The sequence below is a fragment of the Betta splendens genome, chromosome 6 (genome assembly GCF_900634795.4).
Source record: "Betta splendens chromosome 6, fBetSpl5.4, whole genome shotgun sequence".
Lineage (NCBI taxonomy): Eukaryota > Metazoa > Chordata > Actinopteri > Anabantiformes > Osphronemidae > Betta > Betta splendens.
The window spans coordinates 191,142-315,760 of NC_040886.2; the positions used below are offsets into that span (position 1 = coordinate 191,142).

A 124,619-nucleotide genomic window follows, 5' to 3' on the forward strand; every position below is an offset into this window, starting at 1 on the left:
GATACACAGAGAACAGTCACCTTAATCCTTATGAACAGGTTGACTGTCTTGTAGAAGATGCTGCAGCTTCTCTACGTACAATGTTAGACAAAGTGGCTCCTCTGAAGAAGAAGACAGTGAATCAGAGGAGGTTAGCTTCGTGGTACAACTCAGAGATCCGCAGCCTAAAGCAAAGGACTAGACAACTAGAAAGACAGTGGCGTTCCAACAATTGCATTGCATGGAAGGACAGTCTAATGAAATATAAAAAAGCACTTTGTGCTGCTAGAAAAACATATTATTCCTCCCTAATTGAGGAAAACAAAAACAACCCCAGGTTTCTTTTCAGCATTGTAGCCAGGCTGACAAAGAGTCAAAGCTGTATTGAGTTTACTATCCCCTTAAATCTCAGCAGCGATGACTTTATGAACTACTTTACTAATAAAATTATCATCATTAGAAGAAACATTCAGCAGCGACTTCTTCCAAATGACAGAAAGCACTGTCTAGATCCATCAACTTTAAATTTATTAAATCCTCTGTCTTACCTAGACAGCTTCTTCCCCATAACTCATGTGGAGTTAACCTCAATAATTAACTCTTCCAAGTCGTCCACTTGTCTTTTAGATCCAATCCCAATCAGATTACTCAAAGAAGTTCTACCTTTAATCAGCTCGTCCATATTAAATCAAATCAACCAAACTTTACAACTAGGCTATGTACCACAGGCTTTTAAGGTGGCTGTGGTCAAACCTCTATTGAAAAAACCAACCCTTGACCCTGGACAACTAGCCAACTATAGGCCCATTTCAAATTTACCCTTTATTTCCAAGATTCTGGAAAAAATCGTGGCTAAACAATTATCTGACCACCTGAGTGGGAATAACCTGTACAAAGATTTTCAGTCAGGATTTAGAAAACATCATCAGCACAGAAACAGCTCTGGTTAGAGTCACTAATGATCTTCTATTAGCTTCGGACAATGGTCTAGTTTCTGTCCTTGTCCTGTTAGATCTTAGTGCTGCATTTGATACAATTGATCATAACATTCTATTACAGACACTAGAACATAGAATTGGGATTAATGGAACAGCATTGGGATGGTTTAAATCCTATTTGTTGAACATATTCCAGTTTGTTCATGTTAATGATGAATTCTCCACACGCACAAGGATTAGCTACGGAGTACCACAGGGTTCTGTGCTGGGTCCAATTCTGTTTAGCCTATACATGTCTCCTGTGGGTGAGATTATTAGAAAGCAACAAATCTCCAGAACCGCCTACTTCCACCTTAGAAATATAGTTAAAATCAGAAGCATCCTCTCTCAGAGCGACGCAGAGAAACTGATCCATGCATTTGTTACCTCTAGGCTGGACTACTGTGTTGGGGGACCTCATCTGTATAATCTGTTATTAACAGAATTATTATTAAGGTCCCACATGCTCAGACAAAGGAAATACTGTGGCCTGCATGTAAAGTCCTCATCCTGATAGTAGTGAGTGAGAACAAAGAGATTTCAAATCTCAGCGCCAAAACCAGGCGTCAGGCTGGGGACCCATACCTGGCTCCCCCGCTGACATCCAACTCCCGCTGACACAAGCGACAAACGGCGGAGAAACTTGGACGTCAGCCGTCCTGATTGGACCAAACAATAGGACGGGCGTGACCAAAAACACGGTTATAAAAGTCGCCGTGACCGAAGACTCGTCCCTTGTTCTCTCCCTTCTTCTCTTCGACCCTCTCGCTGCCCCACCTGGAGCCCCCTCTGCACCGGCATGCCTGAAGCCTCCACCGCAGCCAGCAGCTGAACTAACGGGGACGTTGTCACAGAGAACGGGCCTGATCACCCATCTACTTCCAGCCACACGGCAGGAAACCGCCAGCGTAACCGCCTCCCTCGCCGCCGCATCAGCTGATCACGACGTGATCACCGCGACGAACACCTGGACCGGACCGCGACAGCGCACGCACGCACGCAACGCCGGATCTTCTCACCAGGATTAAGCAGTAAGGCAGAGGCATTCTTAAGTCTGAGAAGAACTCTTAGGAGATCAGTAATTGTTTTCTTGCTGTGTTGTTTCTTTTCCTGCACACACGATCTGACCGCTGTGTATTTCCGCGATCACGTGACTGTAACGCTGTTACCGATCTACGTGAATCTAAGAGGTGCACATTGAAGTGTTGTAACCTGTGATTTCGCTAGCTTAAGTGCTTTATTGTGGTACTGTGCGGTGCTCTGTCTCTTCTGCGACCACGCCAAGCGCACGTTTCAACCACTTCACGCTTCCGCGATCACGTGACTATATCGCAGAATATAGCCCCACGTGTTGTGTGACCACAAGCCTTATCCACGCTAGTCCCACTTCACACTCCTTTACATGCTTCTTTCCCTGTGAGCGCCAGACACGCGCGCTCCACTCAAAGGGCTCACCGGCACACGTGCGCAGCTGTGCCACCTCACCACACCCCTAAAGGGGGGCGCTCTCCCTCCTTCCTCCTCCTCCCTCTCTCTCCCTCTCTCACACACGCACCCACACACACACACACACACACACACACCTCCTATCCCAGGTAACGCGCAAACACATACAGTACTTCCAGACGAACACACCATAAGATTAAGTTGTGATTTGCTGAGTTATTCAAGATAGTGTTGACACTAGAGTTAATGTTAATTGTTTAATAAAGCGTTCATAATTTAATTGGTCGTTGTCTGTGATTATTTGTATATGGTTTTGCAGCACTGGTGAAATGAGTCGGCTATGGTACGGAGTTCATCCTTCAACCAACTTAAATACAAATGAGACTGTATTGGCTATTCCAAATTGGTTATTGGTCCCTGGAAACAGGGTGGTGCCCGTAAACTAAGTAATTATTAATTCAATTAATAATTATTAAATCAATAATAGTAAGTGTTTCACTTGCCAAACTATAGACATTTGTCGTATAGTTATATATATTTAAGCTAACCAAGATTTGTGAATCTAAATTATAAACATAATTGGTATCTCCAATCAGGAGCTATAAATCCAATTATTATAATTTGTGCTCCTCGCATATCCCCAACAACTGTAAATCCTTACTCATAGGATGTCCAAACAGCTCCTTAAAAAGCCTACAGCTTATTCAAAATGCTGCAGCCAGAGTTCTGACAGGACTTAGAAAGAGAGATCACATTTCTCCTACATTAGCTTCTCTGCACTGGCTGCTTGTAAAATGTAGGATAGAATTTAACATTCTCCTACTCACCTACAAAGTACTCAATGATAAAGCTCCTTCTTATCTTAAAGACCTCATAGTTCCTCATGCTCACAGCAGAACACTTCGTTCTCAGAGCCTGGTCTACTTGTGGCTCCTAGAGTGTTTAAATGCAGAACAGGGGGCAGAGCCTTTAGCTACCAAGCTCCTCTCCTCTGGAACCAGCTCCCTCTTCAGGTTCGAGAAGCTGACACACTCTCCACCTTTAAGATTAGGCTTAAAACTTTCCTTTTTGATAAAGCTTATAGTTAGAGATGGTTCAGGTCACTGGCAATTATTGTTAGTCACAGGAACCATCTCTTAGTTAAGCTGCATTAGACATAGACTGCTGGGGGACTTAATTTATACACTGAGCCCCTCTGTTTCTCTCTCTCTCTCTCTCTCTCTCTCTCTCTCTCACCTACAGGTATCATTGGACTCAGCAGCTGCGGATCCAACCATCCTGCCTGCATCCAGTCCCTGGTCCTACCATCCTGCCTGTGCTCTGTTGTTGCTTGTTGTGGCTTGTTGCTGTAGCTGTGCTTTTCTCTCTCTCTATCCTCTCACCCCAACCGGTCGAGGCAGATGGCCGCCCACATCCAGTCTGGTTCTGCTGGAGGTTTCTTCCTCGTTATAGAGGGATTTTTTCCTCTCCGCTGTTGCTGTCAAATTAAATGTTTGCTGTATGTGGTATTTGTTGGGTTTAGTTGTGTGAGGTTTTAAACCTTATTTGTAAAGTACCTTGAAATAACTTTGTTGTGATTTGGCGCTATATAAACAAAATTGAATTGAAATTGAATTGGATCATTCAAGGTGATGGCTTGTTGTTCAACAAAGTCTACAAAGTAGTCAAAAGGAGAAGAGGGCACCTGATTTTGCCGTTTGTACCACGTGGGTCCGTGTATGAAGTGCAATTCATTATTCATGTGTAAAATGAAAATTGAATAAAAATTGAATAATTTTTATGCTGTGTTACGTTTCCGTAAGTTGGGAAACCCCTTTGCGATATACTGATTTACTCATTCTCCTTTTCTTCACTTTCAAAACGAAATAAGAAAAAGGCAAACAAGGGGCGGGGCCAGTCGCCGGAATTTCACAATAAAACGCCCAAGAGCATTTGAAGCGCAACATGTGCAAATATTTGTAACTCTTGAAGGATTGCGGTCGTGTTTTGACACACAATGAGACCCACATTGTTAACATTAATCAACGCAACAATTATTTATTTAGCCCATCTCATTGCTGACAACTGCTGATTACGTTACGACACATGGCGTTAGGTAAAGGAATGACAAGTCAGTCAGCTCGCTACCGTCAGGTCACTTACAGAATCACCTGCCAGCAAACTTACTGAAAACTTAGCTTTGTAGGCAGGTGATTCTGTAAGTGACGTACCTCCTCCTCCATGCCAGGCCAATAGAATCTGCGCCTAATCCTTCTCTCCACACCTGCATGAGCGGCTGCTTCATGGCACTGCCTCCACACATCTCTACAACTTGAGCTGGGGCACACAACCTGGAAACAGTTCTTGTGTGTGTTGGTTATTCACTTTACGCACCAGTACTCCATCCTTAACCTACAACTTCTTCCACTGTTGCAGCAGTTTGCGCTCCCTGTAGGATAAAGCCTTACGTTCTGGTCCAGGGGGCATCACTCCACATTACACACTCATCTTTACCAGCTGTACATCCGGGTCCTTAAATTGTCTTTCCGCCCACTCTTGGTTTTCCAGTTCCTGCCCTGTTCCTTCTGACATAGACATTACGGCTGCAGGGCTCACCTGGGGGCTGGCACCTCTTCCTTTGTCCGGCTGAGTAGTCAGCCTAGATGCAACAGGGAACCTGGACAGAGCGTCAGCATTTGCGTTGCTTTTGCCTGGTCATCACTTTACCTCGTAGTCGACAGATGCAAGCTGTGCAACCCAACGTTGTTCTACTGCACCCAGACGGGCTGTCTGCAAATGTGCCACAGTGTCACAGTCTGTCACATTTCCTGTTTTATTTTGAAAGACTTCCTGTTCCAGTCACACCACAGCTGCTCTCACGCCATCACCGGTTCTCATAATGCACACCTGACAGTAGTCAGTAATCAGCTCCAGTACTTAAGCACCAGATCTCACACTAGCCAGTTGCCAGATTTCCGCGTGTACTCACCACTTTCTGGCATTGCCATGTAGCTTACCTTGATCTTGTTTTTTGAACCTAGTTACTCCTGATTCCTGCCTGCCCCCTGCCTCTACCTTTGCTTTGCTTTGAGAAAACCTGGTAACATACCTGACTGTTTCGACCTGAGACCACCTGATCCTTATCTGTACCTCTGCACGAGTTTCCTCGTGTTTGACCGTGCCTGACTTGACCGTGATTATCAATAAAGCCTGCCTCCATTTATCCACCATGTGGGTCCATCACCTTCGAACACTGCTGACACCACAGGGTTGTTATCTGTATACACAAAAACCTTGGCACCAGTCAGGTAGTCCTTGAATTTCTCAGTAATGGCCCACTTAAGTGCCAGCAACTCCAACTTAAAAGAGCTGTAGTTTGAATCATTCTTTTCTGTTGGGTGTAAGCTACGACTAGCATATGCTATAACCCGCTGTTTCAAACCTTGTCTCCGGGCCAGGACTGTGCAGTCCTTGGTTACTGGCATCAGTATACACAACAAATGGTAATGAATAATCAGCATAGGCCAAAATGGGTGCTTCTGTCAACTTAGTTTTCAGGAACTCAAAAGAAGTCTGGCACTCCGTGGACCACTGGATCTTCCACAGGTCTGATCGTTTCCTGGCCGAGGCACCAACCAACAGGGCACTTAAAGGACGGGCAACTGCAGCAAATCTCAGTATAAAGCGACGTTAATAGCCAGCCAACCCTAGGAAGACCCTCACCTGCCAGACTGTGTTTGGGGCGGCCATTCTAGGACTGCTGCAACCGAACGAATTCCATCTTGGTCTACTATATGTCCTAAAAACGTGACTTCCTTCCGGAACAGCTTGCATTTATCTGGACGCAGCTTCAGTCCATGTCGAGCCAGTCGCTGAAACACTGCTTCCAGACGTTGCAAATGAGAAGAAAAGTCATTACAGAGGCATTACAGAGCTTGAATGGCATGCGCTCAACCTCATATAAGCCCAATAGTGTAGTGAAGGCGGTTCTCTGTCATGAGGATCATGAGTCATCCGGACAGCACCATCATCCTCCAACACAATAGTCTGGGCCCTTAGGGCCCTTAGGGCCCACCGGTGCGTGACACCACACCAACACTTCACTCTTTGGAGGGACCCACACTCCTTGTCACTACGCTGGACGAACATAACTGCAAACCCCATCTCCAGCCCTGATCACTCCTCCACTCGTCGACAGGTGGCAAACGCCTCCCTCCATTCTCGCTGGCTGCATAGCTGAGTAGATTCAGGGCAAGGTGCTGGCTGTTTGAAAGGAGCATCCCAGCAAGCAGTCACCACATTCATTCCTAGAATAAGCGGGTGTGTACAATGTTGATCTTTAACCACCACTACGCCTCGTCTAGGGACCTTCACGTTTCTACCTCAAAATCCAGGACTGCGTAGCTCGTATAGGGTATTTTGACTGAACTGAAAGGTTACAGTCATTTTGTCACGTTGACCCTGGGCAAAATGCTTCTTAAACAAGCTTTCCTGGATCAGTGTAATCTGTGATCCAGTGTCTACTAAGCCAGGCAACTCAACTCCTTCGATCTTTACTATTACTGTAGTGCATAACCCTATAAACGTTTTTTTGCCCAGCTCGCTTGCAATTACAACAAATAAGCCTACCTCTGGGGTCCCAGCTGTAGCTGGAGGGTGCAGACAGTCGCGGCTCCCTGTCTGGCATGTGTGGTGGCGTCTCATGACTCCTCGCTGTTTGGAGTAGTGGTAAAATCTGTTATGAGCCAGTCCTTTCATCTGTAGCTTCACATCTTCCAGGATTTCTTGTTTTAAAGACTCCTTCCAAGCTGCTGCCTCAGTGGACCTACAAGCAGGTATGTCGTTAATAGCGTGACACATTAACTCTGTCTGCTGGGGGCTCCTATGCTCCGATTCCAACAGCAAGGCTTCCTGGCAAACAGCTGTGAAGTCTTCATTCCCCGGTGAGCGTACCCAGCACAATATCAACCTTCCTCAACTCACTTAATTCCTGTGTGCCTAGGAGCCCCACGATTTGTTCCTTTCAGTCAGAATACTTCAAGTCATCCCTAGGCCCTTGGCATCCGCGGGGTGACGGAATATACAGGCATCATCATCATTTCTGCTTTTCCACCCAACTGCTCCAAAACCAGATCCTGCCGTCTACACCAAAAATGTAGTGGCGGAAAGAAGGCCATTTACAAGACTGATTCCAGTCTTGTTGCTGCACGCTCCTCCTCAACGCGCAGCTGCTGGTCTCCCAGGACGATCCGCTGCTGGTCCTGACTCTTGTGCCTCACCTCGCTCGAGTGCCGTGTCTCTCCGGCCTTTTCTTTCCAATGCAGTCCATCCTTAATTCGCGCACCTGTGTCTACTCAAGGGGGGTGTGTATGACAAGAACAGTCCAACCTCCATACTTAAAAACACATGCAAGAAGAAAACATGCACTGTTAAAAGTATCACTTCATACAACACCACATGCAGTTAAAACACTAAAAACCCACACAAAGCGAATAATAAAATAGAATTAAAAGTCTGTCCCGTGACATTTACCTCTGGTAATGTACTCTGAACACAGCATGACATGGTTGGGGTTCGGCGTTACATTTGTTGCTGTGGTGTTGTCATCCCTTCTTGACTGTAGCTGGGTTTCTTTATTACTATTCTGATTGTCAACAAACTCTTGTCCGTTGCAAGGCTGTGGAGAACTCAGACGCAGATGTTGATCTGTCTGTAGCTTTAAGTTCGTTTCTTCCTCTACGTAAAGAAGGGATGCCTTCACTGCTGCCGCTTTAGCTCTATCTTTAGCCACGGCAGAAGTGTTTGCTTCACGTTCCAGAAACCTTAGAACGTGAAGCGTGCAAGCGCGTCTTTATTGACAGTGTACCCGAGTCCATGATTACGCCGAGTGCGTGAGACGCCGACAGACCGTAGGCCCCGCCCACTGGTAGTGTATGACGAGGCAAGAGTAGGTTGTCAGTGAAGCGTCCAATGTAGTTTTACTGTGCTGCCACGTGACTCCTCACGCCAAGACAGCCAGCTTTAACTCCTTCACCAATTAATCAGATCGTAAACTTACTCTCACTCGTCCAGAGTTTATTAGCAGAAGGTGTAAAACTACAATGCACAAACAAAGATAATTAGCTCTAAACAATAACTGTCTTACCCACGATGCCACTATAAGGCATGGAAAACATATAGGAGTGTATGGTGGTAACACACGACTATTCAGCCGGGAAAATGACAATTACCGTTTCCTGCTTGTGCGTCACTTCCTGGCTACTGGTGCTGCAGAAGGATATTAAGATTCTCAAACCCTAAAAACTCTAATTAAAGAATCTAAGTACCAATTGGCCAGAACACTGGGTGTTCACCTGAAACATTAACTGGGCTCAACTAATAACACTGATGCCCTGTACAAGAAGGGCCAAAGTCACCTCCACCTGCTGGGGAGACTGAGGTCCTTTGGAGTGTGCAGACACGTATATTACATTAGACACATTAGTCACCTGTTATCATTGGGAAAACACTCTGTTAAAAAAGCAATGCCCATCTGGAAACTGTAGTCACTCACACACACACCTGAAAACACCTGCACAAAAAAAAACAACACAAAACAGTCTGAGCCTCAGCGCTGCAAATAGGCCCCAGGTCAGACGTGTGGAGAACTATGCAAACATGGAGGCAATGAGAGTCAGATTAAGAGGAGGACAGAGAGAGAGAGGAGTTGGACGTGGACATGGAAGAGGACGAGGACATAGGCAAGTACCAGTGCGGAGATGAAATCCTAACCTCAGTCGATACACAGTAGCATCAACGACTGGAGAGCAGGTATATCTTCAAGTTTATACTCTATGTACTGTGTCAAGTGATTTGGTAGCATACAATATTACAGTAACTGTATCATACAAAGATGGATAGTGCTGTGCAGTACATTGTGATGTTACAGTGCTTGTTTTTTACCAGCATGGATGGAGGAGGTTCAAGCAGAGACTGAGTATCAACAGTGGCTGTGTCTTATCTTCTAAAAGCTTTGACTGTATTTTGGTTTACATGTATTGTCTGGGATATTTATAATATTTGCTTTTCAAAACTAGACACAGAGTTGGATTTTAAGCCATTTTCTCATTTGTTCGTTTTAACGGTTAAATGTTTTCCCAGCTTTTAATTCCTGACTGTAAGTTGCATCATTCCTTAAATTTATGGTATGTTTCATTTGGACGTTAACTCTAATATCATCTCAATTGGTCACTAGAGTGGGTCTCTCCGCTCGTCTCAGTGATGGCAACACTGTTACTTTAAATATCGCACCAATTGCGCACCTCAATTATAGCGCCGGCTCATTTGAGCTTCATCTCCAGTCATATGTTTATCCACCTTGACATTTTATTAGAACTTTATTAGAACTAAACATCTATCATTTCACGTTTTAGGATGTTCCATATGACATTGTACTACATATCATTCATTAAGTAGTATGGAAACTAATTTTCTTTACTATAATTTCTCTGAGCAAGTCTGTAAAAAATGACTCATTTTTCGTTGCCTCTACCTCAGCTTTTTATATATATAATGGCCCATTATTTATTTATTGAATTTAGTTATTATTTATTTAGTTATATACTTGCTTGTGTAACAGCAACAGCACCTCTTCTTTGCTGAAATACTGGGCAGGATGTTTATCCAATGTGGTGAAAATTTCTCATAAAGAGGCTGATGAGAGAGTTGTCTTTTCTGGGATTTATTAAAAAAATAAAGGAAAAGGAAAATAATGGGGAAAGCGATTCATAAACATAGATTTTGATCATGAATCAACAAACCAAAAACCAGCTGGGGAGATCAGAGCATACAGGTGTGATGGTGTGATGCAAAGAGCCCGCAAGCCGCAAAGTCGTCTCTGCCTTTTAAGCCCTTTCTTTTGGCTCCTCCTCTCTGGCACACATCACGGAGCTATGGCCACCAGAACAACCACACACAGAGTCAGCTGTGTCTGCGATGTATGTGTGTGCCTATGTATATGTGTGTGTCCCTCAAGTAAGAAGCGTGTTGGTGGATCTCAAAGTAAAAGGGTTCAGAAAGCAAAGAGAAAGACGATAGAGCACAGGTCCAAACGGCTCCCCACCCCAGGGTTTAAACTAAGGCTTCACCGTGAGGTGGCACTGCAGGATGTGATGCTTGAGCACCTGAGCCTAAAGTGGTTTAGTTTAAAGAAATGGTGGGAGAATTTTACAAGACAGTGAATTGCACACAAAAGCACCACACTAGAAGAAACTATAAACGGACATAATGAACATCACAGCATCAACAGAACGATGCAAGAATTCCAGCAGACTGATGCAGTCCATTAGTTGCTCGAACCATCTAGTGGTCTGTTGCAGAGTGTCTTTCACTTAACTTGTTGTTGTCCCTTCTTTTCCTGTGTTGATCAGCTGTTTGGTGCAGCATCTGATGATGTAGGCCAGGGGTCGGTCTCTGAACAGAGTCGCAGTTTTAGAAACAGACTGGGTCGAGCAGTCTGTGAACATTCTTTTCCGCCCTTTGTGGCCTGTAGCGAGTTAAGGTAAGAGACTTCTTAAGAGGATTAGCTATGAGGCATTTGGCTTGTGAGACTGAGGCCATGACCAGAAGGAATGAGGTAGTGACTGCTGGCACATGGCAGAAGCCCATTTCCAGCAACTGTCACTGCAGTGTAGTAATGGTATATTGTGTCTGCTTATTGCGTCAAAAGGCCCAGATTACCAGATTACTCAACAAATTAACATCCAGAATGCCAAAGGCCTGCAATTCTGTAATTGCTGCAAATGGAGAATTATTTGACGAGAGCAAAGTTTGAAGATTAAAAAAAAAAGTATTTCAAATACAAATCATTAATTTTAACCTTTTCAATGTGACTATATTTTCTATTCATTTTACAACTCATGCTGGTAAATAAAAGTGTGATTTTTAATGGAAAACACAAAATTGTCTGGGTGACCCCAAACTTTTTTGCCATGGCAACACTGCCTAATTACTGTCTCAGCAGCCGTCATGTTTAAAGGCTTCTATACAGTATGTATATGATAATTATTATCACAGGATATTAACAGATATTCAGTTGAGCACAGTAAACAACCAGAAATACAGTGTGCAAACTTAGTTGAGTTTTTCAGGTTGGACTTAGATACTAACATGATTATATTTGTGGAGTTGTTTTTAGTTTGACTCTGAACTATGTTAGACAGACTAGAAATTAGTAATTAACTTGCTGCACTTCAGTGACAGCTAAGCTACTTATGGACCAGCTGGAGAATAAGAAGTCTTCACTTCAGCAGGGTCCACACACACACACACACACACACACACACACACACACACACACACACACACACACACACACACACACACACACACACACACACACACACACACATTTCATCAAACTAAACCATGGTTAGAATCGTTTGTTTCATTGAGGTGTACAGTAAACCACTGCACAACGTAGCTGTGGCTCTGCTTGACTCAACACCTGATATCACTGACCTTTCTGTGTTTTCCTGAAGCCTTAAAAGCCAGAGACACAAAGCTTTGGTTGTAGTGAAGTAAAAACGTTTTTATTTAGTTGTTCATTGCTGATTCATATCCATATTATGTGTTCAGATCAGGTCCGTGGGGGTTTACATTAAATGACAGCCTCAGTTTTGTGTGCAGACTTTGGTAAACATCAACAGTAGGCAATAAAATTGTCTTTCTTGAATACTGATAGATGATTCTCCCTGGTCTGAATGGTGAAAATGGGTGGTGAGTGTGTTGGAGAGTAATCTGGTGGAGGAGCAGCTGGTTGGGTGATCTTAGCGGATATGAGGCTAGTGAAGGGATGGAGGGGTCAGCTGAGCAGCAGCAGCGAGTCCAGTGAGGCAACAGGACACAAGAGCTGGACTCATCATCATTCATCTGTGGAATATGAGAGAGATAGGTGAGATCAAGGATGGGATCAGCAGGATGAAGTTGTGCAGGAAGGAGTGTGGTGTAACCCCATCTACAAAATGTGTGTGAGGATCCAAGCCTTCGTTAGGGTAAGTGGATGCATGGGTGGCGCTGTTTTTCTGTGCGTAACACCTTTGACTGGTCTGTTTAGTTTACGAGCCAGGCCAGGTGGCAGGGATTTACAAAGCCTGTAATAGAGCGGCAACAATGATCAACAAGCAGGTAATAAGAATATATACAGTATGTGGCCAAATGACTTGATTATAATATGATAGCATCAATCATTAAACTTTCTTTGCCACAGAAAAGGAGAGACAAGCTTGAAGATTCAAGTTAATTTTAATTACCATTATGCCTGCAGGTTGTTTCCTCACACCTACAGGATAAAAGAGAGACCAAGTTAATGACATGCAGTACAATGGTGGCCATTAATAGCCAGGAGTATAATAGTGGGCAAAACAGAGAAACTCACTGTATTGAGGTCTCCAAATTTATAGCAACTTGTTTAAGGAATGGTTCAGTGATCTAATCTGGCTCTGACCGTAAGCTTTATAAAAAAAGGATCAAAACATGTGCATGTCTGAAGCCTAATAAAGTAGAACCTGAATAGAACCTGGCCCAATTACAACAATTGCAGCCCAGTACCTGTACTTACGTACTTAGGAGGGGAAACAGGGGTGAGAGCCCAGCATTGACCCTCGTCCCCTGAGGTTCAGCACACTGTGGAGAACAGCTGCAGCGCCTGGCTCCATACAGCTGCAGCCTCAGAGGTTATCTCATCAGGACGTTACTGTGGGACCTCAAAGCAAGTGGGATCAGGTCCAACAGAGAAGTACCCACCATGTACTGGGCACCGTTTACCAGTGATGGAATCTGTGCAAACCCCCATTTAGGTACAAAGTGACTTGGGGACAACAAAGTCAAAGCCCTGTTAGAAATGTAAACTTACATGTTACTTTGATGAAAGTAAAAAAGTTGTCCAGACGTTTTCCTCCCTCGTTATTCTGGCATTTAGCAAAGAGAAATCATTTTTGTACTGTTCTAAAACTGGACATTTATATATTATGACTTTTTTGGCCATTTTAGCACTGTTGCTTGTCGACGGGTGTGTTTGGATATGCCTTCATGCATTAGTTACATTTGCCAGTTTGATGAGAAGCAGGAAAACATGAGAAGCATGAGGTCGATTAAACAACATCAAATCTGCGCGCACTTAAACTTTGTTTCTCGCCAAAGTTCACTCACGTGCTGACTCACAACAAACTAAGACCCCAGTGTTATTAAGTGTTTCAACTGTGAATAGTCAACTGCTGTAATCAAAATTGCTTGATAGCGTGTGAAAAAATTTGTGCAGTAGGCAATTCTAGAAGGATTTTACCAAAAGGAGCATGTTTGAACTTTTTTCAAAACATTGGTGGGATTCGCAGTCATGTTGAATGTGCTGGGGGAGTCAGAATCACTATGGGAACCACTATCACAAAAAAGAAGAGGAGTATAACAAACCAAAAGGGAAGACAGTCTTAAAACACCACAGCTCCTCCTCCACATTCTTATGAGAGTGGAAGGAAGCAAGGAGGAGAGAAAGGGACTGAGGGAGGAGATCAGCAGGAGCGTGTACAAAGGATTACCAACAGTGACAGCTGACATGGGGGATAGGGAAAAAGGAAGCTGACCAGTACCCAGATAGAGTGGAACAGGCCAACAAGAAGTAAAAGACAGGACAACAGGACAAAACCACAAGGTGGGAAACGCCAATGCCAAACAGAGGACGACGTTAAAAGATCAGGGTGTGGACCAACCTCAATGTCCACTTGGAGCCAGGACACACGCTTTGGATTTGGGCTGACCTGTTGACAGAAAGACAATATCAGCCACCACAGCTATCATGTACAGTGGATATGGAGGTAGGAGCCATGTCCAGTCACATTTAATGGGTAACAAGTGTCAATCTGCCTACATGTCTGTTTACGTTTATTATGTAGACGTTACATTTTAGATCTGCAATATGCAGATTTTTTGCATTTTCCTTTAAAACTGGAGCAGAGTTTTTGTTTGATAAGGTTGAGTTAGAATATATGAAGATGTGATTCATGTAAAACATGCAGCAATAAACTAGCTAATAATGAATAAAATACAGAAAATGTATTTGCTACACACACACTATAACCGTGTTCTCTGTGTGTCATCTATGTGGTGAATGCTAAAGGTTTTCATGTTTTAGCTGCTGATCATCATGAAATAATTTTGACATGTACTGTAAATATAGTCTGACTTTGTTTCTGTGCACATTAATTCAGTTAATATTTAAACCAATTGTTTTCTATTGCTGGAAGTGAGCTGGAATAGCCGTAGGGTATTTCATATGACTCATTGTAACCATAAAGTTCAATAATGTTTTGCTGACCCTGCCCTCTCTGCAGGATGTCACTCCCTCCTGAAAATTCTTTTCCTGAGGATATGAGGAAGGGGAAAAGCTTAGAGCTGTTATGAAATTAACAGAACATGAGGTTTAGTGCCCAGCTGTTGAACTGAAAACCTTCAATAGGTTTCAGTTGGAAAATAATGGAACTAGAGCCTAAATATAACATCTTCCTGAGTGATAATTACAACAGGGCCTGCATCTCATTGGTGCAGCTACAACCACTAAATAACCACTAAATAACTATACCAGCAACAACAAGTGAGATTACATTTCCAACTTAATTTAAATCTGTATACGATTACTATTAAACTTTGTTTCCAGTCCTGCAACTAGTCAGACGGCGAAACCACACAAACATGGAGGTGGCTGGCACTATGATCAAGATTATCGACCATCATCTGCAGGATCAAAACGTGGTCAAAGTCTTGAAACATTAAACATGCTTCTTTATTGCACCAACACCAGCTACAGTATACAAGCACAACCTCTTCAAAGGGTCTAATACGTGCTCGTATTTTAATGGCTTATGTATTAGTACATGTTAAATGTGGTACTTGTGAAATAACAGTATGTAAAAGTTTGTGTTTTTATCCCCTGCATCATGTGTTAGCATACGTACAAACATTAGGTTGAATGGATCTGACTCTGGCCAGTATTTGCTGCCATGTCTTGCCCTGACCTAACATAAACACACCTTCCTGCCTGTGTGTGTGTGACTATTTGCCTCTCTGGGTCCTAGGCAGCGTTTTTCCAGAACGCTCTGGGAGGGAGAGGCTGCAGAGCATGAAACAATAGGTGTGATGTCCCACGTGATTGTGACAAAGGGAGTGTGGAAGCCTGCGTGTGACCCAGAGCCATTCCAAGTGGTGGTTGGGCTGAGCACAGAGCAAGGCACATTTTCATTCTGGTGACGGCTCATCTGGTTAGTGGAGTCGTGTTGACTTTGGGCAGTGGGGTGTAACAGGAAGAAATGTGCCGCCTATCGCTGATGCGAGTGAACTCGTACTGTGACAGAAACATGGAGCCCCATCCAGGTCTGTGTCCAGTCTTTTTAGGATTGGTGTGGAAACGTGACTCGTCAGGCCAGTCTCTTATTTTCTGTTATCTCGTGCTGCCCGTTCACTTTTCTCTCTGTCTGAGCCATTGGTTAAGTCACAGAGGTTTCTCAGCACACTCACACACGCATACACGCATACATGCAAACGTGTGTAGGGATTTTCAACTGTGGAATTTTCCCTTCAGGGTGAAAAGATGTTTTCTGTCTTTATCCTAACATAGCTAACCTTTTTTTTCAGTCCTCAGCATTATCTACCATTGTATATCCTGTCAGTGTTATATCCTGTCAGGAGAGGCTTTGACTTCCTGAGGGACTGGGATGTTTCCTGTGTTGTGAGGGGGAGGCGCTTGGCACAGAAACAGGATGCAGGACACAGGACACTGGACAGACCCCAGAATGAAAGTTCTCAAGCCTGAAACCATATTAAAAACAAGGACAGTGTTGTTGCTTGACTGTTAAGGAAGGTTATTACTAGGCAAAGAAATTCAGAACAAATCACAAAGAAACACTGCATGTGTCTAAATCATCAAACTGGTACAGTAGAGTGTTGGGAAGGAACAAAGGGCTGCTGGAGATCAGAGCTTTCTGCTTAGGGCTGGAATGAATCACATGGTTTTACTGATTTCTGCTGCCCTCCCTCAGTTAACGCATGTGAATGCGCGTAGCAGTGGGCCATACAAACAGTATACATTTAAGGTGAATTAATTACTCAGCTTAGTCTTCGCAGGGGTCGTGGGCAGAGGGAGGCCGATTAACCCCCAGGTACCCGGTCTATCACATATAAACACAGTCAATCTTTCAACCAACATAAATACAAACACACAGACACAATAGACAGACCCTGACCATCTCGCTGTGCGTCTCAATGTACTCAATGTAACGTAAATAAACTCAACACATGGCCCAACCAAACCAGTGTCTGTGTGGGAAACACTGAAATTACATGATTTTCACCAGTTTGGAAAACAAGTGTTTTAGAGACGTTTTCTTCAATATAAAAGACAAATGTCTGGCTGGAGAAATCACCATACTGTACATTGTTTAGTACCTTTGTGTACTGTAAAAGATGTTTGCTCGGTAACCACATTTTTTATAGCAATGAATATTCAATTTGCTGTAAATTTATAAAGGAATTTATTTCACTAAATGCAAAAGTGTAAGAAAATTTGTAAGAGGTAGCAGCATTGTGTATTTAGGATCACTAACATAGTAACTACTTACTGCAGTGAAGCTTACAGCACCATCGATCCGCTTAGTTAAAACTGAACTGAACTGAGATGAGAGGGTTAGGGTTAACCATCATTCCATTCAGGCCTGGAAGGATGCACCACAGCTGTGTGGTGGTGACTATTTTCCTCTGTTGTGTGCAGGGAGCCCGTCCCGAAGTGTCTCCACTATGTCACTGTCCATCTGCTCCGTCAGACGCCTTGGTGCCATATCTGTAACCAGAAGCCAGAGTTTCAATGGAATCACCACCTATGACAAGCCCTATAGGTACAGAATTATGGAACTCCAATGTGTTCAATATTAAATTAATTAATAGGACATTATATAATAAATACTTATATAAATAAATGAGAGACAAATATATAAACTGACCATGAAATTATGAAATAATTACAAACATTTTCCAAAGTAAGCTCATTATTATGAAAATGTATTTCATAATGATTATTTTCATAATAATAATACAAATTATTACATCTGCTTTTTTATTTAAATCCAGAGGTTTTTATTTCAAAATGTCGTTTTTCCAAAGTCGGCTTTTATTGCATAATGCCTTTTTCCCCAGTGCTGTATTTATTTCATAATGCCGTTTTACAGCAGAATGATTTGTCTGTCAATCAGTGCTAGTGGGTGGGACCTGCACAGCCATTGGCTGATCTGTTCGCATCAATTCGTTTTCCTAGACACCTGTGAGGGGTTGTGTGATTAGAGAGGGCGGACATGCTTACTTTAGCAGATTAAGTAGAGAGAGATCATTTAGCAGCAGGTTTGAGCTGTTTAGGTGATATTCTTAAATGCTCGGTATATTTTTGCTCTTTAATGAGTTCACATTGAAAACGCCATTTTCAACCATTTGTGATAAATTGAGCGTTGTGTCCATATGTAATATGAGGAACCATTCTGTTGTCCGTCCACGTCTTGAAATTCTAAATGCAGCAGTAAGGACTTTTGTGCTGTCTAACATGTCTATCAGGAACATTGCCATCATATCTGCTGCGTCACCCAGTACGGTTTGGAGAAGAATGGGGTGTAGCGAACCACTTCCTAACTGCAGTGGTTGCTCTTAGTGTGTGTCAAACTGTGACGCATCTGAATTCAGTTTTATGTTGTGCAGATTTGAAAACTGCTGGGTTGTAAATACTGACTGTAACGTCTGAGAATGTTGTGTAGTTCCCATGCATATTGTATTTGTGTCTGTGTGAAGTGTTAAATAGTCCTATTATGGTCTTATTACATTCCGTCAAGCAGAGTGGTGTTTTCCACAAAGGCACCACGGAGGAAGATATGCACCAAAGCAAGTGGTTGGATCAGTAAAAGCAGTATACGGGAAGAGAAAGTAATAAGGAAACTAGTGACACTGTTTTGGTTAAAGCTCCAGTTGAATGCAGTAACAAAGTCAGTTATTATGTAGGTTATAGACATCGCAGAGCTACAGTATTTTGTGCTTAATTACATAAACTGCGTTAATCGATTATGCTAACTAGATACAGCACATATTTTTTATTAGGTTGTGCAGTCTGTTAGTTTATCCATCTAGCTTTAACGTTGATTTGAGGACAATGAAGGAATAAAGAAATGTCAGACCTTCAGTAAAGCTGTGATTTTCTTGACTGGACAGTATACTGGCTGACATTGTTTCATTGGCCAAATACATTCAATTAAAACTACATCTCATATATCATGTGTTATGTTTAATGGAGGGACGTTAAAGAAGACCTGCAGCGTTTTTATGCAAATAATTTACCGTATAGTTTGTTATCGTATGGACAAAAATGTCTGTTATAAACGGTACTTTCACATGCTTTGGCTCTCGTGCTGTACTATACAGTAATATGAAGTAGACGATCCGGTCACAGATAAATTGTTCACGATGCGTCTTTTCTGTGTAGCCTGTGTCCTCGTTGCCGGCTTTGACATTTTAATTCTCATCCTTTTTTTTGCCACTAAATAGTTTGATGTCATAAAGAAATGCTCACAGACACAAAAACCAGGTTGTATATATACTTATAGAATGAATGGAACAGAGTTGAAAGTGTTTGAGAATGCTTTTAAAATGATACTTGTTCAACTTAATCCAGGCTCCAAAGATAAAGCTTTGACATTGGCACTTTGTTGAAAGCAGATCGCAGCAATTCAGGAGCAACCTGGTGTTTAGGGCGACACGGTGGTGCGGTGGGTGGCACTGTCGCCTCACAGCAAGAAGGTTCTGGGTTCGATTCAGTGCCTTTCTTTGTGGAGTTCGCACGTTCTCCCCGTGTTTGCGTGGGTTCTCTCCGGGTTCTCCGGCTTCCTCCCACAGTCCAAAGACGTGCATTAGGTTGATTGGACTCTCTCCATTGCCCGTAGGTGTGAGTGTGTGTGTGCGTGGTTGTCTGTCTCTATGTTGCCCTGCGATGGACTGGCGTCCTGTTCTGTGACCCCGCATTAGGGAATTAGAAAATGGATGGATGGAGTGGAGTGGAGCGGCGGCATTTCTTGTAAGATTCGATTTGTGTAGATCATGCACAGACAAGATTGACAAGGACAGCTAACATGTTCTTCTGGCATTCTGAAGCTGGTCACCAGTTAACATGGTTGTTACAGAACACCCGTATTAGCATTAGTATTACTATCTGGTCTCCTTAACGATGGACTGTTGTGGTGTGAACTTGGACCAGAGACAGTTTAAGAAAGAATACGCTTCTGCACCACTCTTTCAGGCTGAGGCGTAACATCACCCTCTCTCTAATTAACAACTTCTCTGAGCATGTCTTCCCTCCTGCAGCCATAATGTCCACAAACTACGCATCTGATATGATATTCACGGCCAGTGTTTTGCCTTAGTTGCCAGAGCTAAACTTTAAGGCGTATACTACCATCTAGTGGGTAGCAGAGGTTATTGCACCACCAGACTTAAATCGATACCTAAAGTGCTGTTGCTTATGTCTGAGTTCACATCACATACCTGCATCCGCCCTGTTTGACTTGATTGACAGACAAAGTCATTCTGCTGTAAAACACATAATGAAATAAATATGGCACTGGGGAAAAGGGCATTATGCGATAAAAGCCGACTTTGGAAAAAGGACATTTTGACATAAAAACTTCTGTATTTAAATAAAAAGGCAGGCGTAATCATTTGTATTACTATGAAAATAATCATTATGAAATAGATTTTCATAATAATGAGCAGATTTTACAGAATAATGAAACAACCTTACTTTGGAAAATGTTTGTGATTATTTCATAATTTCATGGTCAGTTTACATAATTGTCTCTCATTTATTTATATAGGTATTTATTTCATAATGTCCTATTAATTAATTTAATATTGAAGACTTTGGAGTTCCATACAGAATTCATATCAAATCCATATCTATACAAATCTTTTAGGATGATAAGAAGCTTAACTTAGTTTGAGGTCTACATACAGCAGCAATGTCATTGTTTTGTGTGTTGATTTTTCAGCATTAATCTAAGAGTAGATTACTATTAAACTGTCCAAAAGGTTTTAGTTTTAACTGGTAAAATATGGAATTCCCAATGAAACTCAACATTTGATACAATATGATTTGGATGATGTGGTGACCTCATGTGGTGATGTTCCTTGCAGGAATCTGTCAGTGTTGAACACTCCATGTCTCAGCAGAAAGCCCAGCAGATCCAGCAAAATGTTCACTATGTCCACCAAGTCCAATCTGCCACCTAAGATTCCTCAACCTGAGCGAGTGGATCAGGTCTACGAGGCGCTGAAAAGAGGCCTTCAGTGAGTACAGTCTGTTCATACGTCATACATACAGACTCTCGTGTTCTATGCATCCATGCTGTTGCCCAAAGCAGTGGCCGAATAGACACTGGTTCCTCTGGTCCAGCTACCTGCTGCTTCTCATGTGTATATTGTTCCCCAGGTGCTGCCTGCACGTTTACCAGATGGATTTGGACAACCTGAGCAAACAGATGAAAGAATCAAAGAGGAACTCCAGACTTGTACGTTCAGAAATGTTGTAACATGTGCACTTGTGACATTTAGCTTGGTCAGTTCATGAAAGTGTGAGGGTATACTGGTGACATGGTGCTCTCTGTCTCTACAGGGTTTCCTGTATGAACTGGACAAGGTGAGCATTTTAGTTTACTGCTGCATGACCTGTTTGTTGACCTGTAACCATCATTAGTCACTTCTTTTCCTATAGCACCAAGCAGTCCCTGTCCCTTCGTTCCATTTCTGAAGCAGAGGTTTTACATTGAAATATTTGAAATACTAGCAAAGATGTATTGAGGAAAGAGGCTGTTTCTGTACTATAATGACCAATTCTCACCGCCTATTACTTCTTCAATGGTTCAACTATTGTGATGGACCATCTGACCTCACTGTCAGTGTGTTATTGGGCAGTAGGTGGGCTGGTGAGCCTTAAGCCAGGAGAAATAAATGCCAGTGTGTGCTTTCCCCTAACAGCAAGTCAAGGTGATTGAGAGGTACATAAGACGGCTGGAGTTTCACCTGAGCAAGGTAAAACTACTGTAATCCCACCAAAGCTATGGGCCTCACTTCAATGCTATTCAGTTTATTTGTATAGAATCAATTCACAGTAAGTCATCTCAGGGCATATACAGCTGTATATAACTTTATAGAACACTCAATAAATCCCACTGGAGCTAACTCATAACTATTATTATTTTTAGCATCACTCCTAATTTTAGCAAAGATGGAAGTAGACAGATTACTTAGACAAGCATGTATGAGTATGTACTCTTTTAATCAAACAAGGTTTTCTTTTTTTAACGGGTACCTACTGTACAGGCCACCAAAGTAGTGTGAAGTTCAGTTCAAGTTCAATCAGTACTGTTTGCTACAATGTGTGTGTGACTTGACTTCATCTCTGCTTGTGAGTTTTTTACCTGTGTACTCTATTATTTGACTATATTATCATATAATATTATTCCTACAGTTCTAGGTGATAAATGGACAAATGTGACAACAAGTCACAACATTTAGGTTGAAATCATGGTAAACAAAGGATTAATTTAGCAATTTTACTACAAATTATAGTCTTTGTCATATAGTAATCCCCCATTGTCAAGAAAGGCTGCTATATGGTAAATGGATAGGACATTTACTTTATCTTTTGTTCCAAAATTGTGTGACACATATTTTTGAGTTTTGTGCATATGAGTGAAAATTGGATGTAGGAAGAAAACATGGCCAAGAAAATGGTGAAAGGATCTTCATTTCTACACTATCCACTGCCACAGAAGCTGCCATGTAACGCTTTCTCGTCTTCCCCCAGATTGAGGAGATTTATGAAGCCTATTGTCTGCAAAGGAGACTCAGGGATGGGGCCAACAAGATGGTCAAAGCGTATAATGCCTCTCCAGGTAGCAAGGAGGCCAGAGAAAGCTTAGCTGAAGCCAGTAAAGGATACAAGGAGTACACAGAAGTGAGACGCTCCACCAGTAATCAGGAAAATACAATTATAAATATATAATAATAATAATAATAATAATAATAATAATAATAATAATAATAATAATAATAATAATAGAGGTGTAAGGTGTGTCATAACTGAATCTTTTCCTTTGTAGAACATGTGTGTGTTGGAGTGTGAGCTGGAGAACCACCTGGGGGAGTTCCACATCAGAATGAAAAGGTACAAAGGTGTTTTTCTTTTAAGCTCCTCATTTATTTTTATTGCTGAACCAAAATCAACTATGTTGATGCCCTCAGGTCTTGCTGGTTTCGCTAGGTTGTGCGCTGGGGACCAGTATGAGGTCAGTCCATTTGAGTTTGTGATTCATGATACCTAATGTATATGAGTGAATGATGTTTCTTAGTTCCTGAACCTAAACCAGAATGTAAAATTTTATGTTTCTGAACACCACCCCTCCATCTGGAGCATAATCCCAAACAAACTGTTAATTTTTTTACGTGTCATGTGATAAACCTTAGGTGAAGTTCAAGAAGGTTCTATAAATTAGGACTTTGGACAATTGAAAATATTTGTATCAGACTCTTCACTAGGTGCGTGATGTGTGTGTGTAGATCTTTATGAAGTATGGTCGCCAGAGGTGGAAGCTCAAAGGCAGAATCGAGATCAACGCTAAACAGGTGTGGGACAATGAAGAGATGCTGTTCTTTCCCCTTATCAACGAGTTCCTCCTTGTCAAGGTCAGTTTTCTTCCATTTTACCAAAGGCCAATCTTGATGTTTTGAGAATACATATAGTTCTGAGTGACTTACAGGAACTGCTCTGTTTGAGGAGGATTCCTAAATATTTCTGTCATCTCCTAGGTAACGGAACTCAAGAGCTTAGCCAATCACGTGGTTGTAGGAAGTGTTTCCTGCGAAACTAAAGATCTGTTTACGGCACTAACCCAGACAGTTGCTGTGGATATTAATGACCTTGGGACTATTAAGCTAAGCCTTGAAGTTACATGGAGGTAGGTTGGCCAATCATTTCACCAATTATTTGAAATGATTTACTAAAACTAAAGGTGTTATTCAGTAACTAAAGATCCATTTAATATTGATGTGATATTTGGTCTCACCCACTCTCCCTCCATCCCCTATTAGTCCATTTGATAAAGATGACCAAGGGTCAGTGGCCAGCACCGTTTACAAAGCTCCAACCATCAGTAAGAGATCTTCAACAATCTTTAACCAAAGCCTCCCGGACACACCATCACTACGTGAACAAGCCTTTTATGTGAGCGCTTTTGTAACGTAGACTTCCTTTTCCCTTCTGTTCTTATGTTTGACTAATGCAAAGGTATTCAAAATACTTCTGGGTCACTTGTTGACTTGTTGTAATGACCCCAGTGGAGTTGCACAGCAGTGGAAGGTCAGTTTGAACAGCTAATGCCAAGACCACTATATTTTAATTACCCCACAAAGTTTCACTGGATGGTTTTTCGGGAGGGAGGGTGTTTATCAGTTTATCAGATAATCTCTAAAGTGTTTATAACTTCATAAAATAAAATTTGAAAACCACTTGTTTTTTATATTTTGGCTACATTAGATGGGTGGCGATGCACAAGTTTTCCTCCCACTTAGAGAGAGGGAGATGTGCTGTCTGTGACGGACTGGCAACCATTGTGTCTCAGATCAAATCTGGGTGTGGGAAAGTATCAGTGTGGTATTCCATTTTGTTTTTTTTTTTTTTTTTGCCTCTCTAAACGAGAGGCAGACCTGGGGATGATCACAGTCATTTCAGTGACTATTAACCCAAAGAGTTCTGCACAGAAGAATACAGGACAGGGGGCGGCAATGGCGCAGTCGTTAGAGAGTTCATCCTCTAATCACAAGGTTGGCGGTTTGAGCCCCCTTAGTTGCCCCTGGTGTTTCAAGCAAGCACTGGTGCATGGCAGCTGCTGGCCTCAATGGGTGAGGTGGGCCTTCTTGGTGCATCTGCTCCTACTCGTTGCTTAGTATTTTTCAGTTTTGCTTTATAAAGAATCCTGATGTCACCACATTGAGTGCTGGTCTGGTTGTGTTGTTTAATGAATCTGAATCTGGAGCTCTTTAATGGATCTGCAATAGTAAATTATAATAGTAACACTGATCTCTGATCAGATTAACGATTTTTAATGGACAATATATTTAGAATATTTTCATTCAACAAGAAAAAATTGTTTAACATCTGCATAGCACTGCGTTGTATAACTCCTTTATCCTTAAACCTTTGTAACCTTGTCCTGCTCAGAAAATGCTCTGTCGTCATGAGGAGTTTGAGAATGGAGCAGCCTGGTCAAATTCATCTGAATCCTCAGACGACTCTTCTAGTCCTCAGATGCCTGTAGGAGGATTACGCAGCTCTACACAACATAAGGTTAAACACAGCAACATACACTACACTTTTTCGATAGTCTGGTATCATCATCATAAGGGAAATATTTTGTACTAGTTAAATGCTCACATGGGTTTTCATGTATCTGCTTCTTGTCTATTTTCAACTGTATAATGATGTCCACAGTTCACTGGCCTTTGAAGTGCTTCTGTCCGGCCACAGCTGCTTGTGCTATGTTTTCTTTTAGTTCCATGGACTATACAGTTAAAACTTTTCCACTTATGGGTTCTGTATGCAATGCAAGAAACTAATAAAGTATAGACTGTTGGGTTTAATTTGTTGTAGGCACAGTCCATTCATGTAATATTAATATTAAATCTTCATTTCCTCATAACAGCTAAGTTTTAAATCCAAATTTGAATGTGGTTTCTATTCTGGGTTGGGTTTAATTTGTTGTAGGCACAGTCCATTCATGTAATATTAATATTAAATCTTCATTTCTTCATAACAGCTAAGTTTTAAATCTAAATTTGAATGTGGTTTCTATTCTCAACTTCTCCCTTTTGATGCTTTGGCTTGGTGATGTATGTGCAGTTTGTATTGGTGGTCTATTAGTTCAAGGTCAGAACTGAGAGAACTGCATGTAACATTCTATTTCTCTAACTTGTTAGTAGGGGACATACACAGTGACAACAAGGGAACATTTTGTTTTAACCAAGTTGAGTGGTTATGGCTGTTTACCGTAACACCTCTATACTGTTTGTACCATGAAATCTAAAGCCCACTATACAGCCCATGTATTTTTTTCTAGGCAGCTGAGGTTATAAAAGGAGGTTCCTCTGCACATCCTCACATCTCATTTTGCTCTGGAGACTCCTCGTCCTCAACGCTCAGCTCCACGTACAAAGTCAACAGTGTCCTGGAGGATGACAAACCTAAAGAGCAAGCACAAAGCAACAGGTAGTGTTAGACTTCATCCAGTGTTTGAAGCTTTAGTGGTGTTGCCCAGTAGTAGCTGGACTTGAGACTGTCTGCAGTATCAGGCTTAGTATCACTATCAGTACCCTGTGGACATTCGACTCCACTGCTCTGTGTGTTTATTGTCTGACTGATAGACATTAGACATTTCTCAACCCTTTGATCTGTTTATCTTTCTTACTCTATTAGTTGTGGGACTGCTCCTATTAGATCTTTTACCTGGATTTTCTTGGATTATTTCTATCCTTTTCTTGCTGTCTCAGTGGTTCCCAATGATGCAGGTTATGATGACTCGCTTTTTTGTTTGTTAGAGGCCAATGAGAGTCTATGTGTGGGTTCACTGTAAACTTGAAGCTGTGACTCTCTTTTTCTCAGGAATTTATAAAGTGACGTTGTTTTTGTGAAAACCCTTGTGGTTTTGCTGTAACAAGCCTGTTAAGCAGGGGTAGAAATCAGCTTCACTAGATTCACTGATCTTCTGAGTTTCCTGCCTTTGGAGCGCTGTCTCCAGGACAACCGCGTAGCTGCAGTAGATAAGTGATTGAGCTGCAGGTGTACACATTCAGCTTTTTTTTATACTACCTGCTTTTTCTTATATAGGTATATTTAGCTATACTTGTATTGTATCAACCACTTTCAGCTATTTCAAATATTGTTTTGCTTTTTTTAAGTAATGAATTTAGCAATATATGCAACTTTATAGCGCATTGCCTTGTGCACCATAACAGAAACTGGTGTAAATAGGAGTGACCCCTGAAATGGTTGGTGAATGACCTTTGCATTAGACTTTTTCAATCTTTAATATTTAAATCAGAATTGCACCTTAAAATCTGTTATAAACATCAGGCTTATGTTAAAAAATATTAAGGATCTTAAGCTTTGTTCTTTTACTTAAAGATACAATAATTGACATATGATTTTGTATTAAGAAATTCGCATTTGCCTTAGGTTTACACCTTTGAGACTGTTCCTAATGAAATAAATATATTAATTACTAAACATTAGTCCCCATCCAGAGAAAGCCCTTTTGGCTTTGTCCTCTCTTAGCTTTGATATGCTTTGGCGCAATGGCTGAAGTCCTTGACTCTGGAGTGGGGGATCTGGGTTTGAATCCTATCATGTTCATGCAATGACATTATAATATAAATGTATGTATTTCCCAGATAAATTAAGTTATATGCTCAATGTTCAGCTTTTTCTTGTTTTCAGTCTTTCTGATTCAATTCTTTATGTATAGTGCTGCTCTGAGCATTGCTATCAGCATCTAGTGTGGCTGAGTGGTTAAGCAGCTTGACTCTGACTCTGAAGATTGTGGACCAGAGTGGAACAAGTCTTTCAACAGAAGTTGAAAAAATGATTTTAAGGGTTGTTATAATATCCAAAACTAGTTATTCTTTTTATTTAAATCAAACTGCTATTACTTTTTTATTTACATTCAGCTCTGCACCTTTTGCTTTGCAGATCCAATCAGCTATGGATTCAACTCATCAGCTAGTTACAGTAATGTTTCAACTGATTCATTACAAACAGTTAATTAGATTTTTTTATAGTATGATAAATACCCCGAGTCCCTCCATCATATATAACTCAAGATAAATTTATTTATATTATATGTTATATTTTTATTGCATCAGCAACTTTTAGCTATATTATAAACGTTTCATTCATTCTGCTTTCAGATGGTTTATTATGACTAGTTCATGACACTGTTTTACAGTTGAGTAATTAGGCACACACTTCCTCCATATCCTTTGTTTGAAAACAGAGCTCAACATACACAGTATATACAGTATATAGTTATAGGTTGAGTTACTGTGGCTCAGCCGTTAAGGGCTTGACTCCACCCTGACCCTGAAAACTCTGGTTTGAGTCTCGATTAAGGTAAAAATAAGAATTTATATGTTTTGCATCAAAGTATTACAAATATATGCAAAACAGATCTTTAGATATTTTAGCTATGTATTCAATTCAGCTGTTTTTAATTTTTAAACTGCGTTCAGCAATTCTTCAGCATTACATTCAGCGTAGAAGCATTAACTGAGCATTTTCTTCTGGAAATGCTGTCTGTAGTTATTATTATTATTTTTCTGAATCTAACTAGTCCTGTATACTTTGAGCTACAGAAAGCATTCAAATATCAACATATTCAGCATATATTCAAGGAGAAGTGTGCTTACATACAATATTTTTATATCTTTCATATTTTTCAAGTTATTAAGCTTTCTTCATAAAAATTTCTACATTTAAATGAATGGGAAACCATTTTCAAATACTCTTCAGCTTTGTCTTCTTTTAGCTTTAACTACTTGAGCATACTTTAAGCTACAGACACCATTCAAACTTTAAAACAGTCTTTAGCTATTCAACTATTAACCTTCCGTTCAGCTTTTTAATATCTTTAATAGTTCTTGATCTATAGCAGTTTAAACATTGGGTGGTTTTTGTTAAATTTTAAACTTTTCCATTAGTGTGTATTGCGTCAGCTAGAGTACGCACTCTAAACTCTAGAGTGCGAAGGAACGTTTTTTTAAGACAGAACTTTTCTCTTTAACTCGTCACTACAGCCACAGTTTTTAATCTATGGATATAATGGATATAGTTTTTCACTTATTCAAAGTCATACTTATCTTCTTTCTAATGATGTGTCTGGTTAAACCCTCAGACCTATACTTTAGTCTGTATATATAAGAGCAGGGAGTTCCACAATTTCTCCCATAGACTGTTTTTTGGAGAAACAATCAAGAGTGGCATTTTTAAATCACGACTGTGGCCACAATTTTAAGTCTTCAAACATAAAACTTACATCAGTTGCTCATTAAAGCCTTGGCATTCAAAAAGTTGAGTTATTTTTGTGATGGGTATTATGGTTTTGCTGTAAGAAGCCTGTTTAGCAGCGGTGCAATTCTGCTTTCACAGAGCAAAATGAGCCTGATTTTCCCTTTCCCTATGACAACGGCGCAGCTGTACCTTTGACTGACAGGTCAATCTCCTGATGCTCAGTGTAGCAACTCTATGCATGTTACTAATTAGTTCATTACACTGTTTGATTGTTTAGTAATTAATCACACACTTCCTCTGAATCCTTTCAAAATAAAAGCACCAATCCAAAATTTTTTTAGCTTTAATAGCATAATTTCTGCTTTTGAATAGTTAATTGTGAAACGGTAATGAGTCTGTTTTACAATAAAGTAATTACTCATTTATTATGAATAGTTAATGAGACAATTTTACAATTTAACAATTACACACACAAGCTTCCTGTAAATCATAAAAAAAGGGCACTAAACGTTTAGTGCTACTAACTAAGCTCTAAACCTTTTTGATTTCTGCTTTTGACTGCTTTTTTGTTATTTAGGACTACTTAAAGAGCGCTTTTTCCAGTTTAGCAATTTAGGACACACACTTCCTTAAATTCCTTTAAAAATAGAAGCACCAATCTAACTTTTTAGCCTAAATGTCACATTTCTGCATTTGACTAGTTAATTATGGCTAGTTAACGAAACTATTTTACTGTTCAACAATTACCTGCACACACTTCCTTCAAAGCTTCAATTTAAGTTCAACTACTTGTTCTGCAGCAAATTTCACCTGTAATAAATATTTCCAAAACGTTGAGCTACTCATTCAGCTCTTGAAATCAAAACTATTTAATTACAATATTTAGCCATTTTGATAAATTTGGCTATATCTCAACAAATTAAGCAAACCTTTACAGACTTCCTTGATTTTCAGCAGTTCTTTAATTTCAGCAAATCTTTTTCAATTTTCCTATATTTGAAATTCAAGTACTTCAACTTCTTCTGCAAATATTAAGCACTGTTTAAACAATTCCTAATTCTCTTCAGATACATTTATCTATGCTTTACATGCTTGAATTTATTTAATCTGTTTTAGCTACTTCCAGCAATTTAGCATGGCAGCATTCACTGTGCATTTTCCTATGGAAAGATGCCCAGTTTACATTCTTTCTTGTAGACTGAAAACATTTGGATTTGACTTCAAAAGATGAATATCAATTTAGACGCTGTTTTGTTGTGGAAGTGTGTCTTAAACAATAAATATAGACTGAATTAAGTTAATCAATTTTATTATTTGATTTTTGTATATTTCTAAATGTACTTCCCCACTCATTATCTTGGCTGATTACTTGTGAGGGTACTGTACACCACCAAGTGCTCTCCCAATCACACCTATAGTGACCTTAGTGTCTAAGGCTTATTAGACTCTTCAGTCAACACAAATGCGTTTAGTCTACAGCAAAAATATGTCTTGGTTAATACATTTGCTATCATTTTCAGTTTTTATTTACAATATATATATATATACATATGTACTTGGTAAATTAACATGACTTTGTACAGTCTGTATATGTGTTTTTTAAATAGTTGATATGTGAACTGATTTGCAGGATACATGAGAACACTGGGGCGACAAAAGCTGACGATGATGAAGAGGATGTAGTCAAGGAGTCTTCCAGTGTGACAGTGGATGAGGATGTTACCAACAGTCACACCTCACACAGCTACTTGCGCTCTCTAAGCCACATAAGTGAAAGCAGCGCTGACAGCGTTGTGTTGAAGGACAGGTCAGGCTGTGAATCAGAGGAGGTAACATCTTTGGCTTCTGGGATTTCAATCAATGACATTGAAATGGCGATACCCAACAGAAGTCCTGAGCCAGCACAAGTAGGTGGCTCGGTGACTGATGTGTTAAAAAGAACCGGTGTCATGGAAACAAACGTGCATAATAAGGGATCAGCGCAGTTCACAGATGAGCAGGATACATCTGCGTATGGTCTCACATCTTCCTCTCAGAGTTATGATGGAATATGCCCTAATTCTCCATCACCAATCAACACACACGCAGATGTAGGACGCTCCACACTGCCAGAGGTCTGGGATGAGACATTTGTGGCCCGACGGGTGCCAGTGGTGGAGGAGGTGTCGGGCACAGAGAGTGATGGTCCAGGGGACAGCGGGCTTAAGGACGCCCTGGGAGTGGTGCTGTCTTCTCTGGATGATTACAGAGGCCAGTTTCCTGAGATACAACTACTGGAGCAAGAACTAAAGTTGTTGCAGGTCACACTACAGGTGAATTGACGTTCATTTTTGTATATTTGTATTTTTTTATACTTGGTCAGTTGGTCTGTTGGCTCAGTGGGTAGAGCATTGGTCTGGGAAGCAGGAGTTAAAACCCAGTTGATCCCACCAGGCAGGGCCGGCCTGTGGCTTAGGAAGTATAGGCAAATGCTAAGGGCGCCATACATCCAGGGGGTGCCAAAAATGGAGGAAGAAAAGCAACGCAAAAAGACTTCCACCAGTGTTGCAAGATATACGATAATTATCGTATTTATATGATAATTATCGTTTTGATTGACGCGCACGTGATCAAAAACTGTTTTCACTCATACCTGGTTAGTTCCTCCTCTTTGTCAATCACACCAGCAGCTGCTGATTGGTTCAATTAGCTGTTCGTGTTCGTTTGCAAAGTGTCACGGTTCATCCAGCAACGCGACAAAAGCGAAAATAAGCAAACACGAGTTCAGAACCGAAGCAAACTAGGAACATAAAAGACCCCGGTAAGCAAACCATGCGGCTTTATTGGCCTGTCTGGTTGTTAGACGCCACGTTTCAGGGGCGGATTCTACCTGTTGAGAGGGATGCTAAAGCATTTTGCTGCTGCGACATTTCTGCTGTGTCGGACATTATCGTGTTAAAAAAAACGTCAAAGAAAACATGCAGCACGTGAAGACTCTAGCTCCAAAAATTAATAATGTAATTGTTTAATTTAAATAACTAACTATAAGTGTCATTTCCTATGGGCACATAGAATAGTTTTGTTTTTAAATGCACTGTAATTTGTAATTCACTGTAATGTTTTTTAGTTCGTACGACAGTTTGGGTGAAAATACGATGATTTGAAAGTGACAGCACCATGTTCAGTTAACTTTTTTTGTATTTGAATGTGCAATTGCGTTCATTAAAAGAATGTCCAATACAAAGCTATTACGTTTCTTATGAGTATACGCTAGCAGTAAAATTAACTGCTATGTAACGGGGCGCCACCTGAAATCTTGCCTAGGGCGCCAAATTGGTTAGGGCCGGGCCTGCCACCAGGTGTGTCCTTGAGCAAAACACTTCACACTAGCTCCCTGGTGGCCCCATGTGTGAGTGCTACTGCTGCTACTTTTGTGTGTATGGGTCAAATGCAGGGAAATTGTTTTCCCTGTATGACTTATCTTAATTCTAGAGAGACTTCCACTCATATAAGTTCTTGTACTTGTTAAAACACATTTGACCTCACAAACTGTACGTGATGTTTGTGTCTGCCTGTTTTCCTTTTAATCTGTGTGTGTGTGTGTGTGTGTGTGTGTGTGTGTGTCTGTGTGTCTGTGTGTGGTTTTGTAGGGTGGCAGACATAGCCGCTCACCTAGTGTGGTTAGTCTCAATGTGAAAACAGCTCTGGGCAGCTTTGATTTCCTCAACATGTGTGACGGGGAGGAAGAAGAGGAAGAAAAGGGTGATGAGCGGAGTAGAAATGGAAGGTCAGTGCCAAATGACTGATAATTAAGTAATTCCATTCAGCAAAAGTAATAAGGTGAACTTAACATAACAGACCCAACAGAGATACTGTATGCAAATAAATAAAGACATACCAGTACCCAGCAAAAAGCCTTCTTGTTATTGCAGGACTGTATTGGTAGTAAGCAGATATTCACAAATGCTGTTCTTGTGTTATGCCATTTTGGGGAGCTCAATGAGCCCAAGGTGTATTACAATTAATGCAGGAGTGTGAGTATGAAGAGGGCACAGACTCTACTTCATATAAATAAGTGTCATGTTACATTAACATAAAATGTAAATTGTAATAGACCCTGAAAATTTAATATAACTGGCATAATTAGAAGAGTCTTTATTACTCAGCACAGCACCTGTTACTCCTGATATTTTTACCTATTTAATTTTACATATGTCTTCATAGTTCTAATGGTTTCTTGTTTTTGTTTTGGTAACTAAACCTGAACCTAAACTCATTGTCCACCACCAGCAGCCTCAGCAAGGCTTTAAAGCAGCAGGTTCATATGAGTGTCAGGGGGCGGCAATGAAAGGACCCACATGCGCAGCACGGAGGCAGGGTTCTTACACAAAGAGGCTCAGCAAAAGTACAGGCAGGGATGAGACAAACTCACGGTCAGTAGCAGTCCAGGGTCAGGCGATGAAACATACATACACTCATGGAACTCGAATACGCTGATGAAACTGGGACACTGAAGAAACACAACAATCTGGCAGGGAACTAAGGACACAGGTGGTGGTTAAATACAACGGGACTCGATTACTGATGACGTGCAGGTGTGAATAATGACCGGGTGAAACAAGAACAGCTGTGACGTGACATAACCCGGAAGTGAAGCTAGAACACAAAACAGAGACCGGGAGACTACCAAAATAAAACAGGAAACTGGGATCGAAAACAGAAGAGTCCTTTCAAAATAAAACCAAGAACGAAAACCTGACAGTACCCCTCCCTCTAGGGCGTCTTCCACGGCGCCCACGGAAGCCCCCCCCCGAACCAGGGCGGGCGGAGGGTGGACACAGGAGGAGGGACTGAATCCCTCCCCTTCCAGGCAGACAAGCAGGGTGGGTGGAGGGAGGACCGGAGGAGGGTCAAAACAAGAGTCCACAGAACCAAAACCGAAAGTCCATGACAGGGAGAACAGAGTCCAGGAGTTCCTCACGAGGGTGGTGGCAGGAGAGTCCACCACGACGGCTGGCGAGGTCCGGGAGAGCAGGGCTGAGCCCAGCCCCCTCCCTGACGGAGATGCTCCGGGGGTCCCAGGGTCGCGGCGGACGACGACGGCAGAGGCTTCGCCATCGTCGTGGCAGGCGGGGACTCACCCCAGCCGCCAGGAACCGATGCAGGTGCGGCCGGAGCCGAGCCGCCAGGAACAGATGCAGGTGCGGCCGGAGCCGAGCCGCCAGGAACCGATGCAGGTGCGGCCGGAGCCGAGCCGCCAGGAACAGATGCAGGTGCGGCCGGGGCCGAGCCGCCAGGGACCGATGCCGGTGCAGCGGGAGCTGCGACGGGAACGACCCCCTCCTGGAGGTCCGCCGGGACTGCGACGGGCGCGACCCCCTCCTGGAGGTCCGCCGGGACTGCGACGGGCGCGACCCCCTCCTGGAGGTCCGCCGGGACTGCGACGGGCGCGACCCCCTCCTGGAGATCCGCCGGGACTGCGACGGGCGCGACCCCCCCCTGGAGGTCCGCCGGGACTGCGACGGGCGGGCGCGACCCCCTCCTGGAGGTCCGCCGGGACTGCGACGGGCGCGACCCCCCCCTGGAGGTCCGCCGGGGCTGCGACGGGCGCGACCCCCCCCTGGGGTCCGCCGGGACTGCGACGGGCGCGACCCCCTCCTGGGGGTCCGCCGGGACTGCGACGGAGCGCGACCCCCTCCTGGGGGTCCGCCGGGACTGCGGCTGGCGCGACCCCCTCCTGGAGGTCCGCCGGGACTGCGGCTGGCGCGACCCCCTCCTGGAGGTCCGCCGGGACTGCGGCTGGCGCGACCCCCTCCTGGAGGTCCGCCGGGACTGCCGCTGGCGCGACCTCCTCCTGGAGGTGCGCGGGAACTGCAGCTGACGCGACCTCCTCCTGGAGGTGCGCGGGAACTGCAGCTGGCGCGACCTCCTCCTGGAGGTGCGCGGGAACTGCAGCTGGCGCGACCTCCTCCTGGAGGTGCGCGGGAACTGCAGCTGGCGCGACCTCCTCCTGGAGGTGCGCGGGAACTGCAGCTGGCGCGACCTCCTCCTGGAGGTGCGCGGGAACTGCAGCTGGCGCGACCTCCTCCTGGAGGTGCGCGGGAACTGCAGCTGGCGCGACCTCCTCCTGGAGGTGCGCGGGAACTGCAGCTGGCGCTGCCTCCTCCTGGAGGCCGGCGGGCGCTGCGGCTCCGAGGGTGAGAGGGACTGGAACGACCTCTCTCGGGCCGACAGGAACGGGGCCTGGGGCGACCTCTACTTGGCCTACGGGAACGCCCTCAGCTTGGCCTACGGGAACGCCCTCAACTTGGCCTACGGGAACGCCCTCAACTTGGCCTACGGGAACGCCCTCAACTTGGCCTACGGGAACGCCCTCAACTTGGCCTACAGGGACAGGAACGGCATCTACTTGGCCGACAGGGACAGGAACGACCTCTACTTGGCCGACAGGAACGACCTCTACTTGGCCGACAGGAACGACCTCTACTTGGCCGACAGGAACGACCTCTACTTGGCCGACAGGAACGACCTCTACTTGGCCGACAGGAACGACCTCTACTTGGCCGACAGGAACGACCTCTACTTGGCCGACAGGAACAGGAACAGGGACTAGAACGGCCGCAACATGGCCGACAGGAACGGCCGCAACATGGCCGACAGGAACGGCCGCAACATGGCCGACAGGAACGGCCGCAACATGGCCGACAGGAACGGCCGCAACATGGCCGACAGGAACGGCCGCAACATGGCCGACAGGGACTGGACCGGCCGCAACATGGCCGACAGGGACTGGAACGGCGTCCCCTCCGGAGCTGGCATGACAGCTTACAGCTGCCGAGCTCGACGGGGGAGACGTCGGGCCTGATTGGGCGTGCATAGCACCTGTGCGACAGGTGGTGCCCTCTGGCTGGGACAAGACCTGCGCGTGACTGGACTGAACCGGGACCGGAACGTGACTGGACTGAACCGGGACCGGAACGTGACTCGACTGAACCGGGGCCGGAACAGGACTCGACTGAACCGGGGCCGGAACAGGACTCGACTGAACCGGGGCCGGAACAGGACTCGACTGAACCGGGGCCGGAACAGGACTCGACTGAACCGGGGCCGGAACAGGACTCGACTGAACCGGGGCCGGAACAGGACTCGACTGAACCGGGGCCGGAACAGGACTCGACTGAACCGGGGCCGGAACAGGACTCGACTGAACCGGGGCCGGAACAGGACTCGACTGAACCGGGGCCGGAACAGGACTCGACTGAACCGGGGCCGGAACAGGACTCGACTGAACCGGGGCCGGAACAGGACTCGACTGAACCGGGGCCGGAACAGGACTCGACTGAACCGGGGCCGGAACAGGACTCGACTGAACCGGGGCCGGAACAGGACTCGACTGAACCGGGGCCGGAACAGGACTCGACTGAACTGGGGCCGGAACAGGACTCGACTGAAACCTGGACTGGGCTCGACTGGACTGAAACCTGGACTGGGCTCGACTGGAGCGGGGCTCGACTGAGCTGGGCTCGACTGGACTGAGACCTGGACTGGGCTCGACTGGACTGAGACCTGGGCTGGGCTCGACTGGACTGAGACCTGGGCTGGGCTCGACTGGACTGAGACCTGGGCTGGGCTCGACTGGACTGAGACCTGGGCTGGGCTCAGCTGGGCTGAGACCTGGGCTGGGCTCGACTGGGCTGAAGACTGAACGGGGCTCGGCTGGACTGGAGACTGAACAGGGCTCGGCTGGACTGGGGACTGGGCAGCACGCGGCTGAACTGGGGACTGGGCAGCACGCGGCTGAACTGGGGACTGGGCAGCACGCGGCTGAACTGGGGACTGGGCAGCACGCGGCTGAACTGGGGACTGGGCAGCACGCGGCTGAACTGGGGACTGGGCAGCACACGACTGAGCTGGAGACTGGGCTAAACACGACTGAGCTGGAGACTGGGCTAAACACGACTGAGCTGGAGACTGGGCTAAACACGACTGAGCTGGAGACTGGGCAAAACACGGCTGGACTGGAGACTGAGCGGCGCGCGGCTGGACTGGAGACTGAGCGGCGCGCGGCTGGACTGGAGACTGAGCGGCGCGCGGCTGGACTGAAGACTGAGCGGCGCGCGGCTGAACTGGAGACTGAGCAGCGCGCGGCTGAACTGGAGACTGAGGACCGCGTGAGAGCAGGAAATCCTCCCAGGGAAACAACCAGGGAGCTGGGCAGGTTGGTGCAGGCACGACGATCCGACGGGGCGGGGAAGAGGAAACCGAAACCATCGGCGGTGCGACCGGCGCTGGCGTGGTGCAGAGCGCGTCGCTTAGCTCGTCAGACTTCGCGCACAATCGCTCATAGAGGCGACGAACACTGGGGTGATCTAACGCGGTGTCATCGTCCTCCAGCGTCAATATCGCCACCTCCACGGCGCAGCGCTGGTCCTTCGGGTTACTAGCCCGTCGGTAATCCTCCGCGAGGATCTCGAAATAAACATGTAGGTCGCTGGGTAGCTCGGCGCAGGTAAACTCCATACTTCCGCGGGAGAGTTATACTCGCCGTAAAAAAAAACAAGGAAAAACAGTCACTGACCTGACTGGAGGCTAAGTGCTGGCTGGGTCCAAGTTTGGCCAGATTGTTCTGTCAGGGGGCGGCAATGAAAGGACCCACATGCGCAGCACGGAGGCAGGGTTATGATCAAAAGGAAGTTTATTTTCCAAAGCACGGTCAAACGGTCCAGGTCATACACGGGAGGGTTTAAAGCAGTAACAAGGGGAGCAGGCAATCTCGAGTCCAATGTCCAGGCAGGGTTCGTACACAAAGAGGCTCAGCAAAAGTACAGGCAGGGATGAGACAAACTCACGGTCAGTAGCAGTCCAGGGTCAGGCGGTGAAACATACATACACTCATGGAACTCGAATACGCTGATGAAACTGGGACACTGAAGAAACACAACAATCTGGCAGGGAACTAAGCACACAGGTGGTGGTTAAATACAACGGGACTCGATTACTGATGACGTGCAGGTGTGAATAATGACCGGGTGAAACAAGAACAGCTGTGACGTGACATAACCCGGAAGTGAAGCTAGAACACAAAACAGAGACCGGGAGACTACCAAAATAAAACAGGAAACTGGGATCGAAAACAGAAGAGTCCTTTCAAAATAAAACCAAGAACGAAAACCTGACAATGAGGAGGCTGGAGGCATGCGAGCCAAAGGCTTTATTTTCCTCTCCTTTGTCATTATCCTACAGTCTTGTTTGTCATTTTGCTCACCCTGATACAGAAGCTGCTTTGCAGATTTACTAGCAGCTCTACATGCACTGCTGGTTCTGATTGTGCCTTATAGTGGCACAACGGGGCTAAGTCCTTCCACCATTTATGAACCTTTTCTCACTGATCTCAGTATAGACATTAACCAGATACCAGTCTGACATGTTTAAAGGTATGAGGTAAATAAAAATATTTATTGTCTTTAATACAGTACAGTGTATTTACATTGTTAATAGAAGCTCCCCTAAAACCATGGATATTACTCAAAATTCTTGTTTCACCTGTCTGTGCATAGGTCTCTAGAAAGCATGGGCTATGGGAACATGCCTTACTCCAACACCTCTCCCCTCACCACCGGCTGCACCACCCTAGACTGTGCTCTGATGGTCCACTTGAGGAACTGCAATGCTCAACTGCTGGTAGGACCATGGGTGGAGGTTAGCCTCCATTACACACATGCTTGAGGCAGTAAAAAACAGAGGGAGACATTCTAGATCCATATTAGACACGTGTCAGTCTAAGCTAAAGTTCAAGCACAAACAAGAAAAATATTCACAAAAAAAGAAAAATCTAAATCTAATGTGTAAATATACTGTGTGTGTGTGTGTGTGTGTGTGTGTGCGTGCGTGCGTGCGTGCGTGTGTGCGTGCGTGTGTGTGCGCGCGCATGTGTGCGCAAAGTGTCTGGGTATGTTTGGACCTCTGCGGTGTGGAGAGATGTATGCTTTAGACCGACTGCTGAGAGAAGGCAGAGTGCTCAAATTAATCAGACACGTTATCGAGGACAACCCGAGACGCATGAGACAACCCAGTGAAGGTACGTTCTTTAAGTAACTTTATCTTTTTGTTTGAACATGTAGATCACATTCATATACGGAGGAGCCTAACAGTTTATCAATGGAGAGGCATTACAGAACAATAGATATCAACCCACAAGTAGAGAGAGAGACTTGGCCGCGTATCAGACACAGCTGGACCAAGGACACTGATTCCATTGCATGTGCTCTTTGGCTAACAGGCCATTCCACATTATAATGTTGTTCCCGTGTAGGAGTATGCAGACACAAGCTCAAGCAAAACGATCAAGTTTTAAAAACTGGAAGCCTTTCATTTGCCTCAAAGCAGAGCCCAGAACAACAAACACAAGCTGTAACAGTCACCTTACCTTACCTAGCCGAAATAAAACATAGAAACTAAGTTAGGATGTGTAACCTCCGCTCCTGACTCTGGATTTCCACTGCTACCTAGTGCTCAAACATAGAAACATATATTTACGAAGTCAGAGACAGCAGTTATATTACAGTATATATTACAAAACTACACACTATAATTAACAGTCTGCTTCAAACATGCACCTTCACCTTCAGTCACTCCCGGTAAATACTGATAATAGGGAACAATGAATTCCAGACACATTCCCTTGCTATTTAAATGGATCATGATGCCTTTGCACCAGTTCTTGTTAAATTATTGCTAATTTTGTGAACTTTCTTATTGGATTGCATATAAAGCGATTATTATACCATCATTAAAACAATCACTTCTCCTAATTAGTTGGATGTGAGCACCATCATGTCAAATTCCACAACACTAGTAGCGATTTGTTCCATTTTTAAAATAACTCTGCTTGGTGAGCATGTACAGCAGATTACAGTGGGAGTATTTGGAGACGCATGCTGCCACTCTGAAGTATCTGCTGGCTTGGCAAATGTCATGTTGCTAATCCAAAGCATTAGGAACGAACATCTGCCCTACGGTGGTTTTTGTTTGTAGGGAATTGGCCTCAATGTGCTAAAAACTGTCCAGCTCTTTCCAGTATAATTTTTATGAAACTTTTCTTTATACATAAAAAGCCAGTTACTGGACAGTGATATGAATTAAATAAGCAGCAAATGCTCAGGAATGAAAAACCAATACAAAATAAACAAAGGCATGAAAATGAATCCTTATATTTTGTCCAACTTCCTCACAGTTGTACCACAGCTGGACCAGTGTCTGGGTGCTGTGTCGCTATGGAAGCACTGTGTGGGCCAAGCTAGTGTGTACAGTGTCTCTGCTGAGAGCTTCCTGGTGACACTGTGTACGACCTACGGCAGCACACTGCCTGAGAGGGCAGGCAGCTTAGCTGACACAGGTACCACAGCGTCTGTGTGTGTGTGCAAAGTGGGTCTTAGTGCACGTGTTGAGTTAAGCATGTTTCAGTCTTCTTAAGTCTGGTGGAACGAGTGCTGGATCAAAGGCTTCCACGGCGAAGAAGCAGCCGAGACGACGTGATGGTGACACTGTTCCAGCTGTGGAGTTATTTAGAGGCCAATGGCATCAGTGACATCAAAGCACACATCATGGAGGTGGCAGAAGAAGGTAATGCATACACACGCATACACGCACATAGAGTAAGTAAACCAGTGACAATAATCAGTATAAACCTTTCTCACCTTCCAGTGTGGCTGGTGCACAGGCTGGCTTCAGGAAACCAGGATGTGATTGTCCAAACTCTGCGGCAACCTGCAGAGAGCAGCCTTGGGAGAGAAGGACTTCACGCTGTGGTCAAATTACTGGGAGACCCAAGAGGCAAAGTGTCAGCTGCCACCAGTTCTTTACTGAGAAGTCTGGCTGCACAACCCAAACAAAGAGAGCTGGTGTGTTCAACAACTATGTAGTATGCATGTGTGGGTGGTTATGAATTAAGTTAATACAGGACTCAAAACCACAGCTCAATAGAATTTATTAGAATAGTAAATTAGACTCCATGAGCTCTACATATGTAATAGCGTGCTCTGAAGTGGGCACAGAGGTAAGAAGGTAAAATAACAGTTAATCACATCACAACTTTTTATTTACTACATTTAAACCCAAGCAGAATGGAAGGATAGCCGGGAACACGTTGAGAAAGGAAGATGATGAAGAAGAGCTAGGAAACATTGAGAGAACCTCACGGGTACACCTAGCAACACAGCATCCTGGGAAAAAAAACACAAAACAAACATACTCTAAATCTTTCCTAACAGTTCCTAAACGGATGAGTAAATGCAGTTTCCTGAACATAAACTTATACCATATTAGGATCCATATAAATTGCACTTCTCTTGGACAAAACATGAGCAGAGACATGTCATGGTCAAGATTACAAAGCACTCTATTATATGGCATGAACAAGGCTCCATATGTAAGATGGGCTTCTTGGACTTGGATGTCAGGGTAGTGAAGACAACCTGGCCATCGGCCAGGGCCTGAGCAGGCGGTTCAATTCAGAGAGCCGGTTATTAACAACAGGTGTACATGATTAGTGGCGGGAGTCAAGGTACTGTAGTGAGTGACCTTCAAAATAAAACAGCAGTACCAAATGTCAAGCTGCCAATATAATGCAGTGGTCCTAAAGTGATGGACTCACCACCAACATACACATCATTTTCTGCATTCCCTGCATGGGTCCTACTGTTTGCATTACCATTATTATTGCCGTTTTAGTACAGAGCACAGATTTGCTCAGTCTTTGCTGTTAAGTCACTAATTCACCAACATCTCAGTAATCAGTAAGAAATTAAACTGTGAAGACTTTTGTTTAATTGTAATTTTATTCTGTTAAACTATAACATGCAGCAGACTTTGCTGTTTCTAAAAAGCATCTGTTCATCAGGCTTTGGTCAGCTGTTTGGAGCTGCTGGAAGATGAGAATGTGGAAATGAGGGTGTGTGGATGCAAGGCCTTATCTTGTCTCAAGGTAAGACACGCACTCTGTGTTGATATCTAGAGATGCTCTGCTCTTATAAACTACTGTCAAAATACAGCGTTGCCCACTGTATTCCATGCTTTTCTTTGCCATTGTCATTGCAGGCCAAAGAAAGCATTGACCAGCTAGTGTATCTGTGTAGGACAGACAAGGATGAAGTCAGGGAGGCTGCCAAACAAGCACTACTACTGCTTGGTAATGCAAACATTCTTGTTTTCTGTCTTTTTACTATGATTATTGAAATCCTTGATAGGTTTGTTGTTCTTGATTCTGTTGTTTTGTGTTGTGTGTGGAGCAGGTGAGGAAGGAAAGATGGCACACAGACATGTTGAAATGTCTCAGGACAGCATCCCAAGTATTTTCGCCCCAGGCAGCATGGCCAGCACTGCTTTCTAACACACTGTCAAAGGCACAAATATAGACAAACTTACTTTAAGTCTATTTTTCTTTTGTGTAAGTGCCAAAGATTGTAAAAAAAATTATATATCATTATATCATTTTTTATATCAAAGTCTATTTTACCCTAATATGAGTGGCTGAATGGTGATATGCTTGCAAATACTGAATATTGTATTGCATTATTGTCAAAACATAGTGTAGTATGTTTCAAATAAAACAGATGTAAAAGATAGAAATATATTCTAATACAATGCACAAATATAAGAACGGTTGAGATTATCTAATTTACATAATACTGTAGATAGAAATTACAGCAAATCTGCATTACAAAGACTGCTGAAACATATGTTTTATTTGATTTACAACACTATGCATAGACTTCAAAGTTGACGAGTCTTCAACCTATCATTAGACTGTACAGTAACACAGAACCCTCATTTACTTGTTTTGAGTAACATTATGAACTTATTGCACTTTTTCATATAAATTCCTTTTTACTGAAAGAATAATACTGCTGCCATGAACTCAATGAAATTAACGGGGATTGTTTTAGTCAGTGATTCTGCTTAATGGTCAAACAAACGTTTTACATTTTGTGTACATTTTACTGTATGTGATGATATGTAAGACAAAAAACTAAATCACACGTTGGGTTTGTGCAGAAAAATCTATATTCCTGACCCGTTTCCACTGAGCTATATGGTGCTTAGCAGAGTTGCAGCATGGCCATGGGTTCACGTGGTCTTTCCAAGATGTACGGTGCATTTAATCTCGACTGCTGGGATCAGCTCTAGGCCTGCTGAAAACATTATGAAAAGTGAAGATAGTGACCTATAGCCATGTTGTTTTGCAGAGGCACAGTTTAGTGTGGACATCAGTTTGCAGGCTGGTGAGCAGGTTGCCTTCACTGTGTTGCAGGAAGCAAACCATAGACAATATAGCTGTACAGAAGAAGACTTTATTTAAGGCTGAAAACACTGATGCTGTGAAATGTCTTTTCATTCAAGTGATAAACTAAAGGCCTTCCATATTTTTCCTCAAAGAGCTTTATGGTTACTGTTGGCTGGTAAAAACTCTAGGTGTGGATTAAGGTATGAGTGTATTACTCTGCACTAAATATTGCTGAATGAATAACATTTTTTCTTTATAGGTGTAGTTTTTTAATGACTTGTATTTCTACATTATGTTGTTAGATGGACTTTGTATTGTCATTCATTTGTCTTACATGACACGATAAATGTCCAAATCACATGAATGAACGAAATGTGACATGTCTAGTGTGAAGAACCTTAACAATTAAAATATATATTATTGGCACATTACCACATACTGATGTGTTTAAATTGTGCATCAGTTATGATTAAACATCAAAATGTAAATAACAGGATTTGTGACCTCTACAAATAAGGCAGTGGCATTTGTTTGTGTATAATTTTGTGAATCAAATCATAAAGGAATAACAAAATTCTGTTATTATACTAAAAACCTTTATTACTGATAACTATTCCAAAGTAAACAAATGTCATTATCATATATTGTTGCTATTCATTATGGTCTGATAATTATGAATGACATCAATATACAATATACCTTCATTTTTCCTTAAGATACTAAAACTACTAATGTCTTCATTTAAGGGCAAGTTACCATTTGTACAAACATCATGTCTACAACAATGGATGTTCATGTTCTAAAACACGGCTCTCATCACATCCTTTGGGTCTAGATTAATATAAACAAACAACTAACAGATGCTGGAAATGGAGTTTGGAAATCATTGTCCCCATCACAATGTACGTCTTTTTCATTGTGGTAACATAGTAGTTGTAGAAAACACAAGTTTGAAATGGAGGATGCAAATGTGATTTAGCACAGCCAATATTCTTCTTCACTGAGGCTCTTTATCGAGCAGGACATAGGCTATTACAATAGAAAATCCCATATTTAATTTCATTTAGATATATTTATCACATGTACCAAATATCAGTTGCACATATTTATTCTGCATTTGGAGCTTTTTAAGGTTAGATGTCAAAACAATTTATATGATAAGACCTTAATTGAAGTCAGGTCATTCACGAAAAGACGTCATTGGCCACAAATGATTGTGACATATTAAATGACAAAGGTGTCTGCCTACATGACCGACTATTAATTTATTCAATATAAACACACAAACACTTTAAGAAAAAAATATATTACTGCAGTGCTAAGCAAATGTTCACAACTCCCCATGACATTACACATAATTTAAAACAGGTTTGATTTTAAATGATAGTACATCTGTGTTCATTTTCTATATTTAATATCAACATTGGACTTGTAGAATAAACGGTTTTCTGAATAGTGAGGTTCGTGCTGCTGACGGTTCAAGTCTTCTTATTCCTAATAAGTGGAATTCAATGTATTCCAACGAGGCGCCCCTCCTGGCCAATCAGGGTGTATGCACCAGCTTCGACACCACCCCCCAGCGGCCGCACAGGCGCACTGAGTTCCCAACTGCCATTTTGTGGCAGAGGCTACTCTACCAAAGCGGGAGAGGGGTTAAAAACAAACTGCGAAGAGTTCTGCGTGTCTTATAAGCTTTGTAAACTTTCTAGTGGACATTAGATACTTTCGACAGAGTTAACCGGGAGGATAAATAGACTAAAACAGGTAAAGTATCACTACTTTTCTGAGGGAGTTTGCAGGATCTTTAATCGGCCTCTAGGTGTCACGATGGGGCTCCGGGTCCGTGCAGTTCGTCGGAGAGTGTTTGTCTCCCTCTATCGTTATTGAAAAAACGTCAAAAATGTTTAAATAACTGAAGTTGTAATAGATTCTTTCGCACACGTTGTATTCCAGATCTATATAGGAAAATATCGTCGAAGATTACTTACGATTACTTTGTCGATTTGGTTTGAGAGTTTAGGCCAAGGCGTCCATTTTCTCGCTTCTTTGTCTTCCGTCTTTACAGCGTGTTTTATCACCCATAGCTAATATTAGCTTGCTGTATTAAAATAAGCATAACGTTAGGTGTGACACAAACCTTCCTCTGTGCGTGGTATCCACATAGAAACGTAAAGTGGTAACCCTGGTGTTATCATTAGGCAATTTTTAAGTATCAACGTTAAACGGGACATAACGTAAAATGTTAAATCAACGTGGCAACTAACGTTAGCTAACAGCTAGCTAGCTGGCGTTAAGCTTCAAGGCCAATGTCTCTGGTAAGGTTACGTTTGTACATGTAAGCGTTCGAGTTCTTAAACATGGCCCAAGCGATAATTATACTATACACGCTGTGATTTTTGTAGCGTTAATGTTAAGTAATGACATAAAAGTCAAACTGTTTAGCCGTCCTGTTACCGTCGTTTTGCAACCCAGTTGTCACATACGGAAATCACCGTTAATGCGAACGCGATATGAATGTCTCGTTCCTCCAATCGTGACTATTCTAGGCGCTGCGATTTATGTCTTCCAACGATCTTCCATGACCAAGTATTATGCCTCTCTCCCGTTTTCAGTCATTGTGCCGTAGTCGGTATTGGCAGTTGTTGTTACAGCAGCTGCCCGCTTGTCTCTTTTTCTAAGCCCACCTAGAGCCTCATACCCACAGATATTTAAATATTACAGCGGAGAGCTCCCTCTACGACGTGGCCTGGATAGCTACAAAAATCGCTTTATAAATGTTTTGCAAGCAAACCACCACAGTCACACTTAATGTTGTTGATATTTGCCTCGTGGTAAATTTCCTATATCAATAGCTAAAGGGTTTATGAAAGGCCTATACCAGGTATTCTACACATTCTACATACATATATTTAGAGACTCCCGAGGACACGGAAGTCTGTAAAAAACAACTTTCATTGACGACTTTGCATCTGTTCCATTTTGCAGAATTGTTTTGTGCTGTTTTCAGTTGATTTATTACAACGCTGCTGTTTGTGTGGTCTAAGCAATTACAGAGTGTACAAAGTAATTTCGGACCAAGGTGAACATGGGACATTTAAGCTGGTTTTAAAGTTTGGTTTTTCCATATACATATTGTTTAATTCCGGCACAGCATTCTGTTCAGATAAATAAACAAACTGGAACCTTTACTATAAACAAGTAATTGTCAAAGAGCAATTCATTAATATGTTGTGGCACGGAAATTATTTGTTTCAACCTCTTTGGTATCTAATCCTCTTTGACATTGTGTTTGTGTTTTTACAGAGGTAACACTAAGTGCATGTAAGGTAAAAAAAAAAAAACATGAGACACGATTATGTCAAATTGCATACTATGACATTTTTGTTTTGAAATCTGAGATATTGCACCCTGAATTTACTAGTTTTTTTTTGTTTTCTGTTTAATTTTCCTAGTTCAGCTGAAAGCAACTGAAACTGCTGTTTCTTAAACATTGTTTGTTAAACATCAGATCACTTTAACCCTTTACTAAGTTAAATATTTTTCTATGTTTAAATGTGTCCTCATGCCATACTCAATCACCACACTCAAAGTGTTTTTGTGTGTATGTGTGTGTGTTTTAAATTTGAACATTGATGAGCACTAGAAAATAAGTTACTGCTTTGTGTTAAGAGCTTTTACATGGTGTTTTTACAACCTGTATTTCAGTCCCTAACCAGCATGGACAGAGGGCCAACAGATGGTGTAGGGGTGGTGGAGATCCCTGCCAAAGATTTTTCCTCTATCCAGGCTGTTCATAGCCAGGATGACATGGTTGCTGACCTTCTTCAGCAAGCAGCAGAGGCAGGGGGTGTAGTACAAGAACAAGATGGCGTTGTCCTTGATCAAGGTATTTCTAAATTGTGAAAGCACAATAGAAAACAGATTTTAAATTATGTACATTTTGTTGAGACAGTCAGCTGCCAATTAACCAACAATCCTGCGTTTCAGTGCAGGGGGCAGAAATGGTTCCAACCAGCCAGACACAACAGCAGCTGATCAGTGCTGGAGTTGATGGTGGAGCAGGGGTTGAAATGATGGTTATGGACTCACTGGATCCCACCTTATTGCAACTGAAGACTGAGGTAGGCTCACATGTAGCAGCACTATATTTGATAAAATGTTTAATTTGTGGTGATATACAAAATAGTTAGGAAATGTACCTAATGTGTGTTGCTTTAGTTAAATTTTTATTTAACAGCAATGTTGATTTTCAGGTAATAGATGGTGCAATAGGAGGATCGTCAGCAACAGTGGGTGTAGTTGGAGGGGTAGCGGGTGCTGCGCACCAAGCTACTGTTACAACAGTTGACCAGACCCAGATCATCACACTACAGGCAGGTCTTTTAAATTTCACATTGCAGCATCCTTTTTTGGTAGTGGAAGTTGGTTTTAAATTGTAAATTGTAAACTCACATTCACACTGATGCCAGCAGGTTTAGCAGGTTTTACACACTCTGTAGGAGTTCAGGTGCTTCATATCCACTCTCGAGTCTTTGCTTTGTCTTGATACTTGGCCTTCAGATTTTCTAAATATGTAACGGCGTGTATTCTGTTTTGTCCAAAGGTTGTAAACATGGAAGAGCAGGCAGCTTTGGGCCTAGGGGAGCTTCAATTGGTCCAGGTGCCTGTGTCTGCTACCACTGTTGAGGCCCTGCAGCAAGCCACCTTTGTAGACACCACTGCTATTCCAAAGGATGGAGAGCCAGTAATCTGCCACACACTGCCACTGCCAGAGGGTTTTCAGGTACACACCAATGTTTAATAGGCAGGTTTTAGGTTATTACCCTTTTCTATACACTTACCTGCTATATTCAGCCTAGTTCAATCCAGTACACCAACTGTGTGATTCTACTATTAAGTGTCGAATTAATGGCAGAATTGCTTTATTGCATTGAGAAACACTGTGATAGTGTACCTATTTATTTGAAGTGATCAGTAAGTGTATAATATTAACGTGACTGCAATTGTTAGTAATTAGGAGCTACATCACATGCTACATTCAGATCCTTGCTTCAGATAGGTTCTTCATCACCTATGCATGCACAATATCAATTAAAATAAGTGAATGATCTGCTGATAATTCTATTGGGCACTTCATGACACCTAATTTCTTTTGCGCTGCAGAAGACAACGACATTAAATAGCAACTTGCTTAGTAAACTGTTATTTCAATTATTGTGTAGGTTGTTAAGGTTGGTGCTAATGGGGAGGTAGAAACGGTGGAACAAGAAGAGGAGGGGGGACAAGACAATGCTGAAGAAGTGGAAGATGATGAGGTGGGAAACCAACTGCTGGAGGAAGGGGAGGATGAGCCCATTCAACCTCTGAATGATGACCCAACCTGGACAAAAGACCCAGACTATCAGCCTCCAGGTGGAGCCATAAAGAAGACCAAAAAGGTAAAGAGTTTTGTTTTCTCTTCTCACATCTGGACACGTGTGCCTTGAATGATAGAGTCTAATGTATGACTTTTTGTACAGGGGAAAAAAAGTCGTCTGCGTTATGCTGAAGGAGATAAAGACATGGATGTCAGTGTCTATGATTTTGAAGAGGAACAGCAAGAGGGCCTTCTGTCAGAGGTTAATGCTGAAAAGGTAGTGGGCAACATGAAACCACCTAAACCGACCAAGATCAAGAAGAAAGGTGAGAAACTAGATGAGTATATACTGAAGCACTGTTTATAATCTTTGTAATATATAAAAAAACACATTGCTAGTTAATACAGTGATAACAACCTAATAGAGGCTGCTGTTGTTTGTGCTGCACTACTAATGTGAAGTATGCTTGAACCTGTTGGTATGAGTTGTAAGCTTGCCCTGCTTATTATTACTATTACGATATAAAATTGTTGTTATAGATATAATGGTCATGTATTAAATTGTTAGTTTGGTTGCATTCTGTTTAGCTAGTTTTGTTTTGTTTGTTTTTTTTACCTAAAGCACTCACACTTATTATATCTTGTGCATTAGGAGTAAAGAAGACATTTCAGTGTGAGTTGTGTAGCTACACATGTCCTCGACGCTCCAATCTGGACAGGCACATGAAGAGCCACACAGACGAGAGACCCCACAAGTGTCACTTATGTGGAAGAGCTTTTCGGACTGTCACCCTGCTCAGAAACCATCTCAATACACACACAGGTACATACTGTAACACACATCTTTTAAAAAAAAACATTCAACAGAAATGAAAAATAAGTAAATAAATAAATGAAAAAAGATCAAATATATCAGTAGTACTTAAAGGGGAGGTGATTCATGCAAACATATTGTGTGTCTTTTTTTGTTTGTTTTGAAGGAACCCGTCCACACAAGTGCACAGACTGTGACATGGCTTTTGTGACAAGTGGAGAGCTGGTTCGTCACCGACGTTACAAACACACTCATGAAAAACCTTTCAAATGCTCCATGTGTGACTATGCCAGTGTGGAGGTAAGTGTGTGTTTATACTTGTTTAGGCTGAACAACAACAATCTGTTCATCGTCTCAGGAGTGAACAAAATCAAATAATCTATTGCCAGTAACTTTTAAAGGAATTTAAAGTGTGTGTGTTTTAGCTAGTTTTTGTATTTAGGTGTGTATATTTTTTTATAGGTCAGCAAACTGAAGCGTCACATTCGTTCCCACACTGGCGAGCGTCCATTCCAGTGCAGTCTTTGCAGCTATGCAAGCAGAGACACATACAAGCTAAAAAGACACATGAGGACACATTCAGGTAAAAGTGACACCACTGTTGTAATAATTTCCTGCTGTTTAGATACAATGTGTGTGACAAAGCAGTAAAGATGGGTCTTAAATTATGAATTATGTTGACGTCTCTTCACAGACAGAGCAGCGGAGTAATTCTAAAACTCATTTTAATCTATTTCAACTGTATTTTTAAATCAGAGTTTACTTCAGAGCTCCAGAAAGCATGAGGTTCGTTGTGTGTGACAATAAAGTGACAATAAATTAATTAATTAAAGAGAAGTACAGGATGGCTGTATGTCAGTGTGTAATGGGAAAAATTGTGCCTTTGTGTTCACACAGTCAACATGTTCTGGTTAGGTGCAATACTGAACATTCTTACACAAAAAACTAATTTCTTGTGCCCTGTTGTACATCAAGCTTAAAACATCTGATGTTTTGTTTGACTGACTTATAGTTTGATTATGTTTCTGTCTTTTACACCTCCTATCTGACTCGTCACCTGACCCAAGGCCGTAAAACCGACTGCATCTTGTCTTTGAAGCTTGGTGTTCCTTCCTTTTCATTAACAAGACACTATGATGCAGAAGTGAGAATGTAAACATTCTTACTCATGGTGATATAAGGTGGCACAAACAATTCTATTGGTCCAGAGAGACATTCCACCAGAGCAGGAAAAAGGGGTTAAAAGGCAAAAGCAATTTTTATGGGAAATTTCTACCACACAGTGTGAACATAATGATTTCTGGGATCATGTGACTGCCAGTGGGACATCAACCACGCCAACCAAAATGTCATGCATGTAAACATTATCAAGATTCCTAAATTTATGCCCTAGCATTAATAGTTTTGAAGATGCAGTCTAGTTAATAATAATATTAATAATCAACATCATCATCATCAACTTGCAATAAAATTACAAATTTCAAAGCCCTAATTTGTCCAGGACAGGGACTTTATTAAACGTTTAGAAAACATACTGTGTAAGCTTTGGAACAAATTGTTTATTTATTGCTAGTTAGGGAAAATGTAAACTAAATTTCTATCCCCTCACCCTAACCGGTCGAGGCAGATGGCCACCCACATCCAGCTTGGTTCTACTGGAGGTTTCTTCCTCGTTAGAGAGGGAGTTTTTCCTCTCCACTGTTGCTGTCAAATGTAATTAAAGGCTTGCTGTATGTGGGATCTGTTGGGTTTAGTTGTGTAACGTCTTAAACCTTACCTTGTAAAGTGCCTCGACATAACCTTTTTGTGTTTTGGCGCTATATAAATAAAATTGAATTAAATGAAGAAAAGCAAAGCACAAGTAGTAATTTAGGTGCAAGTCATCTGTATGTGATACTTGTGATTGATAAAACTTAACACTTATCACCTATTAATGGTTACAATTCTCTTTATAGGAGAAAAACCCTATGAGTGTTACATCTGCCATGCTCGATTCACCCAAAGCGGAACCATGAAGATGCACATTCTGCAGAAACACACAGAAAATGTGGCCAAGTTTCATTGTCCACACTGTGACACTGTCATTGCACGCAAGAGTGATTTGGGTAAGACACAACACACACGAGTAAAACCCAGTGTTTACTTTAACATGTTCCTTTTTTATTTTGTTACATTTTCTCCATGTTCAACTTCAGGGGTGCATCTTCGTAAGCAGCATTCATTTATTGAGACGGGCAAGAAGTGTCGTTACTGCGATGCGGTCTTTCATGAGCGTTATGCTCTGATTCAGCACCAGAAGTCCCATAAGAATGAAAAGAGGTTCAAATGTGACATGTGTGACTACTGCTGTCGCCAGGTAGGTGTTTACAGTTGTGTACTTATGTGTGTGATAATTATACATCAAGCCAAATATACCATACCATACCATAAATGCCATGCTATTGTTTTGAGGTATTATTTTGGTCATGTTAGATTTAGACTTATAGACTTTATAATGTGTTTCCTATACTGCTGTGTCCAGGAGCGTCACATGGTGATGCATCGTCGAACCCACACAGGAGAGAAGCCATACTCCTGCAGCCAATGTGAAAAAACCTTTCGGCAGAAGCAGCTGCTCGACATGCACTTCAAACGCTACCATGACCCCAACTTTGTGCCCACAGTCTTTGTCTGTCCCAAGTGTAGCAAGACGTTCACTCGCAGGGTATGTTCACTTCTGTGGTCCACCTTAAGGGTGTTTTCAGTCCCTCACAAACAAAGTCGTTTTTGCTCATGTGAGAACACTCCAAATGCACCCCTCTGAAGCAGACACTCTGGGTAAGGTTCACCTTTTCTCAGTCCGGTGTCACGCCCTTTTACTTTAGCCACCTGAAAACCTCCATCAGGTCTGACAGCTCCACAGTAAGGACTGAATGAGACATATTCCTAGTTGCAGACTAAACTATATATGCATTTTTGTTCATGTGGGCGAGTGTTTGTAATTAAATGTTGTTGCTGTAGCAATGTACCAAAGGCTGGCTACTGGGAGCAGAAATCTAAACAAAGAGCCCCAGACGGCCTATCAATTCCAAGGTGTTCACATGGGGAGTTGAGAGACATGGTTCTTCAGCATGTCCTGGGTCTTTCTCTGGCCCTTTTTCTCATAGGACTTGTGTCCATGAGGCATCTGAAAAGATACCGTGCCACCTCAGCAGGTTAAAGAGAAATAACTCTATTTTGTGTTCCCCCAAAATGACAAAGATACTTACCATATCTTTGGACTTTATAGTTTTCATAAATGTGTTTTATTATAAATATTAATTCATAAATTATGCATATCTCAGCAACCTTGCAGAAAATATGTCCATGCCAATCTTACTCTCACACCCTTAATGTTTTAGATAATACTTTTTTTTCACTTTTAAAAATATTGCTTCATTTGGTAAAATGAGCCTGTAGGGTTGTGTTGTTTTCAGAAGGGGTCAAAGGAGTCCCAGTGAATTTGAAGCCTTCACGTGAGCAAAAATGTTCTCTTCATTGTTATTGAAAAGGTTCGGGTCAGACTGTCACATTATTAGCCAGTAGACTAACTGTGTGTTCCTGTAGAACACCATGGCTCGACATGCTGAGAACTGCAGTGGTGAGGTGGACGATGCTGAGAATGGAGCTCCAGGTCCAAAGAGAGGGACGAGAGGAAGAAAACGGAAAATGAGGACCAGGAGAGATGACGACAGTGGTGAGCATATGTTATTCGATGACCGTGCTTTTAGGTTTTTAGGATAACTGTTGTAACTCTATTATTTAGAGGATGATCAAGCTGAACTAGATGAGGAAGATGAGGGTGACTGTGAGGAAGAAACAATGCTACAGGAAGATGATCAGCCAGAGAGCATTGAGCTTGACCAAGCCCCCCCTGCCATTCCTCTACCGGCCCCTGAAGAGCCCCCAGTGAAGAGGAAACGAGGGCGCCCTCCAAAGAATGCCCCCAAGCCCCCACCACCCAGCAAGTCAGTCAGGGTGGCTGCAAAGGCTGCTGCTTCTGGTGAAGACACAGTCAAACAATACATCTAAACAATAACTACACTTCTGTATCTACTGAGGTTAATCTGTCATGCATTGCACCACATTGTCATTCTCTTTTGTAGCTGCTGCCATAATTCAGGTGGACAATGAGAGCACCGGAGCAGTTGAAAACATCATAGTGAAGAAGGAGGAAGGTGACCACTCTACAGTTACTTCTATGGAAGAGGGAGTGGCCCTAACAGTGGCGGGGGTGAGGCTAGATGGGGATGGGGCGGAGACAGTTGATCTGGCTATGAGCGAAGAAACGACAGGCGCTGCCGCCAATGGAGATCTTACACCAGAGATGATCTTAAGCATGATGGACCGATAAACCCAACATACAGCCACACAAGTAGCTGGACTATGTCTAAAGCTGGCAGACACATTATTTCCACATCCTTAATTATTTCCCATCTCCCCGGAAGATGTCTTAGTGCTTTTAATGGGGCCACCAAAATGATGAGAGCAAAAACGTAAAGAAGGGAAGCTGCATGTAAATACTACTCCTTCTAAAATCCAGATCCACAAATAGCTGCATGCAAACTGCTGTTCTTGGTCTCACATATACAAAATACCAGTTACACAGTTGATCATCTCCTACGTTAGACTCGATGTCAGTTGGCGCTTAACGTTTAAATTATTATCTTTTTTTCTTTTTCAATTTAGTTGAATGTCTTTAAATGAACAGTTTACTATGTGTTTATACCCAAAGCCACATCCTTTTTCAGTCCCTGCTCATGCACTGTGCAATTGTGTGTAGCCAGAAAGGTCTATGTTCCTTTACACAGAGATGCATTATTTTATCTTCACATTTCACTCAGATTTTTTTGCTGCCATACTCACCTAGTTTTCAACCATGCTGGTCTCAATTTACAGGTCTCCAGCTGTGTGTGTCAGTGTATATAGATGTAGTATTTTAAGGGAAAATAATTTCAGTTTAACTGAAACTATATTTAGATGGAGAACATAGGTGACGCACATACTGGCAAGCTTGTAGCAAATCTGACTACTACTCACTAATTTCGAAAGTAAGTCACTGCTCAGATAAAAAGGCTAAAATATTGTATTATAGTTATTATTCTGAACATTCCAAATACCTAAATTAACATGTAATTATGTCTGTAAACATAAATATTTTGTTGTAATCAGCAGTGACTGATACTGATTACTCTTTATTGACAATATATAGTGCAGTTCATCTTCCAGTTGATAGCCCAGAATGCCACTCAGTAATCAATGACCACCAGTTGTGGTAGGCTAAGATTTAATTATGCTTTTTAAACCGTTCTTTTTTATGTTTTGGAAATTAGGGATTCATGTGCTGAACATGTTGGTGTCATAACTGGTGCTTCATGTCTTTGACACTAAATGCCCCAAGGTTTCCTTCCACGGTTGAGCTTTTCCTAATCAACCAAGCTGTACTAAACTGAGGCGAAGAGTCATTTTCTGTCTGTATTCTGTTGCTCATAGCAAAAAAAAAACAGCTCAACGTTCTGAAGTGGTGTTGATTCCCCAGGCTGTGGCTGTTATGTGGCCTTTCATTTGATAACAGCTGTAATCGTTAAATGGGCCATTTATTCTATGCTAGAGCACTGGTAAGATGCCAGGTGTTAAAATCCTGTGTGAAGAAAAGACAGTGAGACACTTCAACGCAAACGTGAGTAAAATGACTGTAACTATTGTGGAAAACTATGAATAAAATGCTCTTTTATGAGTGTATCATGATTTGTGGATGGATGGGAAATGAATGTTTTTTTGTTCTTGTAGCAGTAGCATGGTTTGTATTTATATGTTGATTGTTTACTATACTATACAGGAGGACTGCATTAACAATTTTAAAATAATAATAAAACATGCATCTATCCATGTTTTATGGCTGACAAAATGGAAAAAAAAAGTTGATGAAGACTAAAATAATTCTGATGGGATAAAAAACAGATGATGCTTTGGAGTTAAGACTGTTGGTGCAATTTGTCAATAAAGAGGTTTAAACAGGTGACAATCGTAAAGACTGTAGCCTGTACAGAAACAAAGGAAAATGAATAGGCTCGTAGTATATGTCTATGCTTCACAAATTCTAAGCACCACAGGTTTGACAGACACTGGATCAGGACCAAAGAAACGATTGTGTTCATGAGATTGGTTAACTAGATATGTAAATTAAAAAAGATGTATGCGGCTCTGCGTTCTTGTGAACAATACTGGAAAGGCATGGACCTTTTGTGTATGTGGAAAAAGCTTGGCTCATAGAAAACGGGCAAAAACAAAAGTGCTGCGTTTATATGTTCAGTGTTTATAAGGAAAGGAAAGAAGGAAACTAGAAAACGGATGCAAACCCTCAAAAACAACTGAGCTACTGAAACCATACATCAACCAACAAAAAGCCCCGTTAGTACTTGTGAGAGCACTCCACTTGTCCCTATTCAATCAGTTTTAATATACATTGCAACTTGTTTGAAACCACACACACTTGCCAGGTAGGAGACAAAGGAAGAAGCATCCAATTACTACTGATGTGACGTTCCGTACCGAGGCTACAAAGTGTGTGCCGAGTAGGAAAGGGGGCGTTATCGCGATGCGCTATCGGCGTTTGTCTCATTTAGGGGTGGAGCTAAACATGATGACGCGTGAATCCTCGCTGCCCAGTGTCGTGCCAAAAAGTGACTGTCTGCCAGAAATTGATTTCCGCACGCGGGAGCGCGCACCGCCTCATTGGCGTTTAGCTCGGTTTGTGTGGGACTACAGCTGCTTATTTCGGTTTCAAACGTTTTCTAGTGGACGTAGTGACGCCACGTCTTTTAGATTTTGTTTAAACGACGGCAATAATCATCGTAGTTCTCTTTACAGCGATCGTGACTGTTTAACTCTATGACATGACGCTAGGACTCAGATCTACGACCCAATGTTGCTGCAACATGTTTGTTCTTCACATTTTGTGTCTGATTAAAACTGCACGAGTGACCACCGAGTTGTTTCACCACTTTTAATTTCCTGTATGGGACCAGTTAAACCAGTAAGATGCTTTCATGTTGCCAAAACGTGATTATTAGAGCCAGAGCTTTTGGTCAGAAGCTTAATTATGTCTTGTTTTAAATACACTGAGCTCTGCTTTGTTATATTTACAGATGTAATACACCAAGACCAGTAGAACCAGTAGCATGCTGGTTTTATGTTGCCACGAAGTGATTAAAGCCAATATCTGTTTACTGAAAGAGTCTTTCTCCCTTATTTTAAGATCATGGAGCTCTGCTGGATTATAATAATGGATTTAATGGGCATCCAGTACATCTTAACACTTTCCACACCTGTCTGAGACCAGTTAAACCAGTAAGATGCTGTGTTTACGTTGCCAAAAAGTGATTACAGCCATTATCGTTTGATAAAAAGCTTATTTCTGCCTCATTTTTATCTTCTTGGTTTCTTCTTGGTTTAATGAGCATCCAGCTCACTTGACCGCTGTCTGTAACTGTCTGAGACCAGTAGAACCATTAAAAAGCTGTTTCCATGTTGCCAAAAAGTGATTGATGCCAATATTTTTTAATAAGAAGCCTATTTCTTCCTCATGTTAACTTAATCAATCTCTTTTCGATTATATTAACAGATTTAATAAACATCCAGTTCACTTGACCACTGTCTGTCCCTCTCTGAGACCAGTACAACCAGTAAGAAGCTCTTTCCACGTTGCCAAAAAGTGATTTATGCCAATATATTTTGACAAGAAGTCTATTTCTGCCTCATTTTAAGTCACTTGAGCTCTTCGTGTTAATATTAACACATTCAAATTAACTTGACCGCTGTCTGTACCTGTCTGAGACCAGTACAACCAGTAAGATGCTGTGTTATTATTATTATTATTATTATTATTATTATTATTATTATTATTATTATTATTATTATTATTATTATTATTATGTTTAAACATACAGTATTATGTGTTTTAGTGTCTGAAATGTTTCCTGATAAATTTCAGCAGCAGTGTGTTTAAAGAGGAGAAGTCCCCATGGAGGAAATGGGATGCCTGGCAGAAGGTTTATCCTGAGATAGTTAGGTATTTGATTAGTAATTTCAATTCAATTCAATTTTATTTATATAGCGCCAAATCACAACAAAGTTATCTCAAGGCACTTTACAAAGTAAGGTTTAAGACCTCACACAACTAAAGCCAACAAATCCCACATACAGCAAGCATTTAATTTGACAGCAACAGTGGAGAGGAAAAACTCCCTCTCTAACGAGGAAGAAACCTCCAGCAGAACCAGGCTGGATGTGGGCGGCCATCTGCCTCGACCGGTTGGGGTGAGAGGATAGAGAGAGAGAAAAGCACAGCAACAACAACAAGCAACAGTATGTTGTGGGAGGTGCGTGAGGAAGGATCAGCTAGTGCAGCTGCCCTATTGAGGTATTTTGGGAAAAATAATTGCTTTGCTTCATTTTTTGTTTGTTTTTCTATTTTTGTAAATATGTATCATACCCAGCTGTTAAATAAATCATCACTTCCGGAACTTCAGCACAGGTGCAGAGTCTGCCTCCTACTCTGATCAGCCCTTGTGCTAGCCCTCTGAACCCAAGTAGTCCCCAATGTGTGTGCACGATTAATAACTGGACATTTACTATTTATACTATATTTGACCATGTATAGTGAAGCAAACTAGTACTAGCATCAAGGCAGAAAAGAACAGCCAAAGAAGTCATTCAGGAAGTGTGAGGTAGTGTGAAATTAACAGTAGTGGGAGCTGGGCTCGCCACCATAGACCAATATCCAGCCACAACAGGTTTGTGGCTGTTTTGGGCACCCAGCCAGTGGAGCTGACCTAAATATTACCGTCCCATCCAAACTGATGCAGTGTGAGGAATGTCAGGAAAATATAATAGTGTCTGGATCAGCTGTGATGTTACTATCTCATGGCTGAGCTTAGGTTGTCAGGATGTTGTGTATAATATAGCAGCCTGTGAAGCTTCATTTGGCAATGAACCCTACTCTGTTGTCTAAATTTTATCCTGAGCTGTGGCGCCCCCGTGTGGTCAGAGCACAGATAACCATTGCACCTGCTATAGAAGCAGGAGCTGTGAGTCCTTACAGAAGCTCCTTGTGTGTGCACGCATACCTGCCTGTGACATGTCGTTAGACCATTCTGAAACTGCAGACTTCCTGACTGTGGTGGGTTTTTCAGTCTCCTCTCTGTTTGCTCTTAAAATGACTCATAAGGTGGAACAGGATGTGTGTGTCGATGTCAACAAGAAATGTGTGCATGAGCAGAAACTGTGTGCAGTGTGCATGCACACACGGGTGGAAAAAAGAAAGTGGGTTGCAGACACCTTTGCTGCGTTCTGCCTCCATTTGCTCATTTCAGCTGCAACGAACCAGAGCTTCGCCCTCTGACACAATGCACCCATTGACCAGCGTTGGTTAATTTAAACTTTTCTGTCCTTTGATTGTGTTGCTCCAGGAGGACTGATCTAGATACACTTCTGTTTTAGCGATATGCTGTAAAACACTAAGTTGATTAAGTTTCCAGTCAATGTAGGCTACGGGGCAGAAGTACATGTCTACGTTTTCTCTTAATTTATTTCTACATTATGGACTCCATCTCCCAGAACCTGCAAGGTAAGATTAATTTATTTCAGTGGTCCATAAAAGACAGGTTGACAATTTGAAAGTGCCAAAACCCAGTGGCTTTTATAACCGGCTGAGTTGAACTAAGGCAGAAGCAGAACTCACAGTAAAGGAAATGTCAAAACCTGATGCTTTCGTTTTATTATTCATTTGTTCTGCTTATAGCTGAAATAAATGAAACACTTAAATTAACATTATCTATTTTCTCAACATATGTGAAACACAATTTTTCTCTACATGTCTTTTTAAAATTTAGTTGAGCTTTAATTACATTTGAAACAGCAAAGGTAAAACACATCTAGAAGAATTTAAATGAGGTCTTATCAGCTTTGCAGCATAATAAACCACTGGATATGCGCTAGACAGAAGTGGAGTAGATACTTTTATCCAGATTTAATTTGTTGATGATCATAATTGTCAGGATTTTATAATTTGATTAAGAAGAGATGGACAAAGAGTTGAAAAGGAAAGACAAGTTTATTATTCAACAGAAACCACAGGTGTCTAGAACTGATGGCTGCCGACTCCTTTCTTATGGTCATCCAGGCAGAAAAATTTTACCTGTCGTCTTTTCCACCATCAAGTCATCTGTAAACCTCACTCTCACACACACACAACTCACTAATGCTCTTAATAAAACTCTCCAGCATGTTGCTGTAATGCTGCAGGTGAATGTCTTAGCTGCAGATCAGGATCCAAATCTGAACACAGGTTAATACAGTAAGCCTGTTTGTTTGTGACCCTGTAAACAGAGCAGATCTCAGAGCTGCTGAAGCCCAACAGAGTGTGTCTGCTCATACCCATCGCTTTGCACCAGAGTCAGTCATGTGGGAAATCAGCAAACAGGTTTTTGGTAAGTGATTAAAGTTCTTTTCTACCTTTTATCTCTCATCACCTAGTGAGGAGTTTGCACATTATATCAGATACGCAGCTAAATATAAAATTGTGTTCTCTGAGCTAAAGCCTCATGATACTGTCTTGTTCACCTGGTAAAGCACACATTAAATATCCTGAGCATCTTCTAATCTTGTCTCTCTGCCTTAGATACTGAGCTTATGGAGAGGTTTCCTGGTTACGAGCAAGCTGCCTGTCAGGGTAAATGGCACCTGGGTTTGCAGGGTTGTTGCAAACCTGAACTCTGTTTATCTTTTTCCCATATAGGTTATATGAAACAATGATTAACCATTATTCAGTTTGATATAAGCATCCATTACCATTTAAACTAGCTGCTAGTTGTGTGGCCCCTCACCCTCACCCTCAGCCTAACTGTCACTACTAAAGGCACAAGTCCTCCTTATGACCTTTATAAAACTTTTTCTGTTTTCATGATGATAATTTTAAACAATTTCAAACAGAATTATTCCATGATGAGTTCACTCAAGACACAAATATTATATATAATTTAGAACATTTCAGGTCACAAATTCATTAATAAAAGCTTTATTATATGTAGTTTATTCATCTTACATTTGATCCTCTATTGAGAAAAAACAATGAAACACAAATCAACAATGACCTTTGACTCTTTTATATTCTGTTGCTTTAATTGTTTACTTAAAAAGAGGTTCAGTTGACATGACTGAACTTTTAACTTAACCTGGATAAGTGAGAATCTTCACCGACTTAAATTGTTGACCTATGTTCCATTGTCAACCTTTTAGAGTCTAAATGCTTGCTGTAAGTTATAAGTGGTGGTTCTGCTGCAGATCTCTCCCATCTTATTTCTTTGGGAATAGGAAAAAACGCTTCAGAGTCTGCTTGATAAACTAGAGCTTGTTTGGTATAGTTTTATACCTTGACATGGTCAATATCTCCAAAATAGTGAATCGGCAAAGCTTTAACAAATACCTACATAGAACAATGGTTCCACATATTAGAACCTGTATTTGAAGTTAACTCCAGCCTCATCTGTCATTTGAACAGCACAGAGCCATAATGACACTGCCAGATACCAATCTGGCCACTAAAAGATAGAAGATGTGCATCTGGGCATGTCCTTCTGAACACATACAAGAGGGAGCGAGGAGGGACTAACCCTACTAACTGTGTGCCTGTGTTTAAATTCAGATTTTGTCTTTGGGATTAAACGTTTTTAAACTTTCATGGTCACTTCCATTGAACATGTAGAGATTTTGTTGGCTTTTATAAAAAGGGTAAATCATGTAAATGCTACCTGTCTTTGTACTGACTCTAATCCCACTAATTCAAAAGTGTGTGTTTGGGTCTGTGCCTACAGGTGGAGAACACGTTCAGCTACCTGGAGATTTGCTCCATCAATGTCCACAGTCTCACACAGGTACAAACAAAATAAAACGTGAGGCCATTTGCGTATTTTGCAGAGAATAAGCATCACAATGTGTGATGTTTATCTATTGCAGATCGTGTTGGAGACAGACAGACAGACTCTGTCCTTCAGTGCATTGCAGATTGAGGATCTAGAAGCTGTGGTTAGTCACATAACGGCTTCATTGAAGAGGATATTTCCTGATTCCTCCCCAGGGTGAGTCTCTCTTTATAGTCTGTTACACACACAAGGTTCACCTTTAATTCAAATGACCAAACAATTGATGGCAAATTTGTTGATGCTATTTCAAATGGAACAGTCAGTAATTTAGTGAAGTCATTCAAGTAGAGCTGTGACCTTCTATGTTTCTCTTACATCTTTAAACAAATTGCCTCTGTCCTTTACATTGTCAGGAAGTTACTGAAGCTGGTTACTCCAGATCTCCAGCAGAGACTCTTTACACTGGCTGGGGCCAAAGAGGAGCAACTAAATAATCACCCTGGTTACTGTGGTGTGTATCTTTTATTTACTGTACAGATGTCGAATCCATCTTAACAGCATAGCTGACATCACTTCCTGTAATTTCACCAGGAGGATTCTCTGACACGTATGCTGCTCTGTGTGATTTCAATGAGATACCAATCAGAGAGGAAGTTCCATGGGTGAGATGTTCACGTAATGCAATGAAATGCTCTAATATGTTCCACTGGTAACTGTAATGTTTATGAATTTGAAGTTCACGGCTTGTACTATGTGTATCTAGACTGTGTGTATGTTTATATTGTTGTATTTTATTATAGTAGTATTTTCATCCTTTTTTGTATATTAAATGTTTAATTAAATGTGCCTATTGACAGGATGTTGACAACATTTACTATGTCCATAAGAGAAGACAGTTCAATCTGCAGGACTTCAGCCACTTAGACAGCAGGTTAAGGGAACAAACACACTTTCATCCTATTTTTAATGATCAGCTCCACGCTTCATTCAGTTCTTCTCTTTGTTCTTTCTTCTTAGAGACTTGGCATTAGCAGTTGCAGCTCTGTCTTTCAACCAGTGGTTTACCAAAATCTGCAGCAAGGAACTCAGACTGGTAAACACTCTCATTGGTTTTATTAATCTTATTCGTAATAATTCGCTTGTCAGTGACACAAGCAAGTAAACAAGATTTTCTGCCTTTTCTGGGGGCGAAACTAAAAATTGAGAAAAAGGAAGCAGGTATCCTACTGTCACGAACGAGCAGGGTGAAGGACCCAAACGCACAGCAAACAGGCAGGAAGTTCAGTGATGCTGTAATAAAGGTAAATCCAATACGGCAGGCTACATGGTGGTCAGTCAGGTGATGTTCAAAACACAAAGGCAACGGTACAGACAAGGATCAGGCAGAGGCAGAGTCCAAATACAAAGTCCAGGGAGCGGGCAGAGACAAAAAAAGGTTCAGTACACAGGCTAGACTTACTGGACGACGAGCACAAACAATCTGGCACTAGAACTGACAGGAAGCTCAACAGGAAGTACCAAAACAAAACCGGAAACTGAACTAGACAAGACTATGATGCTGGAACGGTGTCACCTACTGTAGATGAGAGCATGATCGAATGTTGTATTACTTCCAAAGATCAATATAAACACAATGAACATGAACATGAAATGTGTGAGATCAATTAGAATATGTTAATATTTTTACAAGAAGACAATAATGAAGATCAAGTTTGTTTGGTGAAGCCTAAAGCCCTGTTGGTGCTTTATTTTTATTTGTCACACTACCTTTGGATCTTTATTCATTGTTGTTAACTTTATCTCCTGTGGACACTGGTTTTCAATAGTTGTCTTCTGTCTTTGCTCATTCAGTCACTAGATGTACAACAGCAGTTGACCTTCCTGCTCTCCAGATCTCCCAGCCTGGAGGAGCTTTCGCTGGAAGACAGCGGACTCAAATTGTGAGTTTGTGCAGATTTGTACGTGGACAAAATTCTAAATACACGTCTCACAGCAAGACTTGAGAGGTTTGATACAAAGACTCTAGATGAGGCGGATGATAGAGTGGCAGCTCCTGTAGCTGATGTCAGAGTCACTAGTATTCCTTTTTTGGTTGTAAAGCATTCCTTGAAGCTAATACTGATAGTATGATGAAGCAACTATTCTGTGCCAATTCTGTTGCTGTGATATTTGCTGTAATGCGTGAAGTGACCATTGTTCTGTTTCAGGGATTTCGCAGTAAAAATGGCAGCTGCCCTTCGAGAACACAATTCCTCTTCTCTACAGTCTGTTAACCTGTCAGGCAACGCGATTGAAGATAAAGGTGAGTTTTTGGCTCCTTATACACTGGGACACTCAAATCGACATATTATATTAGAGTTCACCTAAACTCATGCCGTCTAATCGTGTGTGATACCAGTATAACTGTACATGTTCTTCTTAGGTAAAGGTTCTGCATTTACTGCAAAACTATCAATATGTGGCTTACTCTAACATGGATGGATGCTTGGTTTTGTGGACATCCATGGAATTTTAGATGCGCGTTGAAAGTCGGTGTATTTTTTCAAAGGCAAACAAAACTTGAACTACAAATGTGGCAACGTCCCAAAGGTACAATAACAGTAGAAATGCTGAGTTTGTCCAAAAGTGTGAGTATACACTGCAAAGTTGGATGTCAGGAGAGGGAGATGAATGATGGAGGATGAAATGGAACAGTTGACATGATACACAATGTCAGTGCTGGTAGACGGGTCCACTGTTAACTTTTGGCCGTATCTTGGCATGTGTTCTAGGTGTAATAGCTCTGAGTCAGGAGTTGGGGAATCTAACTAAAGGACTAAAGTATCTGTCTCTGTCTCGAGTGTCTATGACTGCCAGAGGTACACACACACACACACACACACACACACACACACACACACACACACACACACACACACACACACACACACACAGAGGCATGATGCAATGTAATCTTGGTCCAGGACCCAGCATCAACCAGAACATTAGTTCTCAGACAACTGGGATATGAGAATCTGGCTTCTAGTTCTCTTCCAACACTAAGATCATTTTTGTGCTTGGTCTTTGGTATGTTTTCAGGTATTGGTTACCTGAGTCAGGTGTTATCCTCCAATCAGCTCTTCTCAGCTTCTCTGACCCACCTCCTTCTGTCTGGTAACCCCAGCAGCCTGGTTACTGAAGAGGCCACGGTACTTTCTGCCCCTTTTCTGCATCCTGTGTGTGTTTCTTTTTATATTATATTATGAAACGTGTGTGTGTGTGTGTGTGTGTGTGTGTGTGTGTGTGTGTGTGTGTGTGTGTGTGTGTGCGTGCGTGCGTGCGCGCGTGCGTGTGTGTGTGTGTGTGTGTGTGTGCGTGACATATCTTGCAGTTTCTCTTCAAGTTCTTGTCCAGTTCTAACTGTGTTTCTCATCTGGACCTCAGTGATACCAACTGCCCCCTGGACACAGTCAGTAAATAACTAACACTGATAAATCTTCCATTTTCTTACATCTGTTTTAATTTTCACTGATTATTGATATTTTGTACTAGTTAATGAGTAAATAACTTTGATTCAATCTTGACCTTCTCTTTGCAGTTATTTGTGTCCTTGTCTGCTGGATGTTATCGCAAACTGATGCACCTGAACTTGGCCAGGAATCCGTTTAGCCACAGGTCAGTTCCACTGTTTAATCACTCACTGGTGGCATTTGGGTCAGACACAGAGAAGCTGACATCTACAGCCTACACCACATCACATTTACACCATATTATTAATCAGGTTTGTTCAAATTTCCATGTTGGCAGTTTCAGCTCAATAAAAACCCATGCACTTCTAGAAGTGTGCATGTGTAGAATAATGAGACAGACAAGCCCGATCCTTTGTTTGTAGCTGCTGTTGGGTGTTTGTTGCTGAGGTGATTCAGACTGAATCAGTTAAAGAAGCAGTAGCTGATTGAGGAATCGGTACTGGAAACTAAGAGAGACTGAACAACAGCTGGTCAAAGTAAGGAGAGGTAGAGTTTATTTAGACAAGTATGTTTCATGAGGCGCTTCGGACGTTATCACGCCATTCAATGGTCATTATCAGTGGTTATCAGCCCATACGTATGAACCGGTAGGTGCCCATCTACCTGCTGGCAGCGATAAATAGGTGCAGTAGATCGCTGTCAATGATCCGTAAGGTTGATCGCGGATCCCAGCTCTCTCTCTCTGCCCCACTCTGTCTTCACCTAAAGGTATCGTCGGACTCTGAGCTATGTGTCTGTGATGGGCAGCTGCGGGTCCAATCATCTTGCCTGTGTCCAGTCTTTGGTCCAACCATCCTGCCTGTGCCCTGTTGTAGCTTGTTGTTGTTGATGTGCTTTTCTCCCTGTCTATTCCCTCACCCCAACCAGTCAAGGCAGATGGCCGCCCACATCCAGCTTGCTTCTGCTGGAGGTTTTTTCCTCGTTAGAGAGGGTGTTTTTCCTCTCCACTATTGCTGTCAAATTGTGATTAAAGGCTTGCCGTATGTGGGATTTGTCGTGTTTAGTTGTGTAACTTCTTAAACTTTACGTTGTAAAGTGCCTTGAGATAAGTTTGTTGTCATTTGGCGCTATTTGAACAAAATTAAATTGAATCGAAAAATAGATAGATAGATAGATAGATAGATAGATAGATAGATAGATAGATAGATAGATAGATAGATAGATAGATAGATAGATAGATAGATAGATAGATAGATAGATAGATAGATAGATAGATAGATAGATAGATAGATAGATCGATAGATAAATAGGTAGGTAGGTAGGTAGGTAGGTAGGTAGGTAGGTAGGTAGGTAGGTAGGTCGTCTCGATCCATCGATAGATCGCTCTATCGCTCGCTCGCTCGCTCGCTCGCTCGCTATCGCTCGCTCGCTCGCTAGCTCGCTCGCTCGCTCCGTCGTCGGTGTCGTTCGCTCGCTCGCTCGCTCGCTCGCTCTCCTCGCTCGCTCGCTCGCTCGCTCGCTCGCTCGCTCGCTCGCTGCTCGCTCGCTCTCGCTCGCTCGCTCGCTCGCTCGCGCGCTCGCGCGCGCGCGAGAGCGCGGCGAGCAGAGTCATCATGCTGTTTTGTCTCTTAATTTTCTCCATCTCTGTAGAAAGGTGCGGGAGGTGACCAGAAGCATTCGAGAGTTCTTCAGTAAGAGCTGCAAGCTAAAATATGTGGGCTTATCTGGAACCAGACTCCCTCCACAAGCTCTCAGGTATTGTTAGTCCCAAACACTGACATTATTTGATAAATAAAGTTTAACCGATTGAGACAAATGCTCGATTTACAAACCGAGTTATGTATAAGAGGAATGAACATGGTGGTGAGTGGGGCCAAGCACCGAGGCTCCGGTGGCATCTAGACTCTTCCTTCTCAGGCCAAAACACTTCACCACTTAGTAATCTGTCTGAGAAAACACCACAAATCTATTATCCAGGGTGGTTTCACTTCACACCTAAACTGAATACACTTAGATGATATGTAAAACTGTTAAATACCAAATCAGGTAAAAAATGCCAAATAAGCTTCAGTTTGAACTTGAGGAATAAACCTTCTGCAGGACAAAGGGGGAAGGCAGCAAACAAGACACAGGCAGGAGCACAGTCCGAGTCTGATGATTCCTTCATAAAAGCCCAGAGACACGCAGCCTTTTGTCCTTTTGTAGCGCTTCTACCTGGAAAGTAAGTAAATGAGCTTTTAGGAGATTTAAAAAAATCTTTTCTATCTTTTGCATCTAGGCTTTTGCTACAGGGTCTGGCGACCAACATACATCTGTCTGGGCTAGAGTTGGACATAAGTAGCTGCGAGGTACAGTCACACATGGAAAGCATCATGTGGTTAAAATGTAGAGCAGGAAAAGTGTCAAATAAATGCTTCTATGTCCATGTGTGTGTAGCTGCGTTCAGCAGGGGCCCAGGTCATACAGGAGCACATTTCTGAAGCTACAGCTGTGAAAAGTTTGGACATCTCTGACAACAGTAAGCAAACCTGCACACATCCCTTCATCACAGCACAGGCAGAGTGACCCCAACTTTCACTCCCATCTCACTCCCTTTGTGGGGCTATAGGCTTTGAGAATGACATGGTGACTCTGGTGCTGTCTGTGGGACGATGCTTCTCTCTGCGACACCTCGCGCTGGGGAGGAACTTTGCCATGAAGTCCAGGTGTGACAGCGTCAGATGCTTTACATGAGCTGGAGATAAACAGCACCATGTACAATGTTTCTCTCTCCATCTTTTCTCGTTTGACTGGACTTCATTATTAGCAGAGCTCTTACTGACGTCCTTCAACGTATCGCCCAGCTTGTTCAGGATGAAGAGTGTGTGAGTAGCACCTTTCTTTGTCTAATTCTGCCTTTGTCTTTGAGCGCTAGATCTGTTTGTGCATGTGTTTCCATCTGCAGGCTTTACAGTCTCTGTCAGTTTGTGACTCCAAGTTAAAGACGGGGATGCACATCCTGTTGAGTGCTCTGGGCAGCCACTCAGCTCTGACCGAACTGGACATCAGCGGAAACAACATTGGTGACACTGGCGCAAAAATGCTTGCTAAAGCCTTGGTCAATAACACGAAACTGAGGTATGTGTACACAGAGATTAGCCCAAAACACCATGTGTCAGAACATACACGTTATTGTAGTTAGTAGTCTGCTGGTTGCATCTCGATGTCCTCGGTCAGTCGGTCTCTGATTGTTCACTGATCACAACTTCTCTTCAGGACATTTGATCTTTTCTTTCTCCTCAAGGAGTCTAACATGGGACAGAAACAATGTAACTGCCAGAGGTTACCAGGATGTGGCTGATGCTTTGGAAAGGTCACACACACACACACACACACACACACACACACACACACACACACACACACACACACACACACACACACACACACACACACACACACACACACACACACACTGACTGACTTCAAGTACTGTAACCTGTTGTGCAGGAACTTTACTTTGCAGCAGGTTTCTCTTCCACTGGCTGATATCACACAGCACTACCGCAGTAACCCCGAGCAAACAACAGAGGCCCTTCACAGGGTCAGTGTGTACACCAGATCATTTCATATTACCTGCTGGTTTAGATGTTGTTGTTAAATCGAGGTTTACAACCTTTACATGCATTGCTTGTTCTTTGTTCCCATATTGTTTACAATAACTTCTTGCATTGAATTCAATTCAATTCAATTCAATTTTATTTATATAGCGCCAAATCACAACAAAGTTATTTCAAGGCACTTTACAAAGTAAGGTTTAAAACCTCACACAACTAAACCCAACAAATCCCACATACAGCAAGCATTAAGAGATTATAATTTTTCTACTGTGATTGCTAATGGATGAAATGGCTCAGGTCTTAACCATTCTACTACTTTCTGTTTTCTTGGGTAAATCGCAGTTTTTAAGACTAATGTGTTTGTGTGTCTAATGTGTGAGCAGATTCAGCAGAGTTTAGACAGAAACAACCGGACGCAGTTGGACAGAGGAGGACTTCTGCCTGGGCCTAAACCTCAACACTCAGAAAAGGTAGAACCTACATATGAGACACACACACACACACACACACACACACACACACACACACACACACACACACACACACACACACACACACACACACACACACACACACACACACACACACATATTGTTATTTACATGAGCGCTATTCCTATTTGCTCTGAATTTTTAATTAAGTAAGTAAAGGTTTCCTTTGATATTACTATTTGTTATTTATATTTTGAGAATAAACACTATTTTCATTAGTTTAATATTTATTACCTCAAATATTTAGACAATCTAAATAACCAACATACATCTGTCTGAGCTGGAGTTGGACATAAGTAGCTGCGAGGTACAGTCACACATGGAAAGCATCATGTGGTTAAAATGTAGAGCAGTACATGCAGTTCTGCCAGGTCATGTGGGGGTGGGGTACAATCATGCAGTCTCTGCCTCAACTGGTCCCAAACATGCTCGATGGGGTTCAGATCAAGGGATATTAATGACCATACCATATGAGGCACTTCAACTTCCTGAAGTCCAGCTGTGACAATTCTGCCTTGATGTGGTGGAGCATTATGATTCATGAACAGAAATTTGTTCTGGTGGAATTGGGGGATGATGATGGCTTCTATGATGTCTTTAAAGTAAGAATGTGCAGTGACTGAGCCATCTACAATAACCAAATCTGTTTTACACTGACTGGTGATGCCTGCCCAGACTGTTGCACCTCCTTGACCAAAACTAACCCTGGGGACCATGTTGAGCTTAGCGTATTGCTCACCTTGCCTTCTCCTCAACTCATACTTTAGTTGAACACACACAGCTGAGTCTAACAAGCCCTATGAGGCCCCATCCAACAAAATGTGTTAGTGAGAGGTCTCCACGGATCTACTACAAGGCTGATGTCTGGACACAATGATGGCAGAGTCAGCCATGGTTCTGAAACCACTTTTGTATTTTCTTATCTGTATATCTTAAGAATCCTAGGTCTCAATTTAAAAATGTTTCTGTGTTTGGCTGTGTCGTGTGAATCACTGCCCACTTTGATCAGGTTTCTTGACCTTATAGAGTCATTGAACTGACTTTGTGACCCTTGACATACAATAAAGCTCTGTCTGTGCATACATTTAGCTCTTTTTTTCTGCTCTTCTGTACTTGAGATGCTTCAAGGCATGTGCCAGCAGCTGGAAGAAAGCCTTCAGCTTCTAAACCACAGCCTTCCTGAGGTCCAGGCTAATGTGCTGGCAGCGCAGGAGATGGTGCAGAACGCCAAGGAGTGTTTCAGGGTACAAATAGGGAAACAACAATTACTAAAACTCACTAAAGCACACAGGTTGGAATGACACTCGCTTCCTGTCCAGCTTCTCCCGTCGCTGTACACAGCAGGTGCAGAGCTCTACTCTGATGAAGACCTGGTGAAGGGTATCCTTAGCAGCACTGCTGCTGCACTGGCTAACGAGGTCACGAGAAACATCCAGGTATGGTCCAATAACATTGTGGCTGCAGGTCTGTGTCAGTGTGTTTAACTACAGTACAACACTTTCAGTTAGCCTGGTGCCTCTAGCCAAACCTTGACTGATACAAAGAACCAGACAAAACAGTACTTTGATTTCTGCTGTAATTATGTCGAATGATGTTTTAAGAGAAGCTTTGTTTGTAACAAAGGGTCAGTGAATGGCTCATTTACAGAAACTAGATTGTTCAAGAAAGACATCATTAAGCTTTTTTACTGAGCTGTAGAACTAACCTCAAACCATGCAGAACCCAAGAAGACATGAAATTCTAAACTAAGAATGAAGAGAGAAGAGAGAAATCTCTGTACTACAGTACTAACTCTGTACTACTAATGTGAAACCAAAGTAACAGTTATATTAAGGCATCTTCAGTGGAAGGTGTGAGTTAGACGTCCCCATTGGACTGAGGATCAAATATGATGATGCTTTCTATGTACTAAAGTTACTTCAAGATTGAGCGTGGAAGGCATTCAGACCCGGCCATGCTCAGAGTCGGTCATGTCCTCTTTGTAGGAGATGGCCGAGAGCCTGATGAGGTCTGCAGCAGCCATGTGCCCACAGCTAATGCAGCAATGCAGCGTGAGGGAGTCTCTGTCCGAGTGTGTGTCCAAGAGAAGCCGACAGGCACAATCGTTTCTGAGGAATGTGCTAGTGGAGAATACAGGAAGACTTATCATTGACAGATTAAGGTAAAACATTTATTTAATCACTGTGAACCTTTGAAACACAATGTTTTCTGTTACAGATATAACAGTAAAGCAAGTTATATTAGTATGTGGTTTTAAAGTTTTTTCCTCCTTATTTATATTAATTAAGGCCACCAATAATAATAACTAGTAGAATTTACACCTTTCAGATGGCTACAGCTCAAAAAGGGAAACTGTGAAAACATAAAAAAATTAACTTTGTAAAAGTACGATTGACAATGGAATGTAATTAAAGGGGATCGTGAGTATGAATAAATTAAAATAACTCAAGTTTTTATTCATCTTTGCATCCAGTGAACTAAGAGAAATGCTTGGAATCTCTCTGGCTGACACCATCCTAGAACAGATGCTGCAGAATCTGATGATGACTCAGGACAAAGTGGTGAGTATTGCTTTTCAAAAATCTACATGTAATCATTCTATTTTCTTTTCTTATTGTTGACTGTCATGTTTCATTTTGCTTCACCTCAGTCACACATACTGTTTCACGCACACATCTGTGCAGCCATGTGTCTGGTTCTAAAGTAGGTTCAAACAAAACAAAACAAATTATGGTACTTGCTCACTCATGTCCTTGATAAGTTGTATCTAAAGCATATTCAGACAAACAACAAAAAATGACAAGTGCAACTTCAATATATACTGACTTTAAAGAAACGATATTTAGCATATCGTTTAGCATTTGGATCAGGGTAAGAAATTGATTTTGAAGTCTGTATGTTAAATGTGTTGTGTTCCATAATAGTGTGTTTTCCTTCTTGTACTTTTTAGAATAGTCTCGTAAAAGAAAATGCTTGCAATGCTATGAAAATGACCGTCCCTGAACTACACGTGGTTGACAGCAACTTCCCCACTGATGATGTGAGGGACACACACATTCTGTCTTTATCACTTTTTTCTCACTCTTTCATTTGTGGCTCTGATTTTCCATTTGTCCTTGTGTGTTCTCTGGTCCATTCTCAGTACAGTCCAGCATTTTGGAGAAATAACTTCAACTGCAGCAGTCTAAGGCCGGCACCATCGATTAAGAGTAAGAGACAAGCGATTCAGAAATGTCAGTGTTTGTTTGTTTGTGTAATTGTTAAAGCTAAAGTATAATAATTACAATACAAGAATCCTGACACACTGAATAAAATCAAGAAACAGTATACGAGTAAATATTAGAGAATCATTTAGTGCAACAATAAAAAAACAATGCAAATAAAGCAACATATTTGCAAAACATTCATTTCTAATAGAAAAGGCAACTCAACCACAAGATAAGTACTATGAATAACTTATCTTGCTCTGAACCAGGCTAAGTTCGGAGAATAAATCACGTAACGTGACGTAATTTGGCTTCATTTTTTCTGTTTTTGTGCATCTGAGCTAAAGTACTGGGATAGCATTGGTTCCAGCACGGCTGCAACCCCTGCAAGGACAGATGTGGTAGAGAGTGAATGAGATTTCTGGCAGTGTTGTCTTTAAACCTCTGACCACTGGATGGTACTGTCGTTGGTGTAGTCTTAGCTAAATTAATCCAGGATAAGTGTTTATTCACAACACAGGGAACACAAAATAAATCTCCATGGTAACTAGAGGGGGTTTAACTGATAGTGCTTCTATTTAACCAAGTCAAGGATGAATTCCATCAGGATATGTGGAAAATCCATCTTAGTCTTGTTTTTGTGCAGCAGCCCTGATGGCTTTTACATCCATGTTTAATCTAATAGTGTTAGGGTTAGGGTTGCTTACAAATACAGATTTACTGATTTATTCGTTAAAACTGAAAAACATTAGTTAATACAATAATAAAAAACAGCATGACATTAGAGTGACAGTTTCACAAATTAAATTTTTTGACTGTTTGAGAAAACAATTCAAATAATTGTACATCTTATATTTGTACGCTCACTGTATGCTTAAATCTGAGGTCTCCTGGATGAAGACTGGAAGCAGCAGGACAGAGAGAAGGGAAAGGAAGGAGGGGAAGGAAGTCTCCTGTCAGTCACAGCCTCTAGCCCCTCCCCCTCTACTTCCTCATTACCCTCCTCCCCTGGGTGGAGGGGAAGGAAGCTGAGGGAGGGGGAGGTAGCCGTGGTGGATGCTGCAGTAGCGAGAGCTAGAGGGGCATCCTTCATTGCTCCTCCCGATCATCCCCTCCTTCCCTCCATGGCTGCTCCAGCTCCAGAGAAGGAGGCTGCTGACTACGAGGGCTCATGCAGACCAGAGCCTTCCATCTCCAGCTGCAGGCTAAGCCCAGGACTCCACCCCAGCTCTGGATCCCCCGCTTCGTCCATGGAGCCTCTCCCCACCCAGGGACATAGTCTAATGCATTACACAGCCTCCCGACCACGGCCACGACGCACACATATGCAGCCTCCGTCCTCTAGGCCTCAGGTGAGAACACACGCATCCACAAACACTTATCACACATGCACAGATTTGAGTAATCATTTTCTATTTTAGAGCTATTTGTGTTCACATATTCAGACATGCATAAATGCATCATCTGTCATAGCGGTGGCCATCTTTATCTTCATATTCTCTTCCGTGTTTACTGTTTAATTTGTGCATATATGTGTGTGACAGGCTCATTCATTTTGGGAGCGGTGTTCTCTGGGTTGTTCCCAATATTCTCTCTCTCTCGCTCTCTTTCGCTCTTTCAATTATTCATATTTTCACATTGAAAAACTTTGTTTATTAACCATATTAATTTGTGTTGACCATTTGTTTGAATTGTGTCACTTGACATTTTCTGTTTTCATGTGAGTTTTGGATTTTATTCATGCATTTTTAAATGTTACACAGCAGATGTTGTGAGAAATACAAAAGAACCAAGACAAAACCTAATTAATATAAATTAGATGATTGTGTTTATGATGTTGGTTGTTGTTATTTTTTTTTAAGTACAGTACACTGTAACAAGTTTCTGTATTTTGTACAGCAATATTACTGTAAATTCGTACTGTAGCTCTTACATACAGCTTTTTGCTGTAAAGCTGCAATGCATCTTGGTTAAAATTCATTGGCAGGAGAATTCTACAGGAATTTTATTCTACTGTATTACAATACAGTATTTTTCATCTGCGACTTTTTTAACCAATAGAAACAATTTAAACAATAACTACTTACCACGAAGCAGGAAAAGACCTTATGACATTTCACCTTCCGTGAAATTAAAGCTGTGCCACAGATCGCCTTCTGTCCTTCAGAGCTTTGTCGCAGGCGCAGCTATCAAGGTAAATGAAGCTTTTTTTTTCCCAACTTCACAATAAGTAAGCTTAGTTTTCTTAATATGAAGTGTGTTAATTTGGTCTGTAACAAGTGTGCCACCGGGAGAAAAGTAGAGATATTGTTCGCTAGTAAGACAGTAGGTTAGCGTGTGTGGCAGTTAGCTGTAGCTAGTTAGTTGCTATAGCTAGCTATCTGTACAAGAAACGATTGTAACTATGTTCTGTATTGAACCTCAGCTTTCACCTTCAAAACATTTTGCTTTTGGAATAATGTTCTTTTCTATCTTTTGTTACAGGCTGTTTATCGGGATAAACCCAGAGCAAAGTTCTTCGAAGTTCCAAGTGGGCACTTGTTATAGTGCAGATTCAATTGTACTTGTAACTGAATCTGCTTTAGTATTACTATTAAGTAATATTTTACATGTCTTGTTCAAAATCATATATAATGTAAAATTAAATTGTTAAAAGATTATTTTAAAGGTTTTAGTTGCACAAAAAGTTGTAATTTTGTTTAACAATAAATTAAATGCTTAAACAAATAGTGTCCTTTGTTTTTATGGTATTTAGATTAGAACAATATAATATATTATAGTATGAAAACCTACTGTAATAACTATTACGGGATTGTAATCATTACTTGTAGAGGTGGAGGAGTAACAGCAGTTTATAAATCAGATTAATTAATTACTCCTAAACCTAAACATAGTTATAACTCATTTGAGAGCCTCACTCTGAGCCTTTCTCACCCAGACTCTAAAACTCAGAAACCAGTTGTGTTTTGTATTGTTTACCGTCCTCCTGCTCCATATTCAGAGTTCTTAACTGAATTCTCTGAATTTTTATCTGACTTAGTTCTTAGCACAGATAAAGTCATTGTAGTGGGAGACTTTAACATTCATGTAGATGTTGACAGCAACTGTCTCAGCACTGCTTTTAACTCCTTAATAGACACTATTGGTTTTACACAGCAGGTAAATCAACCCACTCATCGTTTTAACCACACTCTAGATCTTGTCCTGACATATGGGGTTGAAATTGATAATTTAATAGTTCTTCCCCAAAACCCTGTTATCTGACCATTTCTTATTAACTTTTGAATTTAGCACAACTGACCCTATAACAGCTGGAAAGAAATGTTACTATAGCAGATGTTTATCTGACAACGCTGTTGCCAGATTCAAGCAGATGATTCCATCATCTTTTGCCTCAATGTCTTGCAGATACACAGAGAACAGTCACCTTAATCCTTATGAACAGGTTGACTGTCTTGTAGATGATGCTGCAGCTTCTCTACGTACAATGTTAGACACAGTGGCTCCTCTGAAGAAGAAGACAGTGAATCAGAGGAGGTTAGCTCCGTGGTATAACTCAGACATCCGCAGCCTAAAGCAAAGGACTAGACAACTAGAAAGACAGTGGCGTTCCAACAAAATAAATGTAAACTGCATTGCATGGAAGGACAGTCTAATGAAATATAAAAAAGCACTTTGTGCTGCTAGAAAAACATATTATTCCTCCCTAATTGAGGAAAACAAAAACAACCCCAGGTTTCTTTTCAGCACTGTAGCCAGGCTGACAAAGAGTCATAGGTGTATTGAGTCTACTATCCCTTTAAATCTCAGCAGCAATGACTTTATGAACTACTTTACTAATAAAATTATCATCATTAGAAAAAACATTCAGCAGCGACTTCTTCCAAATGACAGAAAGCACTGTCTAGATCCATCAACTTTAAATTTATTAAATCCTCTGTCTTACCTAGACAGCTTCTCCCCCATAACTCATATGGAGTTAACCTCAATAATTAACTCTTCCAAGTCGTCCACTTGTCTTTTAGATCCAATCCCAACCAGAAAACTCAAAGAAGTTCTACCTTTAATCAGCTCATCCATATTAAATCAAATCAACCAATCTTTACAACTAGGCTATGTACCACAGGCTTTTAAGGTGGCTGTGGTCAAACCTCTATTGAAAAAACCAACCCTTGACCCTGGACAACTAGCCAACTATAGGCCCATTTCAAATTTACCCTTTATTTCCAAGATTCTGGAAAAAATCGTGGCTAAACAATTATCTGACCACCTTAGTGGGAATAACCTGTATGAAGATTTTCAGTCAGGATTTAGAAAACATCATAGCACAGAAACAGCTCTGGTTAGAGTCACTAATGATCTTCTATTAGCTTCGGACAATGGTCTAGTTTCTGTCCTTGTCCTGTTAGATCTTAGTGCTGCATTTGATACAATTGATCATAACATTCTATTACAGACACTAGAACATAGAATCGGGATTAATGGAACAGCATTGGGATGGTTTAAATCCTCTTTGTTGAACAGATTCCAGTTTGTTCATGTTAATGATAAATTCTCCACACGCACAAGGATTAGCTATGGAGTTCCACAGGGTTCTGTGCTGGGTCCAATTCTGTTTAGCCTATACATGTCTCCTCTAGGTGAGATTATTAGAAAGCATTCTATTAATTTTCATTTTTACGCAGATGATACTCAGCTATACATGTCCTTGGAACCAAATGAAACAGATCAACTAGTCAAAATTCAGGGTTGTTTAAAAGACATCAAATCCTGGATGTCCCAAAACTTCCTTCAACTAAACTCAGATAAAACCGAGATTCTTATTGTTGGGCTTAAAAATCTGAGAGAGACACTATTGAGTCAGATAGCCACCCTGGATGGCATAACATTAGCTTCAGATTCTACTGTGAGGAACCTTGGTGTCATGTTTGACCAGGATCTCTCTTTTACATCATACATTAAACAAATCTCCAGAACCGCCTACTTCCACCTTAGAAATATAGTTAAAATCAGAAGCATCCTCTCTCAGAGCGATGCAGAGAAACTGATCCATGCATTTGTTACCTCTAGGCTGGACTACTGTAACTCCTTACTCATAGGATGTCCTAACAGCTCCTTAAAAAGCCTACAGCTCATTCAAAATGCTGCAGCCAGAGTTCTGACAGGACTTAAAAAGAGAGATCACATTTCTCCTACATTAGCTTCTCTGCACTGGCTGCCTGTAAAATGTAGGATAGAATTTAAAATTCTCCTACTCACATACAAAGTACTCAATGATAAAGCTCCTTCTTATCTTAAAGACCTTATAGTTCCTTATGCTCCCAGCAGAACACTTCGTTCTCAGAGCGCTGGGCTACTTGTGGTTCCTAGAGTGTTTAAATGTAGAACAGGGGGCAGAGCTTTTAGCTACCAAGCTCCTCTCCTCTGGAACCAGCTCCCTCTTCAGGTTCGAGAAGCTGACACACTCTCCACCTTTAAGATTAGGCTTAAAACCTTCCTTTTTGATAAAGCTTATAGTTAGAGATGGTTCAGGTCACTGGCAATTATTGTTAGTCACAGGAACCATCTCTTAGTTAAGCTGCAATAGACATAGACTGCTGGGGGACTTAATTTATACACTGAGCTCCTCTGTTTCCTTCTACCTCCTCTGTCCCATAACCTCCCATCATTGTCCCATGTTTAACTAACCTTGTCTCTTTCTGTCCAGTAGTTGTGCTTCTCTCCCCCCCCCCCCCCCCCCCCCCACTCTTTCTCCCTCTATGTCCTCACCTACAGGTATCATTGGACTCAAAGTTTGGTGTCTGTGATGGGCAGCTGCGGATCCAACCATCCTGCCTGCATCCAGTCCCTGCTCCTACCATCCTGCCTGTGCTCTGTTGTTGCTTGTTGTTGCTTGTTGCTGTTGCTGTGCTTTTCTATCTCTCTATCCTCTCACCCCAACCGGTCGAGGCAGATGGCCGCCCACATCCAGTCTGGTTCTGCTGGAGGTTTCTTCCTCGTTAGAGAGGGAGTTTTTCCTCTCCACTGTTGCTGTAAAATTAAATGCTTGCTGTATGTGGGATTTGTTGGGTTTAGTTGTGTGAGGTTTTAAACCTTACTTTGTAAAGTGCCTTGAAATAACTTTGTTGTGATTTGGCGCTATTTAAATAAAATTGAATTGAATTGAGTTGAACTTTATTAAAAAAAACTGCAGTAGTATGATTAATGTACTACAGCAATTTAATTAATTTGCTAATTGCTGCCAGCAAGTTACTGGTACATAAATTAGCAAAAAGCATTTCCTGCAGAAAAAATTTAGTGTTTGTGGTAAAATGCTGGATTTATTCTTGAAGAATTGTTGAAATTTTGGAGATATTCTGAAAGTATGCAGCAGATACCGAAATAAATGTAAAAGTGAGAAAGAAAATATTTACTGAGAAAAAGATGTAAAAAAGAGAAAGCAGAAAAGAAAGAAAAAGGTATGAAGGAATCAAATCAAATATTTGCTGAAACTGGCTAAATAGTTGCTGGTTGAAAAAGTGAATTTGTGAATAAAACTAATTGTGGTTACTTGTGTAAAGTAAATTGTGTATAAAAAAAACACAATTTGTGAGTTGATAATAATTCAGTAATTAAGTAAATAATTCAGTTCAAACGCTGTTATTAACTGATTATGTCCAAGTAGCTGTGACAATTTTAAGAAATCAGCTCACATTAAATCTTACTTAATAATCATATATATCATGTGCAGTATTTTTCCTATTTATTTTAAGAACTTGGGCATCACGGTGGTGCAGTGGGTAGCACTGTCCCCACACAGTGAGAAGGTCCTGGGTTTGATTCTATGTGGCGTTTGCATGTTTTCCGTGTTGGCGTGGGTTCTCTCTGGCTTCCTCCCACAGTCTTTTGGTCACTCTACTGTAGATTGCCCATAGGTGTAAGTGTGTATGTGAATGGTTGTCTGTCTCTGTGTTGCCCTGTGATGGCCTGGCAACCTATCCAGGGTGTACCCCGTATCCCGCCCGTAGATAGCTGGGATCTTAGTCTTGGCGATCCATGCACTAAATAATACATCGACAATTAAAATTGAAACACTGCTCGTGACGACTGTGTTGGATAAGAAAAAGCAGAAAGGCACAATTTTTCCATTACAGTCAATCACCATCTACAGGCCAAAAGAAAGAGTGGATGAGAAATCTGCTTTAAAAAAAACAAACAAAAAAACAAAAACAATGATTCATCTAAATGTCATGTCATCAGTTTATCTGTTCGACTATGTAGCTTGTTCCATATTCCATATCATTGTTTTAAATAAATCTAGAGGAACAAACAGAATATAAAACAAATGAATCCGGTGTCATGTTCATGACTGAAGTGTGTGAGACTTGGTAAGTGTCAGAATCACTGATACCGATGTGTGTGTGTAACTGCTCCCATGCTAGGTTAACTTCTATGACTTCTGTCTTTGCTCGTACATACAATGGCCAGAATATACTTATGCACAGGACCTTAACATACTGTATGATGTTACACACACCTTATCCTCTAAATGTTTTGACCTTTCTTGTGTGTCTGGAAGTGTTGCTGTTCATTTGTAAGATGAATCACTTCATCATCACAATCTGAGTTGTTGTCAAGGAGATACTTAAAGAAGAGCAGGGAATTCAGACTTATTATGCTGTTAAACAGGCTTGAACCTTAACTGTAATCATCAAAAACTGTATATTACTTGAAAGGCAACACTTCACTGGTGTGAATTTTGTATTTTGACGACTCAAGATTGTGATTAATTGAGTAGAAATTAGCCTTGTGCCACTCCCCAACAATCAGAAAATAGAGAGAGAAAGTTTGTTTTAAAAAAATAATTCCTCACACTCTAAGGTGTGACATCACCCACATCCAGCCAGGAGAAGTTGCACATTAATCAAAAACAATAATAAATCAAATGATGCTCTAACGAGACACAGCCATTCAAAAAAGCAATGAAAACCATTGAATTCAATTAAATTTTTGGCTCTTAGGGGCAATTCTTAAGGAATTGCTTGGCACAATCTTTAATGTCATGTGGTTTATGACCACAACAGCTGACGATACTCCGATGAACCCTCATGTTGTTGTTGTTTGTTACAGGAACCAAATGTTGAGAACGAAACTAGTGATGTGACGAACAGAGTGGACGAAGGAGTAGAAGAGTTCTTTACCAAAAAAATCATCCCTGTCTATGCATTGTGAGTTAAAGCAACAGATGCAGTGACACACACACACACACACACACACACACACACACACACACACACACACACACACACACACACACACACACACTCTAACCTTTGCTCTAATCCTAACCAAACCTCAATTCTAACCTTAGCCTCAGCATTAATGGACAATAACAAAAGACTTTTACACATTATAGTATTGACTTGTATATTATATGTTTTCACTCTCATGTATACAGTATATCTATAACTATATCTGTATCTATATATAGATATAGATATATATATATACCCCCCATACCTCACCAGAACTGGCATCTTCCCCTGTGGGGGGGCATGAGAAAGTCTTACTCCGCACTGTAACAGGGTTGAGGGGTAAGGCCAGGTGTCCAACCAGTTGTGATGAGGCACCCCACAGGAGCAGACAACATGCCCTCCTGGCTCGAGCTTCCACACTTGGTGGTGGAAGCAGCCGCTCTTAATGTGGCACTTGAAATTCCAACTAAAACTTTTGACATGTGATGTGCAAATTGACACGAGAGGAGATGTGGAAAAACTGTTGACTCAGTTTGTTCGTGACATTAAGACTGTTTCTCCTAAAGTAGTGTCTGTATTGTGTAGTATTTGAACACAGGCTGGGCTAATTGTGTAAAACTTTCAGTGATCTCATGTGATGATCAAACCCTGGCGGCTCAATGGATGAAGCATTAATTTGTCTGCTGTTAAGAGCTAATGGATTGTAGATGACAACACTCAGATGGGGCTAAACATAGCGAAATAATGGCCAGTGCCCTGATGTGAGGAGCTTAATATTTACAACCTACTCAGCATCTTTTCCTGTTTGTTGCTTTTCTGCTGTCTTCCTGCTGCAGAAAAGGCCGGTTGGAGGAATCAAACCCTGTCCAAGCCACTTCCCCAGCATTAAGCTCCACCCGTTCTGCCTCCACCACCTTTTCTTCCTTGTCTGACAACATCACCTCCCACTCCATTACCTCTTCCTCTGTCCCGTCTAGTGAAGCATCCCTCACATCTGCTGATCTTCAACCTTTCTCCACATCCTCCACCTTCCCAGCTCCTTCCTTGGCCACCAACACTATTCCTGCACTCCCCCCCAAGAATATGAAAAAAAAGTTTGGCGACTTTTTTGCCTTCAAAAAGGCCCGAGGCAGAAGTGGCAATACAGAAGGAGGAGAGAGAGGGAATGGGATGAAAGTCAAAAGAACCTCCATTGCTGACCTCATTCGACCCCTCGGTGAGGCCAAAAATAGTGAAAAGGAGCGAGACGAGAGAGGGGATTCTAACACTTCTAATGATGTTGCCACCACAGTAATAGCTGCCAGCAGCCTTCATGTTGCAGGGGAAACCACGTTGACCAGTCACTCCTACTCCACCACCATCACCACTGACATCACTACTTTTGAAGGCGATGTGGTTCCTGTCCTGCTGCACCCCTCCCCAGGCGTCACCCTTTCTTCAGTGGAGCCGGAGAAGAGCAGCGTGCTAAGGGCAGTGAGTCCACATGGAGACAGGCAGGGGAAGGCGACTAAGAGGTCACTGCGAGAGGGAAAAAGCCAGAGTCTTATACTGCTGACAGGATCAGAGCCCGAGGACAAGAAAACCCCACACAGCAAGGTCAGTGCGACAGGGGAATAGCTGGTGTAGCGGATTAAAACAAATAGTTTGATATTAATACAGAAACATTAACATTCCCTGAAATAGGGGCAACAGGTTGTTTTAAGGCTGAAACCACACTCTTTATTATTTTAGTCAAACGCTCGATGTCAATTTAATGACTAACAATAACAAGTTACCTTGATAGAACCAAATAAATTTTTAATGTTGTGAATTCTTGTCGCAGTTCAGTGACAGTCTCAAAGGATTAGAAATGTTTGTCTTGCCTTAGTTTGGAGCTGTAGGCCGCTGTGCAGCGTCTCTTGTTACCGGTTTGGTTGAGCAAGGCGTGCCCTCTCTGGTCCAGGTGCCACAGCCTCTCCCGTGGTGATGATGATGGCTTCGAGGCAGCAAAGTTACAGTCATTCAAGGTTGAATGGTCAGGGTCCAAGATGTCTCAATGGCAGCACTACTTAAACCACCCCAAAAAGATGACTCCTAAAGTAGCAAAAATTGTTGCTCGTTCTTATTTCTACGTTCAAAGTAAATTTACAAAATAAAAAAAAGTAAAGAAAAGTAATGCAACGCAAAAAGAAAGGTGAAACAAGTTTAAAGATAGAGGGAATTCCAAATTATAACTAGGCTGTCACTTGTTAAATACTCCAGAGAGGCAGTTATCACTTCAGGCGGAGTTCTTCCGGTGGTGAAAAGTTCCACTTCTTCAGCTTGGCTATCAAACTATTTGATTTGGTTTGATCCTAAAATTTTGGATAACTAAGCTTTCCTCTTTTCATCAAGCTAAAGTTCCATCACACCATAACACAATACACATGTAATGATCACGTTGTCACTCAAATAAGCAGAGAAAACAGAATAATTAAACCAGCAAAAATAATTGCATAGATTATTAAAGCTTTATATGTTTTTTTAAACACTGGTCCCCAACCTTTTTTGCGCCATGGACCGGTTTAATGTAACAATATTTTCAGGGACCGGTCTTTATGGTGGGGCGGAAATATAACCCTAACTCTAACAAAATAAAATGTTACGATCGGCATGAAAACTGGTATTTTCTATATATAATAATAAACGTGCATCCACCATGTGTGCAGCTTTATTAGCAGCATCCTCGTAACATCACCTAACCAGTAGAATGCTTGATCTCCAAGTGATAAAGCAGCTTGAAGGCTTGATTGCCTCGTTGGAACCAGTCGCTGCACATTATGCAGAGCGGACTTGGAACAACCAGTCGTAATAAGTCCATGTTTTATTTTGCGTGTGTTGTGTGTTGCGTGTGATGTGTTACGTGTTACCGACTGGAGCAGCCAGTAAGACATGTGATCAAGACAAGTGTCTTAACATGTGTCAAGACCAAGTCCTAGGCGGATTTAGCCAAGAGATTCAGGTAATTTTCCAAAATAACATAGTTCAGAATCACACAATAAATAAAACGGGAATGATGTGAGATTTCTTTCACGGCCCAGTACCAATTGACCCACTGACCGGTACTGGTCCGCAGCCCGGGGGTTGGGGATCACTGCTTTACATAGTCTTGTCACTGTGTAACACTAAGCAAACAATAAAACATAAACAAATAATAATTGCAAGCAACATCAATTTATAACTGGCTTAAAATGCAACACAATAATGAGCTTACATAATTTACCTGGTGGACATAGCATATATGTATGAGATTAAAAGAAGAATGTGAGTATCTATTCATCTCGCTAACAGCTAGCAGCTAGCTAAGTTGCTGGGTTCAGCGGCTTCGGACATTATTGTGGTTAGGGTTAGATAACGGGTGCGTTGTTAAGGTTACAGTTAGCTAACACAATACAGCTAGCGACTTGCTAAGCTATGCTCGCTAATAAATCAAAATCAAAAACTTCAATCCTCTGGACTGAACAACAACCACTCAACAGCGCCCCTTACTGACTATGCTTAAATTATCTGGGCTGTGATCTACCTTACGGATCGATGACGGCGACCTACTGCACCTATTTACCGCTGCCAGTAGGTAGGTACCTACCGGCCCATACGTATGGCCTGATAACCACTGATAATGACCATTGAATGGCGTGATAACGTCTGAAGCCGCTCGATCTCCTGGGCTAGTGGGAGAGTCAATGAAATGAGTCTTGGTAGAGAAATTATGAGACAAGTCTTGGTCTGGTTAGTGATAGGACCCTGATGAGATTTAGGTTGTGTCACCTTAAAGTATCCATGGTCTTTTGATGTGCACTTAGCCATATGAGTGCTGTCATTGTTAAACTCACAGCTCCGTTGTGAGAGGAAACAGAGTTCTGTAGAATAGACAAGAATACTGTGTATTCTTATCTTCTGGTGAATCACAGCTTTTTCTCTGTGGAAGGGAGTGAAGCTTACACGTTGTGTTAAGTTTCCTAGGTCTAGTTGTGGATTGTTACACTGGAATCCAAACTACTTGTTACTGAGTTATAAGTTATTATTTCCGCACTGATATTTACTATATTTATATTTACTGTTCTGCAATGGTTTTTTTTAGAAACACGTGCCTGAGAGCTCACCATGTTTTGAACAAAGGCTTCAGGTGATGCTACAGAAAATGAGCTTATCCAAAACTCCACCCGCCGACACCAGGAGCCACCAGGTAGGGCGGCTGTGGCTGCTACAACTAAGCATCAGCTTGGGTAGTGTGTGGATAAGAGTAGTTGTAGAACTTGCTCTCTTTGTCTGAACACAGACATTGTTTATCAAATGAGCAAAGCTATTGCAACAAACTTCAAATGTATTAAAGTAAATACGACCTAGCGTTTACTGCTTGCATTATCAACCTAATAATGCCGAACCCTACTGGTTCGGCATTTGATGGCCTTAGGTCCCTCCGTGCCTTCATCATACTGTGTATAAACAATCTTTAACCTTTTTAACTTTAATTGCCTTCTGAATGTGCAAAATCCAACTCTTCAATCTGCACTAGTGCTTTGAAATTGCTTCTCGTTACTTTATTATACTGTGTTGCAGAAGAAAGACGAGGAGCTGAGGAAAGCCAACTCTGAAGGTATTTGTTTGGTTGTGTTTACATCATATAAACAATGTTGCAATGGTAAATAGGCACAAAAGTAAGATTAGAAATATTTGAATTCAGTCAGATTTAATCTTCAGTGTTTCTCTCACTGAAACAAACCAATGTCATGTGAATCTATGACACCAAGCTAATCCTGTAAACCAGAATTCCTTTCGATACTGGTCCATTAGGCAGGCGTTGTTTTGGTCAGTGTAAACTGTTTGTCACTTTATCAAAGTGATCTTTTCTTTGTTAGACTCTTACTCTTCCCTTAGCACCACTTAACACCACTGTCCCTCAGGTACGATCCTGGACAAACCTGAACCACCTCCCACATACATGAAGCCCAGAACCATGTCCACATCAGCAGGTATCAGTTTTGTTTGCCCTAATTCTAAATAAAAATAATAATCACTGAGCACAAGTTGACTGTTCTTTCTTACCTTAAACCCACACTCAATTTATATATTTATATATAAATATAAACAAGAAACAACAAATTCCACATACAGCAAGCCTTTAATTACTATTACAATTGCACTCAATTCTAAAATCACATCTTCCCTCAACCCTCAAACAGGCCTTCAAGGACCAGCCAAAATGTCCTCACTTTGTTAAAATGTCCTCACTTTGATTGGAAAGTACGTTTTTTCTAAATTCGATGCAAGTACAAATGCACGCACGCACACACACACACACACACACACACACACACACACACACACACACACACACACACACACACACACACACACACACACACACACACACACACACACACACTCCAGGACTTTTCAGTATTGCAGACCTTTTAGAAATACTGGGTCTATGTTTGTGCACTTACACATAAACAGCTCCTTTGACAGGTGAAGGCTGTTGCAAATTCAGACACAAGTCTCGATGTATTTCACATATGTGATCACCCCCCATTCTGCAGTGAACCTAGTTACAATACACACAGAAAATACAAGGCTCAAACTGAACTCATGCAGTATAATGGCACGTTGAGTAGGAGTTATTATTGACTGAAAATATAATAAACTTCTACGTAGATAAAGTTTAATATCACCCCTTTACATTTATAAACAGAAGCTCAGCTTATATGCATGTACTGTATTCAGACAGATTCTTCTAGTCTTTAACTGATCCTCTCACCGTTTCCTTCCAGCAGATCCCAGGAATTCTATGAGGGGAATGGAATTTAATCCAAAATCTGCTCTCCCTGAGCATTCTCTTGTCCTCCTCTCACCCAAGCTCCCAGTTCCCCCTCCACCAGTACCTGCACGTCCAACCTCTGCTCCCTCTTCCAGTAAAGTGGAGAAAGACTGTCTGAGAGCACACCCCCCAGATGTGACAACACAGGTACTGTAAGAAGGGCTTGTTCCTGTGGTTGTGGTTGGTTGGGGTTCAGCAGTTTCTCAGTAAACATTAACCCTTGGCAAAAAGTAGTTCATACAAGTATACTGTTTGTATACTTTAATCTAAGAAGGTAAAGGTATCCTTTAAGTTCACCTGTATGCACACAGATATACCAAACCAAAGTATATTTAAGTGATCAAGTATACTTGGTTTCTACTTACAAGTATAATAAAGTGTTTTTCGTCTAGATTTGTAATTTTGCTTAAGTATAGTTAAACTGACAAGTATACACAAAAGTCTAAATATGTTAGGTGAATGAGTTATGAGTTAACTGAATATAATAGGTGTGTGCTACATGCACGGTGTGCAGATATTTGATGTGCACATTTCAGTTTAAAGCCAAGAAAACTCTTGATTAAAACCAATTAACCATCTTTTAAGTAAACAGCACTGTTGTATGTTTTATTTAGTCTGTCATATTTATCACTGTGATATACAGCTCCATCATCTAAAAATGCTTTGTAAGACCAAAAGTTAGGACAGACACTGTACTAATAGTCTGTATGAAGTACACTAGTAGTTTAATTGTTCAGTACTGTTAGTAGCCTGAAAGTACATTATTAGCATATGCAAGTTTATTTAAAGTGCATTTTAATGCAGTTAATAGTGCATAACACGTGACGAATTATGTGCTTCTACTTTTTATGCATTTAAAATATACTTCAAGTGAACTTTTGGGAAGTGAAAATTGGGCCAATTTAGTCCCAAGAAGTATTAAATGAGTTAACTTACAAGAATACTAAAAGTAGATGTGGTGGAAATTTTCCATAAAGAAGCAGATGAGAGAGTTGTCCTTTTGTGCGATTTATTGAAATAATAAAGAAAATAAAAATAATGGGGAAAGCAAATAAAAAGCATGGATGTTGATCGTGCACATCCACAAACCAAAAACCAGCTGGGGAGATCAGTGCACACACCACGAAGGTGTGATGCAAAGAGCCCACGATCCTCAAGTTGCTTCTGCCTTTTAGCTTCTCTGTCCGACTAGGGTGGAATGTCTTTCCAACCCAATCAAATTACATGCACCATCTCCTCCCTGTCGCAGTGTGTGTGAAGATTTTTACTTTCTCACACCTGCATTGCTGACGTCCAACTATCTGTGAGAAAGGAGCACCAAGTCTCAACAGACAGAGACACAACTCCCCGACCTTGGGTTTGGGAGCTAGAGTTGAGAGTCTATCAGGCAGAGACAACCATTGAACAATCTAGGTGAAATGTCAAATGCATACAGTAAGACAAAACATAAGATATTAATTGCAGAACATCATAGTCAAGTCATAATCAAGTCATAAATCATATAATAACTGCATAGAAGTAAGGAAGACACATATAAATACGGAAGAGACAATTTTTTCCCATAACAGTAGATTCACATAAGTACACTTACTCTGCAAAGTATACTTTAGAAATATACTATAGTTATAAAAACTTGATCAAATAAATTTTAGTATACATTTTTTTGCCCGGGGGAACATATGAATGCATCCATGTAAAAGTGGGGGAAGGATGTGATCAGACTTTACCTGTATCTGCTTTCACAAACTATATCAAAACAGCAGTGATCCATCCATCCATCCATTTTCTTAACCGCTTACTCCCTAGTGCGGGGTCACGGGGTGCTGGAGCCTATCCCAGCTGGCTACGGGCGAGAGGCAGGGTACACCCTGGACAGGTCGCCAGTCCATCGCAGGGCAACACATAGACAGACAAGCATTCACTCACACACTCACACCTACGGGCAATGGAGAGAGGCCAATCAACCTAATGCACGTCTTTGGACTGTGGGAGGAAGCCGGAGAACCCGGAGAGAACCCACGCAAGCACGGGGAGAACGTGCAAACTCCACACAGAAAGGCGCCAGGGTCGCCTCTGGGAATCGAACCCAGAACCTTCTTGCTGTGAGGCGACAGTGCTACCCACCGCACCACCGTGCCGCCCAACAGCAGTGATATATAATTTATTTATTTATTATTTATTTACAGAAATTACCTTATTTTTGGGGCTTTTCTCTGGGGCACCGAGTCTAAGTAAAACCCACTAGGTTTTATTAAAAAAAAAGTTTTTTTTCAGCTATTGTGCACCTGTATAACCACGTTCTAACATGATATTTACAGTACCATACACAGAAAGACGCTACACAAAGATTCTTTTGTAACTTTTAATAACATAAATACTGCGAAGTCTGTGTATTGTACAGAGCCTGTAATACAGTTGTTTAAAAAAAAATAAAAAACATAGCACCCCGCACCACAAAAGTAATTAACCACTACAGTATCTACCGCTGCCTTCTGCACATTAGAACCAGTAGGGTCGTCCTCTTTAGTGTCAGAATTAGTAGCTAGAGCACATTGAAGAGTCTCAATGCTAACGCATAGCAATGACTAAGGTCGCATACAACACGCTAACCTTAACAGCTTTCAGTTGGATCTGCATGGTGTAAACATCTCAGCAGTGTTTGGCAACATGAAGCTTGTGAGCCCGTAAAAATCTACAAATTAGACGCACTGTTGTATAAGACGCAGGGTTAAAGCTCTGGAAATAAACAGATGGATGTTACCTGGTTATGGGTTACCAGGTATGGGAGGTTTGTTTGTGGAATTAGACTCTGTTTGCTGACACGCCTGCACCTGAGACTTTGTCTGCAGCGGAGGACTTGCTTGGCGCAGCTCCTCCTCTGTCTGGCCCTGCAGCTCTTCACTCATCTGGTTTGTCGTTGGTCTCTGCGGCTCTCCAGCCTCCCAGCACGTCTCATCTGCCTGGTACAGCTCCACGCCGGGGTTCGTCTGTGGCTCTGGTTCCGGCTCCTCGTCTGGTTTCATCTTTGGCTCTGGTTCCAGCTCCACGTCTGGTTTCATTTCTGGCCCCGGTTCCGGCCCCACGTCTGGTTTTGTCTCCGGTCTTTATTTGTCGCGGTGGTCCACAGAGGACACCGCTGGTTCCCGTTCGTTGGGGCGGTCCAAGGAGGACGCCGCTGGTTCCCATTCGTCGCAGTGGTCCATGAGTGGCCTTAGGGCTCATGGGGTCAATGCCACCAGACTGTTCGCCGTGCCTCCATAACCACCCGCTGTTACGCTGGCTCTGCCTCTACCGGCGACGCCCTTCCATAGAGCTGGGCCCGTGTTCGGGGGCACATGGATTGCCAGTTGCCTCCCAGTGGCTTTTGGGTTGGACCTTGCCTTGTTCGAGTTGAGTTTGCCTCGTGCTGGTAACATCAACTGACTGATAACGTAGCTGAAAATTGGAGAAAATTCAAACGTTTTGACCTATATCTGGCTGCAGATTCCAGGACTCCAACAGACTCACTAATAAAGACAGACTCGTTTGTGGCATTCCAGACAACAGTTTAAGAGAAAGACTGTTGAGAGAACAAAATCTGGATCTGGTGTGAAGAGCAGCAGAGGCAGTAAAAACACAAGCAAAAGAGTTGAGCAATGAGATAAGTAATGTGGATATGGTGGAAAGGGAAGTAAACAAAACAATTAAAATGAGGAGTGGCAATGTTAAAACATGAAACAGAAGAAGGCAAGCCAAAGGAGAGGGACACAATAGAACATGTGGACAATGCAGTACACAAGAACCTCCCAGGAGCTGCCCAGCATATGGCAAAAAGTGCAAGAACTGCAACAGAAATAACTATTTTGCCAGGTGCTGTAAAACTCAAATACACTCCTCCAGTAAAGTGCACATGCTGAATGAAAATCAAGAAGAGCAACTGTATGTGGATATGATAACACAAACTGAAACAGTTTGTGTTTCAGTTAAAGATGACTGGCTGATGACACTAAAAGTGAATGACAGTCAACTGGAATTTAAATTGGATACAGGAGCCCAAGCTACTGTGATATTAGAAACAGTGTTCAGGCCCAGACCAAAACTACATGCAACAAAGTTGAAAGTCAGTGGATACTCGGGTACACAACTGCCCGTAGGTAAAGACATGGTAACTATTACACACAAGAACAAAAAGCATGCAGTAGCATTCAACGTCGTGAATAAAGATGTTCAGGCTATACTAGGTGTAGCTGCCTGTGTAAGTCTTAATCTTGTAAGAAGAGTGTACATAGGCACTAAAGAAGAGAATGACTATGATGAGCTCATGACAGAATATATAGACCTCTTTCAAGGATTAGGCTGTATTCTGGGAGAACACACTATCAGAGTTGACAAAATATACCACCTGTTATTCATCCTTGCAGAAAAGTTCCATTTACTCTCCAAAAGCCACTGAAAGCAGAGCTGAATAGAATGGAAAAACTAGAGGTGATCAAGAAGATTGATGAGCCGAAAGATTGGGTTAGTTCCTTGGTCATTGTGGCCAACAAGAATGGCAAGCCCAGAGTTTGCATGGATCCATGTGATTTAAATAGAGACATGAAAAGAGAGCACTTTGAGCTGCCTATTAGAGAAGAAATAATGTTGTAGTTTGCCAACGCACAGTACTTCAGCAAACTTGATGCATCATCAGGATTCTGGCAACTAAAGCTAGATGAAGCAAGTTCCAAGTTGTGTACATTTAATACACCTTACGACAGGTACAGATTCCTCCTTTTACCATTTGGCATAGCCAAATGAAGTGTATCACAACACAGTGCACATGATCTATGAACACCTTAATGGCGTGGACACATCAATGGATGACATTATCATATGGGGTAGTACAAAAGATGAGCATGACAAGAGACTGAAAAATGTACTGGTAGCAACTAGAAAAGCTAACTTGAAGCTGACCAAGGAAAAATGTCAACTTGGTGTGAGAGAGCTGGAGTTTGAAGGAGACATCCTAAGCACTGAAGGCATCAGACCTGATCCTAGAAAAGTGTCTGCCATTAAAAACATGCCAAGACCACAGAGCAAAAAGGACATACAGAGGTTTAATGGAATGATAAACTACATGGTAAAGTTCATACCAAATCTCTCAGAGAGGATGGCACCTTTAGGACAGAGAAAAAGACAAAATGGAAATAGAACCATGAACATGAGAAGTCATGGAGTGTTATGAAATTGGCACTCACAAAAGAACCAGTTTTAAAGTTTTATGACCCAGAAAAACCAATCAAAAATTTCATCAGATGCATTACAAAAGGGCCTGGAGTAGTACTTTTACAAAAGCTTAAGGACTGGCAACCCATTGCATATGCATCTCCTTCAATGAGTGATGCAGATGAACGATATGCTCAGATTGAGAAAGAGCCGCTGAGCATCACATATCCATGTGAGAGATTTCACCAGTTTGTAGCAGGACACACAATCAAAGTAGAAACTGACCACAAGCCACTGATTACACTGTTCCGAACCACTAAATGACTGTCCGTTGAGAGTTCAGGGATGTTGATTAGACTTCAACGCTACACACTGGACATCATGTACACGCCAGGCAAACTGATGTACACCGCCGATGCCTTGTCCAGAGCTGTTGACCCCAAAGAACTGGTACACAGTAAGATCAGTGATGACGTGAATGTGTATGTTGATATGATAACAAGTTCAATCCCTTTTGCTGTTGCAAAGATGGATCTCATTAGAACAGAGACCAACAAAGATGACACACTAAACAGACTGAGAGACATCATCATATCGGGGTGGCCAAATATGAATCAGGACTGTTCATCTGACATTGCTGAATACTGGAACTGCAGGGCAGAACTTTCGGTTGTTGATAACATAATCTACAAGGAGAGCAAAATAGTTATTCCAAAGGGCCTGAGACGAGAGATGCTCGAGAAGATTCACAGAGGGCAGCTAGGTATAGAAAAATGCAAGACGAGAGCGCGTGAGGTGATGTACTGGCCAAGGATGTACCTATTCAAGAAGACCTGTTGAAAACACATGATGGGAAAGTGACAAAGTGCTTTAAGGAACAGCAAAGAGCTAAACGGAAGTTCTGTCATGACAGAGGAACTCAGAAGTTACCTGAGCTTCACACTGGAGGATCAAGGACAAAACAGACACTTGGAAACAGAAAGCAACTGTTCTGAATGAAGTCAAACCAAGATCTTATGACATCTGAACAGAAGAAGGATCTGTTCTGTGAAGGAATCGTCGTGATCATTTGGAACCAACTGTAGGCTGATGCTATTGAACAATCACTGCATGCATTGGTGAATTTACCAGACATACCAGCTCAGTGCAATCAACTGATGCTTAGAAGATCATCAAGTCATGCAAAACCACCAGAGAGACTCATTGAACAAATTTAATGGAACAACTTCTGTTGTACAGTTATGACACCGTTTGTGTTCATGGAAATTGATTAGATTGATGACTTAAGTTGGTAATTTTGTTATTCAAGGTTAATACATTAGAGTTAGGGTTTCTAAAAGGCTGAAGCCTTTCAAAGAAAAGGGGAGATTTAATGATATTAGCACTAGGTGCTGTTCCCTTATTGGCTGCCGTAGTCGGAACATGCGCAGATGGATGTTACCTGGTTAGTGGTTGCACAACGTAAAGTGACTAATAAAAGAAGACCTTCTCTTCAAGTAAACCTGGTGTGGTCATAAAACAGACAGCACAGTGTGTTATTTTGTCTTTTTGTTTCTCTATGAAGATGGACAAGTATAAAATATTATTTAAGTCTTGACCCATAGCTACAGTGAACTAGTTTAGCTGCTATCATCAACACCTTTTTGTACACACTTATCAAGTGTAAACTATATCTACATCACATATTATAATGCTCAAAGTTCAAAAGGATCATCACTTGCCTGAGAAATCATTATTATTACCTCTTTAAGAGACAAACAAAAAAATGACAAAGAACAACATACTGTCATTTTCTGATCTACTGTAAACTCTGGATGTTTCTGATTATCAGTCTGACCTCCATCTCCATCTCTAGGACAGAAGCCAGGAGCCTACAGGCACAGATTGCGCTCCAGGTAATGGAAGAGTCCCATCAACATGGAGGCGATCCTGCCCACAGGACTGTTGTGAGAAAGCACAACTGGCGACCGATGGTATGTGTGACAGAGTTAATGAAGGAAGCAAATGACTTGTTTTATTAGACGTGAGCAACGGAAATGTTTTGTTGTTAGATTTCAGCTTTGCAATGTGTCGCAGTAAAGTACAGCTCCACACACGAGAGACATGACAGTCCAAAGCAGGGGTCACCAACCTTTCTAAACTTGAGGGCTACTTCTTGGGGATATTAGTTTGATACACACTTCTAAGATCACAAATTTGCCTTTATTTACCTTTAATTATATGTCATTATTAATAATAAATCATACTCACGTATGGGAAGACACTGATCATGTTAATGTTTGTAATGGAAAAACAGTTTCTTCCTTATTCAATGCAGTATATGGTTTATGATTTATGACTTATGTTCTGCAATTAATATCTTTATGTTAATATGTTTTGCCCTACACCTGTTTTATGTATTTGACATTTTACCTAGATTGTTCAGTGCTTGTCTCTGCCTGATGGACTCTGGACTCTAGCTCCCAAACACAAGGCCGGGGAGTTGTGTCTCTCTGTCTGTTGGACTTAGTGCTCCTTCCTCTCTGATAGTCAGACGCCAGTGATGCAGGTGTGAGAATGGATACATCTCCACACACACAGTGACAGGGAGGAGATGGTGCATCAGTCTGATTGGGTTACACAGACTTTCCACCGCAGTGGGCCAGAGGGGTTAAAAGGCAGAAGCGACTTGAGGATCATGAGCTTTTTGCATCACACCTTCGTGGTGTGTGCACTGATCTCCCAGCTGCTTGTTGATTTTGCAGTTTTAGGTCAAACATAATTATTAGGTCATAATGTTTCCTCTTAGAGACTTTTGATATTATTTATAGATGTGATATAGTCAGGTGACAACTCAGATTAGAGAGAAACAGGGGAGTTGATCCAAGAAAAATGCAGCTACAGTATGCTTAAACCTTTACTAGATGTGAAGCACAATGTTATGTCATGTGGTGATCAGAAACCTGGTCATCAATCACGAGGCGATTCACAAAATCACGAGACGTGGATTTCAAACATACCCCAAATGATCAATGATCATTCATGTTTTTAACTACCTTCATTCAGCGCATCGGAAACACAGGTTTCAATTATATTAACAGTCATTCACAAAACGCCCAAATGCTATTATATTGGTTTAGTTCAGTGCAGTAGATGACTTTGTGTGTCTGTGCTTTGACCTAGAAATGCAACACATACAGTAGAATGTGCCCTATAATTCTACAACCTCTCCGCTTTGGCAGATCGTCTACTGGTCGTAATCCTTCACAATCTAATATGAAGTTTCATTTCAAATTTGCACCAAATGCATATATGACCACTGTGGCAGCCACTGCTATGATGCTGGGCTGTGCTGTATCTGATCTGGATTAGACTTGATGGTATTGCTCTTACCACAGTTTATATGCCAAATGGTCATTGTACTGGTTTTGTTGTGGTGAAGTCAACCTACATTTCCGCTCTAGGATGTAGGGATCATTCTTAAAAGTGAGCTGCTTTGTAACTCAGAAGGAACTTAAATAAATCATTTTACACCAGAACTTTTACTAACTGTGTACTGTTGACAGAGATGAATTCCTGAGAATGAAACCTAGAACCTTTTGTCTTTACCGTTTTCTTACTGGGTATGATTCATTTCTGTTAGGCTTGCACATTTACATGTACCCTGTATTTCTGGGTCACAGTCTTTTATTTGAGGAAGAAATGATTCATAATGCATCATACGTTGTCTGTAATGCTTCTGTTTATGTGTGTACATGTGGATTTGCCTAGTTGCAGACAACCATCGCAAGCCATGCCAACACACGAAGCCCCTTCCACAACACAGAGCTGTGTCCGTGCACGAGGATGCGTTGGCCATTACACATGGTGAATATGCAGGCAAAGAAAAGAGAGAGTAAAATACTTTACTCAATTATGCCAGTGACTCTCTTCATCTGTCATCATCATCACAGAGCTAAAGGCTGTGTTACAGAGGTCGCCGAACCGTTTCCAGACCAACAAGAGGAACCTTCATGCCTGCAATAAAGATTCATATACTGGGAGAGACACACTAACATCTCAGGACGGTAAGATGAGATCTTTTCACGTATTCTATTGATCTACAGTATTAGCAAACCTTTACAGGCTGAGGGATTGAGAGTCTTCTAAGGACACTGACCTTGTTGTTTGTAGGTCAGCCACATTTATTCTCTTTCATGTGTCATATTCTAAACTCAGTCCTTCATTTGTCTTTATGCTGCACAGACACAGAGAAACAAACAGCTAAAAAACAGAAGGAGGCGCTAAAGGCAGAAAAAGGCGAGAATGGATGTGGCTGTGGGCTCGTTCCCGAAGAGGAAAAAGCTACAGGATCCACAGTGCAAGCATCAGTGTCCCAGTACTTCAGTCTAACTGCCATCCCCAAAGCTCCATCCACCCCCAAAAGACCTAAAGCAGCGCCTTACACCCTGCAGAAGCCTCCTTTGCTCCCACCATGCCAGAAAAAGAGGCCCAGCTCAGCCCCAGGACACGAACAAACCTCAGGCTCTGCGTCGGCTGCATCAGAAGAGTTTCACAGAAAGAAGAGTCCGAGCACAGCCACAGCCACAGCTGAGGTCAGAAACAGCACACGAGAGAGAGACGACATGGCGTCTAACCAGCACACGGCAGACGAGGACACAGAGAGGAGAGAGGAGGGACGTCACTGATGCACAAAAAGGGAACGTGGGTCTATAAAGCCTGAGAGCCTTCATAAAAAGGAGGAATTCAGTCATCACATAAATGTTGAGGCATGTTGATGATACTTGGTATTTCGAGTATCTGGGCTCAATAAATACAGACAGGCACAAACTGCTTTCTGAAATTATATTGTAATAAATTAAATTCTATTCTATTTTTTTACTTTATTAGCTGGTTGGAAGTGAGGTTTGATCCCCTCCTGCAAATACACCTACAGTCATTTACTTCAGTTCTAAAGCCACATATACATTCTACAAGCAAAGCATCAATTTTAACTTCAAGTCAAATGGTTCTAAAACATCTCACATGAAAACACATCCAGGTGATGTTGTCTTCACATAGGTTCACCTGTTGCTGATAGTATAATAATAATAATAATAATAATAATAATAATAATAATAATAATAATAATAATAATAATAATAATAATAATAATAATAATAATAATAATAATAATAATAATAATAATTGAACTTTATTCTTTAAGGTTTGTTGCTGATATAGAGTTTGTGTCTTGGTCAGACTGTTTCTCCACTAACAGTTATTCACAAAAAAGTATGGGACACATGTACGTTTATGTACGTTGAAAAAAAGCAGATGTTTAATAGTGTTTATGTGCAAGAGAATATTTACCTATTTTATTTACCTTCCTTCATTTTAGTATGTAGTAGTTGGCATGTTTGTTTTCAGACACGCATTGTGATTTCATAGGGAGTGTCCTGAAGTAAAATCGGCAGCTTGGCCATAAATCATTTTACATGCTTCACAATATTTTCTTCAAGTTGCAACTTGAAATGAAACAGTGATCTGGTTTATTTGTATTATTAAGGTCTATGGTGAACTGTGGAGTCTGACATCTGTCTCAAGAACCCAAGGTCGTCAACCTCCTACCAGTAGACTTTGTGTTGGATTCCATCAGTCTAGATCAACATATGATGGGCTTCGGTGTCTTATCTTTTTTTGTTACTAATACCATTGTGATGTTATTTGTCCATATTTGTGTGGTCATTCTGTTTCTGCTCAGCCTGAAACTGGCTGTTGTCAAACAAATGCATTGCATTTAAAATAATTTCCCTTTTTAAGCTTTTCACTCTGCATGCTACATCTTTTCTGGTATTCTCAAATTACAATTAATACACAACTACAAAATCTACAAATCAAAGAATTCTCCAAACAGTTCAAAGGTTAATCCTCACTCAATGAGTGTAAAAGCAGTCGTCTGTAAACCTCTGGCAGAATGTATCTATAAAATGGACTCTTGTGGAACCTGTAGTGAGAGGAGTGAGACAATTTGAATTACTCTATGATGCTTCCTTCATACAGGTCACTCATCACTTTGAGTAGCACATATAGTAACACTCACATGTCGGTGGTGTATGATAGGATGGTGTTTGTCAGCTTAGGAAGTAAAAGTCTTTGCAGGAGTGTTGACAATTACTGCAAAGTATTTTTTTCTAATTGCACCAGTGATGGAACTCAACAGTGAATATGAAATCTTTAATTGACTTTAAAATGCAGAGACCAGAGGAAGTAGCTTGAGGCTCATTTCATGGCAGCCCCTGTGTTTATTCGTTCTCTGACCATGACAGCAAAACATTCTTGTAAAATCTAAAATTTGGTGCAGAGAACTAATCTTGTTTACCTAAATGTCTGCAGTAGAGCCTACACTGTAGATGCACACCCAAGATGTCATGGTACACATGGAATCAACCATTTCTTAAATCCCCATCAATGACTACCTCACTTAGAAGCTAGTTTGAAATTGTATAAGAACTAAATGAAACCTATAGTTATATCTGTAGTCCACATTGTTTTTACATTCACATTTATTACAAAATTGATATCGCAAAATTAGACTGGTTTATTAATTTTCTTTATAAGCTATGTTGCTCACCAATGTCTTGAGGAAGTACGCGGATTTAAGTAATAAAATGAAATTACATCCTGTGGTCTTTAGCTCACACTTGTCATATCTTTAAAGTTGTGTCAAACTGACCTTCTTGCCACAATGGAGCAACTTCTACGTGTTTGAACACGTTCAAAACATGTGCCACATGACAGATTGTCAGCAATAGCACAGGTGAAGTCACATCAGGACAACCTCATGTTGTCCTAATCACATGTAGGTCACAGCACCAGAAGGCTGAGCCACATTTTTACATGATTGTACAGTGTAACCAGATAAACTGAGACGTACGAAACAGGTGTGTTCGGTTGTAAACTCAGGGTCCACTCAGCAATGGTTTGTGTAATATAAAGAGGCCACACGTTTCAGCAACCCTAGCCACTTCTGGGATAGAGTTCTTTTTCTTGTCATGTTTCCCTTTGCCCTGCACGAAAATGTACGAAACCACAAAAAGCAAACAATAACAAGGTTATTAAGGCAGTTTAAATGCGTATTTAAAGTTATTAATGATTATTAAAACATTGCGAGTGTGTCTGTGTGTTTTTGTAATGATTGTTTTCTCATTCAACAACATTCCTATGTAAATAACTCACGCACACACACACACACACACACACACACACACACACACACACACACACACACACACACACACACACACACACACACACACCTGTATTCAAAACCATGACACAGACAAGTTATCGCTGTACTGTACTGTAAGCCATATGGAGCAGCCAGCGAAGCCAAGTGGACAGAAGTCCAATTTAAATATATAAATAGCTTTCATCCTACAGAAAACAATCAACCATCTTACCATTCTGGATAACGCCAAAGAAAATTTCAAGTACATTGACGAGTGCTTCGAGCGTCTGGTAATGGGGAAAAAGGACACGGCTCCAAACAAAAGATCCCGTCTGTCTGACTCACCTGCGTCACCTGAAGCTAGCTCGGCGGATAAAAACATCAGAGAACCTAGAATTCAGCCAGCAGCAGGTAGTTTCTCTCGCCACCAAGAACAAGGCCCGGAAGGGAACGGTGCAGTCCCTGACGGAGGATGTGGCTCAGCTAGCGACTGAAAAAAAATAAATAAAAGAAGGCATCATTGATCTGCAGGCCCGCAGCATGACCGACAACCTGGTCTTCTCGGGGATTCCAGAACAGGCGGAGGAAAACGCGGAAACCACCATTAATAACGTTCTTAAACAACAGATGAAGCTCCCAGCGGATATTGTGGACAACATGGCGTTTCATCGTGCCCAAGTTGCCAAGGTTCATGACTTTAAGCAGAAGGAAATGGTTATAAGCCGGGGCAGACAGCTGAAGGGAACCGACTAGCAGGTGGTATGTAACAAAAATGGTTTAATATAAAAGGTTTGTTAACAAAAATAAGTTTCTTGCGAAGGATTACTGGAAGGCACCCAACCCTGAAGCCCAGCGGAGTGCTCTGGAGGTGGCGGTGTACACCCTGGAGGATGAGGATAGCGTGTTAAAGTTTCCCGGTGTCCGACGCCTCTATGACCGGTTGTGCGCACGGCTCGAGGAGTTAGAGCGCGTGCTCTGCGCCACACCTGCCTCCACGCTGGCCTCTCGGATTACGCCAGCCCCGGTCGCACCACCGATCTATCATCCATCATACCATCTATCCGTCCTCCCGCATCAGATCAGCCTGCGGTCCCAGTTTCAGTTTCCGTTTCCCAGCCACGCCTGACTGTTGCTGCTGCACCAACCTGCCTCCCGTTTTGTGCCCTGGCTTAAGTCACAGAACCGCAGGCGCTCCAGCCACAGAGCCACAGGCCGCTCCAGCCACAGAACCGCAGCCTGACCGAGTCACAGAACCCCAGCCTGCCTCAGTACCGCAGCCCGCTCCAGTCACAGAACCACAGCCCATTCCAGTCACAGAACTGCAGCCTGCTCCAGTCAAAGAACCTCAGCCTGCATCAGTTCCTGTGCCTCAGCCTGCATCAGTCCCTGCATCTCAGCCTGCAGCCATCACTGCTCTGACCTCAGTGCAGACATCTTGCCCAGCTCAAGCTCCAGCTCAGCCACATCATGCTCAAGCTCCAGTTAAGCCACGTCGAGCTCAGCGGCCGTCCAGCCAAACCAGGTCTCGACTCCTTTCTCTGTCGGTCCTGGGAGGGTCGTCCCCGCCGGGGCTGGAGAAGTGGATGTTTTAGGTCCTGTCGGCTCCAGAGAGGAGGCCGCACGCAGCCCCGCTGGTCCAATAGCAGTAGCCGTTCCTGTCCCCGTCGGTCCTGAGGAAGTGGTCGTGTTGCCCCCTGGTTGTCCTGAGGAAGCGGTCGTGTTGCCCCCTGGTTGTCCTGAGGAAGCGGTCGTGTTGCCCACCGCTGGTCCTGGAGATGTCAGTCTGTCCCCTGTCGGCCAAAAAGATGCCGTTCCAGTCCCTGTCGGCCCAGAAGAGGCAGTTCCAGCCCTTGTCGTCCCAGAAGAGGCCGTTCCTACCTCAGTTCCTGTCGGCCCCCAAGTTCCTGCCTCAGTTCCTGTCGGCCTCCAAGTGGAGGCCATTCTGCCCAGTGTTGGCTCCAGGAAGGAGGCCATTCTGCCCAGTGTTGGCTCTAAGGAGGAGGCCATTCTGCCCAGTGTTGGTCCTGCAGAAGTGGCTGTCTCAGCCCCTGTCGGCCGAGAAGAGGCCGTCTCAGCCCCTGACGACCCTGAGGAGGGGGTCGTGTGGCTCTCAGCAGATCCTGAATGGGTCGCTCCTGCTTCACTTCCCGCTGGCTGCGAAGACATTGCTCCAGGCCTCTTCGGCACCAACCAAGAGGCCGCTCCTGGAGCTCCTGGTGGTCCTGAGGAGACCACGCCCTGTTCCTTCCCTGTGGGTCCGGGCTGGTTTATGCCGGTCTGGAGCCTGGTACCTTCTGTTTCTCTGTGCACAGGAGTCGTCCCTGGAGGTGCCGGTGGTTCCTGCAGAGACACGTCCGCTTCCGCCCCTGGGGATCCAAGGGAGGCCGCGTCTCACCCCGGAGACGACTGCTCAAACCATGGATCCAGGGTACTCCGCTTTACTGTGTGCAGGTGCAGCTCCTGGTGGTCCGGCCAAGTCTGCCTCATCTCCTGGTGGTCCGACCACGTCTGCCTCATCTCCTGGTGGTCCGGCCACGTCTGCCTCATCTCCTGGTGGTCCGGCCACGTCTGCCTCAGCTCCTGGTGGTCCGGCCACGTCTGCATCGGTTCCAGGTGGTCCGCCACTACCCACGTCTGCATCGGTTCTTGGTGGTCCGGCGCCGCCCATGTCCGCAGTGATTCATGGTGGCCAAGTCCCGGCCACACCTGCCTCAGTTCCTGGTGGTCTGGTCCGAGGATCCAGGAAAGGTCTGTCATCGAGGAACAACTGTCCCATCTACGTCAGGCTTCACCCACTGGCGCTCACATCAGACTGATGGTTGGGGAAGGAGGAAGGTGGTGGTTCCTTTTCACGTGACGTAGAAGATGGTACTTCAAACACATACACATTTTCACGCATGCAATGAAGAAACACGCTTACAGCTAATACACGTTCAATTGATTCAAATTCATGCGTATCTGCTCGCAATGAAGAATCGCTTTTTGCTCAAAACATCCCATAGAGTAATTTTAAAATGATGACAAACAGCTAAATGACAACTGCTGCATGACTTTGCTGTCTGATGAGTTTAAACCAGGGGTCTGCTTTGTTTAAGGCAACGTCTGCCTTTGGGTGAATAATATTAAGCTACAGCCTTACTAACCTTGTTAGTAGTCTTTAGTTTCTGGAGTGGAACAGGTACAGTCATGAGCAGTTGGCTGGGGAGATGTCAGGATCTTTTTTGTCTTCACGTGTTGGAAGGCAGTGCAGCTGCTGTACAGATGGAGGATGCAGCCGTTTTCCTTGACACCACTCTAGAAGGTATAAAGAATAGTATAGCAGATTAATAAAATGACCAGTATTTCCTATGTATCTCACAACCTTTATATATCTAAACAATAAATAGAGGTAGTTAGATCAGTTTTAATGTTGTTTGGAGCAAACACGTATTCAACTTAGCTTTTATAGTGCCGGTTTGTTAAATCTTAGCATGACATTAATGACCTCCTTTCTATCAGGTTGCTCAAATTCTGCTCAGAGGGCCGGTGGGACAGGGATGTTTACAAGGTCGTCCATAGAACAACCTGAGTCCAGCAGGACTTTATTGAAGATGGTCTCCATCACATTTTCCACATAATCTGCTCCAAACCACTAGAGTTACAAATTACCAGTCAACAGACTAAAATATCAAAATAAGTTGACCAACTGCATACAGAGTAAATACATAGACAATAATGTAGATCAGATTATGAATACCACAAGTACTGAAATGTAAAATGCAAAATCTCTGTCAAATAAAATTGCATATTGGCCAACAAATGATTATACTGCTGTTAAATGTACATACCTTTGCTCCTGAGGTGAGCACTTTTCTACTCTTCTACAAGGTAGCAGCGTGTCAGTTTGAGAAGCAACCTCCTCGTGTTTCGGTAGCTGGCATGCGTCAGCCTGTATAAAAAAACATGTCACGTTTACAGCTAAAGTAGCTGACTAGATAAGCAACAACACACATGTTAGACTTAGCTAGAACTTGCAATAACCCAAATTCACGGGTCTACTTGGGCTACAACATACACACGACAGGCTCGGTAGTAATTAGAAACACAGCTGACTCACAACTTACTAGCGCTAGCCACTAACACTGCGCTACTATCGCGCTAGCAGCTATAATGTGAGCTGAGTGAATGACCTCAGTACCATATATCACACGATTCGAACCGGAGGGGTGGGCGGGGGCTCAGGAAGAGCTGCGGTCCCTGCCTGGGGCCACATGGGTGTGGATGAGATCAAGCGAATGGTGTGGGTGCGAGAATGTATCTGAGAGTGCATGGTTTCACGTATGATTGACTAGTTTGTTGTGAGAGAGTTTATGGTGTGTGTTGTGTGTTGATGTACGTGTGGGTGTGTGTGCGTCTGTGTCTCTGTGAGTGTGCATGTGTGTGTGGTTCGGTTGGAGTGTGGGGGGAACATGGATCCGCTGCCTGGGTGGTCACTTTTCTGCTGACCCCCACCAATTGCTGGCCTTGTGCTGCAGGCCCGGTGTGGTGCCAGGGGATATGGTCGGGCCCATGGGGTAGACTCCGCTTGTGTGGGGGTGGTGGACTGGGGGTGGGCCCCACTCTGGGTGCGGGGGCATCTCCTAGAGGGCTTCTTTCAGACCGTGGGTCCTCGGGCTCCATTCTCTCAGGCCGACCCTCCCACCGGGGGGAGTTTTTGCCCCTGGTTCTCATGGGGCGGACAGCGTTGACCCCCGGTGGCCCACTCTGACCTTGGGTGCTGTCTCTGTGGCTGCTGCAGCTCTGCCTGGGGGGCTCTGTGTGGGCGGCTTGGGTCGCAACACCTGCCCTCCTGGAACTGAAGGTGTGTGGGCTCTCTGGCTGCTAGGATTCTTTCCTCTGCTTGTTGGATGGGCGTAGTGGCCGAGCTCCTCCCATCACCCTGGCTTTCACAAGTGGCGTTGGTAATGCCCCAACGTCTGCCTCACCCTTTGGGTGAACAATGTTAAGCTACAGCCTTACTAACCTTGCAGTGGGACACTCAACACCTGAGCTGATAAACAGGCTTTCTAAACCCAACTGCAAGTATTACTGATACTTATCAGTACCAATATCAATGTGCTAATATGGAAATTGTGATGTTGTATTTCATGGCTATTATTAAGTAGTATGGGATATGTATAACAATGCATATGTGTATGTATATGATATGTATATGTTTGTATGAGTATGTGCACATACCTTAAGACTATTATTGGTATTAGTATTAATCTCCAAGGTAAACCACAGTACAGCAGCTGTTTAGTTATGAATGTGTCATCCTAAGGTACATCCCTGCTTATTTATTTTGCACCGATTGTTTACTTAACAGATTTGCTTGGTTTCAGCAGCTGGTTGCACCCCCCCTCCCGCATACACACCCCAAAGCAGAAACTTAACCTGTCCACCAACACAGCAACATCACACATATTTAAGATTAGCTAAATAAAACATTAAATATACCATTAATCAAGAAGAGTATATATATTTTATATATACCCCTCTTGTTAAAGCAAAGCTGTCCATCACAGTGTGGCATTCAGCGTAATATATGCTGCTTGTTAAACTGCTGGACAGAAAAAAAAGATAGTTATAGTTATGGCTTTGTTTTAAGGACTTTCATGAAAAACAAACTGGCAACTTGGGGTTCAGTGTCTTGCCAAAGAACACACCAGCAACAGCTCCACCTCTATACAGGCTTTTGTACATACTTACATACTGTTTGCACTACTTTTCTTCTGTTGATACTTGGTTTTGCAATTTCATTAAATACATTTTAACGAAACCTTATATGTAAATAGAAACTGAATTCCTTAGTAAATTGAATCCAAACACATTATTCAGTCTACTACTACTTCTCTTTCAGTTTTTCCCTTCAGGGGTCGCCACAGCGGGTCATCCTTTTTCCATCTATCTCTATCCTGGGCATCTTCTACTGTACACTCACACTGTCAGGATACGGCAGAGAGCGGACCCACATGCACAGTGCAAGGACACGAGGTAGGTGGTGAAGAAGCAAGGTTTAATCCAGCAATCGTTAACGGAGACAGTCCGGGTCATACACGGGCAAGCACAGGATTTAGGTACAGAGGGAAACAAAACCAAAAACCTGACACACACCAGCCAACCTCATGTCCTCTGTTAGCACATCCATATACCTCCTCCTTGATTGTCCTCTTGCCTGGCAGCTCCATGTCCAACATCCTTCTACCAATATATTCACTACCCCTCCTCTGCACATGTCCAAACCACCTCAGTCTGGCCTCTCTGACTTTGTTTTCTAACAAAGGCAACATGAGCCATCCCTCTGATGAGTTTGTACCTGATTCTGTCCAACCTTGTCACTCCTAAGGAGAACCTCAACATCTTCATCTCTGCTGCCTCCCTTTCAGTCTCTTGTCTCTTCCTCACTGCCACCGACTCTAACCCATAGAGGTGTGTATATCTTGTACACCTTTCCTTTCTTGCTGACAATCTTCTGTCACACAACACTCCTGACACTTTACTCCACCCTCTCCAACCCGCCTACACTCGCCTCTTCACCTCTTTTTGTTTCTACTTCCGCCTCTGAAGGAGTGCAGACGTGTTTTCTCTCTGCTCCCACTCTGCTTTTGCTTGCAGTGTCCTTGTCCTGTGTTTTCTGAGCACCCTGATCTGCTATTCTGGAATAACATTTTTGGACATGGCGCTAATCAACTGGTCACTCAGCGCATTGGACAAAATGTTCTCACAAAGAAAATAATGCACAACCGTCATACTCCTCTCATCCATGTCCTGGACTTCTCTGCCATTCCCGACAACCCCAAACAGTACCACAGCTCCTCCCTCGGCACCATGTTATATGCCTTCTCTCCACAAAAATCCATAAAGACACAATGCAAAATGGCATCTCTGTGCTCTTACGGGGCATGAAACTATACTGCTGCTCACAAATCTCCACCTTCTTCCAAAACATGGCTTCCACTACTCTTTCCCACAGCTTCATTATCTGGCATCAACTTTATTTCTCTGTAGTTGCTGCAGTTCTGCGTGTCACCCTTGTTCTTAAAGATTGGCATCAGAACACTTTTCCTCCAGTCCTCAGGGATTTTCTCACTCTCTAGAATCCTGTTGAAACTCCTCTGGTGTCTCTGCTAGACACTTCCACACCGCCACGTCATCAGGAACAACAGCCTTTCCACTCTTCATCCTTTTCAGATCCTTTCTCACCTAATCCTTTCTAATATCTGCTATTTCCTGTTCTACAACATTCACATCTTCCTCCATTTTTTCCCTACCATTCTCCTCATTTATCAGCTCCTCAAAATATTTTTGCATCATCTCTCCTGGGTTGTCTCCTGCATCTTTCCATCACTGTCTTTAATCACAGTTATCTGTTGCACATCCACCACCAAGTGTCTTTATCTTCTTCCCTGCTTCCAGATGACAAAGCACCTTCTTACCTGTTTTACTGATAATCTCTGCTGTAGTTTTCCGGCAATCTAGGAGCTCTTACTGACCACCCAGAGCCTGTCTAAGCTTTTGCCTGAATTCCTCACAAGTTTCTTCATTTTTTAGCTTCCACCACTTGGTTTTCTTTTCTGTCTTTCCTCTCTTTTTCTTCCTGACCACCAGGCTGCAACTAACGATTATTTTGACAATCGATTAATCTGTTCATTATTTTTTCGATTAATCAATTAATCAGATTAATCGGATTAAAAAACTAAAAATTATTATTTGATGTTTTGCTTATTTAAAATCGAGGAGGTTGCTTCTCAAACTGACACGAGGCTACCTTGTAGAAGAGTAGAACAGTGCTCACCTCAGGAGCAAAGGTATGTACATTTAACAGCAGTATAATCATTTGTTGGCCAATATGCAGTTTTATTTGACAGAGATTTTGCATTTCACCTTTCAGTAGTTGTATTCATAATCTGATCTATATTATTATCTATGTATTTACTCTGTATGCAGTTGGTCAACTTATTTTGATATTTTAGTCTGTTGACGGGTAATTTGTAACTCTTGTGTTATGGTGCAGATTATGTGGAAAATGTGATGGAGACCATCTTCAATAAAGTCCTGCTGGACTCAGGTTGTTCTATGGAGGACCTTGTAAACATCCCTGTCCCACCGGCCCTCTGAGCAGAATTTGAGCAACCTGACAGAAAGGAGGTCATTAATGTCATGCTAAGATTTAACAAACCAGCACTATAAAATAAGTTGAAAACATGTTTGCTCCAAACACCATTAAAACTGATCTATCTACCTCTATTTATTGTTTAGATATATAAAGGTTGTGAGATACATAGGAAATACTGGTCATTTTATTAATCTGCTATACTATTCTTTATACCTGAGTTCCCAGGTACATTATGATTAATCTGTAAATAGTAAAATGTTCTAAAGTTTTTTATGAATTTCTGAGATACTGATTTATTCCATGCATGTGTAATTGTCTGATATACTGTATATTAAATGTGTTCTGTAATGAATACACATTCAATCATACTGGCTCCAGTCCTGGATCATCAGCCATACATGACAGTAGGTTTGGCAACTGGTTCAGGCGTCTTGAGGTAAGATTAATAGAAAATTTTAATTTATTAATAAAAGTAATAAACACATGCAATATCTTGAAAGCAATAGTTGCTGTCACACCATGCATCTGTAGGCATTCACTGTTCCCACATTGGCACTTAATTACAGACAAATATGGCAAAATATAAGCTGCAGCTGAAGATCCCATTATAGAAAAATTATTTTTACTCAGAAGCAGAACGAGAAATAAAAAAACATGTAAAAATGAGTTTATATTAGTTTATCAAGCTATGCTCCTAAACAAGCTGTAGTCGTGTTATGAATATTCTGTTGTATTAATTCAGGCTGCTAATTTGCAACCATTAGTATTAGTGTTAGCAGCTAATCAAGTTGCGTATTATATAAATCAAATTAAACTAGAAAAAGTAATTTCTCGAGAAATTACGTGGGAGAGCTGATCTGCTGCCGCAACGATGACAAACGCTGATTAAGCTGCTGACGTCAAAAAGTTGACTACGTCCAAAAGTTGACTACGGCAAAACGATGAAAACAAGAAAACGTTGACAAAGATTAAAACGATGACAAAAGATGGCGATCAAAAAGATGATGATTAAAAAGATGACCATGGTCACACTAAGACAACATTAAAAATATGACAATGATTCAAAAGTTGACCAAGGTAAAAAGATGTCAAATATTAAAAAGTTGACAATCATAAATTAGCTAACTAGCTTTTTGATTTGAAGAAAGTATTTGTAAATAATTACCTGTGGAATAGTTTAACAACTATTAAAAATTTACCAGTCAGAAACAAAAATCTTGCCATTTAGGGTAATAAATTACATTGGTGCTTTTATTTTGAAAGGATTTAGAGATTGTGTGAGTGATTACTAAACTATAAAATAGTCATTAGATAGTCATAATTTATCATTCACTAGCAAGAATAGCCCTATTAAAGCAAAAGATTTAGATTAAGCCCTTTCGGAATAAAAGCACCCTAATAAGTGTGAGTGGTTATTTGCTGAACTCTAAAATAGTCTCATTAAAAATTGGTAAGTATTCAGAACCAGAAATGTTCTAATCAATCTTGCCATTAAAAGGTAATAAATTGTAATTGGTGCTTTTATTTTGAAAGGATTTAGAGGAAATGTGTGGGGGTAATAGTGTACCTGTTAATTAGTCTTTAAATAATCATAATTAACCATTCAAAGGCAAAAACAGTGGAGCTAAAGCTAATAAATTGCATTGGTGCTTTTATTTTGAAAGGACGTATAGGAAGCATGTGTGGGTAATTACTAAACTGTTAATCTAGCTTTAAATAGTCATAATTACCCATCTAAAAGCAGAAATATTGCTATTAAAGCTAATTATTTGGCTTGGTGCTTTTATTTTGAAAGGATTTAGAGGAAGTGCGTTCTTAATCACTACACAATCCAATAGTGTGGTTGACTAATCAGTAACAAGCATGGAACTGCTCTGTACACTGAGCATCAGCAGTTTGACCTGTCAGTCAAATCTGCAGCTGCGCCGTCGCCATGGAGGCAAAAGGCGGGAAAATAAGGCTCACTCTGCTCTGTAAAAGCAGAGTTTCACCCTGTATAAACAGGCTTGTTCCAGCTAAACCATAATAGTTATCACAAAGATTATTTCATTTTTCGAGTCCCAAGGCTTCAATGAGCAAATGGTGTGAATTTTATGTTTGAGGACAAACGGACAAACAGACTGTAGCCACAGTCGCAATTTCAAAATATGTCTCCTCCTTGTTTTTCTCCAGACGTCTGCCAAAAATTATCATTAGAGTCTATGGGAGAATTTCAGGATCTCTCTGTGCTTTGAGGTCGATAGCGACTAAAGTATAAGTCTGAGGGTAAAGCCAGACACATCATTAGAAAGAAGACAAGTATGACTACGATTTAGTGAAATAATTACGTTCATAGAGTAGAAATTGTGGCTGTAGCGACGAGTTAAAGACCGAAGTTCTGTCTTTAAAAAGCGCACCCTCGCACTCTGGCTGTGACATCACGCACTCTAAATGACCCAATACACACTAATGGAAAAGCTGAAAATTTAACAAAAACCACACCATATTTAAACGCTCACTAGTCGAAAAGTATAGAAGATACGACAACGCTGATTTACAAGGAGAAAGTTGAGCGATGATGGACGCTTTTGAAGTTGAAATGACGTTTCTACGCCAAAGTATGACGATGATAGACGCTGATGAAAAGAGGGAAGTTGACAAAAAGTTGAACGATGATTCCCATAGACGACCATTATAAAAAAACGATGAAAAAAGTTGAATAACGTTAAAAGTTGAAAAGCTGAAAACATAAAAAGTAATAGCCCACATCTCCTAAATATGACACACGTTTAGAAAGTTGAACGACGATTCTACGATGAAGCGTTAAAAAGTAGATAGCAATCAAAAAAAGGGCGGAATAAGTAGAAGAATAATAATAACTAGAAAAAGTAATTTCTCGAGAAATTACGTGGGAGAGCTGATCTGCTGCCGCAACGATGACAAACGCTGATTAAGCTGCTGACGTCAAAAAGTTGACTATGGCAAAACGATGAAAACGATGAAAACGAGAAAACGTTGACAAAGATTAAAACGATGACAAAAGATGGCGATTAAAAAGATGATGATTAAAAAGATGACCAAGGTCATACTATGACAATATTAAAGAGATGACAATGATTCAAAAGTTGACCACGTTTAAAATATTAAAAAGTTGACCAAGGTGCATTGTTGACAATCATAAATAAGCTGACTATCTTTTTGATTTGAAGAAAGTATTTGTAAATAATTACCTAACTGTGTAATAGTTTAATAACTAGTAGAAATTTACCAGTCAGAAACAAAAATCTTGCCATTTAAGGTAATAAATTACATTGGTGCTTTTATTTTGAAAGGATTTAGAGGTTGTGTGTGGGCGATTACTAAACTATAAAATAGTCATTAGATAGTCATAGTTTATCATTCAATAGCAAGAATAGCCCTATTAAAGCAAAAGATTTAGATTTAGCACTTTCAGAATAAAAGCACCCTAATAAGTTTGAGTGTCTATTTACTGAACTCTAAAGTAGTCCCATTAACGATTGGTAAGTATTCAGAACCACAAATGTTTTAATCAATCTTGCCATTAAAGGTAATAAATTGTAATTGGTGCTTTTATTTTGAAAGGATTTAGAGGAAATGTGTGGGGGTAATAGCATAACTGTCAATTAGTCTTTAATTACCCATTAATAATCATAATTACCCATTCAAAGGCAAAAACAGTGCAGTTAAAGCTAATAATTGGCATTGGTGCTTTTATTTTGAAAGGGTGTAGAGGAAGCACGTGTGGGTAATTACTAAACTGTTAATCTATCTTTAAATAGTCATAATTACCCATCTAAAAGTTGAAATATTGCTATTAAAGCTAATTATTTGGCTTGGTGCTTTTATTTTGAAAGGATTTAGAGGAAGTGTGTGCTTAATTACTACACAATCCAATAGTGTAGTTGAGTAATCAGTAATAAGCATGGAACTGCTGTCTACACTGAGCATCAGCAGTTTGACCTGTCAGTGAAATCTGCAGCTGCGCCGTCGCCATGGAGACGAAAGGCGGGAAAATCAGGCTCACTCTGCTCTGTAAAAGCAGAGTTTCACCCTGTATAAACAGGCTTGTTCCAGCTAAACCATGATAGTTATCACAAAAATTATTTCATTTTACGAGTCCCAAGGCTTCAATGAGCAAATGGTGTGAATTTTATGTTTGAGGATAAAAGCTTGTAGCCACAGTGGCAATTTCAAAATATGTCTCCTCTGTTTTTCTCCCCAGACGTCTGCCGAAAATTATCATTAGAGTCTATGGGAGAATTTCGGGATCTCTCTGCGCTTTGAGGTTGATAGCGACTAAAGTATAGGTCTGAGGGTATATCCAGACACATCATTAGAAAGAAGACAAGTATGACTACGATTTAGTGAAGTAATTATGTTGATAGAGTAAAAATTGTGGCTGTAGTGACGAGTTAGAGACAGAAGTTCTGTCTTAAAAAAGCGCACCTTCTCACTGTAGCTGTGACATCACGCACTCTAAATGACCCAATACACACTAATGGAAAAGCTGAAAATTTAACAAAAACCACACCATATTTAAACGCTCACTAGTCGAAAAGTATAGAAGATACGACAACGCTGATTTACGAGGAGAAAGTTGAGCGATGATGGACGCTTTTGAAGTTGAAATGACGTTTCTACGCCAAAGTATGACGATGATAGACGCTGATGAAAAGAGGGAAGTTGACAAAAAGTTTAACGATGATTCCCATAGACGACCATTATAAAAAAAACGATGAAAAAAGTTGAATAACGTTAAAAGTTGAAAAGCTGAAAACATAAAAAGTAATAGCCCACATCTCCTAAAGATGACACACGTTTAGAAAGTTGAACGACGATTCTATGATGAAGCGTTAAAAAGTAGATAGCAATCAAAAAAAGGGCGGAATAAGTAGAAGAATAATAATAATAACTAGAAAAAGTAATTTCTCGAGAAATTACGTGGGAGAGCTGATCTGCTGCCGCAACGATGACAAACGCTGATTAAGCTGCTGACGTCAAAAAAGTTGACTACGTCCAAAAGTTGACTACGGCAAAGCGATGAAAACGAGAAAACGTTGACAAAGAATAAAACGATGACAAAAGATGGCGATTAAAAAGATGACCAATGTCATACTAGGACAAGATTAAAATATGACAATGATTCAAAAGTTGACCAAGGTAAAAAATATATCACAGATTAAAAAGTTGACCAGAGTGCATTGTTGACAATCATAAATAAGCTGACTAGCTTTTTAATTTGAAGAAAGTATTTGTAAATAATTACCTGTGTAATAGTTTAATAACTAGTAAAAATTTACCAGTCAGAAACAAAAATCTTGCCATTTAAGGTAATAAATTACATTGGTGCTTTTATTTTGAAAGGATTTAGAGGTTGTGTGTGGGCGATTACTAAACTATAAAATAGTCATTAGATAATCATAATTTATCATTCAATAGCAAGAATAGCCCTATTAAAACAAAAGATTTAGATTTAGCCCTTTCAGAATAAAAGCACCCTAATAAGTTTGTGTGGCTATTTACTGAACTCTAAAGTAGTCTCTATAACGATTGGCAAGTATTCAGAACCACAACTTTTCTAATCAATCTTGCCATTAAAGGTAATAAATTGTAATTGTTGCTTTTATTTTGAAAGGATTTAGAGGAAATGTGTGGGGGTAATAGCGTAACTGTCAATTAGTCTTTAAATAATCATAATTACCCATTCAAAGGCAAAAACAGTGCAGTTAAAGCTAATAATTGGCATTGGTGCTTTTATTTTGAAAGGATTTAGAGGAAGCATGTGTGGGTAATTACTAAACTGTTAATCTATCTTTAAATAGTCATAATTACAGATCTAAAAGCAGAAATATTGCTATTAAAGCTAATTATTTGGCTTGGTACTTTTATTTTGAAAGGATTTAGAGGAAGTGTGTGCTTAATTATTACACAATCCAATAGTGTAGTTGAGTAATCAGTAATAAGCATGAAACTGCTGCCTACACTGAGCATCAGGAGTTTGACCTGTCAGTGAAATCTGCAGCTGCGCCGTCGCCATGGAGACGAAGGGCGGGAAAATCAGGCTCACTCTGCTCTGTAAAAGCAGAGTTTCACCCTGTATAAACAGGCTTGTTCCAGCTAAACCATGATAGTTATCACAAAAATTATTTCATTTTACGAGTCCCAAGGCTTCAATGAGCAAATGGTGTGAATTTTTTGTTTGAGGACAAACGTTTGTAGCCACAGTCGCAATTTCAAAATATGTCTCCTCTGTTTTTCTCCCCAGACGTCTGCCAAAAATTATCATTAGAGTCTATGGGAGAATTTCAGGATCTCTCTGTGCTTTGAGGTCGATAGCGACTAAAGTATAAGTCTGAGGGTAAAGCCAGACACATCATTAGAAAGAAGACAAGTATGACTACGATTTAGTGAAATAATTACGTTGATAGAGTAAAAATTGTGGCTGTAGTGACAAGTTAGAGACAGAAGTTCTGTCTTAAAAAAAGCGCACCCTCGCACTCTGGCTGTGACATCACACACTCTAAATGACCCAATACACACTAATGGAAAAGCTGAAAATTTAACAAAAACCACACCATATTTAAACGCTCACTAGTCGAAAAGTATAGAAGATACGACAACGCTGATTTACGAGGAGAAAGTTGAGCGATGATGGACGCTTTTGAAGTTGAAATGACGTTTCTACGCCAAAGTATGACGATGATAGACGCTGATGAAAAGAGGGAAGTTGACAAAAAGTTTAACGATGATTCCCATAGACGACCATTATAAAAAAACGATGAAAAAAGTTGAATAACATTAAAAGTTGAAAAGCTGAAAACATAAAAAGTAATAGCCCACATCTCCTAAAGATGACACACGTTTAGAAAGTTGAACGACGATTCTACGATGAAGCGTTAAAAAGTAGATAGCAATCAAAAAAAGGGCGGAATAAGTAGAAGAAGAATAATAATAACTAGAAAAAGTAATTTCTCGAGAAATTACGTGGGAGAGCTGATCTGCTGCCGCAACGATGACAAACGCTGATTAAGCTGCTGACGTCAAAAAGTTGACTGCGTCCAAAAGTTGACTACGGCAAAACGATGAAAACAAGAAAACGTTGACAAAGATTAAAACGATGACAAAAGATGGCGATCAAAAAGATGATGATTAAAAAGATGACCATGGTCACACTAAGACAAGATTAAAAATATGACAATGATTCAAAAGTTGACCAAGGTAAAAAGATGTCAAATATTAAAAAGTTGACAATCATGAATTAGCTAACTAGCTTTTTGATTTGAAGAAAGTATTTGTAAATAATTAAATAATAAATAAAAATAAATTAATAGCAAATAAAAAATAATAGTTTAATAACTATTAAAAATTTACCAGTCAGAAACAAAAATCTTGCCATTTAGGGTAATAAATTACATTGTTGCTTTTATTTTGAAAGGATTTAGAGGTTGTGTGTGAGTGATTACTAAACTATAAAATAGTCATTAGATAGTCATAATTTATCATTCACTAGCAAGAATAGCCCTATTAAAGCAAAAAATTTAGATTAAGCCCTTTCAGAATAAAAGCACCCTAATAAGTGTGAGTGGTTATTTGCTGAACTCTTAAATAGTCTCATTAAAAATTGGTAAGTATTCAGAACCAGAAATGTTCTAATCAATCTTGCCATTCAAAGGTAATAAATTGTAATTGGTGCTTTTATTTTGAAAGGATTTAGAGGAAATGTGTGGGGGTAATAGCGTACCTGTTAATTAGTCTTTAAATAATCATAATTAACCATTCAAAGGCAAAAACAGTGCAGCTAAAGCTAATAAATTGCATTGGTGCTTTTATTTTGAAAGGCCGTATAGGAAGCATGTGTGGGTAATTACTAAACTGTTAATGTATCTTTAAATAGTCATAATTACTCATCTAAAAGCAGAAATATTGCTATTAAAGCTAATTATTTGGCTTGGTGCTATTATTTTGAAAGGATTTAGAGGAAGTGTGTGCTTAATTACTACACAATCCAATAGTGTAGTTGAGTAATCAGTAATAAGCATGAAACTGCTGCCTACACTGAGCATCAGGAGTTTGACCTGTCAGTGAAATCTGCAGCTGCGCCGTCGCCATGGAGACGAAAGGCGGGAAAATCAGGCTCACTCTGCTCTGTAAAAGCAGAGTTTCACCCTGTATAAACAGGCTTGTTCCAGCTAAACCATGATAGTTATCACAAAAATTATTTCATTTTACGAGTCCCAAGGCTTCAATGAGCAAATGGTGTGAATTTTATGTTTGAGGACAAACGTTTGTAGCCACAGTCGCAATTTCAAAATATGTCTCCTCCTTTTTTTCTCCAGACGTCTGCCAAAAATTATCATTAGAGTCTATGGGAGAATTTCAGGATCTCTCTGTGCTTTGAGGTCGATAGCGACTAAAGTATAAGTCTGAGGGTAAAGCCAGACACATCATTAGAAAGAAGACAAGTATGACTACGATTTAGTGAAATAATTACGTTGATAGAGTAAAAATTGTGGCTGTAGTGACGAGTTAGAGACAGAAGTTCTGTCTTAAAAAAGCGCACATTCTCACTGTAGCTGTGACATCACGCACTCTAACTGACACACTAATGGAAAAGCTGAAAATTTAACAAAAACCACACCATATTTAAACGCTCACGAGTCAAAAAGTATAGAAGATACGACAACGCTGATTTACGAGGAGAAAGTTGAGCGATGATGGACGCTTTTGAAGTTGAAATGACGTTTCTACGCCAAAGTATGACGATGATAGACGCTGATGAAAAGAGGGAAGTTGACAAAAAGTTGAACGATGATTCCCATAGACGACCATTATAAAAAAACGATGAAAAAAGTTGAATAACATTAAAAGTTGAAAAGCTGAAAACATAAAAAGTAATAGCCCACATCTCCTAAAGATGACACACGTTTAGAAAGTTGAACGACGATTCTACGATGAAGCGTTAAAAAGTAGATAGCAATCAAAAAAAGGGCGGAATAAGTAGAAGAAGAATAATAATAATAAAGACCGAAGATAACAATAGTGTGAGAGCTGTTCAGCTCTCCCACTAACTAGAAAAAGTAATTTCTCGAGAAATTACGTGGGAGAGCTGATCTGCTGCCGCAACGATGACAAACGCTGATTAAGCTGCTGACGTCAAAAAGTTGACTACGGCAAAACGATGAAAACGATGAAAACGAGAAAACGTTGACAAAGATTAAAGCGATGACAAAAGATGGCGATTAAAAAGATGATGATTAAAAAGATGACCAAGGTCATACTATGACAATATTAAAGAGATGACAATGATTCAAAAGTTGACCACGGTTAAAAGATGTCAAAGATTAAAAAGTTGACCAAGGGGCATTGTTGACAATCATAAATAAGCTGACTATCTTTTTGATTTGAAGAAAGTATTGGTAAATAATAACCTAACTGTGTAATATTTTAATAACTAGTAGAAATTTACCAGTCAGAAATAAAAATCTTGCCATTTAAGGTAATAAATACATTGGTGCTTTTATTTTGAAAGGATTTAGAGGTTGTGTGTGGGCGATTACTAAACTATAAAATAGTCATTAGATAATCATAATTTATCATTCAATAGCAAGAATAGCCCTATTAAAGCAAAAGATTTAGATTTAGCCCTTTCAGAATAAAAGCACCCTAATAAGTTTGAGTGGCTATTTACTGAACTCTAAAGTAGTCCCATTAACGATTGGTAAGTATTCAGAACCACAAATTTTTTAATCAATCTTGCCATTAAAGGTAATAAATTGTAATTGGTGCTTTTATTTTGAAAGGATTTAGAGGAAATGTGTGGGGGTAATAGCGTAACTGTCAATTAGTCTTTAATTACCCATTCAAAAGCAAAAACAGTGCAGTTAAAGCTAATAATTGGCATTGGTGCTTTTATTTTGAAAGGATGTAGAGGAAGCACGTGTGGGTAATTACTAAACTGTTAATCTATCTTTAAATAGCCATAATTACCCATCTAAAAGCAGAAATGTTGGTATTAAAGCTAATTATTTGGCTTGGTGCTTTTATTTTGAAAGGATTAAGAGGAAGTGTGTGCTTAATTACTACACAATCCAATAGTGTAGTTGAGTAATCAGTAATAAGCATGGAACTGCTGTCTACACTGAGCATCAGCAGTTTGACCTGTCAGTGAAATCTGCAGCTGCGCCGTCGCCATGGAGACGAAAGGCGGGAAAATCAGGCTCACTCTGCTCTGTAAAAACAGAGTTTCACCCTGTATAAACAGGCTTGTTCCAGCTAAACCATGATAGTTATCACAAAAATTATTTCATTTTACGAGTCCCAAGGCTTCAATGAGCAAATGGTGTGAATTTTATGTTTGAGGATAAAAGCTTGTAGCCACAGTGGCAATTTCAAAATATGTCTCCTCTGTTTTTCTCCCCAGACGTCTGCCGAAAATTATCATTAGAGTCTATGGGAGAATTTCGGGATCTCTCTGCGCTTTGAGGTTGATAGCGACTAAAGTATAGGTCTGAGGGTAAAGCCAGACACATCATTAGAAAGAAGACAAGTATGACTACGATTTAGTGAAGTAATTATGTTGATAGAGTAAAAATTGTGGCTGTAGTGACGAGTTAGAGACAGAAGTTCTGTCTTTAAAAAGCGCACCCTCGCACTCTGGCTGTGACATCACGCACTCTAAATGACCCAATACACACTAATGGAAAAGCTGAAAATTTAACAAAAACCACACCATATTTAAACGCTCACTAGTCGAAAAGTATAGAAGATACGACAACGCTGATTTACGAGGAGAAAGTTGAGCGATGATGGACGCTTTTGAAGTTGAAATGACGTTTCTACGCCAAAGTATGACGATGATAGACGCTGATGAAAAGAGGGAAGTTGACAAAAAGTTTAACGATGATTCCCATAGACGACCATTATAAAAAAACGATGAAAAAAGTTGAATAACGTTAAAAGTTGAAAAGCTGAAAACATAAAAAGTAATAGCCCACATCTCCTAAAGATGACACACGTTTAGAAAGTTGAACGACGATTCTACGATGAAGCGTTAAAAAGTAGATAGCAATCAAAAAAAGGGCGGAATAAGTAGAAGAAGAATAATAATAATAAAGACCGAAGATAACAATAGTGTGAGAGCTGTTCAGCTCTCTCACTAACTAGAAAAAGTAATTTCTCGAGAAATTACGTGGGAGAGCTGATCTGCTGCCGCAACAATGCCAAACGCTGATTAAGCTGCTGACGTAAAAAAAGTTGACTACGTCCAAAAGTTGACTACGGCAAAGCGATGAAAACAAGAAAACGTTGACAAAGAATAAAACGATGACAAAAGATGGCGATTAAAAAGATGACCAATGTCATACTAGGACAAGATTAAAATATGACAATGATTCAAAAGTTGACCAAGGTAAAAAATATATCACAGATTAAAAAGTTGACCAGAGTGCATTGTTGACAATCATAAATAAGCTGACTAGCTTTTTAATTTGAAGAAAGTATTTGTAAATAATTACCTGTGTAATAGTTTAATAACTAGTAAAAATTTACCAGTCAGAAACAAAAATCTTGCCATTTAAGGTAATAAATTACATTGGTGCTTTTATTTTGAAAGGATTTAGAGGTTGTGTGTGGGCGATTACTAAACTATAAAATAGTCATTAGATAATCATAATTTATCATTCAATAGCAAGAATAGCCCTATTAAAGCAAAAGATTTAGATTTAGCCCTTTCAGAATAAAAGCACCTTTATAAGTTTGAGTGGCTATTTACTGAACTCTAAAGTAGTCTCTATAACGATTGGCAAGTATTCAGAACCACAAATTTTCTAATCAATCTTGCCATTAAAGGTAATAAATTGTAATTGGTGCTTTTATTTTGAAAGGATTTAGAGGAAATGTGTGGGGGTAATAGCGTAACTGTCAATTAGTCTTTAAATAATCATAATTACCCATTCAAAGGCAAAAACAGTGCAGGGAAAGCTAATAATTGGCATTGGTGCTTTTATTTTGAAAGGATTTAGAGTAAGCATGTGTGGGTAATTACTAAACTGTTAATCTATCTTAAAAAAGTCATAATTACCCATCTAAAAGCAGAAATACTGCTATTAAAGCTAATTATTTGGCTTGGTGCTTTTATTTTGAAAGGATTTAGAGGAAGTGCATGCTTAATCACTACACAATCCAATAGTGTAGTTGAGTAACCAGTAATAAGCATGGAACTGCTCTGTACACTGAGCATCAGCAGTTTGACCTGTCAGTGAAATCTGCAGCTGCGCCGTCGCCATGGAGACAAAGGCGGGAAAATCAGGCTCATTCTGCTCTGTAAAAAGCAGAGTTTCACCCTGTATAAACAGGCTTGTTCCAGCTAAACCATAATAGTTATCACAAAGATTATTTCATTTTTCGAGTCCCAAGGCTTCAATGAGCAAATGGTGTGAATTTTATGTTTGAGGACAAACGTTTGTAGCCACAGTCGCAATTTCAAAATATGTCTCCTCCTTGTTTTTCTCCAGACGTCTGCCAAAAATTATCATTAGAGTCTATGGGAGAATTTCAGGATCTCTCTGTGCTTTGAGGTCGATAGCGACTAAAGTATAAGTCTGAGGATAAAGCCAGACACATCATTAGAAAGAAGACAAGTATGACTACGATTTAGTGAAATAATTACGTTCATAGAGTAGAAATTGTGGCTGTAGCGACGAGTTAAAGACCGAAGTTCTGTCTTTAAAAAGCGCACCCTCGCACTCTGGCTGTGACATCACGCACTCTAAATGACCCAATACACACTAATGGAAAAGCTGAAAATTTAACAAAAACCACACCATATTTAAACGCTCACTAGTCGAAAAGTATAGAAGATACGACAACGCTGATTTACGAGGAGAAAGTTGAGCGATGATGGACGCTGTCAGGTTCTGGCTCTGTTATCAGGTTTATTTTGAAGGCACCTTGTTTTTCTGTCATATCATCATGTTTTGGGTTCCAGTTTCCACTTCCTGTCTTTATTTTGGTAGTCTCCCGGTTTCTGTTTTCGGTTCCAGCTTTACTTCCGGTCCCCATTAGTCACACCTGCTCCGTATCAAGTAATCACTTCTTGTATTTAACCACCACCTGTTTCCTCAGTTCCCCGCCAGATCATCGTATGTATGCCAGACTACACTTTCCAGCATTTAGTTATCCTGTTCATGTGTTTTGATCCTGCTCCGTTTTCTGACTCCTGATTCTCGCCTGCTCCCTGATCGGTACTTTTGCTTGGACAGCTCTGGAAATACGAACCTGACCGCCCGACTACGAGACGCCCTGCTCCCTCACGGTACTGTAAAACTGCTAGCTTCGGTTACTGAACCTCTGCCTGCCCCTGGATCCGAAACAGCCTGCCCCACCGATACCGAAGCCCCTTGATGGACTGTGCATGACCCGGATTGTCTGTGATTCTGAATAAACCGTTTAACCCTACGTTCTGCCTGTGGTCTCCGTGCTGTGCATGTGGGTCCTTTCATCTGCCGTTCCGTGACAGAACGATCTGGCCAGACTTGGACCCAGCCAGCACTCAGCCGTCGCCCAGGTCAGTGACTGTTTTTGTTTCTTGGTTTTTTTTTGGCGGCGAGTCTCCTTCACCTGCGAGGAAGTATGGAGTTCACCTGCGCCGAGCTACCCAGCGACCTACGCGTTTATTTTCAAATCCTCGCGGAGGATTACCGACGGGCGATTAACCCGGAGAACCAGCGCAGCGCCGTGGAGGTGGCGATATTGACGCTGGAGGACGATGACAGCGCGTTAGAACGCCCCAGTGTTCGTCGCCTCTATGAGCGGCTGTGCGCGAGGTTCGATGAGCTAAGCGACGCGCTCCGCACCACGCCAGCGCCGGTCGCACCGCCGATGGTTTCGGTTTCCTCCTCCCAGCCCCGTCGGACCGTCACGATTGCACCAGCCTGCCCAGCCCCACGTTTGCTCCGCTGGGAGGATTTCCTGCACTCGTGCGGTCCCCTGTCTCCGTGGTCTCCAGCTCAGCCGTGTTCCGTTCAGTCTCCAGCCCAGCCGCGAGCTGTTCAGTCTCCAGCCCAGCCGCGAGCTGTTCAGTCTCCAGTCCAGCCGAGCCCTGTTCAGTCTCCAGTCCAGCCGAGCCCTGTTCAGTCTCCAGTCCAGCCGAGCCCTGTTCAGTCTCCAGTCCAGTCGAGCCCAGTCCCGGTTCCCGTCCAGTCGAGCCCAGTCCCGGTTCCCGTCCAGTCGAGCCCAGTCCCGGTTCCCGTCCAGTCGGGCCCAGTACAGGTCTCAGTCCAGTCGAGCCCAGTACAGGTCTCAGTCCAGTCGGGCCCAGTACAGGTTCCAGCCCAGTCGAGCCCAGTTCAGGTTCCAGCCCAGTCGAGCCCAGTTCAGGTTCCAGCCCAGTCGAGCCCAGTCCAGTCGAGCCCAGTCCAGTCGAGCCCAGTCCAGGTTCCAGTCCAGTCGAGCCCAGTCCAGTCGAGCCCAGTCCAGTCGAGCCCAGTCCAGGTTCCAGTCCAGTCGAGCCCAGTCCAGTCGAGCCCAGTCCAGTCGAGCCCAGTCCAGTCGAGCCCAGTTCAGGTTCCAGTCCAGTCGAGCCCAGTCCAGTCGAGCCCAGTCCAGTCGAGCCCAGTCCAGTCGAGCCCCGTCCCAGTTCAGTCGAGCTCTGTCCCAGTTCAGTCGAGCTCTGTCCCAGTTCAGTCGAGCTCTGTCCCAGATCAGTCCAGTCACGCTCCTGTCCCAGTTCAGTCCAGTCACGCGCAGGTCTTATCCCAGTCAGAGGACTCCACCTGTCGAACGGGTGCTGTGCACACCCGATCAGGCCCGACGTCTCCTCCGTCGAGCTCGGCAGCTGTAAGCAGTCATGCCGGCTCCGGAGGGGACGCCGTCCCAGTTCCTGTCGGCCATGTTGCGTCCGTTCCTGTCGGCCACGTTGCGGCCGTTCCTGTCGGCCACGTTGCGGCCGTTCCTGTCGGCCATGTTGCGGCCGTTCTAGTCCCTGTTCCTGTTCCTGTCGGCCATGTTGAGGCCGTTCCAGATCCAGTTCCTGTCCCTGTCGGCCATGTCGAGGCCGTTCCAGTTCCTGTTCTTGTCAGCCATGTCGAGGCCGTTCCAGTTCCCGTCCCGGTCGGCCAAGTAGATGCCGTTCCTGTCCCGGTCGGCCAAGTAGATGCCGTTCCTGTCCCGGTCGGCCAAGTAGATGCCGTTCCTGTCCCTGTCGGCCAAGTAGATGCCGTTCCTGTCCCTGTCGGCCAAGTAGATGCCGTTCCTGTCCCTGTCAGTCTCGGGGTGGCAGTCCCGGCGGACCTCCAGGAGGAGGTCGCGCCAGCTGCAGTCCCCGCGCACCTCCAGGAGGAGGTCGCGCCAGCTGCAGTCCCCGCGCACCTCCAGGAGGAGGTCGCGCCCGCTGCAGTCCCCGCGCACCTCCAGGAGGAGGTCGCGCCAGCTGCAGTCCCCGCGCACCTCCAGGAGGAGGTCGCGCCAGCTGCAGTCCCCGCGCACCTCCAGGAGGAGGTCGCGCCAGCTGCAGTCCCCGCGCACCTCCAGGAGGAGGTCGCGCCAGCTGCAGTCCCCGCGCACCTCCAGGAGGAGGTCGCGCCAGCTGCAGTCCCCGCGCACCTCCAGGAGGAGGTCGCGCCAGCTGCAGTCCCCGCGCACCTCCAGGAGGAGGTCGCGCCAGCTGCAGTCCCCGCGCACCTCCAGGAGGGGGTCGCGCCAGCTGCAGTCCCCGCGCACCTCCAGGAGGGGGTCGCGCCAGCTGCAGTCCCCGCGCACCTCCAGGAGGGGGTCGCGCCAGCTGCAGTCCCCGCGCACCTCCAGGAGGGGGTCGTTCCCGTCGCAGCTCCCGCTGCACCTGCATCTGTTCCTGGCGGCCCGGCTCCGGCCGCACCTGCATCGGTTCCCGGCGGCCCGGCTCCGGCCGCACCTGCATCGGTTCCTGGCAGCCCGGCTCCGGCCGCACCTGCATCGGTTCCTGGCGGCCCGGCCAGACTGCCACGTCTGTTCTCGCTTCGGCAGCTGGACTGGTGGCCTCGCCCTCGGCGCTTCCTGCCGTTTGGGTGGCGCTGCCTCCTGCGGTGCCGTCCGCCTCGGCTCCGCCGTCGTCATGGCCGCTCGCCTGGGGAACGCCCCCTCCTGCCACGACGATGGCGAGGCCTATGCCGCCGTCGCCCACCACGATCCTGGGACTCCCCTGCTGCCAGGGGGGGGTTTTCTGGGCCCCATGGGACCGTTGGGGAGGAACTCTGAGCTTCCTGCTTCCGGTTTTATGAACTCCTGATTTGACTCTCCTCCAGTCCTCCCTCCGCCCACCCTGCTTGTCTGCCTTGAGGGGGGGGGATTCGGTCCCTCCTCCTGTGACCACCCTCCGCCCGCCCTGGTTTGGAGGGGGGGGGGGCTTCCGTGGGCGCCGTGGAAGACGCCCTAGAGGGAGGGGTACTGTCAGGTTCTGGCTCTGTTATCAGGTTTATTTTGAAGGCACCTTGTTTTTCTGTCATATCATCATGTTTTGGGTTCCAGTTTCCACTTCCTGTCTTTATTTTGGTAGTCTCCCGGTTTCTGTTTTCGGTTCCAGCTTTACTTCCGGTCCCCATTAGTCACACCTGCTCCGTATCAAGTAATCACTTCTTGTATTTAACCACCACCTGTTTCCTCAGTTCCCCGCCAGATCGTCGTATGTATGCCAGACTACACTTTCCAGCATTTAGTTATCCTGTTCATGTGTTTTGATCCTGCTCCGTTTTCTGACTCCTGATTCTCGCCTGCTCCCTGATCGGTACTTTTGCTTGGACAGCTCTGGAAATACGAACCTGACCGCCCGACTACGAGACGCCCTGCTCCCTCACGGTACTGTAAAACTGCTAGCTTCGGTTACTGAACCTCTGCCTGCCCCTGGATCCGAAACAGCCTGCCCCACCGATACCGAAGCCCCTTGATGGACTGTGCATGACCCGGATTGTCTGTGATTCTGAATAAACCGTTTAACCCTACGTTCTGCCTGTGGTCTCCGTGCTGTGCATGTGGGTCCTTTCATCTGCCGTTCCGTGACAGACGCTTTTGAAGTTGAAATGACGTTTCTACGCCAAAGTATGACGATGATAGACGCTGATGAAAAGAGGGAAGTTGACAAAAAGTTTAACGATGATTCCTATAGACGACCATTATAAAAAAACGATGAAAAAAGTTGAATAACGTTAAAAGTTGAAAAGCTGAAAACATAAAAAGTAATAGCCCACATCTCCTAAAGATGACACACGTTTAGAAAGTTGAACGACGATTCTACGATGAAGCGTTAAAAAGTAGATAGCAATCAAAAAAAGGGCGGAATAAGTAGAAGAAGAATAATAATAACTAAAAAAAGTAATTTCTCGAGAAATTACGTGGGAGAGCTGATCTGCTGCCGCAACGATGACAAACGCTGATTAAGCTGCTGACGTCAAAAAGTTGACTACGGCAAAACGATGAAAACGATGAAAACGATGAAAACGATGAAAACGAGGAAACGTTGACAAAGATTAAAACGATGACAAAAGATGGCGATTAAAAAGATGATGATTAAAAAGATGACCAAGGTCATACTATGACAATATTAAAGAGATGACGGTCAGGTCAGTGACTGTTTTTTCTTGGTTTCTTTTTTCTGACGGCGAGTATTATTCTCCAGAGGAATTATGGAGTTTACCTGCGCCGAGCTACCTAGCGATCTACAGACTTATTTTAAAATCCTCGCGGAGGATTACCGACGGGCTAGTAACCCGGAAAACCAGCGCAGCGCCGTGGAGGTGGCAATTTTGACTCTGGAGGACGAGGACAGCGTGTTAGAGCTCCCCAGTGTTCATCGCCTCTATGAGCGATTGTGCGAAAGGTTCGATGAGCTAAGCGACGCGCTCCGCACCACGCCAGCGCCGGTCGCACCACCGATGGTTTCGGTTTCCTCCCCCCAGCCCCGTCGGACCGTCTTGTCTGCACCAACCTGCCCAGCTCCATGTTTGTTCCGCTGGGAGGATTTCCTGCACTCACGCGATCCCCCGTCTCCAGTGCAGCCGCGCGCTGTTCAGTCTCCAGTGCAGCCGCGCGCTGTTCAGTCTCCAGTGCAGCCGCGCGCTGTTCAGTCTCCAGTGCAGCCGCGCGCTGTTCAGTCTCCAGTGCAGCCGCGCGCTGTTCAGTCTCCAGTGCAGCCGCGCGCTGTTCAGTCTCCAGTGCAGCCGCGCGCTGTTCAGTCTCCAGTGCAGCCGCGCGCTGTTCAGTCTCCAGCTCAGTCGTGTTTTGCCCAGTCTCCAGCTCAGTCGTGTTTTGCCCAGTCTCCAGCTCAGTCGTGTTTTGCCCAGTCTCCAGCTCAGTCGTGTTTTGCCCAGTCTCCAGCTCAGTCGTGTTTTGCCCAGTCTCCAGCTCAGTCGTGT

The 124,619-nt window shown here is 42.1% G+C and overlaps 3 protein-coding genes and 1 long non-coding RNA gene across 18 annotated transcripts; 3 read left to right on the forward strand and 1 right to left on the reverse strand.

Annotated features, from left to right (window-relative positions):
• Positions 1 to 12,389: 12,389 nt before the first annotated feature.
• Positions 12,390 to 43,236, forward strand: ripor1 (RHO family interacting cell polarization regulator 1). 8 transcript variants are annotated; one of them, XM_029152531.3, is made up of 24 exons: positions 13,935 to 14,227; positions 17,173 to 17,296; positions 20,622 to 20,774; positions 20,917 to 20,995; positions 21,100 to 21,123; positions 21,462 to 21,515; positions 22,294 to 22,443; positions 22,589 to 22,650; positions 22,729 to 22,774; positions 23,046 to 23,171; positions 23,295 to 23,443; positions 23,577 to 23,709; positions 24,706 to 24,831; positions 25,601 to 25,749; positions 30,176 to 30,857; positions 32,175 to 32,311; positions 38,082 to 38,205; positions 38,467 to 38,602; positions 39,758 to 39,919; positions 39,988 to 40,146; positions 40,228 to 40,424; positions 41,423 to 41,506; positions 41,620 to 41,710; positions 41,814 to 43,236. In XM_029152531.3, exons 1-24 carry the CDS (start codon positions 14,209 to 14,211, stop codon positions 41,909 to 41,911), a joined length of 3,264 nt encoding a protein of 1,087 aa, XP_029008364.1. In that variant the 5' UTR covers positions 13,935 to 14,208; the 3' UTR covers positions 41,912 to 43,236. The 8 variants fall into 8 exon arrangements, with proteins under 8 accessions (XP_055365435.1, XP_055365436.1, XP_029008363.1 ...); XM_029152527.3 differs by lacking the exon at positions 13,935 to 14,227 and adding an exon at positions 15,000 to 15,779; XM_055509460.1 differs by lacking the exon at positions 13,935 to 14,227 and adding an exon at positions 12,390 to 12,412 and having other exon boundaries at positions 41,620 to 43,236.
• Positions 20,622 to 44,903, reverse strand: LOC114856795 (uncharacterized). The gene is made up of 5 exons (XR_003786131.3): positions 44,794 to 44,903; positions 40,221 to 44,679; positions 25,643 to 25,724; positions 20,885 to 20,953; positions 20,622 to 20,757 (listed from the first exon to the last, which is right to left on the reverse strand). It is a non-coding gene; the product is annotated as an uncharacterized LOC114856795 (long non-coding RNA).
• On the forward strand, positions 44,428 to 54,741 carry ctcf (CCCTC-binding factor (zinc finger protein)). 4 transcript variants are annotated; one of them, XM_029152533.3, is made up of 17 exons: positions 44,429 to 44,569; positions 46,109 to 46,131; positions 46,511 to 46,691; positions 46,793 to 46,926; positions 47,059 to 47,178; positions 47,409 to 47,588; positions 48,028 to 48,243; positions 48,325 to 48,487; positions 48,814 to 48,984; positions 49,142 to 49,275; positions 49,438 to 49,558; positions 50,931 to 51,080; positions 51,171 to 51,331; positions 51,497 to 51,679; positions 52,561 to 52,690; positions 52,760 to 52,996; positions 53,100 to 54,741. In XM_029152533.3, the coding sequence occupies exons 3-17, from the start codon at positions 46,523 to 46,525 to the stop codon at positions 53,345 to 53,347; spliced, it is 2,517 nt and encodes an 838-aa protein (XP_029008366.1). In that variant the 5' UTR covers positions 44,429 to 44,569; positions 46,109 to 46,131; positions 46,511 to 46,522; the 3' UTR covers positions 53,348 to 54,741. The 4 variants fall into 4 exon arrangements, with proteins under 4 accessions (XP_029008365.1, XP_029008366.1, XP_055365437.1 ...); XM_029152532.3 differs by lacking the exon at positions 46,109 to 46,131 and having other exon boundaries at positions 44,428 to 44,569; XM_055509462.1 differs by lacking the exons at positions 44,429 to 44,569; positions 46,109 to 46,131 and adding an exon at positions 44,983 to 45,120.
• Positions 54,742 to 58,324: 3,583 nt separating this feature from the next.
• Positions 58,325 to 98,047, forward strand: carmil2 (capping protein regulator and myosin 1 linker 2). Of its 5 annotated transcripts, none has more exons than XM_029153291.3 (42): positions 58,325 to 58,621; positions 59,383 to 59,483; positions 59,675 to 59,725; positions 60,867 to 60,926; positions 61,009 to 61,130; positions 61,328 to 61,425; positions 61,506 to 61,576; positions 61,772 to 61,845; positions 61,932 to 62,007; positions 62,766 to 62,854; positions 63,122 to 63,216; positions 63,686 to 63,772; positions 63,993 to 64,102; positions 64,285 to 64,362; positions 64,492 to 64,568; positions 66,014 to 66,118; positions 66,642 to 66,711; positions 66,800 to 66,881; positions 66,972 to 67,068; positions 67,170 to 67,227; positions 67,308 to 67,480; positions 67,647 to 67,715; positions 67,853 to 67,946; positions 68,346 to 68,432; positions 69,572 to 69,697; positions 69,773 to 69,889; positions 70,439 to 70,614; positions 70,927 to 71,014; positions 71,404 to 71,493; positions 71,596 to 71,662; positions 72,545 to 73,011; positions 79,769 to 79,866; positions 80,730 to 81,109; positions 81,185 to 81,489; positions 83,993 to 84,097; positions 84,472 to 84,508; positions 84,816 to 84,884; positions 85,683 to 85,876; positions 92,769 to 92,886; positions 94,664 to 94,759; positions 94,846 to 94,959; positions 95,138 to 98,047. In XM_029153291.3, exons 1-42 carry the CDS (start codon positions 58,594 to 58,596, stop codon positions 95,578 to 95,580), a joined length of 5,142 nt encoding a protein of 1,713 aa, XP_029009124.1. In that variant the 5' UTR covers positions 58,325 to 58,593; the 3' UTR covers positions 95,581 to 98,047. The 5 variants fall into 5 exon arrangements, with proteins under 5 accessions (XP_029009124.1, XP_029009125.1, XP_029009121.1 ...); XM_029153292.3 differs by having other exon boundaries at positions 58,326 to 58,621; positions 81,215 to 81,489; XM_029153288.3 differs by having other exon boundaries at positions 58,326 to 58,621; positions 80,730 to 81,489.
• The last annotated feature ends 26,572 nt before the right edge of the window (positions 98,048 to 124,619 follow it).

What these genes read in the sequence shown, in the direction of transcription:
- ctcf (XM_055509462.1), top strand. An exon ending in CCCAGATCATCACACTACAG is followed by an intron (nt 47,179 to 47,408) that starts GCAGGTCTTTTA and finishes TTTTGTCCAAAG; the next exon opens with GTTGTAAACATGGAAGAGCA. An exon ending in GTGACTACTGCTGTCGCCAG is followed by an intron (nt 51,332 to 51,496) that starts GTAGGTGTTTAC and finishes TGCTGTGTCCAG; the next exon opens with GAGCGTCACATGGTGATGCA.
- carmil2 (XM_029153288.3), top strand. Translation starts at nt 58,594, where the DNA reads ATGGACTCCATCTCCCAGAACCTGCAAG. An exon ending in TCAGAGAGGAAGTTCCATGG is followed by an intron (nt 61,577 to 61,771) that starts GTGAGATGTTCA and finishes GCCTATTGACAG; the next exon opens with GATGTTGACAACATTTACTA. An exon ending in AGTGTCTATGACTGCCAGAG is followed by an intron (nt 63,773 to 63,992) that starts GTACACACACAC and finishes GTATGTTTTCAG; the next exon opens with GTATTGGTTACCTGAGTCAG.
- ripor1 (XM_055509459.1), top strand. Translation starts at nt 15,716, where the DNA reads ATGTGCCGCCTATCGCTGATGCGAGTGAACTCGTACTGTGACAGAAAC. An exon ending in GCGCTGGGGACCAGTATGAG is followed by an intron (nt 22,775 to 23,045) that starts GTCAGTCCATTT and finishes GTGTGTGTGTAG; the next exon opens with ATCTTTATGAAGTATGGTCG. An exon ending in ACTGCAATGCTCAACTGCTG is followed by an intron (nt 38,206 to 38,466) that starts GTAGGACCATGG and finishes GTGTGCGCAAAG; the next exon opens with TGTCTGGGTATGTTTGGACC.